This window comes from Moschus berezovskii, chromosome 11 (genome assembly GCF_049115385.1).
Source record: "Moschus berezovskii isolate FMDL1 chromosome 11, NW_MosBer_1.0, whole genome shotgun sequence".
Classification (NCBI taxonomy): Eukaryota; Metazoa; Chordata; class Mammalia; order Artiodactyla; family Moschidae; genus Moschus; species Moschus berezovskii.
In genome coordinates this window covers 101,799,170-101,943,348 of record NC_142470.1, presented here as the reverse complement: position 1 = coordinate 101,943,348, position 144,179 = coordinate 101,799,170, and the positions used below count along the sequence as shown (strand labels likewise).

General features: G+C 44.3%; 1 protein-coding gene and 1 non-coding gene across 37 annotated transcripts; one reads left to right on the top strand and one right to left on the bottom strand.

Moving 5' to 3' along the window:
• Positions 1 to 52,085: 52,085 nt before the first annotated feature.
• IL1R1 (interleukin 1 receptor type 1) lies at positions 52,086 to 137,786 on the top strand. 36 transcript variants are annotated; one of them, XM_055399880.2, is made up of 14 exons: positions 87,879 to 88,033; positions 100,184 to 100,265; positions 104,010 to 104,113; positions 106,945 to 107,088; positions 108,218 to 108,284; positions 115,922 to 116,156; positions 116,262 to 116,451; positions 117,342 to 117,510; positions 121,280 to 121,345; positions 124,230 to 124,347; positions 125,385 to 125,536; positions 133,645 to 133,788; positions 134,726 to 134,893; positions 135,653 to 137,786. In XM_055399880.2, exons 5-14 carry the CDS (start codon positions 108,224 to 108,226, stop codon positions 136,066 to 136,068), a joined length of 1,719 nt encoding a protein of 572 aa, XP_055255855.2. In that variant the 5' UTR covers positions 87,879 to 88,033; positions 100,184 to 100,265; positions 104,010 to 104,113; positions 106,945 to 107,088; positions 108,218 to 108,223; the 3' UTR covers positions 136,069 to 137,786. The 36 variants fall into 36 exon arrangements, 18 of the variants coding, with proteins under 18 accessions (XP_055255848.2, XP_055255854.2, XP_055255846.2 ...); XM_088841606.1 differs by lacking the exon at positions 106,945 to 107,088 and adding an exon at positions 105,988 to 106,130; XM_088841603.1 differs by having other exon boundaries at positions 100,184 to 100,332.
• On the bottom strand, positions 53,667 to 53,750 carry LOC129540142 (small nucleolar RNA SNORD86). The gene has a single exon (XR_008682600.2). It is a non-coding gene; the product is annotated as a small nucleolar RNA SNORD86 (small nucleolar RNA).
• Positions 137,787 to 144,179: the final 6,393 nt, after the last annotated feature.

The following is a 144,179-nucleotide window of genomic DNA, read 5'->3' as shown; positions in this document are numbered from 1 at the left end:
GAGCCTTCAAAACATGATCCTGGGGCCCCGCGCAAGATCAGGTGAATCAAAAGCTCTGGAGTTGCTCCTGCGTCAGCGTTAGTACTGTTGTCTTGATTTGTTTTAATCTATGTCTGCCCCCACCTTGTGCCCCAGCCTCTGGCCTTTCCCAGATGCAGTTAAAGCTGGAAACCAGAGCTTCAAGGTGTGGCCAGCTCTTTGCTCCAACATGAAATGACCCCATTCTGTTGAAACTTTTGGGAATTTATATTTTCACTTTAGGGCTTTTCTGCTTCCTCTTCCCGTTTCTCTTAAAAGCAGCTAGCATTTATTAAGGCTTTACTGGCTCAAAACCTGCCTGGACCAACCCTTCCACCTGTACCACCCCTGCCTGGCCCCTGGCCCCAGGAGCCTGGGAGTACATTTTGGGGAGGTGTTAATGATCAGGGCCCTGTGAGTGCCTGAAGTATACGAGCCATCTTCAGTTTTGGATCCTGGGTCCCTTATGGCCTCTCCCTGTTCCTGGCCCCACCCCCTGAACCCCCTTCCATTTTTTCCTTCATCCTTCATTAGGCCCAGAACCTGTACCTGTTTGTTGTGTGATGATATACAACTATCACCTTGACCTCTGACTGAACACAGGAGGCGTTCACAGACCTGGGAGCAGATGGACCCCATGGGACCCCTGGAACCTTAGGTCCCATCATTATTTACCTCTTGTACAGATGCAGAAATTGAGGCAAAGAGAGGTTAAATCATTTGCGCAAGGTCCTCAGGAAGTGGCAGCTCCCGCCTGGGTCTGAGATCTGGTCACTTGCTGCTTCCTGACTCCCATCATGCCCACTGCCCTGAGAATCTCTGGCTTCACACAAGCTGTTTGGTCCAGGAAGCCAGTAATTACTTTTAAAATAAAAAAGGATTGTGTACTAAGTAAATAAGCTGCAGTTCCCTATGAAATGTTATTTCCTCTCCTCTTCTTGACAGAAGAGCAATTATTTTTTTAACAGATAGAACTGTTGGCACAGAAAGTCTGAAGTTTCCCCTTCTTTCAATTCTCAATTTAGAAAATTAATTAATTCCCAGGCCTGGGGCTGTCCTGATCATGGCAGCAGAGACCTACAGGCGTCCCTGTAGGTCTGAGTCTGTCCTGTTCGTTTCCAGCTGCTTGTTTGACCACAGGGAAAGATGGAAGGAGGCAGAAACATCTCAGGGGCAGGGCTAGGCCTCCAGGGGCGGGTACCTGCCCTCCCTCCTGGCAAGAACCTGGCCCAGCCTAGAGCAAGACAGGCTGTGAACAGGCTCCGGGGTTTGGGGCCTCCCTGCCAGCTGGGGAGGAGGGTGTCTGAGGACAGGGGGGTCAGGAGCACGCAGGGAGGGCTGCTCAGCAGCAGGGAATGCAGAGTCAGATGGGGATGAGCCATGTCTTTCTGAGAAGCTTGGGGAAACTCTGAGTCAACCGTACACCTCGACCCCGGCTGACACACTTGGGCAGCCCTGCATCCAGGGCTCAGGAGAACAGCACCATGAGCAGCAACTTCATCCCAGGGATACCCCATCTTCAAGAATCATTTTCCACATGCACGGGGTGCATGTCCATTCCCCAGACAAAACCAACAAGCTCATCTCAGAGCTTAATTTGCCTGTGAATACATCCCTGAAATCATGCATGATCCATGTCCCCGAATTTTTTTTTTTAATCAATTCTTCACGTCCCTGAGAAGAAGGCTTGCTTGTTGTGATGGAGAAATAGCTTTGCAACTGCTGAACTCTGAACCCGCTTCCAGGAAACTCCTAGCTGGGAGGATCTGGTTACATAAATCCTCAGCCTACCAGGTTTTATTTATACAAACCCTGAAGCAAGAGCCATGTGGTTCAGTACCCTACAGATTTCTGGTTTCTCTTAGGGCCTGTTGCCTGTCACTAAGTGGGGACTTTTAATTGGATTTCTTAAGAGGCATGGGCTTCCCAGATGGCTCAGTGGTAAAGAATCCGCCTGCCAAAGCAGAAGATGCAAGAGAAGCAGCTTCAGTCCCTGGGTCAGGAAGATCCCCTGGAGGAGGAAATGGCAACCCACTCCAGTATTCTTTTTTTGTTTTTAATTTTATTTATTTATTTGTTTATTTTAACACCAAAGCATTTCGTATTGGGGAATAGCCGATTAACAATGTTGTGATAGTTTCAGGTGGACAGCAAAGGGACTCAGCCATACAGAAACATGTGTCCATGCTCCCCCAAGCCCCTCTCCCATTCAGCCACTGAGTGTTCTTGCCTGGGAAGTCCCATGGGCAGAGGAGCCTGGTGGGCTCTGGTCCACGGGGTCGCAAGGTGTTGGACACGACGGAGTGAGTGAGCGCTACCACCAAATGGCATCGGCCAGGTCGGTGGAACAGAGCGTGTTGATGGAGTAATTTAGGGCCGACCACAGGGCAGGTGATGCAACTGTAGGTTGGTGAGAGGCCGTCTTGCCCAGGGGCACCTCCGTCACTGATCTGAAGCATCATTTCTGGTCTCACGTAGGTATTAGGGTGTCCTTGGGAAGAGGTTCGGTGTCTGGGAAGTCAAGTGTATTGCAGATATCCCCTGCAGACCCCAAGGAACGCTTTGCTGTGATGTTGCAGAGGACATAGGTAGCACTCGGGGTAAAGAACTGGCCTGCCAATGAAAGAGACATAAGAGATGCAGGTCAACCCTGCGCCAGGAAGGCTCCCCGGAGGAGGGTGTGGTGACTCACTCTAGTATTCTTGCTCTTCTGCCCATGGGATTTCCCAGGCAAGAACACTGGGTTGCCATGCCCTCCTTCAGGGGATCTTCCAGATCCAGGGATTGAACCCTGGTCTCCTGCACTGCAGGCAGATTCTTTACCATCTGAGCCACCAGGGAAGCCCACCTTTCCCCTTAACATACTGTATTAAATTTTTTCTTTTTATTGGCATATAGTTAAATGTAGTTCAATGGACATGAACTTGGGCAAACTCCAGGAGATAGTGAGGGTCAGGGAGGCCTGGCATGCTGCAGACCATGGGGTCGCAAAGAGTCAGATGAGACTTAGGAACTGAATAACAGTAGCAATTGATTTACAATGTTGTGTTAGATTTTTGGCTGTACAGGAAAGTTCTTCAGTTTTACTTATATATATATATACGTATTAATCTTTTCAGATTCTTTTACCCTGTAGGTTATTCCAGAATATTGAGCAGAGTTCCCTGTGTATACAGTAGATCCTTATTGGTTTTCTATTTTATATATAGTAGTGTCTGCATGTCCATCCCAAGCTCCTAATTTATCCTCCCCTCAATGTTTCTCCTTTGGTAACTTTAAGTTTGTTTTTGAAATCTGCGGGTCTGTTTCTGTTCCGTAAACAAGTTCATTTATATCATTTTTTAAAATTAGATTGCACATAAGAGTGATGTCATATGCCCTCTGCTTTTGTCCGTCTGACTTACTTCACTAGTATTTTAATTATTCCTTTAAGAGTAGTTCTCCCCCATCAGACTTCAGTGCAGAGATAGTTGTATTCACCCTTGCTGGTTGAAGGAGCACAGTCTGAGTAGCATCAAATCCCCACCCTTATTCACTTTAAATCAAACCGGGACATACTGGGATGACACTGCATAGTACTAGGTAGGGCCACCAACTGTCTGGGTTTGCCTGGGACTGAGGAAGTTCTTCAAGAAGAAGAACAATGGACGGAGGTTCTTGACGTTGTACAGGAGGTTGTGATCAAGACCACCCCCAAGAAAAAGAAAGGCAGAAAGGCAAAATGGTTGTCTGAGGTGGACTTACAAATAGCTGAGAAAAGAAGAGAAGCTAAAGGCAAAGGAGAAAAGGAAAGATATACCCATTTGAATGCAGAGTTCCAAAGAATATCAAGGAGAGATAAGAAAGCCTTCCTCAGTGATCAGTGCAAAGAAATAGAGGAAAACAATAAAATGGGAAAGACTAGAGATCTCTTCAAGAAAATTAGTGATACCAATGGAACATTTCATGCAAAGATGGGCACAATAAAGGACAGAAATGGTATGGACCTAACAAAAGGAGAAGATATTAAGAAGAGGTGGCAAGAATACACAGAAGAACTGTACAAAAAAGATCTTCACGACCCAGATAAACAGGATGGTGTGATCACTCATCTAGAGCCAGACATCCTGGAATTTGAAGTCAAGTGGGCCTTAGGAAGATCACTACAAACAAAGCTAGTGGGAGAGATGTAATTCCAGTTGAGCTATTTCAAATCCTGGAAGATGATGCTGTGAAAGTGCTACACTCAATATGCCAGCAAATTTGGAAAACTCAACAGTGGCTACCAGAGAAGGCCATGGCACCCCACTCAGTACTCTTGCCTGGAGAATCCCATGGATGGAGGAGCCTGGTAGGCTGCAGTCCATGGGGTCACTAGGAGTTGGATATGACTGAGCGACTTCACTTTCACTTTTCACTTTCATGCATTGGAGAAGGAAATGGTAACCCACTCCAGTGTTCTTGCCTGGAGATTCCCAGGGACGGCGGAGCCTGGTGGGCTGCCATCTTTGGGGTCCCACAGAGTCGGACACGACTGAAATGACTTAGCAGCAGCAGCAGCAGTGGCGGCAACAGGACTGGAAAAGGTCAGGTTTCATTCCAATCCCGAAGAAAGGCAATGCCAAAGAATTTTCAAACTACTACACAATTGTACTCATCTCACATGCTAGCAAAGTAATACTCAAAATTCTCCAAGCCAGGCTTCAACAGTGTGTGAACCATGGACTTCCAGATGTTCAAGCTGGATTAGAAAAGGCAGAGGAACCAGAGATGATCAAATTGCCAACATCCATTGGATCATTGAAAAAGCAAGAGAGTTCCAGAAAAACATCTCAGTTCTGTTCAGTCGAGTCATTCAGTCATGTCTGACTCTTTGCAACCCCATAGACTGCAGCACACCAGGCCTCCCTGTCCATCACCAACTCCCGGAGTTTACTCAAACTCATGTCCATTGAGTCAGTGATGCCATCCAACCTTCTCATCCTCTGTCATCCCCTTCTCCTCCTGCCTTCAATCTTTCCCAGCATCAGGGTCTTTTCCAATGAGTCAGCTCTTCGCATCAGGTGGCCAAAGTATTGGAGTTTCAGCTTCAGCATCAGTCCTTCCAGTGAACACCCAGGACTGATCTCCTTTAGAATGGACTGGTTGGATCTCCTTGCAGTCCAAGGGACTCTCAAGAGTCTTCTCCAACACCACAGTTCAAAAGCATCAATTCTTTGGCGCTCAGCTTTCTTTATAGTCCAACTCTCACATCCATACGTGACCACTGGAAAAACCATAGCCCTGACTAGACGGACCTTTGTTGGCAAAGTAACGTCTCTGCTTTTTAATATGCTGTCTAATTTTGTCACAGCTTTTCTTCCATGGGGCAAGTGTCTTTTAATTTCATGGTTTTGTAGTCACTGTCCAAGTGATTTTGGAGTTGAAGAAAATAAACTCTGCCACTCTTTCCATTTTTTCCCCATCCCTCTGCCATGAAGTGATGTGACTGGATCCCATGATTTTAGTTTCTTGAATGTTGACGTTTTTATTTTCCTTTTTTATTTTATTTTATTTTTTACTTTTCCATTTTTTTAATTTACTTTTCATTTACATTTTTATTTATTTATTTATTTATTATTGGAGGCTTATTATTTTACAATATTATATTGGTTGGTTTTGCCATACATTGACATGAATCCACCCTGGGTGTACATGAGTTCCCCCTCCTGAACCCCTCTCCCACCTCCCTCCTCCCTTTATCCTCCCTCTGGGTCATCCCCGCACACCAGCCCCGAGCATCCTGTAACATGCATCGACCCTGAACTGGTGATTCGTTTCACATATGACAACATACATGTTTCAATGTCATTCTCCCAAATCATCCCACCTTCACCCTCTCCCACAGAGTCCCAAAGACTGTCCTATACATCTGTGTCTCTTTTGCTGTCTAGTATACAGGGTTATCATTTGCATCTTTCTAAATTCCATATATATGCGTTAGTATACTGTATTGGTGTTTTTCTTTCTGGCTTACTTCACTCTGTATAATAGGCTCCAGTTTCATCCACCTCATTAGAACTGATTCAAATGCATTCTTTTTGATGGCTGAGTAATACTCCATTGTGTATATGTACCAAAACTTTCTTATCCATTCGTCTGCAGATGGACATCTAGGTTGCTTCCATGTCCTGGCTATTATAAACAGTGCTGCAATGAACATTGGAGTACATGTGTCTCTTTCAATTCTGGTTTCCTCGGTTTGTATGCCCAGGAGTGTGATTGCTGGATCATACGGCAGTTCTATTTCCAGTTTTTTGAGGAATCTCCACACTGTTCTCCATCGTGACTGTACTAGTTTGCATTCCCACCAACCGTGTAAGAGGGTTCCCTTCACTCTCCCCTTTCCCTTTCATCAAGAGACTCTTTAGTTCCTCTTCATTTTCTGCCATTAGAATGGTATCATCTGCATATCTGAGGTTGTTGATATTTCTCCCAGCAATCTTGTTTCCGGCTTGAGTCAGCTCAGCATTTCACATGATGTACTCTGCATATAAATTAAATAAGCAGGATGACAATATACAGCCTTGACGTACTCCTTTCCCAGTTTTGAACTAGTCCTTTGTTGAACCAACAAGCTGTTAGTTCTTGATGTGCATACAGGTTTCTCAGGAGACAGGTAAGGTGGTCTGGTATTCCAATTTCTTTAAGAATTTTCCACAGATTGTTGTGATCCACACAGTCAAAGACTTTAGAGTAGTCAGTGAAGCAGAAGTAGTTGCTTTTCTGGAATTCCTTGCTTTTACCATGATCCAACAGATGTCAGCAGTTTGATTTCTGGTTCCTTTGCCTTTTCTACAACCAGCTTGAACATCTGGGATTTCTTGGTTCATGTACTATTGAAGCTTAGCTTGAAGGAGTTTGAGCATTAATTTGCTAGCCTGTGAAATGAGAGCACTTGTGCTATAGTTTGAACCTTCTTTGGCATTGCCCTTCTTTGGAAGGCCTTTTATTCTGACTCAGGGACCAGACTTAAAAGTCAAGGGTTTTAAGTGGAACCTTTTGGAAATCAATGTGATGGTTATGTTGGTGTCTTGATTCCGTCCCATACCTGCCTTCTCTGATAGGGGGGTGTTCAGGGGGAACTGCCTGATGTTTAGAGCAAGGATGGTAGACTAGGAGGGTGGGGGACAGGGGAGAGGGGCAGCTCTGGAGGGTAGTTTGAAGGCTTCTTGGAGAGATGAGCGCAGAGATTGAACTTTAAGAAATCTCTCTACTAAGCTCCATAATGACTGTATCCATTTACATTCCCACCAAGAGTACAAGAGGGTTCCCTTCTCTCCACATCCTCTCCAGCATTTATTGTTTGTAGGGTTTTTAACGATGGCTGTTCTGACCGGTATGAGGTGATAACTTCATTGTAGTTTTGATTTGCCTTTCTCTAATAATAAGCAATGTTGAGGTTTTTTTTTTTTTCTTTCATGTGTTTACTAGTCATCTGTATATCTTCTTTGGAGAGGAGACTGAACTTTAAAAAGAGGGTAAGGGGGTGGAGGGCCTGGACACTTGTTCCAGAGGAGTCTGAGAAGTGCCACGCTGGCTGAGCCTGGGGTGTGGAAACGCTGATAAGGCAGCCTGATTGCAGGGGAGGATGTGGTTCCAGGGAGATAAGAGTGAGGGGGGTGGTTTTCTGGAACGTTCACCTCAGGTCACCCACTGGTTTCTGAGAGGCCCAGTTGGGTGCCAAGTTTGGCACCCTGATCCGCGTGTGCCCCACCGCTAGTGTCTGATATTCAGTGTGCCTTTCCTGAGAAAGCCTTTCACCTCAGCCTTCATCCCACTGTGGAGTAGGGGTGGTTATTCCCATTCCCAGAGAGGAAGACTGCACCCGACAAAGGCAAGTCACTAGGGTCAGGTCACCAGCAAAGTCCTTCCGTCATGCCACAAATACCTGTCAAGCGCTCTCTGTGGGTCAGATGGGAGGTTAATGAATTCCTGTTTCTTTTGTGCCAGCGTGCTTAGTCATTTCCGACTCTTTTGCGACCCCATGGACTGTAGCCTGCCAGGCTCCTGTGTCCGTGGGATTTCCCAGGCAAGGATGCTGGAATGGGTTGCCGGTTCCTACTTCCGGGGATCTTCCTGACCCAGGGATCGAACCCAGGTCTCCTGCATTGGCAGGTAGGTTCTTCACCACTGCACCACTTACGAAGCCCGTTTATTTTGTACTTTATCACGCCTTCAAATAACACAGTGTCCTCCTTTCAGTAAAATTCTGCAAGGAGTTAGATGCCTTTCCCATGACACCGTTGCACGGGAACCTTTCTTAAATTGCAGGTATATATGCAGATATGTGTCCACTGGGCAGGGTAACTTCAAAGCCCAGCCCTGGTTCAACATTTTCCTTAGAAGAATTGCTAGCCCAGTCACTGACAACAATAATGGACAGCAATTTAAAACTTTATTGAAGGCTCTTAAAAAAAAATCAGAGTGTGTGTGTGTGGTGGGAGTGTCTGCTCTGTGTGTGTGTGTGATGTGTGTGTGTGTGATGTGTGTGTGTGTGTGTGGTGGGAGTGTCTGCTCTGTGTGTGTGTGTGATGTGTGTGTGTGTGTGTGGTGTGTGTGATGTGTGTGTGTGTGATGTGTGTGTGTGTGATGTGTGTGTGTGTGTGTGATGTGTGTGATGTGTGTGTGTGTGATGTGTGTGTGTGTGATGTGTGTGTGTGTGTGTGATGTGTGTGTGTGTGATGTGTGTGATGTGTGTGTGTGTGATGTGTGTGTGTGTGTGATGTGTGTGTGTGTGTGATGTGTGTGTGTGTGTGGTGGGAGTGTCTGCTCTGTGTGTGTGTGTGATGTGTGTGTGTGTGATGTGTGTGTGTGATGTGTGTGTGTGTGTGTGGTGTGTGTGTGTGTAATGTTCATCACTGGAGAGCTGGGACCTGGGATGGCAGAAGACCCCACATCAGGGCCCAGAGCCCCCCGAGTAGCAGAAATGGGGGAGATGGCAGCCCTGGCTGGCCCTGTTCTACCACGCCTGCCCACCTCCCCCAAGAAGGAAACCTATCCCAGGGCGTCCTGTAGAGCGTGGACCAGGACTTCACTCATTGGCAGCTCCTCGTTTTCTCATGTTGTAAATGGGCGGTGGCGTCCAGTTTAAGGAAAATTCCAAGTAATTTGTCTTCATTAATCATCTGAAAAATGAATAGGGCAGCCAGATGACTTTCCTGAGGCTCCTTATCAACGGGCTGGGCAATGAGGCTGAGGTTCCCTTAAAGGGGCTTCCTGGCTTCCCTGGGACTGTGTTCACAGCCGTGCTTTTTCTGGGATCCAGAAGCCTGGCACGGCCCCTGAGCCAGACTCAGGGGATGGGTGGGTGCTGCTTCCAGGGAGTCTGAGGAAATGTAACGTCAGAAGAGTACTGAATAGCAGAACTGGCACTGATCACTCATTTTGTGCCAGCCCCGGGAGACGGCTTTTATTTTTATTACTTTTAGGGATCAAGACACACATTCTGGGGCTTCCCTGGTTGTCCAGTGCTTAAGATTTCACCTTCAATGCAGGGGATATGGGTTTGATTCCTGGTCAGACAGCTAAGATCTCACATGCCTCATGGACAAAAAATGAAAAGCATTAAACAGAAGCAATATTGTAACAAATTCAAAGAAAACTTTAAAAATGGTCCACATTGTTAAAAAAAAAAAAAAAAGACACACATCTGTTTCCAGACAGATAAGAAACCAGAGAAAGTGATCAAAAGCTAAATAACATCAGGTTATACAAACTGATCTTATGTAAAAAAAAAAAAAAACCAGACATTTGGAGACTATGTAATTAAAATTTGCTGTTTAAATGTTGGTTTAAACATCTATTTTAATATCATTCTTAAAAAATAGTGTTACCTAGAGCACTTCAGAGTTCCCAAACTGAAATATTTATTTATGCATATTCATATATATTAAAAGTTGTTGTTAGGTCACTAAGCTGTGTACAACTTTTTGTGACCCCACCAACTGCAACACAACCAGGCTTCCCTGTCCTCCACTATCTCCCAGAGTTGTCCTTTGAGTTGGTGATGCCATCCAACCATCTCATCCTCTGTCACCTCCTTCTCCTCCTGCCCTCAGTCTTTCTCAACATCAGGGTCTTTTCCAGTGAGTCAGTTCTTCTCATCATGTGGCCAAAGTAATGGCGCTTCAGCATCAATCTTTCCAATGAATATTCAGGATTGATTTCCTGGTTTGATCTCCTTGCAGTCCAAGGGACTCTCAAGAGTCTTCTCCAGCACCACAGAATTGAAAGCATCAATTCTTAGGCACTCAGCCTTCCTTATAGTCCAACTCTCACATCCATACATGACTACTGGAAAAAATACAGCTTTGACTATACGGACCTTTGTCGGAAAAGTGATGTCTCTGCTATTTACACATACTTATTGTTAAAACCTTAAAAAAACCAGAAGTGTGTACAGGTAGAAATAAAAGCTTCTTTTTCTCTATTTTTGTATCTCTATCTAGAGCTCAATTTACTTTTTTATCTAAATGGGTGACATCATGCCTATGAGTCCCCAGCATTTTCCTGATTAACAATAGCTAATAGAAATCTGTACAGAATACTGCTTATGCAGACACCTATATTTCTTATCCCATGCACAATATTTTCTTATATGGCTGTACCATAATCTGTTTAACCAATTCTTTTCTGTTGGCTATATCAGGAGACGTTGGCTGCAAGTATCGGTTGGGCTTCATAAAGTAAGCTGTTGGCCTTTATAACTGCAGTTCACAGCAATGGTGGCTTCAGGATGGGCTCCAGTGGGTCTGGCTCCATTGGTTGTGACTCTATTATCTCTGCCATTTGTTTTCCTGTGATATGCCCTCCTCTGCATGTTGGGTTTCCTACGAAGGTAATTTCCCCCTTGTGGTGGCAAAATGCTTGTTATAGCAACACTAGGCTTTACAGCCTCACATCAGAAAGAGAAAAAAACAAACAAGCACTGCCCCTTACATGGCAAGGAAGAATCGTTCAACCCATCTTGGTTGTTTATTGTTGTTCAGTTGCTAAGTTGTGTCTGACTTTTTACGATCCTATGGACTGCAGCACACCAGGCTTCCCTGTCCTTCATTATCTCTTGGAGTTTGCTCAAACTCATGTCCATTGAGTCAGTGAGGCCATCCAACCATCTCATCCTCTGTCGGCCCCTTCTCCTCCTGCCTTCAGTCTTCCCCAGCATCAGGGTCTTTTCCAGTGATTCGGCTCTTCACATCAGGTGGCCAAAGTATTGGAGCTTCAGCATCAGTCTTTCCAATGAATATTCAGGACTGATTTCCTTTAGAGATTGGTTTGATCTCCTTGCAGTCCAAGGGACTCTCACGCATCTTCTCCAGCACCACAGTTCGAAAGCATCAATTATTTGGCACTCAGCCTTCTTTATGGTCCAACTCTCATATCTGTATATGACTACTGGAAAAACCATAGCTTTGACTATATGCACCTTTGTCAGCAAAGTGATGTCTCTCCTTTTTAATATGATGTCTAGGTTTGTCATAGGTTTTCTTCCAAGGAGCAAGCGTCTTTTAATTTTGTGACTGCAGCCACCATCAGCAGTGATTTTGGAGCCCAAAACCACTTGGTTGGTTGGATCCCCCCATTTAAAAAAAATTATTTATTTTTTGCTGTGTTGCGTCTTAGTTGCAGCTTGTGGGCTCAGTAGTTGCCATGCACAGACTTAGTTGCCCCATGGCATATAGCATACCAGTTCCCAGAAAAGGGATGGAACTCAAGTCCCTTGCATCAGAAGGCAGACTCTCAACCACTGGATCACCAGTGAAACCCCCCTAGTTGGACTCCTTTGTGCATATGTCCCCTTCTTGACCAACGACTGGTCAGGGGTGATCTTTCATGGAAGCATCTGGGCCATACCTCCTCCACAGTGGTCCCCTAAACTCAGTCCAAATTCTTCAGGATTACAGATGCTATCTAAAACACCAGCCTTGTATTGTACACACAGAGCTGTTTATTTGCACAAAGACCAGTTTGGGATAAACTCCTAGATATAAAATTGCTGGGATAAGTGGAGGGCGAGTTTTATATTTTGCTTGATACTGATACTTTGTCCTCCCAAAAAGATTTCAGCAATTTACACTTTTAACAGCTGTGCCTGTTTCCGTATACTTTACTTCCTTGATTATTAGGAATCTTTTAGTCTCTATCAAAGCATGTTACCTCCCTATTATGCTAAGTTATATTTCTGTGATTATTGGTATTCCTGAACATAGTTTTCTTGTTTATTTGCTGTCTTTCTTCTACTTCTGTGGCCTGTTTATCTGCGTCCTTTGCCCAGTTTTTGCTTGAATTTATGGGAGTAGTTAGTTTGGTCTGAGTGTTAATCCTTTGTTGGTAGTCTTGTGTTGCAAATACTTCCCCCAAGTTCTAATCTGGTTGTTAACCTTTGCTTTTTCCCCTCACATCCACAGATTTTCACTTTCCTGTAGTGGACATTTTCAGTTATTTTCCTTCACAGCCTCTGAGTTGTTTTTTTTTTTTTTAATTATTATGTATTTTTGACTCTGCTGGGTCTTCATTGCTGTGTGTGGGTTTTCTCTAGTTGCAGCGAGTGAGGGCTACTCTTGGCAGTGCATGGACCGCTCATCGTGGTGGCTGCTCCTGTCGCAGAGCACAGGCTCTAGGCACTTGGGCTCGGTAGTTGCAGCAAGTAGGCTCGGTAGTTGTGGCTTCAGGGCTCTTGAACATAGGCTCAGTAGTTGTGGTGCAAGGGCTGAGTTGTTACACGGCACATGGGATCTTCCAGGATCAGGGATTGAACCCACGTCCCCTGCCTTGGCAGGCAGGTTATTATCCACTGTGCCACCAGGAAAGTCTCCAATGCTGAGAAGTCCTTTTGTTGAGGATTATGAAAATAATCCTCTTTTTTTTTTTTTTTCATTTTTATCTCTGAACTATCGAAGATGTATTGAGTTGGCCAGAAAGTTCAAGTTTTTCTGCTAAAAGCCTATGGAAAACTCAAAAGAACTTTTTGGCCAACCCAATATTTGTTGTCAAGAGTGAGATTAGAAGTTGGGTTTGAATCCTGGTCTGTCTGACCCACCAGCGACACTTGCCTCCCTGCCCTAGTCCTCGGACAGAGAGTTCTGCTGTTTCTCTCCTCTGCTGGCCGTGTGTTCTCACTGAAGTAACCCCAGAGCCACATCTACACACACTCCCTTCCTCCCTCCCTCACTCTGGGGCTTGACAAGTCAGGACAAGACCAGGATTTGTCATCTAGCCCCCAGTGAGCCGAGAAACACTGCCAAAGAGCTGCTGGAAGGCTGTTTTCACAGCACAGGGACCACAGAGCTGCCTTCCGCCCAGTCCTGAGTTTGAGCCAAACAGGTGGATTGCTCTGTGGGAAACACCTCCTGGAGTGGTGGGTATAATACTTCTTCTCTCCTTGGGTCCTGGAATATCAGGATACCTTTTTCCTCTCATTGCTTTTTTCTGAATGTTCCTGTTTGATTCAGGCAAGGTCTGATGGGGCTTAAGAATGCATGAAGATCAAGCACTTGGAGAACTTAATAAAAGTCAGATTTCTGAGGCCCCATTCCTGGTGCAGCAGGTCTGGGTCCAGAGCGCAGAGACTATGTTCATTCATTGCTGTGGTTCCCAAGCCTCGCCGCCACTAATTCTTTTGTTGAAATCCTAGCTCCCAAAGATGCTCAGGGAACCCTAAGATGCAGCCTTCATGAGTAGGGTCAGCGCTCATAGGAAAGAGGCCCCACCGAGCTCTCTGGCCTCTTCTACAGAACTTTGAGAAATGGCTTAAAATACTGAACACATGAAGCCTTCCTTGGAGTCCTTTTTTGGATGTCATGTGGATAAAATGTTACTTTGCAATAACCAAGGTCTGGCCTCCTCTTGTCTTTCCAAGATGGGAGACATCAGGTTCTCTTTTTTTAAAAAAAATTATATATTTTTAATTGAAGGATAATTGCTTTATAATATTGTACTGGCTTTTGTCATATATCAACATGAATCAGCCACAGGTATACATATATCCCCTCCCTCTTGAAACTCCCTCCCACCTCATCCTGCCCCTCTAGATCATCACAGAGCACCAAGTTTGAGCTCCCTGAGTAGTACAGCAGATTCCCACTGGCTGTCTCTTTTACATGTCTCCCAATCTGTCCCATCCTCTCCTTCCCTGACTGTGCCCACAAGTCTGTTCTCTAGTCTGCGTCTCCACTGCTGCCCTGCAAACAGGTTCATCAGTACCATTCTCCTAGGTTCCGTATATATGTGTTAATATACAATGTTTGTTTTTCTCTTTCTGACTTACTTCACTCTGTATAATAAGCTCTAGGTTCATCCACCTCATTAGAACTGAGCACTGCTCTCTTTTAAAGTCACTGTTCATGATCCGCAAATCTCTAAGCTCAAAGAAAAGAGGCAAAAACAACCCTACTTATGGGTAAAAAGCATCTTTCCTTACATGGTTTCATCTGCCCTTTCTCAGAAGCCCCAGAAATTGACATCAGTGATGACCCTATTTTACGATTAGAGGTTGGAGGAGCAAGCAGGTCGAGCGACTTATTCTCGAGGTTTAACAGCTTCTAGGTAGCTCAGTCAGTTCTAAACCTGGTTGCAATTGTGTTAGTTGAGCAGTCACGTCCGACTCTTTGTGACCCCATGGACTGTAGCCTACCAGGCTCCTCTGTCCTTGGGATTCTCCAGGCTAGAATACCAGAGTGGGTAGCTATTCCATTCTCCAGGGGATCTTCCCGACCCAGGAATCAAACCCAGGTCTCCTGCATTGCAGGCAAATTCTTCACTGTCTGAGCCACCAGGGAAGCCCCTCTAGGCCTGGCTGTACCCCCTTTAGATCCATGTTCTTTTCACTTTATCAGTGATGAACAGCACATGGTCTTCAGCTTTGCAATTTAACTTCAGATTTAGTTCTTAGATTTAGTTTTGATGCTTCTCAAAGGACTTTGAAGGTTATTGCTAGCTGTCTTAGTTATCTATTGCTTTGTCATCATGCCCACCCTCTCCACACCCCTTCCCTGGAATCCAGGAACACAACCACCATGCTATCTTCGCTTGTGATTCTGTAAGTTGGCGGGAATCAGGTGGGCAGTTCTGCTCCGTGTGGTATCAGCTGGGCTGGCAGGGGTCCATATGGTCCTTGCCCATGGCTGCCATCTTGGTGAGGGCAGTTGGAGGGTGGACTCACTTGGCAGGCTGAGATGACAAAACCCATCCCTTGTGCCATTATCTCAGAGTCTCCACATGGTATTTAAAAAAAAGTCCTTTATTTTTATTTTTGGCTGTGCTGGGTCTTTGCTGCTGCACGGGCTTTTCTCTAGTTGCAGTGAGCAGGGGCTGCTCTCTAGCTTCAGTGCCCAGGCTTCCCATTGCAGTGACTTCAGCTGTTGCAGAGCACAGGCTCTAGGGCTCATGGGCCTCAGGAGCTGTGACATGTGGACTCAGTAGTTGCAGCCCGTGGGCTTAGTGGCCCCAAAGTATGTGGGATCTTCTCCAACCAGGAGTCGAACCTGTGTCTCCTGCATTGGCGGGCGGATTCTTCACCACTGAGCCACCAGGGATGCCTTTCACATGGTCTTTGCTCATGTCCTCTCCATCGGGGTGGCCTGTTTCTTACACACGAATTCATAACTCTCCAGATTGTAGGAGTGGAAGCTGCTGGACGTTCGTGAGGTGCTGGTCCAGAGCTGACACGGCACTGCTTTCTCTGCCCCTGAGGAGTAATGTGCTCAGTTCATTTCAGTCGCTCAGTCGTGTCCGACTCTTTGTGACGCCATGAATCGCAGCACGCCAGGCCTCCCTGTCCATCACCCACTCCCGGAGTTCACTCAAACTCATGTCCATCGAGTCGGTGACGCCATTCAGCCATCTCATTCTCTGTCGTCCCCTTCTCTTCCTGCCCTCAATCCCTCCCAGCATCAGAGTCTTTTCCAGTGAGTCAACTCTTCGCATGAGGTGGCCTAAGTATTGGAGTTTCAGCTTTAGCATCAGTCCCTCCAATGAACACCCAGGATTGATCTTCTTTAGAATGGACTGGTTGGATCTCCTTGCAGTCCAAGGGACTCTCAAGAGTCTTCTCCAACACCACAGTTCAAAAGCATCAATTCTTTGGCACTCAGCTTTCTTCACAGTCCAACTCTCACATCCATACATGACCATGGGAAAAACCATAGCCTTGACTAGACGGACCTTGGTTGGCAAAGTAATGTCTCTGCTTTTTAATATGCTATCTAGGTTGGTCATAACTTTCCTTCCAAGGAGTAAGCGTCTTTTAATTTCCTGGCTGCAATCAGCATCTGCAGTGATTTTGGAGCCCAGAAAATTAAGTCTGACACTGTTTCCACTGTTTCCCCGTCTATTTCCCATGAAGTGATGGGACCAGATGCCATGATCTTAGTTTTCTGAATGTTGAGCTTCAAGCCAACCTTTTCACTCTCCTGTTTCACTTTCATCCAGAGGCTTTTGAGTTCCTCTTCAATTTCTGCCATAAGGGTGGTATCATCTGCATATCTGAGGTTATTGATATTTCTCCCGGCAATCTTGATTCCAGCTTGTGCTTCTTCCAGCCCAGCGTTCCTCATGATGTACTCTGCATATAAGTTAAATAAGCAGGGTGACAATACACAGCCTTGACATACTCCTTTTCCTATTTGGAACCATTCTGTTGTTCCATGTACAGTTCTGACTGTTGCTTCCTTTTCATATCTCATCCTTTTTTCCCCCTTGTCCTGACAGTCTGGTGCTCCTGGCTTCTGCGAGGTCAGTAGCTCAGTGTGACTTGGTCCCTTGCTCCCAGCCCCACAAACACCCTGCACCTTGCTGTGCCCCTGAGCCTGCCTGGAAGCTGCTGACACCCAGTGTGGCAGGGGCTGCAAGGGTGCCTCGGGCTGGGGACCAGCATCACCATTGTATCCCCAGTGTTCCTTTTAGGTGTCTGACTCCAATCTCATCCTCAGCTTCCCTATTCAGCTGGATTCTGTTCAGGCTGTGGGAAGCCTTAGGGCTCTTTTCTGTTTGGCTGCAGCCTGTAGAAACAGCCAGGGAACTGTCGTTTAGTGTCTGTGTTTGTAGCTTCTTTTCTGTCCAGCATGCCAAACTGCTTTGGAACCAAAGAAATAAGAATAAGTGGGTGTTTTCTAATGAAGCAGTTCTTTCTTTTCCTGTTACAAACCTTTGTGTTTCTATGCCAAGGAGGGGCTTGGCTGTCAACCGGACGTGTGGGCATAAACCCCCCTTTACCTGCAGTTTTCTTGTGTCTTCCCAAATGAATGTAGTCAATAGGGTCTGGAGTTTTTGACTTGAATCCTCTTTGGACTCAGTACAAGCAGTTGTCATAAATATAGGAAAGATGCCAACAGACTCAGAGGCTGTAAAGTTCCTTTAATTGAGGACGAGATGGAAATTAAATGAGAAACTTCTATAAAACAGGAACAAACACGTGTGTGCATGCTGTCACTTCAGTCCTGTCCAACTCTTTGTGACCCCATGGACTGTAACCCTTCAGGCTCCTCAGTATGGGTTTCTCCAGGCAGGAATATTGGCATGGGGTGCCATGCACAGGCTCTAGGGCGCGTGGGCTTCAGTAGTTGCAGCTCCCAGGCTCTAGAGCACAGGTTCAATAGCTGTGGTGCATGGGCTTAGTTCATCCAAGGCACGTGCGATCTTCCTGAATCAGGGATCAAACCTGTGTCTCCTGCATTGATAGGCGGATTCTTTACCACCGAGCCACCAGAGAAGCCCGAGACTTTAACTTAAAGATTTTCTGGAGGAGCCTACCTGGAGTCATTTATTTACATTTCAAGCAGCAAAGGGTGGCACCACTGACTTTTCAGAAGATCGCTCCATGGGCACTGCGGACCGTGTGGGACAGCGGTTCCCAACCACATCAGCCGTGATCTGTGCCGTGAAGGGATGTATCCCGCATGTTTGAAATGCAGTATGACCCCCAGTTGTCTCTCCTATCCATGGGAGATTTGTTCTAGGACCCGCCGTGGATGCCAAAATTCAAGGATAGCCAAGACCCAGAGTCAGCCCTACATAGCCGTGGTCACTCATTTGTGGACCCAACCAACTTCTCATTGTATAGTATTATACGTACAATCAACTCTTGAGCAACGTGAGTTTGCACTGTGCCAGTCCACTAAACACATGGAAGTTTTTCAGTAAATACTACATGGTCTGCAGTTGGTTGAATCCATGGACACTGAACCCTGGGTATGGAGAGCTGACTATGGGATGAGTATCCACGGTCCGTGACTGGGTCCTAGAGCCAGACTCCACCTACACTGAGGGATGACTATGCTTATTAAAAAGAAGATCCGTGTAGGGGACTTCCCTGGTGGTCCAGCGGTTAAGAATCTTCCTTGCAATGCAGGGGATGCATTCAGTGCCTGGTTGGGGAACTAAGATCCCACATTTCATGGAGTAACTAAGCCCACGCCCCACAGCTAGAGGCCATGTGCTCCAGCAAAGAGCCCACATGCCACAACTAAAATCTGATGCAGCCCCAAAATAAAGATCCATGTACAGTGGACCCGATCAGTTCAAACTCTTGCTTTTCAAGGATCAAATGTCACTGATGTTAAATTACTTCAAGTTATGTTAAATTACTTCATGGATAGTATAAGAACATTATAACACTTTTATTTCTATACCCACCGACCTTTGTTCAATTAATATTAGCATCACACATTTTTTCCCCCTGCTTGTTATAAGCCTCACAATATATTATTATTTTGGCTTCAAGCAATTATCTTTTAAAGAGATTTAAATAATAAAAAGCAATCTTGGGTAAATGCTCCTGGAGTTGCCCTTTCTTCTGCTTTGCAGTCCTTTGTGTAGTTTCAGGACTTTATGCGGTATAATTTCCCTTTTGCCTGGGGCACTTCTTTTAACATTTCATGTTCTGTAGGTCAGCTGGTAATGAATTCTTTCAGTTCCTTTATGTCTGAAAACAACCATTTCTTCTTCATTTTTGAAAGATATCTTTGCTGAATAAAGAATTTTAGGTTGACAGTTATTTCTTTTAGTGCTTTAAAGATATTGATCTAATGTCTTTTACCTTGTATCATCTCTGAAATTTGACACCCTTAAATTTGTTTCTCTGTCCTTTACTGACTTTTGAATTTTCCACTTTATCACAGGTTTTAAGCACTTTAATTATGATATGCCTTGGTTTCATCTTTTTCATGTTTCTTGTGCTAGGGGTTTGTTGCAGTTCTGATCTGTGAATTTACAGTTTTTATTATATTTGGGAAATTTGGGGCCGTTATTTCTTCAAATATTTTTTCTGTCACCACCCTATCACCTCTTCCCCCTGCCCTCCCACTATGGGGACTACAATGACAGGTGTGTTTGGTGCTTTAAGTTGTTCCACAATTCATCAATGCTCTGTTCATTTTGTAAAATTTATTTTTAATTGGAGGATAATCACTTTACAATATTGTGTTGTCTTCTGCATACACCAATGAGAATCTGCTATAAGTAGACATGTGTCACCTCCCTCTTGAACCTCCCCCCTCCCCCTGCCCCCACCCCACCCCTCTAGGTCAGCGCGGAGCCCCAGGTTGAGCTCCCTGTTATACAGCAACTTCCCGTTAGCTATCTGTTTTACATATGGTAATGTACATGTTTCAGTGCTACTCTCTCTTTTTAAAAAATTTTATTTATTTTAATTGGAGGCTAATTACTTTACAATATTGTAGTGGTTTTGCCATACATTGACATGAATCAGCCATGGATGTACATGAGTTCCTCATCCTGAACCCGCCTCCCACCTCCCTCTCCATCCCATCCCTCAGGGTCATCCCAGTGCACCGGCCCTGAGCACCCTGTGTCATGCATCGAACCTGGACTGGTGATCTGTTTCACATATTATAATATACATGTTTCAATGCTATTCTCTCACATCATCCCACCCTCGCCCTTTCCCACAGAGTCCAAAAGACTGTTCTATACGTCTGTGTCTCTTTTGCTGTCTCTCATACAGGGTCATCATTACCATCTTTCTAAATTCCATATATATGTGTTAGTATACTGTATCGGTGTTTTTCTTTCTGGATACTTCACTCTGTATAATGGTGCTGCTCTCTCAATTCATCCTACCCTCTCCATCCCAAAATAAAAGATTAGTAAACTTTAAGACACAGTGGTAAAAACTATCCAAAATAAAACAGGGACAAAAAGATAGATTAAAATGATGGATTAAAATACCACATGCTCTCATTTTAATCCATCTTTTTGTCCCTGTTTCATTTTGAATAGTGTCTATTGCTGTGTCTTACAGTTTGCTAGTCTTTTCTTTTGTAATGTTGAATCTGCCCTTAATCACATCCATTAGAAAAAATCTTAAGAAACAGTAGTTTTTAATCTCATTAAGTGTGATTTGAATCTTTTAAAAAATTTATTTTATGTCTCTGCTCAAGATGTTTGATCTCTATCATCTTGAACATACACAGTACTACAGCCATATTAACTTTTAATGTTCTTGGTTTTCAATTCTATAATCTGTGTTATTTTGTGGTTGGTTTTGATTGATTTTTTTTTCTTATCATAAGTTATATTCTCTGCTTCTTAGCATGTCTGGTCATTTTTGATTGGATGGTAGACATTGTGAATTTTACATTGGCAATTAGGCCTGATAGACACATACAGAATACTGTACCAAGCAACAGCAAAATATAAATTCTTCTCAATAGCACATGAAACTTTTTCCAGAATAGACCACATGTTTTGCTTGGTTGCTCAGCTGGGTCTGACTCTTTGCGACCTCATGGACTGTAGCCCACCAGGCTCCTCTGTCCATGGGATTTCCCAGGCAAGAATACTACAGTGGGTTGCCATTTCCTTCTCCAGGGGATCTTCCCAACCCAGGGATTGAACCCGCATCTCCTGAATTGGCAGGTGTGTTCTTTACTGCTAGTGCCACCTGGAAAGAAAAATAGTTAATATACCAATCATTTAATGAACTTTTCATAAAAAGAACACTTGACAATTCATTCTATGAAGCCAATATTACCCTGATACTAAAACTAGGAAAAGACTTGAAAGAAAAGTAAAATAAAAGCCAGTATCCCTTATAACAAATACCAGAAAATACCAGAAAGATATAGAAATGGCCAATAAGCACATAAAAATATGCTCAATATTATTAGTTATTCAGTTCAGTTCAGTTGCTCAGTCGTGTCCGACTCTTTGCGACCCCATGAATCACAGCACACCAGGCCTCCCTGTCCATCACCAGCTCCCGGAGTTCACTCAAACTCATGTCCATCGAGTTGGTGATGCCATCCAGCCATCTCATTCTCTGTTGTCCCCTTCTCCTCCTGCCCCCAATCCCTCCCAGCATCAGAGTCTTTTCCAATGAGTCAACTCTTCGCGTGAGGTGGCCAAAGTATTGGAGTTTCAGCTTCAGCATCAGCCCTTCCAATGAACACCCAGGACTGATCTCCTTTAGAATGGACGCGTTGGATCTCCTTGCAGTCCAAGGGACTCTAAAGAGTCTTCTCCAGCACCACAGTTCAAAAGCATCAATTCTTCGGCGATCAGCTTTCTTCACAGTCCAACTCTCACATCCATACATGACCACTGGAAAAACCATAGCCTTCACTAGACGGACCTTGGTTGGCAAAGTAATGTCTCTGCTTTTTAATATGCTATCTAGGTTGGTCATAAGTTTCCTTCCAAGGAGTAAGCGTCTTTTAATTTCATGGCTGCAATCAGCATCTGCAGTGATTTTGGAGCCCAAAAATATAAAGTCTGACACTGTTTCCACTGTTTCCCCATCTATTTCCCATGAAGTGATGGGACCAGATGCCATGATCTTAGTTTTCTGAATGTTGAGCTTTAAGCCAACTTTTTCACTCTCCTGTTTCTCTTTCAAGAGGCTTTTTAGTTCCTCTTCACTTTCTGCCATAAGGGTGGTGTCATCTGCATATCTGAGGTTATTGATATCTCTCCCAGCAATCTTGATTCCAGCTTGTGCTTCTTCCAGCCCAGTGTTCCTCATGATGTACTCTGCATATAAGTTAAATAAGCTGGGTGACAATATACAGCCTTGACATACTCCTTTTCCTATTTGGAACCAGTCTGTTGTTCCATGTCCAGTTCTAACTGTTGCTTCCTGACCTGCATATAGGTTTCTCAAGAGGCAGGTCAGGTGGTCTGGTATTCCCCTCTCTTTCAGAATTTTCCACAGTTTATTGTGATCCACACAGTCAAAGGCTTTGGCATAGTCAATAAAGCAGAAAAGGGAATGTAAATCACAATATGGTAAGATATCACCTCACATCCTCTAAGATCACTAAAATAAAAAACACAGGTATAAAAAATGCTGATGAGGATGTAGAAAAACTGGAAAATTCATTCATTGTTAGCAGAAATCTAAAATGGTGCAGCCACTTTGTAAATAGTTTGGCAGTTCTTCAAAATGTTCAGCCTATAATGACCATATTACTCAGCAATTCCACTCTCAGATATATACTCAGTAAAATGAACAACACAAGAACCTGTACACCAGTATTCGAGCAACATTATTCGTGATAGCTAAGAAGTGGAAACAACCCAATATCTATGAACTGATGAATGGACAGACAAGGTATAGTAAGTATATCCACACAATGGGGTACTGTTTGACCATTAACAGGAATGGAGTGCCATTAAGACATACTATAGCATGGATGGGGCTTCCCTGGTGGCTCAGAGGTTTAAGCGTCTGCCTCCAATGCGGGAGACCCGGGTTCGATCCCTGGGTCGGGAAGATCCCCTGGAGAAGGAAATGGTAACCCACTCCAGTATTCTTGCCTGGAGAATCCCATGGACGGAGAAGCCTGGTAGGCTACAGTCCACGGGGTCGCAAAGAGTCGGACACGACTGAGCGACTGAACGGAACGGAACGAACGATAGCATGGATGAACTTTGAAATCCTTCGGCTAAGTAGAAGAAGTTGGCCACAAAAGGCTGTATATTGCTTGGAATTTATGTGGAATTTCTGCATAAGCAAATCCATAGAAACAGAAAGTAGTTTAGTGCTTGCCAGGGCTAGGGGAAGGAGGGAAGCAGTGTGATGATTAATGCAAATGAAGTTTCTTTTTGGGGTGATGAAAATGATCACCAATGATGGATAGCCAACTCTACGCATACTTTAAAACTCACCAAATTGTACATTTTTAAAAGGAAAAATTTGATGTTGTGTGAGTTATATCTCATGGCAACTGAGCGGCACTGGAGTGACTGTGAGGAGATACCCCATGTCCAAGAGCAAAGGAGAAGCCCCAGCAAGATGGGAGGAGGGACGAAATCATGTTTATAATCAAAACCCATACCTGCCAGAGATGATCAGAGGACTTAAACAAACCCTGTGCACACCAGGACCCAGAGCCCCACAGAGGCTGAGCCAGAGCTGCGTGTGGGCATCTCCTGCGGGGTGCGGGTCAGCAGTGGACTGCTGCAGGGACGGGGCTCTGGCTGCAGCAGACCTGGGTATGGCATAAGCCCTCTTGGAGGAGGTCGCCATTAACCCCACCATATGGAGGAGCCTGGTGGGCTGCAGTCCGTGGGGTCGCTAAGGGTCTGACACAACTGAGCGACTTCACTTTCAATTTTCACTTTCACACATTGGAGAAGGAAATGGCAACCCACTCCAGTGTTCTTGCCTGGAGAATCCCAGGGATGGGGGAGCCTGGTGGGCTTCCGTCTATGGGGTCACACAGAGTCAGACACGACTGAAATGACTTAGCAGCAGTAGCAGCAGAGCCGCCAGAACTTACACAGGATTGGGAAACAGACTCTTAGTGGGCACAAACAGAATCTTGTGCAACAGGACCCAGGAGAAAGGAGCAGTGACCCCACAAGAGGCTGACCCTGGAGTCTCTGGTGGAGGCGTGGGTCAGTGGTGGCCTGCTGCAGGGTGGGGACGTTGAGTGCAGCAGTGCATCATGGGACCTTCTGAGGGAGGTCACTGTCATCTTCATCACCTCCACCAGAGTTTGGCCACAGGGCAAATAACAGGGAGGGAACACGGCCCAGCCCTTCAACAGAAAATTGGATTAAAGATTTACTGAGCATGGCCCCACCCATCAGAACAAGACAGTTTCCCCCTCAGTCAGTCTCTCCCATCAGGAAGCTTCCATAAGCCTCTAAGCCTTCTCCACCAGAGGGCAGACAGAATGAAAACCACAATCACAGAAAACTAGCCAATCTGATCACATGGACCACAGCCTTGTCTAACTCAGTGAAACTAGGAGCCATGCTGTGTAGGGCCACCCAAGACGGGCGGGTCATGGTGGAGAGTTCTGACAAAATGTGGTCCACTGGAGAAGGGAATGGCAAACCACTTCAGTATTCTTGCCTTGAGAACCCCATGAACAGTGTGAAAAGGCAAAAAGATAGGATTCTGAAACTTGAACTCCCCAGGTTGGTAGGTGCCCAATATGCTCCTGGAGATCAGTGGAGAACTAACTCCAGAAAGAATGAAGAGATGGAGCCAAAGCGAAAACAGCACCCAGTTGTGGGTGGGACTGGTGATCGAAGCAAAGGTCGATGTTATAAAGAGTAATATTGCATAGGAACCTGGAATGTTAGGTCCATGAATCAAGGCAAATTGGAAGTGGTCAGACAGGAGATGGCAAGAGTGAACATCAACATTCTAGGAATTAGCGAACTAAGATGGACTGGAATGGGTGAATTTAACTTATATGACCATTATATCTACTACTGTGGGCATGAATCCCTTTAAAAAAAATGGAGTAGCCATCAGGGTCAACAGAAGAATCTGAAATGCAGTACTTGGATCCAGTCTCAGAAATGACAGAATAATCTCTGTTCATTTCCAAGGCAAACCATTCAATATCATGGTAATCCATGGCTATGCCCTGATCAGTAACTCTGAAGAAGCTGAAGTTGAACAGTTCTATGAAGACTTCCAAGACCTTCTAGAACTAACACCCAAAAAATAGATGTCCTTTTCATTATAGGGGACTAGAATGCAAAAGTAGGAAGTCAAGAAACACCTGGAGTAATAGGCAAATTTGGCCTTGGAGCACGGAAATAAGCAGGGTAAAGGCTAATAGAGTTTTGCCAAGAGAACGCAATGGTCATAGCAAACACCCTCTTCCAACAACACAAGAGAAAACTCTACACATGGACATCACCAGATGGTCAACACTGAAATCAGATTTATTATATTATTTGCAGCCAAAGATGGAGAAGCTTTATACAGTCAGCAAAAACAAGACTGGGAGCTGACTATGGCTCAGATCATGAATTCCTTATTGCCAAATTCAGACTGAAATTGAAGAAAGTGGAGAAAACCACTAGACCATTCAGGTATGACCTAAATCAAATCCCTTATGATTATACAGTGGAAGTGAGAAATAGATTTAAGGGGCTGGAACTGATAGACAGAGTGCCTGATGAGCTACGGACAGAGGTTCGTGACATTGTACAGGAGACAGGGATCAAGACCATCCCCAAGAAAAAGAAATGGAAAAAGGCAAAATGGTTGTCTGAGGAGGCCTTACAAATAGCTGAGGAAAGAAGAGAAGGTAAAGGAGAAAAGGAAGGATATACTCATTTGAATGCAGAGTTCCAAAGAATAGCAAGGAGAGATAAGAAAGCCTTCCTCAGTGATCAGTGCAAGGAAATAGAGGAAAACAATAGAATAGGGAAGACTAGAGATCTCTTCAAGAAAATTAGAGATACCAAGGGAACATTTCATCCAAAGATGGGCACAATAAAGGACAGAAATGGTATGGACCTAACAGAAGCAGAAGATATTAAGAAGAGGTGGCAAGAATACACAGAACTATACAAAAAGATCTTCATGACCCAGATAATCACGATGGTGTGATCACTCACCTAGAGCCAGACATCCTGGAATGTGAAGTCAGGTGGGCCTTAGGAAGCATCACTATGAACAAAGCTAGTGGAGGTGATGGAATTCCAGTTGAGCTATTTCAAATCCTAAAAGATGATGCTGTGAAAGTGCTGCACTCAATATGCCAGCAAATTTGGAAAACTCAGCAGTGGCCACAGGACTGGAAAAGGTAAGTTTTCATTCCAATCCCAAAGAAAGGCAATACCAAAGAATGCTCAAACTACCACACAATTGCACTCTTCTCACATGCTAGTAAAGCCATGCTCAAAATTCTCCAAGCCAGGCTTCAGTGATACATGAACTGTGAACTTCCAGATGTTCAAGCTGGTTTTAGAAAAGGCAGAGGAACCAGAGATCAAATTGCCAACATCTGCTGGATCATGGAAAAAGCAAGAGAGTTCCAGAAAAACATCTATTTCTGCTTTATTGACTATGCCAAAGCCTTTGACTCTGTGGATCACAACAATCTATGGAAAATTCTGAAGGAGATGGGAGTACCAGACCACCTGACCTGTCTCTTGAGAAATCTGTGTGCAGGTCAGGAAGCAACAGTTAGAACTGGACATGGAAAACAGACTGGTTCCAGATTGGAAAAGGGGTATGTCTAGGCTGTGTATTGTCACCCTGCTTATTTAACTTATATGCAGAGTACATCATGAGAAATGCTGGGCTGGATGAAGCACAAGCTGGAATCAAGATTGCTGGGAGAAATATCAATAATCTCAGATATGCAGATGACACCACCCTTATGGCAGAAAGTGAAGAAGAACTAAAGAGCCTCTTGATGAAAGTGAAGAGGAAAATGAAAAAGTTGGCTTAAAACTCAACATTCAGAAAACAAAGATCATGGCATCTGGTCCCATCACTTCATGGAAAATAGATGGTCAAACACTGACAGGCTTTAATTTTTTGGGCTCCAAAATCACTGCAGATGGTGACTGCAGCCATGAAATTAAAAGATGCTTGCTCCTTGAAAGAAAAGTTAGGACCAACCTAAATAGCATATTAAAAAGCAGAGACATTACTTTGCCAGCAAAGGTCCATCTAGTCAAAGGTATGTTTTTTCCAGTAGTCATGTAAGGATGTGAGAGTTGGACCATAAACAAAACTGAGCACTGAAGAATTGATGCTTTTGAACTGTGGTGTTGGAGAAGACTCTTGAGAGTCCCTTGGACTACAAGCAGATCCAACCAGTCCATCCTAAAGGAAGTCAATCCTGAATATTCATTGGAAGGACTGATGCTGAAGCTGAAACTCCAATACTTTGGCCACCTGATGGGAAGAACTGACTCATCTGAAAAAACCCTGATGCTGGGAAGGATTGAAGGTAGGACAAGAAGTGGGCAACAGAGGATGAGATGGTTGGATGGCATCACCAATTCACTGGACACGAGTTTGAGTAAACTCGAGGAGTTGGTGATGGACCCGGAGGCCAGCATGCTGCAGTCCATGGGGTCACAAAGAGTTGGACATGCCTTCATGAAGTGAACTGAATTATATCTCCAAGCTTTCTTTTAAAGAAAAAACTTTTTTATTGGGATTTAGCTGATTTACAATGCTCTGATAGTTTCAGGTGAACAGCAGAGGGACTCAGCCATACATACACATGTATCCATTCTTACCCAGGGTTTCCCCTGGTGGCTCAGTGGTAAAGAATCTGCCTGCCAATGCAGGAGACCTGGGTTTGATCCCTGGTTCCGTGAGATTCCTTGGAGAAGAAAATAGCCACTCATCAAAGTATTCTTGCCTGGAGAGTCCCCTTGACAGAGGAGCCTAGCAAACGAGACACAAGAGAGCCAGGCATGTCTTAGGGACTAAACACGTTCTTCCCCAAATTCCCGTCCCATCTGGGTTGCCATGTAATGAGCAGAGTTCCATGCGTGATGCAGCAGGTCCCTGTTGGTTTCCCGTTTTAAACATAGCAATGTATACAGGCAACTGTAAATTCCTTCTCTAAGTCTGTGAGTCTCTTTCTGTTTTGTAAGTAAGTTCATGTGTATCATTTCTTTTTAGATTCTACATCACAGGGCTGTCATACCATATTTCTCCTTCTCTGACTTACTTCACTCAGTATGACAATCTCTGGGTCCATCCATTTGACTTTCTTAAGGATATACGAGAGTACCTATTTCTAAAAGCAGAGGTTTAAAACAGTCATATAGAGATATGCTGAATTAGTCGAAACTGGCTGAGGCTGGGAAAATTGGAACCACACCCAGTGGGCTATCTGGCACTCTATCAAGAACTGAAGATAACTCCTTTGAACCTGCAATACACCAGAGCGTCTATCCGTCTGATTCCAGAATGGCTTCAGCCATTTCCCTGCAGATGATCGAGTGATAACAGAATAAAGATGAGGACTGTGTTAGACTAATTGTACCCAGAGACAGGAAATAACAGCTCCTGCCCATTCTTGGGTCAGGGATTTGAGAAGCACCTCAGCTGCCAGTGAGTAACCCTGTATCCTGCCCAGGAAGAAAGTCAGAGATCCTGTTGCTGCTGATTAGAAGCCAGGGGATAACTAGATGTATGTGGTAACCCCGAGGTTACAGTGACCTCAAGTGCTCGTGGAATTGGGCTCACTGGTCAGGGTGGCCCAGAGGCTTCTTCCTCTCTGGGTGATCTCAGTGGCTGTAACATGTCTGCCCATTATTAATTATTCATTATTGACTATTCATTATAAAGCAGAGACATCACTTTGCTGACAAAGGTCCGTATTGTCAAAGTTATGGTTTTTCCAGTAGACATGTACAATGTGAGAATTGGACCATAAAGAAGGCTGAGCACTGAAGAATTGATGCTTTTGAACTGTGGTGTTGGAGAAGACTCTTGAGAGTCCCTTGGACTGCAAGGAGATCAAACCACTCAATTCAAAAGGAAATCAACCATGAATATTCATTGGAAGGACTGAAGCTGAAACTCTAATACTTTGGCCACCTGATGGGAGTCATTGGTAAAGACCCTGATGTTGAGAAAGATTGAGGGCAGGAGGAGAAGTGGGTGGCAGGGGATGAGATGGTGAGTTAGCATCACTGACTCAGTGAATGTGAATTTGAGCAAATTCTGGGAGATAGTGAAGGGCAAAGGAGCCTGGTGCGCTGAAGTTCATGGGGTTGCAAAGAGTCGGACACAACTTAGCACCTGAACAACAGCAAAGTTGACTATTCATTATTAATGACCCATTTTCCTGTGACACTTGGGTGTCTTCCAAACAGAGAAAATGCAGTACCATCTTTCCAGAAGCTGAGATAAGGGTCACAGGGTGCTCCAATTCTGTGTTTCTCAGACTCAGCCTCAGCGTGACTGATGGGCACAGATTGCTAGGGTCCCACCTCCAGAGTTTGTGAATCAGTGGATGTGGGCCAGACACCCCGCTGCCTTGCCAGCCGCTCACACACTTTCTTCTTTCACCTCTCCTTCCTTTTCTTCTTTAAATTTTCTTCCATTTCTTTTTGGCTTTATGATGGCCTTTGTCTCTGTTTACCCATCCTGCACATTGCCTTCACGACATTTTGAATCTAATCCTTTTATTTAAACGTGTAAATTGAATCCTTTCATTTAAATGTCTTCATGACATTTTAAATCTAATCTTTTCATTTAAACATTCGGGAAAATGTTCTTTTATGTGGTACACTTTGTGCATGAGAGAGGAAGATATTCATTGTGTCTTCTCAAAAATGATGGTCGTGTTTGTCCTGAAGCTAAGGATGTGTCATGCAGCTCATACGTTTTGGATCAAAGGATGTTCTTTCTCCAGATACCATGTTTACTTGATATAAAAACTTTGGAACCAGAGTAAAGTCAAAGTCATTTCTTGGAAATGAAGCCCTGCGTATTCTGCTTACTCAGCTAAAGTTAGGTGATAACAAAGGTGTTGGTTTCCTGCTTTTTCCTGTTGGAACGACTCTGACAAAAAGAGGCTCTGGGGACTGAGTCCTCGGTTTCCTTGTAAAGTTGTCCGGTGCTTTTCCTTTTTAAAATTTTTTATTTATCTATTTAAAAAAAATTGGACTATAATTGGTTTACAGTGTTGTATTCACTTCTGCTGTCCTACAACATGAATCAGCTGTAAGTATACATGGATCTCCTCCCGAGCCTCCCTGCCACGCTCTAGGTCATCACAGAGCACTGAGCTGAGCTCCCTTGCTACAGCGCAGCTTCCCACTAGCTAGCTATTGTACACACGTTAGTGTGTATGTGTCAGCGTTACTCTTCCAGTTCATCCCACCCTATTTACAGCAGCAGCAACGTGGAAGCAACCTAAATGTCCACCGACAGATGAGTGAGTCAAGCTGTGGGACGTATATTTGTTTTGTTGTTGTTTCCCATTCATGTCCGACTCTTTGCCACCTCATGGACTGCAGCGTGCCAGGCTCCGCTGTCCTCCACTACCTCCTGGAGTCTGCTCAAATTCATGCTCAGGTACGCATATATAGTAGTAGTAGTAGTTCAGTCACTCAGTCGTGTCCGACTCTTTGCGACCCCATGAATCACAGCACGCCAGGCCTCCCTGTCCATCACCAACTCAAACTCACGTCCATCGAGTCGGTGATGCCATCCAGCCATCTCATTCTCTGTCGTCCCCGTCTCCTCCTGTCCCCAATCCCTCCCAGCATCAGAGTCTTTTCCAGTGAGTCAACTCTTCACATGAGGTGGCCAAAGTATTGGAGTTTCAGCTTCAACATCAGTCCTTCCAATGAACACCCAGGATTGATCTCCTTTAGGATGGACTGGTTGGGTCTTCTTGCAGTCACAATGGAATGTTATTCAGCCATAAAAAGAAACAAAATTGAGTCATTTGTAGTGGTGTGGATGAATCTAGAATTTATAATACAGAGTGTAGTAAGTTAGAAAGTAAAAACAAATATGGTATATTAACGCATATATATGGAATCTAGATAATGATACTGATGAACCTAATCGCAAGGCAAGAATAGAGATGCATATGTAGAGAATGAACCTGTGCAATGCCTTCTCTCTTTCTTTCTCTTTACTTCCTTCCAGTGAGTGTGCCATCCATGGGGCTGTCTTTGTAGAGACATGTAGTGCTGGGGGATGTTGAAAATAGCTACCTGGTCAGCACAAGTGAGAACTAAGAGTCCAGTCTGTCAGGTCACAGGTCATCCGGGTACCTTTAGAGATGGTGAAAGTTTGTCAGTGTTTTCTGAAAACTCACCCCATGATGAAAGTGGGGCTTTGCCTGTGAAGACTGACTTCCTCCCAGGAACTGAGGTTGAGGTTGGGGTTTGGATCTGGGCCAGTTTTGTGACAGCACAGGGGTGCGGACAGAGCAGCAGGAGGCTGTTGGTGGCCCTCTCCTGGGACTGTGGGCTTCTGCAAGGCCAGCACATGAAAGCCCTGGATGACGACCACCAGCTGGCTTCTGGGGACATCTCACCCTGCTCTAGACTCTATGAAGTTTGGCTGCCACACCAGGAGAGTAAGTTTCATACACTGAGTTGTTTCCACACTCTCAAGAACACTTTCTTTGAGTGGGTGTTCAGAAAGAAAATGCACATAGATCTAAGTTTTCTACCCATCATGTGCTGTTGACTGGTACTGACTATACCTAGCATAGAATCTTTAATATTTTCGGGAGCCACCTTCCCCTCAGATGGACGCTGTGTTCCCCAAACACACCTGGGGGCACACCTGGACAGGGTGACATCATCACCTTATGTGTCATCCCACTAGTTCCTTTTTTTTTTAATAAAATAATTGGAAGGTCTGAGTGGTCAAGAGTAACCCCTGAGAGAATCTTGACACCTGTAGACATTGACTTATCCATCCCAGGCTGCTCTGGTCTAGTGTTTGATGCAAGTATGAGAACAGCTTAGTAGATTCCAGCACTGCTGAAGATTTGTTTAAGACTTTTCCTCAAGCACCAAAAACTATGTGTGTTAGTTGTGTGTGTCAGACTCTGTGACCCCATAGGCTGTAACTTGCCTAGGCTCCTCTGTCCATGGGATTTCCCAGCCAAGAATAGTGGAGTAGGTAGCCATTCTCTTCTCCAGGGTATCTTCCTAACCCTAACTATAGGTACCAGTTATCTAAAAATAGTTACAATATAGGGCAATGATTTATAAAAATGAGAATATGAACCTATACTTTAGCTAAATATTAGTATATTAAATTAATGTAATTAATCTTAATGAAATACAATTTTATACATATGGTGGTGGTGGTGGTTTAGTTGCTAAGTCGTGTCCAACTCTTGCGACCCCATGGACTGTAGCCTGCCAGGCTCCTCTGTCCATGGGATTCTCCAGGCAAGAATACTGGAGTGGGTTGTCATTTCCTTCTGATATGTATATGTATATTATCTTCCCTTGTAGCTCAGTTGGTAAAGAGTCTGCCTGCAATGCAGGAGACCCAGGTTAGATCCCTGGGTCTGGAAGATCCCCTGGAGAAGGAAATTAAATTAAATACAGCCCTTTAATGTTATAGGAAAGTGAACTTATCACTGACAACTCAATGAGTCTTCACAAAATCAAGTTTTGGAAATATGCTATAATTTATTTATCCTATATACTGCAGATGGACATAGGTATTTCTAGTTTTCGGCTGTTACATATAGAACTGCTATGAATATTTTGTCTTTTGATGGACATTTCTACACTTTTCTGTTGGTTGTAAGCCTGGGAATGAAATTCCTGGGTTGGAGGATATGCATATGTTTCTGGGTGGTTGTTGCTGTTGTTTAGTTGCTAAGTCCGGAGAAGGCAATGGCAACCCACTCTAGTACTCTTGCCTAGAGAATCCCACGGATGGAGGAGCCTGGTGGGCTGCTGTCTATGGGGTCGCACAGAGTAGGACATGACTGATGCGACTTAGCAGCAGCAGCAGCAGTTGCTAAGTCATTTCCAACTCTTTGTAACCCCAAGGACTGCAGCAAGCCAGGCCTCCTTGTCCCTCAGTATCTCCTGGAGTTTGCCCAGGTTCATGTCCATTGAAGCAGTGATGCTAGGTAATGGCAAATATTGCCTCACAGTTTCTTATATCTGTGTTACTCATATGTGCTTTCAGCAGGAATGTTGGAGAACTCCATTTATTGAGGTTTTTACAGTAATTTTCTCTGTTTTCCTCCATTCTAGTATTTTCTTTCTTTTTCATCATTTTGGTAGGTGTGTCCTGGTATCTCATTCTGGCTTAAACTGAGTTTCCCTGATGGCTACTAAAGTTGAACATGAAAAAAAAATAGCCATTTGAATATTCTCTTTTGGTAAATATCTCTTCCGTCTTTTGTTCATATTTCTATTTTTTAAAAAATTATTTATTTTTGGCTGTGCCCGTATTTGTTGCTGGGTGGGCTTTTCTCTATTGTGTCAAGAGTGGGTACCACTCTCTACTGCGGCGCGTGGGCTTCTCGTCGCGTGGCTTCTCTTGCTGTGGAGCACGGGCTCCTCGGCACATGGGATCTTCCCAGGCCGGGGGCGGAACCTGTGTCTTCTGCGTTGGCAGGTGGACTCTTTACCATTGAGCCACCAAGGAAGCCCTCATATTTCTATTGAGTCATTTGTATTTTTCTTATTGACCTGCAAGAGTTTTTAATATGTTCTAGATAAGAATACGTTGTCAGATATGTCAATTGCAAATTTCTTCTTCAACTCTGTGGATTGGATTTTTACTCTCCTAATAGTGTCTTTGGATGAACAGTCGTGATTTATCAATATCACTTCACTTTTGGCTGGAATTATTTTCTGCTTTGTCTACTCCCAAGTCATGAGGACTTCCTTCTATGTTTTCCTTAAAGTCCTTTGCTGTTTCACCTTTCACATTTAGATCAGAAGTTCGCCTACTATTGGTTTTTGCATATGGTGCCAGGTGGTGTTTGGGGTCTGGCTTTAATTTTTCCGCTTGATTGCTGAAATGATTCTTTTGTAGAAAAGAACGCTGCTTTTTCCCCCTTGACTATTGTTCCTCTTGCCTCCTCAGTAAATTTTTACTCTTTTTGGCTGCACTGGATCTTCATTGCAGTGTGGAGGCTTTCTCTGGGTATGGTGCTCAGGGAAGTTCCTCTAGTTGTAGTGCAAGGATTTCTCTAGTTGTGGTACATACACTTAGTTGGCTCTTGGCACATGAGAGCTTCCTGGACCACGGGTAAAACCCATGTCCCCTGAATTGACAGGCAGATTCTTAACCACTGAATCACCAGGGAAATTCCAGTAAGTTTTTACTTTGCCAGATAATGTGCAAAAGAGGCTCAGATGATGTTATTATGTGTCAAGCGTGTCCCCTGTTATTCTTTAGGCACGTGAGATGTTTAAACTCAGTCCCATCAGATTGGCAGTTTTGAAGACTAGCTGGACCCTGGTGTGCCCCTGTGTCATCACTTAGGCTTTTCTGGGCTTTTTGTAGACAGCCTTATTAATCTCTTTTTTCTCTAGTTCTGAAAAACTGTGAGAGATCCAGGCATGCCCCCCAGAGACTCACAACCCTGCTCTCCAGTGTCCAGTCCCCAGAGATGAAAAATCTGGTCTTGAGGGGAAGAAAAGGTTATGGGCATGAGACAGGCCCCATCTGCCGGGGAGGTTTTGACTTGTGATTGCTTCAAGACTTCAGGAGATCTCTTTCTGCATTTGAAAAGCTTTTCAGCATTCTTCACCAGCTACCTACCTTACCCAGGCCTCAGCCAATGTCTTATTTTGCAACCTGTCATGTGTACGGGCTTCCCTGGTGGCTCAGCTGGTAAAGAATCCACCTGCAACGTGGGAGACCTGGGTTTGATCCCTGAGTTGGGAAGATCCCCCTGGAGAAGAGAATGTCTACCCACTCCAGTATTCTGGCCTGGAGAATCCCATGGACTGTACAGTTATGGGGTCACAAGGAGTCGGACATGACTGAGCGACTTTCACTTTCAGGCATTCGAAAGCCCTCGAGTTCCTAAGTTGTCAGAGTTGTCCCACATGACTATGAAAAACTTCGCTGGTTTCTCTTTTTCCAGCCACATCCTACATTTGAGCCAAGCTCTGTTCTCGGCTTGCAGTCAGGATTGGTTAATATCAGAGAAAAAAATAGCTGATGATTATAAGTTCATAATGTAATTGTTCTCTCTTTTCTAAAAAATGTCTTCCTGCTCCTTATTGCTTTCACAGCTCTCTGATGTTTTTTAAAAGTAAGCTTCTTAAATTTATTCGTATTTATCCATCAGTCATGGCAAGACCTAGCTTGTGTTTTGTCTAATATATCTTCCCCAAGAAGAAGCAGTTCTTGCTAGTCTTATCTTGATCTTCATTTCCCAGCTGGTTATATAAGCCCATGTTTCTCAGGATTCCTTAAACCAGTTTTTTTTTTTAATCTTCCTTATTCATTTCCTCATTCATGAGATAAATAACACTGTGGCCCATGCCAAAAATAACACTGAAAATTCTACTTTGGACGCAACATACAAACACAGAGAACAGAGCACAGGGAAGTGGTTTGTAATACTAGTTCCTTTTAGAAGCAAAGCTCTTGTTTGTCAGATGTGGGGCTTATCTGTGCATCAGGGTGGATGAGAGGGAAGCAGAGCAAATTGAAGTCCAAGTATTCTTGCCTGGAGGATCCCATGGGCAGAGGAGCCTGCAGGATACAGCCCGTGGGGTCACAAAGAGTCAGACACAGCTGAGCAACTGCGCACAGCACATAGAGGATGAGTCCGTCACTGACTCAATGGACACGAATCTGAGCAAGCTCCAGGACATAATGAAAAGACAGGGGAGCCTGATGTGCTGCGGTCCAAGGGGCCACAAAGAGTCAGACACAACTTAGTGGCTGAACAACAGTGAAAATACAGACCCATAAATTAATAACTGGACTCTTTGCTATACACCTGAAACCAATACAACACTGTACATCCACTTTCCTTTAATACAAAAAATTAAATAATTTTTCAAAAAGTGAAAAAGAGAAAGTTCTGTGTTGTCGGATATTGAATTCAGGAAATGACAATGTGCATTTCTATTTCAGTGTGTGTGTGTGTGTGTGTGTGTGTGCAGGCACTCAATCGTGTCTGATTCTTTGCAACCCCATGGACTGTAGCCCACCAGGTTCCTCTGTCCATGGGATTTTCCAGGCCAGAATACCGGAGTGAGTTGCTATTTCCTATGTCAGAGCTGAGAATATATGACTTGGCCCATGAATATGGGTCGTTGTATCTATGTGTGAGGGGATGCTACATTTATGCATAATGATAAAGATGACACTTTTATACTTGATTGATTTCCTAAAAAATTAATCTATAAGTACAGCAGTGGAGCTATGTAGAAGTCTATTTCCTAGGATAAACATTTTATCTTGTGAAGTGACAACAGACAGTTCTCTGATGCATACACAGTAACATATGCACTAACACATATACTTTCATCGAGGCTCTGAAGAGCTTCGCTTTCTGCCATAAGGCGGTGTCATCTGCATATCTGAAGTTATTGATATTTCTCCCATAAATCTTGATTCCAGCTTGTGCTTCATCTGGTCCAGCGTTTCTCATGATGTACTCTGCATATAAGTTAAATAAGCAGGGTGACAATATACAGCCTTAGTTCAGAAAACTAAGATCATGGCATCCGGTCCCATCACTTCATGGAAAATAGATGGGGAAACAATGGAAACTGTGAGAGACTATTTTTTTGGGCTCCGAAATCACTGAAGATGGTGACTGCAGCCATGAAATTAAAAAACGCTTGCTCCTTGGAAGAAAAGTTATGACCAACCTAGACAGCATATTAAAAAGCAGAGACATTACTTTGCCAACAAAGGTCCATCTAGTCAAAGCTACAGTTTTTCCAGTAGTCATGTATGAATGTGAGAGTTGGACCATAAAGAAAGCTGAGCGCTGAAAAATTGATGCTTGTTAACTCTGGTGTTGGAGGAGACTCTTGAGAGTCCCTTGGACTGCAAGGAGTTCCAACCAGTCCATCCTAAAGGAAATCAATCCTGAATATTCATTGGAAGGACTGATGCTGAAGCTGCAACTCCAATATTTTGGCCACCTGATGGGAAGGACTGACTCATTGGGAAAGACCCTGATGCTGGGAAAGATTGAAGGGAGAAGGAGAAGGGGACGATAGAGGATGAGATGGTTGGATGGCATCAATGGACATGAGTTTGAGTAAACTCCGGGAGTTGGTGATGGACAGGGAGGCCTGGCATGCTGTATTCCATGGGGTCGCAGAAAGTCAGACACGACTGAGCAACTGAACTGAATACATACACAGATAGGTTAGTGGAATAGAACAGAATGTTAAAAATAAAGGTCCATATGTACGAACAATGGAGGGCTGAATTACAAATGGGTGTGGGAAAATCTTAGAGGTGATGTATATATTCATTCTCTTGATTGTGGTGATGATCTTACAGGCTTATATGTGTGTGTCAAAACTTAAAGAATTTTCCTCTTTGAATTTTTCCGAGAGTTTAAGCTTTGAACTTTACACTCTGCCTCCATTGCAATACCCCTTCATATTGCTGCCTCACGAACCAAGTACTTTTTCTGATAGTCACCTGTGTACGATTCTTGTACAGTGGTAGTGATGATGCCATTTTTTTATAGTGATCATGGGGGAAAAGCACCCAACCTGACCTCTGCTATAAAAAGTGGTTATAGTGATGATAATGGAAGATGGAATTTTCTTGTGGTCCAGTGGTTAAGAATCCATCTTGCAATGCATAGTATGTAGGTTTGATCCTTGGTTGGGAAAATAAGATCCTCCATTCTTCAGAGCAACTGAACTCAGGAGCCACAACGGGAGATTCCTTGGGCCAAAACAAAGATCCTACATGCTGTAACTAAGACCCGACACAGCCAAATGAATAACTATTTTAAAAAAAAGTTTAAATGAAAGGAAGCCTTTAGGCTTTCTCCATTAGGGAGAAAAATTCCACTTTTTTTTTTTTTTTATAAATTCTGTTTTATCTGATGATGTTTCACTACAACATAGTTTTCTTTTTCTTTGAAAGCAAGAAAATTCGACGGACAGAGGAGCCTGGAAGGCTACAGTCCATGGGGTTGCAAAGAGTCAGACACGACTTAGTGACTGAGCACAAAAGCAAGAAGACAAGAGAGGGACACTGATTAGTTTTCATTTTTAAATTGCAAAATACTTAAAGTTTATAATGGAATAAAGGTATCATATAAAGAACTTAAGCTAAAAAACCTGCACTCTTCAACAGGTCAGTTATGCTCACAGCTATTTGTCCAGAGCTAATTAGGCCCCCGCCATACCACAGGGGAGGTCGTGAAATTGGGGAGCATGTACATACTTAATAAGCATGAATTGGCTCTGCCTTGTCATTCCAGTGTGGGCCTCCTTTTGAGCCCTTTATTCTGTTCCTGGTTTGTGTACCCTCATACCAATTATTTAATTACACGGGCTTTAGAATAAGTTTAGGTGTCTACTTCATTCAAGTGCCCTGATCTGATTTTCTTTTTCAATATTCTTTAAAAGTTATTTTGGGGCTTCCCTGGTGGTTCAGATGGTAAAGAATCTGCCTGCAATTCAGGAGACCCAGGTTTGATCTCTGGGTCAAGAAGATCCCCTAAAGAAGGGAATGGCTACACACTCCAGTATTTTTGCCTGGAGAATTCATGGACAAAGAAACCTGGCAGCTTGAGTTTACTAATTTTAACCTTTTTTCAAATATATAATCTTAAAATTAAAAATTGCCCCTTTATACTGTTAGTTTTGATATGTAGTTTTAAAAAGTGTGATTTAATTTTAAGTATATTATAATTTCTGCTATTACCATAAGTTAGGTGGAAGTGTGTGTTTACATTTCCAAATATGTGTGTCTTTGTTAACTTTAATTGCATTGTAGTAAGAAAATAGGGTCTGTGTCTGATACCAATAATTTGAAATTTGTTCTAAACTTACAGCCTCATTTCAGAATCAATTTGATTAGATAGTACATGTGTCTTCTTTTAGTCTGCCTATTTTTTATATTCTTTTGCCCCTTACTACGGAGAAGGCAATGGCAAGCCACTCCAGTACTCTTGCCTAGAAAATCCCATGGATGGAGGAGCCTGGTAGGCTGTAGTCCGTGGGGTCGCTAAGGGTTGGACACGACTGAGCGACTTCACTTTCCACTTTCACACATTGGAGAAGGAAACGGCAACCCACTCCAGTGTTCTTGCCTGGAGAATCCCAGGGACGGGGGAGCCTGGTGGGCTGCCGTCTATGGGGTCACACAGAGTCGGACACGACTGAAGTGACTTAGCAGCAGCAGCAGCAGCAGCCCCTTACTATGTTTTGATTCTCTTTCAGTTTTTAGAACACACACATATACACACATACATATATATGAAAGTGAAAGTGTTAGTTGCTCAGTCAGTCTGACTCTTTGTGACTCCATGGACTGTAGCCCACCAGGCTTCTCTGTCCATGGGATTCTCCAGGCAAGAATACTGGAGTGGGTTGCCGTTTCTTCCTCCAGAGGATCTTTTCAACCCAGGGATTGAACCTGTATCTCCTTCATTGCAGGCAGATTCCTTACCATCTGAACCACCAGGAAAAGCCATATATATTTGTTTTATATTCCATGTCTGATCATTCAATAGCTGAAGGGATTTTTTTTATTTTATTTTGTCAGCCTGGTTCTTCGTTTTCTTCTGTCAATGCTTAATAGCTTATGTACTTTTATGTTTAGATGTTTGGTTGTGACGTCATGTTTGTTTGACATCTATCAGTGAAAGTTTTTTGAGGCTTGTTTCTAGTGTCTTCCTCCAGAGATTATTTAATTTCCTAAGCCAAGAGACTTAGGACTACTAAAATTGGCTTATGCCTTTTCAAAGCATATAAAAGTGTGTAAAATCAGGCTCTAACCCACTACAAAGGTGTGTCAGAGGGCACATATTTTCATGGGAGATGCCAATTCTTTGTCAGTCATCACCTAGAGACAAGACTGAGACAACCTTTCTCTCTGCTCTTTGCCTCTAGGGTTATCTTTCCTGCTGCTGCTGCTGCTGCTGCTAAGTCACTTCAGTCGTATCTTTCCTGAGCTCATGCTTTTAGAGAGTTTTAATCCTTTATGAGTTCCACCTTTTTGTGTGAAATGCTGTGCTTTTCATCTTACTCTTCATCCTGTGTGGTTGAAATCTTTGTCCTCAGTCTATTGGTGGAAGGGTCCTAAGTCAATTTGGTGGGAATTTCTTGTCATTGGCTTTTCGTATAAGCCATTCAACACATCAACATTTGCATGTGTGCTGAGTCACTGTGTCTGACTTTATATGTGCATATAATTTATATATGATTTTAAGCGTCAACCTTCTGTCGTATAAAATGTTAATGATGACTGGACAGATAGTCTCTTTTCTTCCCACCTCTCTAGAAGAAAGATTTTTAAGGTAAAATCAAGCCAATATTTGGGCTTCCCAGGTGGTACTAGAGGTAAAGAACCTGCTTGCCAATGCAGGAGACATAATGAGACGTAGGTTCGATCCCTGGGTTGGGAAGATCCACTGGAGAAGGAAATGGTAACCCACTCCAGTGTTCTTGTCTGGAAAATCCCATGGACAGAGGAGCCTGGTGGGCTACAGTCCATGGGGTCGCAAGAGATCCGGATATGACTAAAGAGACTTAGCAGCGAGTCAATATTCACTGGTTATTTAAAGAATCAAATGTGAAGAAACAATGACAGTAAAAGAATTATGATGCCTGTATGGATGGGCTGAGGGAGGGTTAATAACTGTGACTCGTGGTGAGAGTTAGGGGGACATGTGGGTGTGGAGTGAGCCTGTGGGGGAGCCAGAAGGGGTGCTCAGATAGCCAAGTTGATTTTGTGCTGATTGCCCTCCACCCCCACTCACACTGGATATGTAGATGACACCACCCTTATTGCAGAAAGTGAAGAAGAACTAAAGAGCCTTTTGATGAAAGAGGAGAGTGAAAAAGCTGACTTAAAGCTCGACATTCAGAAAACTAAAATCACGGCATCTGGTCCCATCACTTCATGGCAAATAGATGGGGAGACAATGGAAACAGTGTCAGACTTTATTTTTCTGGGCTCCAAGATCACTGCAGATGCTGATTGCAGCCATGAAATTAAAAGATGCTTACTCCTTGGAAGGAAAATTATGACCAACCTAGACAGCATATTAAAAAGCTGTCAACAAAAAGCTGACCTTTGTCAACAAAGGTCCGTCTAGTCAAGGCTATGGTTTTTCCAGTAGTCATGTATGAATATGAGAGTTGGACCATAAAGAAAGCTGAGTGCCAAAGAATTGATGCTTTTGTACTGTGGTGTTGGAGAAGACTCTTGAGAGTCCCTTGGACTGCAGGAAGGTCCAACCAGTTCATCCTAAAGGAAATCAGTCCTGAATATTCACTGGAAGGACTGATGCTGAAGCTGAAACTCCAATACTCTGGCCACCTGATGTGAAGAGCTGACTCATTTGAGAAGACCCTGATGCTGAGAAAGATTGAGGGCAGGAGGAGAAGGGGATGACAGAGGATGGGATGGTTGGATGGCATCACTGACTCAATGGGCGTGAGTTTGGGTAGACTCTGGCAGTTGGTGATGGACAGGGAGGCCTGGTGTGCTGCAGTTCATTGGGTCACAAAGAGTCAGACACGACTGAGTGACTGAACTGAACATCCTCAGGACAGCCCTCTGGCCCACATCCTACTGTCTTTGACTGTAGGGTTCCTGAAAGTGGAGTTTTCAAATCTGTATTCTCAGGCCAATTCAGCACTTGACACAAGTTTGCAATAGGGAAGTGCTGAACAACCACAGGGGAAGTACTCAGTGGGTGGGTAAACTTGTTTGAGCTAGGACAGAGCTCAGCTGGTCATACAGTCACACTGTATGGAGGATCCCAGAGGGGGAGGGTTGAGGCAAAGAGGTGGACAAAGGGCCTGACTTGGCTTGGCAGCTGTGATTCCTGGGAGTCTTGGTAGCTAGAAGTTAGGAAGAGAATGAGGATTCAGAATACAGAAGGGCTCAGAGAGACAGAAAGAAAACCAGAGTAGGTGGAGATGGTTCACTGAGTCAGATGCTCCCGAAGGAAAATTTTTGTTTTCATTTTATTTCTGTGGCACATTGTTTTTTAAATAAAAGAACAAAGAAAATTATAGATAACTAAATAATTGCATACACCAGGTACTATTCTAAGTGCTTTACATGTATTATCTCACTTCTTTGGGATATTTTATTTTTAACACCAAAAACATTTTGTATTGGGGTATAGCCGATTAACAATGTTGTGGTAGTTTCAGGTGAATAGCAAAGGGACTCAGCCATACTTATACATTCATGAAATTAAAAGACGCTTGCTCCTTGAAAGAAATGCTATGACCAACCTAGACAGCTTATTAAAAAGCAGAGATATCACTTTGCCAACAAAAGTCCGTCTACTAAAAGCTATGGTTTTTCCAGTAGTCATGTATGGATGTGACAGTTGGACCATAAGGAAGGCTGATAATAAGGAAAGATTGATCCTTCTGAACTGTGGTGTTGGAGAAGACTCTTGAGATTTCCTTGGACAGCAAGGAGATCAAACCAGTCCATCCTAAAGGAAATCAGTCCAGGGTATTCATTGGAAGGACTGATGCTGAAACTGAAACTCCAATACTATGGCCACCTGATGGGAAGAACTGACTCACTGGGAAAGACCCTGATGCTGGGAAGGATTGAAGCAGGAGGAGAAGGGGATGACAGAGGATGAGATGGTTGGATGGCATCACCGACTCAATGGACATGAGTTTGAGCAGGCTCTGGGGATTGGTAACAGACAGGGAAGCCTGGTGTGCTGCAGTCCATGGGGTTGCAAAGAGTCGGACACGACTGAGCGACTGGACTGAACTGAACCGAACTGATCCTCCCCTAGAACCCCCTCCCATCCAGACTGGTGCGTAATATTGAGCAGAGTTCCATGTACGTGTTATACAGGAGGTCCTTGTTGGCTATCCATCCTAAATGTAGCAGTGTGTACATGACTTCACTTTAAATGTGCCATAGGGCAATGAAGAACATACAAATATCGTTGCTGTTTTATAGGTGTAAAACCAAGGAACAGAGAGGTTAGAAAACTTGCTCAGGGCCACACAACTGATCAAAGGTAGAGATGAGCCTCAGCAATGAGCTCACACCCTAAGCACAGACTGAGAATTAAATGAATCATAGTCTCTGAATTTCGCAGAACCTCTTATGGGTCATTTCACCCCGTACTTGCCTTATAGAACAGGGCAGTAGTTGTGGGGAGAAGAGCCTGGTGGACAGCACATGGCCATTGGTGTCAGACACAGATCCCAGATTCTTCTCTCCAGGTAACAGCCTTTCCTTTCCTCTTGGTGATAGAATGGGAAGAATATGGTGAGAATAGCTGTGCAGAGCCACCCCTTAGACAACAAGCACTCGGATTTCTTAGAGAAGCTGATGCAAGTGTGTCCGAAAGAAAAACTGGAAAGGAAGCGTCGCTTTCGGGAACATGATTATTCATAGTAAGGATTCCTCAACAGTGAGGGGCCTGGGGATAGTTAGGAGATTGAACTGACTTTGTTTTACCCAAAAAGAAAGATTTGAATTTGCTACATACTGGAAACTATTTACATAGCATTTATATTGTGTTACAGCTGTTCACATGTCATTTACATTATTTAAGGTATTTTTTTTAGTTGTCTTTTTTTTAATTGGAGGATAATTGCTTTACAGTGTGTTAATTTCTGCTGTACAATAGTAATTATGAATTGATGTAGTGGAACAATATATAACCTTGTTCTGTATTTTCTAAGTCTCCTGTAAATGTTATCATACTTTCATAAAATAAAAAATTGAACAAGAAAGAAGAAAAACAGATAATTATGAACTGACTTCTAAGGAGAACTGCTTCTAGAAGAACAGGTTTTGGCCCTGAGTTAAAAACTGAGTAGACTCACAAGCCTTTTGTTAGCTTATAGCTATGTTTAGACCGTTTTACTTTTATGATTTCTATAATTGAAACCATATTTGCATTAAGCTGGAAAATTAATGTTTTTTTGCTCCTGAAATCTTTATCTAGGAGGATATAGGTCTAATAAGCATGGAAAGGGCTTCCCTAGTGGCTCAGTGGTAAAGGATCTGCCTGCAATGCAGGAGACCTGGGTTCTATCCCTGAGTTGGGAAAATCCCTAGGGGTAGGAGATAGCAACCCACTCCAGGATTCTTGCCTGGTAAATTCCATGGACAGAGGAGCCTGGCAGGCTACAGTCCATGGGGTTGCCAAGAGTCAGACACGACTGAGCAGGCACAGGCAAGCAAGCTTGGGAAATGATGCTTACTGGCCCCACATATGCACACACGCCTCCTAATGCATTTGATGGTGATGGCTGTTAGTACTTAAAGCAGTCCGCATGTTCTGTTGATCTCCTTGCACTGCATGCAGTGGTGCTTGTGGACATTTTGAGTGGCCACTACAGAAGGGTTAGGAATGCCTAAGTGTTCCATTTGTAGTCACTGAGTCTGTAACGTCATAGTTTATAGATATTTAACGTTTCTACAAGGAAATATGTAGACTTTTAGTAAAATATCTATAGCACACTGGAAAAACATAAATATGAAATCAACTCTGTATTATTACAATTCTTTCCTTTCCAAATAACCACTGTGAGTGCCATGGAGATGCACTCATTGAAGTATAGTTAATTTATAATGTTGGGTTAGTTTCAAATGTATAGCAAAGTGATTCAATTAATGTGTGTGTGTATGTGTGTGTGTATACATATATACATAAATGTCTGTGCCTGCTCAGCCGTGTCTGACTCTTGGCAACCCCATGGACTGTAGCCTGCCAGGCTCCTCTGTTCATGTAATTTACCAGGCAAGAATCCTGGAGTGGGTTGCTATTTCCTACCCCTTGGGATCTTCCCAACTCAGGGATAGAATCCAGGTCTCCTGCATTGCAGGCAGATCCTTTACCACTGAGCCACTAGGAAAGCCCTTTCCATGCTTATTAGACCAATATCCTCCTAGATAAAGATTTCAGATTCTTTTCCCTTACAGATAATTACAAGATATTGAGTCAAATGTGCTTATACAGTAGGTCCTTGTTTATCTATTTTTATATGATTGTTTTTACTGAAGTATAATTGATTTACAATGTTGTATCAATTTCAAGTGTACAGCAAAATGATGCATTTATACATACATATACATATATATTCCTTTTCAGAGTCTTTTTCTCTTATAGGTTATCACAAAATATTGAGTAGAGCTCCCTTTGCTATATAGTAGTTCCTTTTGATGATCTATTTTATATATGAGTATGTATATGTTAATCCCAAATTCCTAATTTATCCCTCCCCCCTGACTCCCTCATCCAGACTTTTAAAACACAATGTGTGGATAAAATCTTTCTTCTTAAATGTAAAATGAAAACCATAGAGACCATCAAGATTGTGGAAAAGGGGCAAAGTGTCAGAATAAGAGGTGACATGCAGTATGTGGCACTAAAAATGATAGTTATGAAAGGTAATAACATAAAAAACCCACTTGTGATATAATATTAAAAAGAGATTACAAAGATATATGTGCCTAGAAAAAAAGGAGTAGATGGAAATATTCCAAAATGCTAACTAACAGTGATGAGAATTTGGCAGCAAGATCAGGAAGAATGTTTGAGTCTTCTCTTTTTTCCTTCCTATCTTCTGTATCATGGTTATCATTTTTTATAACAACATGTTTTAAAAATCTGTACTAATTGGAATGACTGAACCTTCCTACAAACATGACACTAATTAACTTGTGTCAAAGAACAACAGAAAACAGTGTTTTCTTGTAAAATTTAATGGTACGAATAGTTGGGCACATTTGCTGGGCTGTGACTCATATTTAGAACTTGACACATGGTAAATATTTCATCCTACCTTGTTAAAAGCAGTAACTTCCTCATGGACTGGAAGAACTGAAAACTGCACCCCAAAAAGCACAGAAATTATGTCCAGGCACTGGGAGAGAGTAACCAGGAAAGGTTTTAAGGTCTCCAGATCTGAATTCCAGTCTGAGATGTGTCCCTACTGGCCCTGGCTTCCTATTTCAACATGTGTATGATGAGAAAATGCCCGGCCCAGTACATTGATTTGCCACGAGAGCAAAACAAAACCACAGAGAACAACCCGCAAGCTGAATGTAAAATCAGATGACCAAGTAGAGATGGCAGAGTGGCTCCTGTGAGATGCTCCTGACCACGCAGGTGGCCTCTGCTTGAGCGCTTCCGGGCTTCCGGGATGGGGCGGCACACCCTCTGTGGATTGACCTATTTCATTTTGGAGAGTTCTATTGTTACAAAGTAGACGGTATGTTGCATCGGGTCTTAGATGGGCCTCCAGAAAGTTCTGTTCCATTGCCTTAGTTCCATCTCTGGGTTAGGGTCTGGGGTACAAAGAGTGACCACCCTCTGTTGTATCAGAAGTTACGCTTCCACCAGGGAAGCTGAGCTTGTTTCTCCCATCACACGAACGGTTCAAAGAGGTTCTAAGGGTTCAGTCAACCAAGGGTTAACTGAACTTAAAAAAAATAAAGGGTCCACTGAAATAAGGGTTCAGTCAACCGAGACCCCGGCATTAGTCTGGTTTTGTCTGCCACCAGTGCTTTTGCTTTTTGTGTGTTTTGTCCTATACTTACAAGATTAGGTTTGGGAGGTAAGAACAGGACTTCAGATCTGTCTCTATTACGTTTTATATTGTTAGGTTTGGCCTCTGGTTCCATCTTCACGGGGTCTTTGGGGTCCTGATCCACTCACGCCGTGAATTCGGATTTTAAGTCTGCATCTCCCATCACGTGGAGAGAATGCCTTTATGTGGTAAGAACTTGCTCTGCAGCTCCCAGTTCCCTTCCCAACCTCCGGCTCGGGTCTGTGGCTCCCTCTCTCTCTGATTTTGTTTTAGTATTTATTTATTTGGCTGCATTGGGTCTTAGTTGTGGCATGCGAGATCTTCGTTGTAGAGCACAGACTCTCTAGATGTGATACACGGGCTCAGTAGTTGTGGCACGTGGGCTCTAAAGCACATGGGCTTCCGTATTACAGCTTGCGGGTTCAGTTGCTGCCAGTGTGTGGGTTCTTAGCTCCCTGACCAGGAATCAAACCATGTCCCCTGCATTGCAAGGCAGGTTCTTAACCACTGAACCACTGGGGAGCTCCCTGTAACCCTCTCTTGTCTGCATTCATGACCCCCAGGAACGTTATCAGGATCCACTTCCACACTCTCTGGTTCTTTTGGCCAGTGCTCACTTGGTAATTTTTTTTTTCCTTTTTTGATTTCAGATTTCAGCTTTGCTTTTTAATCTTGAATTTACTTTGTGTGTGTGTGTGGAGGAAATGTATTCCTTCCAACCACCCGTCTCCTCTGTTCTTGACTTATTACAGCTGGAGGGTGACCACACCCAGCCTGGCAGCCGCTTTCATGGGAAGAACCACATGCAGTGCCCGAGGTTTTCCATTGGTGACCCCTCTTCAGATTAACCCATGTGTTGTGGAGTGTGGGTGTTGAGGAAAGAATTCGATTCTGCTAACTGCATTCTTCATCTTGCTCAAAAGAAAGAGGTTTGAAATGCTTTCATGAAGAGTTGCTTTATTAAATTTGCAGTATTCTGCCTAATGGAGTTTCCCTGGTAGCTCAGACATAAAGAATCTGTTTGCAATGCAGAAGACCCAGGTTGGATCCCTGGTTGGGGAAGATCCCCTGGACCAGGAAATGGCAACCCACTCCAGTATTCTTGCCTGGAGAAACCCATGGACAGAGGAGCCTGGCGGGCTACAGTTCATGGGATCTCAAAGAGTTGGACAAGATTGAGCGACTAACACACACATTCACACTTTGCCTAATCACCTCATCATAGCCCCATCAAACAGGAGATTTGGTGAGCTTCCCCAGACTTGGCTCATTCTTCGTCTTAGTGACCATGGCTCCATTAAGTGCTGAAGACAATCTGTCATTTTTCCTGTTCGCTAATCTTTGCTTGCACAACCCCTGATACCCAGTGATGGCTGTGGGAGCTGTCTGAGGGTAGGAAGTACTAAGGGGTGGCCTTTTCCTAAGAGGCTTGGTAGGAAGCTTTAAGACAGAATGTGACTGAGTGGTCTGGGACAGTCCTGGAGATGCTCTGACTCTTTGTGTGTCATTGCCTGGAATGGGAGTGAAGTCAGCCTGCAGGCTTCTGACCAGATCCTCCCAGGGCCTGACCACAAAGGTCATGGGCAGCCATTGGCCATGGCATGTTAATGCTCTAGCTGAAAGGGACAAAGGTTAAACTAACAAAATCTGGCCCTGGAAGGCACTTCAGAGAACGTTTGGACCAGTGCTGCTCAAACTTTACTGTGCACTGGTCATGTGGGAATCTTATTAAAATGCTAATTCTGAGTCAGTTGTTCTGGGGTGGGGCCTGGGAATCTGCATTTCCAGCATATTTCCACGACGCCCCCTACCCCGGCCGGTGGCCACACTTTGTGTAGCATGGATTTAGATTATGCTGTATTTTTTTTCCAGAGATAGAAACTGAAGTCCAGGGAAGTGAAATTGACTCCTCAAAGCCACCTTCATGAAATTAAAGGTGTCAGTCGCTCAGTTGTGTCTGACTCTTTACGACCCCATGGACTATAGCCCGCCAGACTCCCCTGTCTGTGGAATTCACCAGGCAAGAATCCTGGAGTGGGTTGCCATTTTCTTCTTCAGGGGATCTTCCCTATCCAGGGACTGAACCTAGGTCTTCTGCACTGTGGGGAGATTCTTTACCATCTGAGCCATCTTAAGTCCCCCATGAAGTTAAAGTAGGCCCTTTACCAGGTCTCCTGGGGGCCCAGGGAGGTGTCTGTTTAATTACCAAATTAACTACAAAATTGCTGAACCTAGTAAAACAGGGTTCCCACCCTTTCTTAAGGACCTGTAGTACGTGGCAGGAGAGGTGAGGTCAGATCCCAGGTATGGACATGCTTTCACAGGCACACACACGTGTGCATGCACGCACACGCACTTTCCCATTTTTTTTTTTTTTTTGCATTCTCCATTCTCATCAGTTTTGATGTGTAGGGAACATGTGGATGCCACATGGATTAAGGAAACACATGAAACACATGGATTCTAGCCACATTCAAGGTATTCTTACATGCAGATTCATTCTGAATGTGTAAACTTTTCCATAAAACTATTCTGGGGAAAGATATGAGTTATTTCTGACCTATGGAGTATAAATATGGATGTTCCAGAGTTCTGCAAAGGCCATATGGCTGATAAAATTGTGTCCTAGTGACGTCTGCTGAGAGTTTTCATGGTAAAAGCTCCAGGTTTCTATCAGTGAGTTCTGAGCTCCAGCCTTTATAAAGGACCCTGGGGTTTGGGGATTTTCCATAAACTTCTGGTATTGGATGGTTATTGCCCGGTATGACTGTATTTCCCCCTGAATTCTGTTGGGCGGGACTAAACAAATTATAAAACTCAGTCGGGAGTATGTGTGTGTGTGTGCATGTGTGTGTGTCTCCTTGCTGAGAAGTGGGCAGGAGGAAGGGAGATGTTGTCTGGAGTGGAAAAGAGGATCAGAAACATCCTGGAAACAAAAATCTTTCCTCTTCACTAAGTGTTGAATAAAGATAAACTGATTAGGGAAAAATTGGGAAAACAAACTCCTGTTCTGGGAGGTAAATATCAATACCTACAGTGGGTTAAGCCTGTTACTGTCTCGTCCACGGCCTCCCCATCAGCTGGGTAGTAAGTTTCTTAGGGACAAAGATGGGTCTTCCCGATTTTGTTGTTGTTGTTCTATCAGAGAGTAGAGAGAGGGTCTTGCCCCTAGTGGGAGCCAGAAACATCTCTTCAGTGAAATGTCATTCACCTCCAGCATTTATAGGACCTGGCCAGCAGCCTAGAAGGTACTAGAGTATTTCTGAAGATCTAATGGTTCAGATCAGTGGGGCTGCCTCTGGAGCTGGGGTTGGATTAGGGCCCTGAAACCTCAGCTACTCCACATTGAAGGAAGGGTGGGGACTTCTCCCTGCCCCTCATCACCCTAGATCTTTGAGGGTTATTTCTGTTCAGTTGCTCAGTTGTGTCTGACTCTTTGCCACCCCAGACTGCAGCTCACCAGGCTTGCCTTTTCTCCGCTGTCTCTCAGAGTTTGCTCAGATTCATGTCCATTGAGTCGGTGATGCCATCCAACCATCTCATCCTATGTTGCCCCCTTCTCCTCCTGCCCTCAATCTTTCCCAGCATCAGGGTCTTTTCCAATGAGTCGGCTCTTCTCATCAGGGCATCTCAGCTCTTTCATTGAGGTTATGTCTTTAGCAGTCCGTTGATGCACCAGATGTCTAGGGCCTGGATACTCCCATTAAGATAGGTTAAAAATGCCAGTGAAACTTCTACAGGAGTGGTCCCCAACCTTTTTGGCACCAGGGTAGGGACTGGTTTTGTGGAAGACAGTTTTCCCACCAACTGTGGGTTGCTGGGGTGGTTTAGGCAGCTTCAAGCATGTTACATCTCTTGTGCGCTCTATTTCTACATTCTTGCATCAGCTCCCTCTCAGACCATCAGGCATTAGGTCCCAGAGGTGAGGGACCCCTGGACTACAGGAATGCTGCCTTAACCTCAAGACTTTTCTGTTTATTTCCTAGTGTTGGAAGCCTAGTCCACTGCAGTTCAGGTGGACCATTTGGTCTCTCAATTAAAGCTCATTAGACTACCAATTAATCACAGCTACTTGTAATTACCTCGCCTGGGAAAGCATTCTGGGAAGCCCTTCTGGAACGGCTACTGAGAAGGGTGAGGAAATTGCACCCTCCCCGAGTACATACTCCCTGTTCCCAAATAAACAGCACAGGTGCCTGGAAAGAAAGAGCGAGGCCAGATTGGACTCCACCCAGGCTCCACCCTACCTGGCTGAGAGAGCTCAGGGAAAGCATTTGCCTTTTCTGTGCCCCAATTACCTGGTCTGTAAAGTGGGCTGAAGGAACGGAAAGTTCCTAGAAAAGAGCCTGATGCATAGTGAGTGCCCCTCTTGCCATCTCTGTTATTTTTAGGGAGTGAAAACATGGGTTCAGAGTATGGGGCGTCACCCCAAGATGTGGAAGGGGGTACTCCTGCATGAACCTTGGTGAAGACCGGAAATGTGGGGAAAGGGGGGGTCACAGAGGACGGGGAGTGTTGCGTCTGTCAGGGCGTCACATTCAAGAGAAGGGGAGTCGCGTCAGGAGGGTAGCTGCAGAACCCATGCCATTTGAATGTTGCCCTTTTTTAAGAAATTTTTTTGTTTAATGTGGACCATTTTTACAGTCTTTATTGAATTTGTTACAATATTGCTTCTGTTGTTTACATGTTGGTATTTTGGCCGCAAGGCATGTGGGGTCTTATTTCCCTAACCAGGGATCTAACCCACACTACTGCATTGGGAGGCGAAGTGTTTAACCACTGGGCCACCAGGGGAGTCCCTGAACATTGTCTTCTGGAGTCAGCGGTGGCCCATCCGAGTGGGCACGGAGAATTCTTTTGAAGGGCGGTGGGGACAAGGTGGAGAGGTGTGTAGAGCCTGCTGGGCGTGGGCCTGGGGTCCCACAGTATAAGCTTTGGCCAGTTGGGTCCTTGTGTTTCAGACTATGGGTAGGGCTCTGATAGGTGGGACCTGGGTTGTGTTGAGAACATGAATCCAGGTGTGGGGTTCAGGGGGGCCCCTGAGAGACAGTCGGAGGAGGGGTTCGGCAGCCCCCTCTCTCGTGGATGGGCTCAGGCCTCTGCGAGTGGGAGCCAGAGGCTCGGGCTGGGACCCCATCTCCCTGGGTCCCCCTGAGTCCAGGGATGACCAGTGGGCCTCCTCCCCTCTTGGATGCTGCAAGAGATCCCTGCAGGGTCCTCAGGGCACGTGGCGGGGCGGTGGGTGCATCAGGAAGAGACCCTGCATCTGAAACATACGAAAGCTTGAAGGCAGGGTCCTTTGGTATCACTGGGAGCTCCTATCTGCGGATGTCATTAGGAGAAGCATCTGGAGGTGGGAGAAGAGGGAGGAGGTGGGAGACTCCAGGCCCGACTTTGACTGGTCCCGACTCTGATGACGGGAACTGTGACAGACTGGATTTCCGCGGGCCAGCCCGGCCCGGGTCTATGGCTCCATCATTTGAGAAGAGAGAGACAGCCTGTGAAGTGTTAGCAGTGAGTGTTCAGTGGAGAGAGTGGTATTTCGAAAGGGCTTGGCACGTTTTCTGAATGTTTCTGGCTGCCTGCCCAGCTCTGAGTTTCCTGTCCGTAGCTCCCTCCATGTGTCACAGCTGAGGATTAAAGCCCTAACAGGCGTCACTGGAGCCCACTTTCTCCTTTCGCCCGGCCTCCGCACAGCTGGGTCTTCTGACAAGCTGTGGGGCCTCGCCCTGCTGTGTGCTGGGCAGCCCTGGAGCTCTCTAGAAAAAGAAAACCGCCATCAGCAACCCCATTCAGGGCTGATTTTCGAGATGCACTTTTGTTTTTAATAATCACTGTCAATTCAGCGGGCTTCACAGGTGGGAAAGGAAACGCCGCAGGCTGAGCCTGAGTTACTGCCTCTGGTGGGGCCAGCCGTTCCCGCAGCCTCCAGTCACGAGCAAAAGAGTGGGTAAGATGATGGATTTGCACTTTAGCTTTTGTTTCTGCAATTTTTCCCCTCCTTTTTCCTTTGTTTACTTATGCGCTGAAGTATTTAGGAAGGAGGAATGGAGTCTGATACAACTGACAGTATTGTGCTGTTTTTTAAAACAAGATTTGAAGGATTTCTTAGTGTTATGTGGATCTGTAGGCATATTTAAAACCCTGAGTGTGCCTGTGAGCCCTACTAATAGATCACCTGTGATTGTTGCTGTTGTTATAGTCGGTCAGATGTGTTCCACTCTTTGCAGCCCCACAGATTGTAGACCACCAGGCTCCTCTGTTCATGGGATTTCCCAGGCAAGAATACTGGAGTGGGTTCCTATTTCCTTCTCCAATGGATATTCCTGACCTGGAGATCCAGCCTGTATCTCCTGCATTAGCAGGCGGATTCTTTATCACTGAGCACCTGGGAAACCTCATCCATGTTTACATATGTTTTATTCTATGGAAGATTAACTGAGAAATATGTGGGAGATATATGACTATATACTTCCTCTTAGCCATCAAAGCCTTCCCTGGTGGCTCAGATGGTAAAGAGTCTGCTTGCAATGCGGGAGACCTGGGTTTGATCCCTGGGTTGGGAAGATCTCCTGGAGAAGGAAATGGCAACCCACACCAGCATTTTTGTCTGGGGAATTCCATGGACAGAGTAGCCTGGCAGGCTACAGTCTATGGGGTCACAAAGAGTGGAACATAACTAAGCGACTAACACACACAGCCATATACATCTTGAGGTTTAAGTGAAGGATATTGTAATGTCCTTTTTTTTTAAAAAAAAGTCTTTTTAAAATTTGTTACAATATTGTTTCTGTTTAATGCTTTGGTTTTTCACTTGGAAAGCATGCAGGATCCTAGCTCCCTGACCAGGGATTGAACACACACCTGCTGCATGGGAAGGTGAAATCTTAACCACTCAACCACAAGAAAAGACCCTAAAATGCTGTAGCTGATGGCAGAATTAAGACTTACTTTATGACTTTCTTTTATGCTTCTACAGTTCTAGAGTGGCATCATCTTAGCCCGTGTTTGGCTGAAGGCATTGCATTACTATAAACTGACATCACTGATTGCATTTAGGATTATAATATATTGTATTATCAAGACTTGGGTATGCTTCCTTCCACAAAGCCTTACAATGGAATCTTGAAAACCTGAGTGTGGTTTTTGTTGTTGTTGTTGTTTATTGGTTTTTATTTTTATTGGGCTCTGGAAACTGGGTCCGTTTGCTGGGCCCAGGGAATCACTCAGATACCAGGACTGGTCATCACCCCAGAGCAGAGGCCTGTGCAGATCAGGGAGTCCTGGTCAGGCATCACTGTATTGAGCATGCTTTTTCAGAGGCGTTGCAAATATTACACCTGAAGTTATAAGGAGACTGTAGGCTCTCAGGGGATGGTCCATATTGTCTTATTGAGTGAGTGAGTGAAAGTTGCTCAGTTGTGTCCAATTTGCGATTCCATGGACTGTGGATCCATGGAATTCTCTAGGCCAGAATACTGGAGTAGGTAGCCTTTCCCTTCTCCAGATCTTCCCAACCCTGGGATTGAACCTAGGTCTCCTGCATTACAGGTGGATTCTTTACCAGGTGAGCCGGAAGGGAAGCTTGAGAGTACTGGAGTGGGTACCCTATCCTTTCTCCAGGGGATCTTCCTGACCCAGGAATTGAACTGGGGTCTTCTGCATTGCAGGCGGATTCTTTACCAACTGAGCTATTAGGGAAGCCTTATTGGACACCCTTGACCTCCACATGCCCTATAATAGTGTTGTTGTGTGAAAGAATAAGGAAATAGGTCAGTTAGAATTTGAGAAGTTTAAGGAAAGAAGAAAACAAAATGAGGTCAACCATTCAGTTCACGTAAATCTGTGACTTTGCGTGGTGGCTGTGAGCAGTGAAGGGCTAGGCGGTGGAAAGGACAGTTCACAAGGTGCAGTGACTGACTGGGGGGTCTGGTGAATCACTGTGTCCACCTGCAGGTGCCTGGGGGCCACCGTGTGTGTGTTGGGGGCGGGGGAAGTCAGTGTTCCACTGGAGGTGGGCGGGTTGCTGGGGAAAGAGGAGAGCTGCTGTCTGGAAGGACTGGGGACATTTCTCGACATTTCTGAATTTGATCTTCCCATTCGCAGTGATGAATTTTATTTATTTGAAAATGTATTTTCTTAGAGTTTCTTCAATGTTTGTTCTACTTTACTTTATATCATTATACTTTTAATACTTTCCACATTTTTTAAACCTAAAAGTTAACTTAGATATTAGTACATTTAATTTTTTATTAAAAAAATTTTTTTTTACTAGTGTGTAGCTGATTGACAATGTTGTGTTAATTTCAGGTGTACAGTAAAGTGAATCAATTATATATGTAGCCGCTCTTTTTCAGATTTTTCCCCCATATAGGTCATTACAGAGTATTGAGTAGAGCTCTCTGTGCTGTACAGTAGGTCCTTGGTGGTTATTTTATATATAGTAATATGTATATGTTAATCCCAGATTCCCAATTCATCCTTCCCCTCTTTCCCCTTTGGTAACTGTAAGTTTGTTTTCTATGTAAGTGAGTCTGTTTTGTTCCATAATAAGTTCACTTGTATAACTTTTATTTTCCACATCAGCGCTATCAAACGGTATTTGTCTTTCTCTGACTTCACTTAGTATGGTCTCTAGATCCATCCACATTGCTACAAACGGCATTATCTCATTCTTTTTATGACTGAGTAGAACTCTATTCTGTGTGTGTACCCATATATGCCACATCTTTATCATCTGTTGACAAGCTGTGAGGAATTTTAAAAGAAGCTATGGACTGTCTCTACTTAACAGTTTTTACTTTTTATTATTCTTTATCATTCAGCTTTTATTCTTTAACACACAAACCTTTTGGGGCACCGTTAAGTTGCTGAGAAATGAAACTCTCAGGCAAGGTCATGGAGTGGCTAAGATCCACTGCTCAAGTATTGTCTTTGAAAATGTATACAGACAACACATGCTCGTGGTCAAAAGTACAATTGAAAAAGAATATATAGAGATAAAAAGGTAAAACATAAAAACCCAACATTGTGAGATAAATAGTGTTTGGGTGGGTGTGGTTTTCTCAAAACACATTTACATTTTGGAAAAAGCATGCTTGGACTGTCCATGCTGTTTTATCAGCAGCTTTGCCTTTCAGCAATACGTTGTGAGGGTCTTGTCCTGCTAATGAACTTCTTCCTACAAAAGCTTTTTAATCACATGAAACAGATGAGTTATTAAATCATGTCGGTATATTTGATTTTTTTTCTTTTCTATTATTAACATCCCCCAAACTAACATGCTTGTAGGTGATCCTATGCGTCTCTTCTTATTCTTTCCTTGGAATGATTCCAAGAGGTCAAGGGCATCAGCATGTTTAAAGCTCTTGATTCTGTTACTCAGTTAATCTAGGAAAGTGCTAGTCATGTGCACACCTCCAGCACTGTGTGGACACCTTTTTCTCACACTTTCACCAGCATTGGGTTTTTTACCTTTTTTTTTTTTTTTAGTATTCTAATCTGATAACTGGAAAGGAGTCTTCTGTTGTCTTAATTTGCTTTAAGGACACTTTTTGTGAAACCTCTGGCTTCCTATTCTGCCCCTTTGGGTTCAGCTTCTTGTCTCTTTTTGGTTAGTCATCATCAAACCAATCCTCCCTCAGAGTAACTTTTGCCAACCTAATTTCTGTGGTCTTTGACCTCATTTGATGTCTCTCAGCAAGCCTGTTGAGTGTGTGGGGAAGTTGAATGCTTTTGCTGACTTTTTACCATTTGAACCACCCAGAGCAAACTCTATCTTTTTATCTCCTTTTTATCTATTAAATTTAGAGATAAGGACTGGCTGTCCACTCCACCACATGATTGAACTGGAGACATAAAGGGAAGGACTAGAGGAATGTTCTTTAAATAGAGAAAAAGTAAAAATAGCGAATGGTACTATTACTGTTGCTATTAATAGGAAGTTTATATATAGCCTCACCTTATAAAGTGTCTAGTTTTCAGAGAGCTGCCTGCTGAAATTTTGACGATGTCGTCGAAATAATTCTAAACTTGAAAACATGTATGTATTTCAACATATTTATTTGTCCTTAGATTCAGTAGCACAGGGGCACAGTTTAAAGATGGGTTTATTTTATTGCTTGCTTATCTGCATATGTGGTCACATGCTAGTCTCATATCACATGGTCACCGTCTCCTTGCTCTGCTCTGATCCCCGGTCAGAACTTTTCAAAGGCAGAGGCTGGTTTTACGTGTTCCTCTCTTTCTAGGACCTGGTTTGGGGTCTGACACCCTTGGTTGGGGGGTGTATGCATAAACGTTTCTTGAATGAGTCAGCGGAAGTGAGCTAGAACATTTTAACTCAGCTCCCCAGGGAAATGAATATCCTCCAAGAGGAATGATGGAAGATTCAAAAATGGAACTCTTTTCATGGGGCGCCTTGACTGTTTTCTTTGTTTAGTTGAGTGTGGGTTGGCTTCTGTTTCTACTGAGTAGAACTTTAAAGCTCTCAGTGGGTGTGAAGAGATGAATTCCAACCAGGGGGAGGACCAGGAAAATGGGGATGGCACCTTTAGTGAGTGCAAGTCCCCTGGACTTGCCACAAGTATGGATGGCTTTACAGGGGTACAGGGTTTCACGCTGACCTCAGTGGTCGGCTGTTAAAATCAGGGTCAAGGACACATTCAGCAACAGTTTGACGCTCACAGTGGGTAAGTAATAATGACGGCAAATAACCAGGAGAGCACGTCCTTAACGCAGGGCGCCCGGTTCCGAGTGCCGTGTGTGAGGGAGTCTTTATCATCATCTTGCTTTGCAGATTTGCCTGGAGTCACATCAGCAGTTAGCGCACGCCTGGGGCTCATGAGTTCACGGGCTGCTGGACTTGAGGGATGATGAATAAAAACACACAGTTCATGTGCTTTTGAACAAATAGCACACAATTTAAAAGGCTTTAAAAAGGTTATTCAACCAAGTCTTTCCCTCTTTCTCATCAGTAGGTGACTGTTACTAGTCTCCTCCACCTCTTTCTCAATGTATCTGTCAGAATTCTCTCTTTGGAGAAACATGGGGGATTGATGTGTATGTGGATGTATTAATATATAGGTATTGATACGGCTGTTTCAGTCTCCCGTTGGTCATATATGTGTCTGTAGTACTCTTGCCTAGAAAATCCCACGGACGGAGGAGCCTGGTGGGCTGCAGTCCGTGGGGTCGCTAAGGGTCGGACACGACTGAGCAACTTCACTTTCACTTTTCACTTTCACACATTGGAGAAGGAAATGGCAACCCACTCCAGTGTTCTTGCCTGGAGAGTCCCAGGGACAGGGGAGCCTGGTGGGCTTCCGTCTATGGGGTCACACAGAGTCGGACACGACTGAAGTGACTTAGCAGCAGGAAGAGTCTTATTTTTTTAACTTTTTATTTTATATTTGAATATAGGTGATTTATGTGCTTCCCCGGTGGCTTAGTGGTAAGGAATCCTCCTGCCAATGCAGGAGATGTGGGTTCCTTCCCTGGGTTGGGAAGATCCCCTGGAGAAGAAAATACCCACTCCAGTATCTTTGCTCAGGAAAACCCATGGAGCTTGGTGGGATACAGTCCGTGGAGTCGCAAAAGAGTCAGACACCAGTAAACAACGAATAGCCGACTATTTTGTGATAGTTTCAAGTGAACAGCCAAGGGACTCAGCCATACATATATATGTATCCATTCTCCCCCAGACTTTCCTCCCACCCAGGCTGCCATGTAACACTGAGCAAAGTTCCCTGTGCGTTGCAGTAGGCCCTTGTTTGTTATCCATTTTAAATACAGCAGTGTGTACACATCCATCTCAAGCTCCCTAACTTCCTTCCCCCAGCCAGGAAGAGTCTTATAATAAGGTATGGATTGGCTCATGCCATTATGGAGGCTTGAGAAGTCCCAGGAGCTGCCATCTATAAGCTGTAGACCCAGGAAGGCAGCTGGTATTGTTAGAAGGCCAGAGAGCCAGAGAACAATGCTGTAGACTCCTGTCCAGTCTGAAGGCTTAACAATCAGAATTGCCAAGTGCAGGAGAAGATGGACATCCTTGATCAAGTTTTCAGGCAGAGTTAACTCGATCTTTCTCTGCCGTTTTGCTCTATTTAGGTCCCCAAGGGATTGGAGGAAGCCCACCCACACTGGAAAGGGGGCTATTTGCTTTACTCCATTCACCAATTCAGGTGCTAATCTCTTTCAGAAACACCCCCACAGACACACCAGCTATCTGGGCATCCCATGGCCCACTTCAGTTGACACAGAAAACTAAACATCACACACTAAGGACATACACTCTTCTGTGCGTGATTGCATGCTAAGTTGCTTCAGTCGTGTCTGACTCTTTTAGATCCTATGAACTATAGCTCATTTATCTATGAGATTCTCCAGGAAAGAATACCGGAGTGGGTTGCCATGCCCTCCTCCAGGGGATCATCCTGACCCAGGTGTCTTGCATTGGCAGGCGGATTCTTTACCACTGAGCCAGCAGGGAGGCCCACGCTCTTCTGTACTTGGTTCTAAATCTGCATCAAAAAAAGCTTCCTTTTAACCTTTTGCTGACTCAAGTTGTTTGCAGTCTTTTGCTATTACAACCGATGTTGCAATGAATAACAAATAGCCGTGCCTGTGTCATTTTGCAGAAGTGCTAGCAAGAGTATTTGTTGGCTGAATTCCTAGAAGTGGCACTGCCAGGTCAAAGGCTGTGTGTGTTTGTGATTTGATGTATATTTCAAGATTTCCCACCTGTTACAACAGGTTGTAACAATTAACACCCCTGCCAGGAATGTTTGAGAGAGTATTTCCCCCTGTGCCTACCAAAATAGGTATACTAACAAACTGGTGGGTGTTTTTGTTGTTCTTTGTTTTTTTTAGCTTTGGTGATCTTATGGGGGAAGCAGTTAACTCAGTGTTTTTAAATTTTTCATATCTTATATAACTGAGGGCTTTTAGACTTTATTTTTTTTTTAAGATTTTTTTTTTTTTTTTAATGTGGACCATTTTTTAAGTCTTTGAATTTGTTACAATGTTGCTTCTGTTTTACCTTTTGGGTTTTTGGCCACAAGGTGTTTGGGATCTTAACCCTGGCCAGGGATCAAACGCATACACCCTGCACTGGAAGGTGAAGTCTTAAGCACTAGACTGCCAGGCAAGTCCCTAGACTTTATTTTTTGAGAGCACTTTTAAGTAAGAGCAAAATTGAGGGGAAGGTAAAGAGATTTCCCATGTAACCCCTGGCCCACATGTGTATTGCCTGCTCCATTGTCCATATGCCCCCTTCCCAGAGTGGTTCATTCCTTACAACTGGTGACACTACACTAACACATCATTATCACCTGAAGTCCATAGTCTGCCTTAAGATTCACTCTTGGTGCTGTACACTCTGTGTGTTTAGACAGATGTAGAATGGCATGTACCCATCATTGTAGCGTTGCACAGGGCATTTCACTGTGCTTTACCTGTTCATCTCTCCTTCCACCCCCTGGCAACCACTTAACTTTTTACTGCCTCCATAGTTTCGGGCTTCCATGGCTGCTCAGAAGGTAAAGAACCTGCCTGCAATGCAGGACACCAGGCTTTGATTCCTGGGTCTGGCAGATCTCCTGGAGAAGGCCGTGGCAACCCACTCCAGTTTTCTTGTCTGGTGAATTTCATGGAGAGAGGAGACTGATGGGTCAAAGCCCATGGGGTCGCAAAGAGTCAGACACGACTGAGCGACCAACACTGTTTCCATACTTTTGCCTCTTCAGAATGTAAATGTTATGTAGCCTTTTCAGATTGACTTATTTCACTTAGGATTTTGCATTGAGGATTTCTTCATGTCTCTTCATAGCTTGAGAGCTCATTTCTCTTCAGCACTGAATAACATTCCATTGTATAAATGGACCACACTGAATTTATCCATTCATCCCCTGAATGGTATTCTGGCTGCTAGCAAGTTTTGACAATTATTAATAAAGCATCTATTTAACATCCATGTGCAGATGTTTGTGTGGATGTAAGTTTTCAGCCCCTTTGGGTAAACATCAAGGAGAGTGACTGTAGGATCCTGCAGTAAGAGTTTGTTTAGTTTTGTAGGAAACTGTCAGACTGTCTTCCAAAGTGGTGGCACCTTTTTGCCTTCTCACCAGCTGCGATTGAGAATTTCTATTTCTTCACATCCCTGATGGGCTCTGCTGTGAATGTTGTGGATTTTCGTGGCTCTGTTGTTGTTTAGCCGATAGGTCGTGTCTGACCCTTCTGTGACTCCATGGACTGTAGCCCACCAGGCTCCTTTGTCCATGGGATTTCCCAGGCAAGAATGCTGGAGCAAGTTGCCACTGCTCATTCTAGTATGTGCATAGTGGCATTGAGATTGTTTTAAAACTGTCTATGATCACAGCAGTTGCTTTTTTTTTTTTTATGTCTTGTGGGTGTCCAGTCATGGGACACCATGGTAAGGCAGAGCAATCTGGATGTAGCCTTTGAGGATCATGCTGAGGGGCCGGGCAGTTGCCTGAGTCAAGGGTGTGATAAACATCATGAAGGACACAGACGGCTGCTGAGCCAGTGGCAAAGGGCTGGGTGTGAGTCACTTGGTGATGGGGAGTCCTTATGAGCAGGGGTGAGGTCTGAGGCAGAGGGGCAGTGGGATTTGAGCCCCTTGGAGGGGAGAAGAAGCTCAGTATGTGGGGCTGAGTGAGTGGGAGGGAGCTTAGAGATGGAGGCAGGGGCCAGATCATGGTGGTGCAGCCAGTGCTGGGGCCGTGATGAGGAGTCTGGACTTCATTCTGAACTTGCCATTCACAGTCTGGGGCGATGGTGCCCGTGCGTGCACAGCCTTGTCTCCCAGCCCACAAGGTTCACTTGTGTGACATTAGGGAGACCCAGTCCCCCTGCGCAAGCGCTGGGGGATGTTGTTGCCTTTATGAGAGACAGCGGCAGGCTGTCACCGAGGACACGGCACTCTCTCGCCCGGCCCTGAATTCCTGGGTGTGTGACAAGCGACAGGTGCTCTGCCTGAACCTGGCGGCACAGACATTCCACAGAAGCACCCTCTACCCTCCCAGGAACGAAACTCGTGCACCAAGGGGCTTGCTTGGCATCTCAGCTTTTACCAAATTAACCAAGGGTTTTAAGAAATGGTTCTTGAGGGTTCAGTCCAGGCTGAGCCTGTGCTCAGTGCTTCTAGGGATGAGAGGAGGAGGAGGAAGGGAGAACCCAGAGAGGAAGACGGTGAGCAGTGACTTCCAGTGCAGCTTCAAGACAGAATCGAGTCAGAAGGAAGGCAGGAAGGGGCGGTGAAGAGGCCCAGCCGCTTCTGGCTCCAGATGAGATTGGAGGCCTTGCAGAGCACCGTGGGAGCTGCTTGCTGGGGCTCGGGCTTCTCTTCCGTCCTTCTGTAGAGAAGCAGGTAATGTGTTCCTTCTGTCTTTAGAGGTGAAGAAAGGCCTCTTTCCTCAAGGCACGGGATAGGCCAAGGATGGAGCTGGGACTGGCCTCTAAGTCTGAGATCCCTGGGTGCTGAAACAGATCAGAATCCCTCAGCCTCATCACTGGAGCAGGGCTCTCTCTCTGTAGCCTGCATCGTCTTTCACTCTGGCCTCTTTGGCTCCATTATTATGGGGCTGCTCGGTTTCTGAGCCTGGAGTGTTGGCAGGAACCTGCAGAAGGGCTGGACCACACCCTCAAATGCCTGATGGTAGGGCTGGAAGCTCAGAGATGCTTCCATCTTGTGAAGAAACACAGCAACTGAGGCCAGGTGTTTTTGGGTGGGCTCTTGGGGTCCTCCCTAGGGCACACTGGTCATCTGTGGCTAGAGCAGAGTGGGGACTGGTGTGTGTAGGTGATGAGTCTGGAATGAAGACTTTAGGAACTGCTGATCAAGAAGATGTGTTCAGGGATGCAGGTTTCCATGGAGACAGGACTACCTGGGCAGGGAATCAGACAGCTGGGAAGGAGATCAGTTAACATCTCAGGGAGCTTTGCCTCCTGGTCCAGGGAGGGGAGGGCAGGGTTTGTTCCTGAGGAGAAGGGACTCTGCAGGTGAATTCCAGGTGCTTGACCCAAACAGAGTGGCCTGAACGAACACAACACGGGGCAGAGGTTGGGATTGTCTAGTAATAAAGTGTTAAATAGTCACTCAATCGTATCTGACTCTTTGCAACCCACGGACTGTAGCCCCCCAGGCTCCTCTGTCCATGGAATTCTCCAGGCAAGAATACTGGAGTGGGTTGCCATTTCCTTCTCCAGGGGATCTTTCTGACGCAGGGATAGAACTCGGGTCTCCCACACTGTAGACAGATTCTTTACCATCTGAGCCCCCCCAGGTAAGAAGATGGTGGCAGTCAAAGGAATATGTGTAAAGGACAAGTCCAGAAACGTATTTATAAAACTGGAGCTGCATCTGTACTAATTGTAATTGAAATCACTGTTTTAGGATTCATAGACTTTTAGGCTTTTTCTGATATCTGTGTTCAATCTGCCTATGACAATGGTATGACCAGCTTTAAAGACTAAACTTTCAGTGAGAATATTAGCAAGTTTGATGTCTGAAGGCTTCAGACATTTCCAGAATCAAAGAACAAATGAATGAGGATACTGCTATAGAACTACGTGATGGTGTAATTATGTCTTTTGTGGAAGTTTGCCTTTTATTTTTTTATCATTTGAGGGACAATGATTGGAAATGGACAGACACACTTGTGCGTTGTCCTCTTTTCTCTAAAGACGCTGAGTCTCTTGACAACGGTTGAGGCTGGCAGCGTTGCTTTCCTGACTGTATCCACTCCGTCAGTTATGCCAACAACATATTCCAACATGGTCACAGAGCCAACACGTTCCACAACCATGAATATGACCCCAAAGGCTGTTGTGGTCTCCCTCATTTCATTCCTGGACTTAGTGAGATAGCAGACCTGACCGGAAATCTGGGACAACGTTTCTCAGACCTTGTATTACCTGGCTTTCACCCACCGGCCCTTTGATCTCTTTGCTCTGGGCTGATTTTTCATCATCCTGTCCTGGAGGGGCCAACAGAGCCTCCAGCTCCCGAGTGAACTAGGATCAGCCATCATCTTACTCCTCCTGGCAACAGCTGGGTGCTTTACAGACATCTCCTGTGCTCTGTACACAGGCTTTACTATTTTCAATGTGTCCAAAGGGAGATGGGGCTCAGAACTGGCAGAGGCAGGTGGCTGCCGTCTCCCGATGGTGGCGGATGAATGGCAGAGTCATCAGTTGGGCTCCCATTTGAGCTTCACGCTTCATTGTGCTGACATGATAATGAGACTCCAAGAGGCAAAGTGCTAGTCAGTGAATGGCTCTTTTTGCGATGTACTTGAACTCCTATTTGTAGAAGTGCTGAAGCTTTCAGAATTTGTTCACATGAGAAATATAATAAGGCTCCTGTCTACCGTTTCTGGTGAGAATTTATCATCTAAGTTGGCACGTGTTATCTGTAAACAGTTTTTTAAAAAGACATTATGTACAGGGTTATTTTCTAGCCTCTGAAATGACCTGTTGATAATTTTTAAGCTGAAATCAATACCATACATACAATAAAGTAAAAATTCAACTATTGTAGGAAATCAATAGATATTTCTCTGGAAGGTTTAAATATCCCCTGCCTGGAATAGGTGAGAGAAACCTGGTTTCACAGATTGTACCATCTGTCTGTTAATGAATAATCTGTACACCAATAGGATAATAGAGCACACATGTTAGGATGTGGAGAAAAGGGAACACTTGTACACCGTTGGTTAGAAGGTAAATGGGTGCAGCCACTTTGGAAAACAGTATGGAGGTTCCTCAAAAAGTTAAAAATTGAACTAGCATATGATCCAGCAATTCCACTTCTGCGTATATATCCAAAGGAAATGTAATTGGTATCTCAAAGAGATACCTATATTCCCATGTTCATTGCAGCATTATTCATAATAACCGCAATATCAAAAGTATCCAAGTGTTTGTCAGTAGATGAATGGATAAAGAAGGTGTGGTATATACTGGACGTACAATATTATTCAGCCATGAGAAAGGAAATCCTGTCTTTTGCAAGAACGTAGCTTGAACATATTAAGCTAAATAAGATAAGCCAGACAGAAAGACAAATACTGTATGATATCACTTACATGTGGAATCCAAAAATGCTAAACTCAGAGAAACAGAGAGGAGAGTGGTACTGGCAGGGGCTGGGGATTAAGGGAATTGTGGAGATGTTGGTCAAAAGGTACAAACTTCCAGTTATAAGATGAATAAGTCTGGGGAATGTCCCTGGTGGCCCAGTGGTTAAGATTTTGCCTTCCAATGCAGGGGGTGCGGGTTTGATCTCCAGTTGGGAAGCTAAGATCCCACATGCCTTGGGGCCAAAATACCAAAATGTGAAAACAGAAGTAACATTGTAACAGATTCAGTAAAGACTCTTAAAAAGGGCTCCACGTCAAAAAAAAAAAAAAAAATCTTTAAAAAAGAAACAAATTTGGGGATCCAATATGCAGCTGGGAAAGATTGCAGGCAGGAGGAGAAGGGGGCGACAAAGGGTAAGATGAGCAAACTCTGGAAAACAGTGAAGGACAGGGAAACATGGCATACTACAGTCCATGGGGTCTCAGAGTTAGAAATGACTTAGCCACTGACCAACAACATTGGACAGCATGGTGATTGTAGCTAATGTATACTTAAAAATTGCTAAGAGAGTAAACTTTGAAGGTTCCCAACCACAAAAAAAGAAGTGGTAATTATGTGATGAGGTGGAGGTATAAGCTGACAGTATTGGTGGTCATATTTGTCAGTATTAAAATGTATCAACACATTGTACAGTCCTAAACTTACACAATGTAATATGTAAATTGTATTTTGATTAAGCTGGAAAACAAGCAACATAGTAAACTGTAAAATTATGTACAAAAAAATTACAGCATTTCTTTCCTGGAGAGAAAATATATGATTTTTGTCAGAGGGGATGGAATGGGTATCTGTTTGACTTGTTGATTTAAAAAAATCTGATGTGATCCTTGCCATGACAACCTCTTTTGAACACATTTCCCTCAAGGTTTAAGCACTTCTGTAGATGAACACAGCGGGTTACTGAGCTGACTCACAGGGAGGAGAGGTTATATTTTTGCTATTGTAATGATGTGGGAAATCGCACCCCACATCAGTCACCAGGCTTAAATATTTCTCATCAACCTCAAATTCTGAGATTTACTTAACTGCGAGATCAGAGTTCTAAGATTTTTCCCCCCAGTTATAATACTGAAGAAATTTAGGTAATGGGGACATGGTGGATAGAAACAAGGTTCATAGGAAAGTGAAAAATGCTGGGGTGGGGTGGAGGAGGGGTGGTGGAGACAGACGCTTCCTTTAGTCTGGAGCTGATGTCTGGATCCTAAACTGTTGTTCTAGGGAAAACTTCTGGGTGTGAATAAGCCCCTGGAGCTGGATTCTCTTCCTCTGCCTGGCCCCTGTCTGCCCAGGCAGTGTAGAAAATGGTGTGGCTGCATTAGGGGACCCACTCAGCTACATGTAGATGGAACAAACATCACCCTCTATGATGAAGGTCAGTGTTTGTCCCTCTTGATTGCCTGTTGGAATCACCTGGGAGCCTGAAGAACTATCGGTGCCTCAGCCCCACCCCGAGAAGTTCTGAAGGAATAAGACTGAGATGCAGCCTGGGAAGAGTGATTAAAAATAAAAACTCTCTGGGGGTAGCTGTTCTAATGCGGGCTGAGAACCACTGACCCGGGAAATAGACAGCTGTAATTTCTGTAAATTGCCCAAGTCAACAAGAAGCTGGCTAGCACAAGAGTTGTCCTGAGTGATTGCTAAATCCCTCTGCTGGGGAAATTTAGGTCCATTTCCCAGAAAGCTTATCCCTGGACATGATCACGGGCTCTCTGTCCTGTCCATGCGGTTTGAATTTTCTAAGGGACTGTGGGTACAAGCAGTGTGAATGGAGTGCTTTCATTCATGGGGCAAAGATGTAAACATCTGCTCTGCTCCAGCTATGGCCAGTCAGGGGAAGAGCTTACCTTTAAGCATCTGATGAGTATCAGGCAGAGAAGAACTCAGCCACACAGAATCTGGGGTGCTGGTGCTACAAGGGAGGCAGAGGTGAAGCCAAGGGCTCAGAGGAGGTGGAGACGGTCACCCTGGCTTCCCCTTGTTGGAGGGGTGGGAACTACCCTAGAATGCCCTCTGAAAGGGGCATACAGTGTAGATGATGGGCCTGGGAGGAGGAGGAAGAGGAGGAGGAAAAGGAGGAGGAGGAGGAGGGGGTCTTGAGCTGGACGAAGAAGAAGGATGACATTCTGGGTAGAAGGAATGAGGGAGAAATGGGAAAACTGGTAAGGAGACTGGTATGCAATTTGACCTCAGCCTGGAGCATCCAGGCAACGGGACTTTATCAGAGGCTGGAGTCGAGGGAGGCAGGGCAGGTCTGGAACAAGAGCAAGAGTTCTGGGCTTTATCCAGAGGAGTGGGACGCCCTGAGGGGTGGGGTTTGACTGCCAAGACCGAAGCAACAGGCAAGTCAGGGCTTGCCTAGCATTATTTATTCAGCTAATCTGGATGCTCTAGAAAAGTCTCAGTATAAACCTCTCACTTGACAAAATGAGAAAAAAGCCCGTTGAGGTCCTGCACGTCCTTTCTGCAGCCACGAGGTGGGTGGGTTTTGCATCAGGGTGGGTCAGACTTCTCCTTGTCACTATCTTGTCCATCTCTCCTTTTCTCTTTTTTCTGCCCCAATCCTCCTCCTGAGAGAGCAATTGAAGAGCTTCCCACACATGTAAACTTGTCTCAAATAATAACTGTGAAACTCTGAAAATAAAAAGATTCTCTGGTCATTAAAAGGTTTGATGGTTTGCACACTATTTATTTCATTTTTGGCCATGTTGACTCTTACGTAAATATGGTAATGCTTGTTTAAAAATTCTTTTCACAATATAATAATCACATTGAAAGGTCAGTCAGGTTTTGGCACAAATGGCCAACATGCTTCTGCCAGTGATGGTTCTGGATTAATTTTATTGCCTCTAAAAGTTCATCAATGTATTTTGAGAATTTTATTCATAAGAAAGTGTTGCTAGTGATTCCGTCTAAAAGGGGAAGAAAGAGAGGAAGTGACTTCCCTATCATTGAGATAACTTTGTCTAAGTCTGATTTTAAATTATCTTAGAGGGAGAACGGATTGGTCATTACCAGAGGCAGGGGGTGGGGAGGAGAAAAATGGGTGAAGAGGTCAAAATGCACAGAGTTCCAGCTGTAAAATAAACAGGTTCTGGGTTGTCACGTGCAGCATAATGACCATAGTTGAGAATATTGCATGTTTGAAAATTGCTAAGAGATTAGATCTTCTCACAGGAAAAGAAATTTGTAGCTGTGGGTAGCAGTGGTTAGTCACTAGGCTTGTGATCATTTTGTAATATATACAAATATTCAGTCATTTTGTTGTACACCTGAAACGAACATAGGATGTCAATCATATTTCAATTTAAGAATATTTATTTGCATTATGTTCAAGACATTGGAGAATTCCTCCCTTCCCTCCCAACCCCCACACACAATCATCCTGAAAACCCTTGGGTCCACTTTTTCTCTTAGCAGAAGAAAGGGGTGAAATCACATTAGCCGACTTTCTATGCTTTTTCCTAGTGTTTTCTATATTACAAAGCTGACATTTTTCAAGATAAATTTGCATATCTATAGTTGATCAGTTTTGCTTTTTACTGTTCTCATGTATAATCCATATACATATATGTATATAGTATAATTCATAATCCCATGGCAATAGGTGTTTGACCTAGTTTGAAAGAATCTGATCACAAAGGAGGAAGGAAAAAAATTACTTTTTAAAGGGAAGGCTTATTTGCATATGAATCATAGCTATGTGACAAAGTCAGGAGATAAAATATTGAAAGGTCTTAGTTTTAAATATTTGGGCAATGTTTTCTATATCTTCTTGTGTTCTCATCAAACCACATGTCCAGTTTTGGACTGGAAAGGCATCTTTACTCTATGCTTGAAATCATAACACTTTTCCCACTTGTCTTTTGGGACCAAAAATAACCTCACAAAGCATCTACTATGTGCCAATTGAAGCAGTAAGCACTTTACTTGTATGTCCGCCATCCTGGCCAGGTGGGCTCTGTTATCCCCACGTGACTGATGGGAAACCGAGGCTGACGTAGCCCCTTTGGAAAAAGTAGGGCCGGAGGCACCTTGAGCCGCCCCTGTTTATGACTTCACACTGCTCACGGCATCCCCGCCTTGCACATTTGTGGCTTCGTTCTCCGGTTGACACTGCAACAGGATGCGAGCAAATGTTACTGTCGGTTGCCTCCGATGTCTCGGGTCTTCAAACAGTTGCCGCTGTCTTACTTCAGTCACTTCTGTACTCATAGGGCTGTCTTCCAGTCTCCATCCTAATATTCTTCTCGTGTGTTCCCTGCTTCTTTATTTCTCTAGGTGAATCTTGCTGTGTTCCATAAAGGACTCGAAGCAGCTTGTTGCTTGGGGAAATGTTTGTCCGAGTCTGTGTGGCCCAGTGGGGATGTGTGATGTGGGTTTCTCAGAAATACCGCTGTGTGTTGGGGCAGGTGGGCACAGCTGAGCAGAAACCATCCTGAGCACTTGAGTTTCAAGAATTACTCTCGTTTATCAAGACCTTGAAAAGGGGCTAAAACTGTTACTTCCTGGGATTTTTTCATCACAGTCATGGTAAAGGATGTGTTTGGGAAGTATTAATATCATGAAAAGAAATACAGACACAATTCTTTTAAAATTGCTCCAAGTAAGTATACAGCTCAGTAGCAAGGAAATGTTTATAAGAAGGTACTAGTAAAAGCTGTAATTCAGTGCTGCAGTTAGAACTTTATTTCGATAATTCAAGCGTATCTAGTTAAAACATAAGCTCCTCATGGCACTTCAAAGGTATGCCTTTAACCACAGAGGCCTTTCAATCACTTTGTGCTGTCATGCCAAGCTGGGATAGTCATTATGGAAACCAAATTGCACTTTCTTTTTTTGTGTGGTGATTTTTTAAAAATTTTTTAAAAATTGGGGTATAGTTGCTTTACAGTGTTGAGTTGGTTTCTGCCATACAACGATGTGAATCAGCTGTATACAATATACTTTCCCTCTAGGACCCCCCTCCCAGTCCCCCCTGCACCATCCCACCCCTCTAGGTCATCACAGAGCACCAAGCTAAGCTCCCTGTGCAATATAGCAGCTTCCCGCGAGCTGTCTATTTTATACATGGTAGTGTATACATGCCAGTGCTCCTCTCCCAGTTCATCCCCCAGCTGTGGCCATGTGTCCGTTCTCCACATCTCCATTTCCACCCTGCAGATAGGTGCATCTGTATCGTTTTTCTAGATTCCACATATATGCATTGATATATGTCATCAAGGTTTCTTTCCAGAAGCTAGTCTGATGTAGAGAAATTTAAAACAATAACCTGGAAATAGCAAAAAAAAAAAAAAATTCTGATTTTCAACAGATTAAAGAATAGGCAACATAAGAGAAAAACAAATATTGCACTTCCCTTTGATCTGCTTAAAATTGGAAAATTTTGTGCAGTCGGCGAGTTAATGTTTTAAATCACTGCGTCAGACTAACTTCTGGAAAGGAGACCCAATGACACGGTTGCACAATGTGACTGTAACTTTACTGAAGTGTCAGGTGTTGAGAGACACGGGCATACCTGGTACCAGGTGGCTCTCTGGCCTTGGCATGGGCGGAATCTGGAACATCTTAGCAGAAATTACATAATGAGAGCAGACCCAGAAATCTTGGCTGTACACCGCTCTCATGGTCATAAACCACTCATAAGCCCCCTGTGGGGGCTCCTGTGGGAACTCGGGACCCGAAGCGTAGTCCTGAGGTCACTCAATTGGGACACCCCTGCTCCCAGGTCTCCGGGTTTTCGTTTCATTCACCTTTGCCTGCTTGGTTGGCCTCGTCCGCCTGCATCTCTGTCCGGAGGATTTAATGTGAAAACATTTTAGCACGGAGACTTGGATGTGTGTGTTGTGTGAGTGTGTATGTTGTGTGTGTGTGTGGGGAGGGGTTGTGTTTGCTGTGTGTATGTTTTGTGTATGTTGTATGAGTGTGTGACTGTGTTGTGTGTGTGTTGTATGTTGTGACTATTTTGTGTATGTTGTATAAGTGTGGGTTTTATGTGTATATGGTATGTTGTGTGGCTGTTTTCTGTGTGTTTTGTGTGAGGGTGTATTGTTTCTGTGTTGTGTGGTATATTTGTGTGTATATTGTGTGAGTATGTAGGTATTTGTTGCATGATGTTTGGTGTATGTGTGATTTGTGTGTGTGTGTGTGTATGTCTGTTGTGTGTGTAATGCCATGCTGTGTGACTGTGTGCTGTGTGACTGTTCTGTATGTTGTGCGTGTGTGTATATTTTCTCTGGCTTGTGTGTACTTTGTGAGTGTTTTACATGTTGTGCGTGTGAGTGTGCTGTGTGCATGCCCAGTGCCTGGCACCGCTTCCCTGAGTGCCAGGTAAACAACTGTGAGGCGGAGGAAAGCCCAGCTCCTGCCCTGTGAAGCCGGTGGTGCCGGTTGCCCGGCTGAGCCCGCAGGCCGTTGAGGCCATGACCTGCGCTGTGCTGACTTTCCTGTCCCCAGTGTTCACAGGGGGGCAGCGCTGGTGTGAGCCAGTGCAGGGGCGCCGCTGGGGGTGAATGCTGTGTAACTGGACACGGCTCCACCCTCAGGCCCAGGCTCCTCAAGGCAGACACTTGTTTCCTAGCTTCACACCTCCCAGTCTGTGTAAGTCCCTTCCTGATCACGTTCACAGTTTGCTGTCTGTCACACCCTGCAGGATGTGGGCTCCGCGGTGGGGGGTTTTCTGATTTATTCTCGGATCCATCCTAGATCCCTAGCACGCTGCCCGGGAGGGAGCATGAGCTCCATAAATATTTACTGAATGGGTACAGGCCAGGATCAATAAGTTGCAGCATGTGAGTCCAGGTCAAGGTTTTCAGTCCAGTGCGGGAGGCATTTCTATGCCTGCCACTGAGCCTATTTTTATTCTCAGTGGCTCCTGGGAAATGGCCTTCACAGCATCCCCTCAAACTTCCTCTGGTCCTCTCAGGTGGGTGCACGTCTGCAGGGGTTGCGGAGGGGGAACCCCCACTCACACCCTCCGGAGGGACATCTCATTCTTCTGGGTCAGATGGCAGCCTGTCCGTGGGTGCTTGTGGTCTCCAGTGTCTGCCGTGGTGTGACAGGTCTCATCAGGTGCGGGGCAAGAAGCCGCTTAGTGCCAAGAGCCGTGGACCTTCCTATTGCCCCCCAGATATGAGGCCCCTGGACTCCAGCCTCCTGGTTCCAGAAATCCTTGGTGGCTTCTCCCGCTCTGCTGGTAGTGGCTCCCTGGCTCTGTGACTGATCCCCCCACACACCCCCAAGTTCCTGGCTAGAAGCCAGGCCTCATTGTGAGCCTACCTATCTGGGGAACTTCCATCTCCCAGACCACCCCAGGGGAGGCGACCACCAGCCCAGCGACCACAGGTTTCTAGCCCCACTTCCAGACTTAACCGCCAGAGCTAAGCTCTTGCTTCCTCCTCTTCCGCTTTCTGCAGGCTCTTCCCACAACCACTGGCTGTGTCCACCCCACCCTAGTCCAGCCCTGCTCACTCTCTGGTGTGTGGGTCCACTCTTCCCTGACTCTTGAGAAGTAAAGACCAGTTTGAAGAGTTGCAAATAATTCCTTTTTGCCTCTTGACAAAGTCTGGAATCTTTCCCACCACATTTTGAAGATACATCTTGCAATAGATGATGTCATAGTTACTTGTCAGCATTTTTTTTTTCCTTTCCTATTGCACATATCACAATTAAGGGCATTTTAGCCTAGGCTATAGCCTGGCCATGGCCTTAAACTCTACTATGGCGTTCAAAGACGAGCAATACCTTCGTTGTTCCAGCCTTTGTCTTCCTTTCCTTAAGGTAATGGGTGTGTTTCACTCAAAGGTAGGAAGCTGCCGGGCAACCAGAAACCATGAAAGAGTGACCTAGAAAGAATATAGTTGTTTAATACAACCCTCAGGTACAGCCCCCACCACTGAGGCAGGGGAAGGTTAGCTGAGGATGCAGAGAAACACGGCAGAGTGGCCATCCTCATAGCTTTGGAGCATGACGACTGGGAGCATCCCCTGGAGGCTCCTTCTTACCTACTCCCCAAGTGTCTGGAAGATCAGTGCATGTTTTTTAGCAGGTACTATCTTCTGTCTGCCAAACAACTTGGTAGGAAAATCATACTAGAGCATTTTTCCTTACAACTTCCTGTATCATCTCTGCATGAAGGAGAATTTTTTTTTTTTTTGATGTGGACCATTTTAAAAATCTTTAAAAAAATTTTTATTTTTATCTTTTTTAACACTAAAATCATTTTGTATTAGGATATAGCCGGTTAACAATATTGTGACAGTTTCAGGTGAACAGTGGAGGGGCTCAGTCATACATATACATGTATCCATTCTCCCCCAAACCCTCCTCCCATCCAGGCTGGAGCATAACATTGAGCAGAGTTCCATGTGCTATACAATAGGTCTTTGTTGGTTATCCATTTTAAATATAGCAGTGTGTACATGACCTTCCCAAAGTCCTTAACTACCCCTTCTCCCTGGCAACCATGAGTTCATTTTCTATCTGTGAGTCTCTTTATTTTGTAACTAAGTTCATTTATATAATTTCTTTTTAGAGTCCACATATAAGGGATGTGGCTTACTTCACTCAGTATGACTCTCTCTAGCTCCATCCACGTGGCTGCAAATGGCCTTACTTCATTGTTTTAAATGGTTGAATAATATTCCATTGTATATATGTACCATGATGTGGACCATTTTAAAAAAGTCTTCTTTGACTTTGTAATGATTTTGCCTCTGTTTTATGTTTTGGATTTTTGGCCTCGAGGCTTGTGGGATCTTAGCATCCCAACCAGGGATCTTTGCCTGCATTGGAAGGCAAAGTCTCACCACCTCAACCACCAGGGAGGTCTCCACTGAAGAAGAATTCTTAGGTGGGGTTTTGTCTGGCACAAACAGTATCTCCATCCTTCTTGGTCATAGGTTTTGGTAACATTATTTTTGTTTCTTGGAGCGAGAACTTCTCCAGGAAGTAAAAGAAAGGATTTCTAATGTGTGTTGAGAGCAGTCACAAAGATGGGCTCAGAATTAAGTCACATTTTGCAGCCAGAGTGTACACTGGAATACAGGTGAGGGGTGGGAGTCAGGAAGATGTTTACAAAGGAGAAGCACTAAATATGAAGTGCTTCCAGCCCCACTGTGGTGCTTATTGCTCAGCCAGATCAGCCAGTGTGTTTGTGTCAAGCCCTTCTTGTGGTCTTGACTGTAAAATATCAGGGCAGAGTTCACGTGCATAAAAACAAATTCTAAAAACAATGCTCATATTCTCTGTGCTTTTAAAGGAAAGCTGAGCAAAGCTGAAAGGGTCTCCTGGGGGCCGTCCATTAAAAAAACAAAACAAAACCTGTGATGCTTGAGATGCTGTAAGACTTGGCATTTGAAGTAGTTCTGCTGGAAGATTTATTACTGGATAAGTCACAAATTTTGAATGAGAAGTGGAATCAAGTCAAGGGTTGAACAAGCAGACAACAAGGACAAACCAAAGAAAACAGTGCTTTCTTCTCCAACTAGTAGGTTTGTTCTAAGGGGTAAGTTAAGAGGTTTATAACCATTTTTAAAATTGAAGTCTAGTTAATTTCCCATGTGTGAGTTTCTGCTGTCCGCACAGTGGTTCATTTGTCCCTGTTGGTGTTCAGTCACCCAGTCCTGTCTGACTCTCGGCAACCCCATGGACTGCAGCACACCAGGGTTCCCTGGCCCTTGCCGTCTCCAGGTTGTCTGCCCAAGTTCATGTCCACTGAATAGGTGACGCCACATTAGAAGAAAAAAGAAAAAGACCCTGCAGGATGCAATGAAGTTCCACCGCGCTGCAACTGAGACCCAACACAGCCACATAAACAACAACAAAAACAAACCCCCAGAAAGCCCTTACAAAAAAATCCAGATTCCCAGGACTCCCTGTAGAGTCCGCTCAGGAGACAGGACTATGGAAAGTCCAGGAGACTCTGGCGCACAGCCAGGCATGGGGCCCTCTGGGTCTACCCTGGGTTTGAAGGCAGTGCGCTTCAGTAAATAGCATCAACGGTGTCAGTTCTCTTCTCAGCCTACTTGTGAGCCCAGGAGGCAAAGCCAGGGTTGGGAGAGCTGGTCTGAGCTCCTGCACACATCCTTCCTCTGGGCCTTTGCCTGCAGCAGCCCTGGAAGTGGCTGACTGGCGATTCAAACGTCAGGTTGCTTTCCTCTTCTCACTTCCCCACCGGGTCAAGGCCGGGAAACACCGTGCGGCATCCTGTGAGTCCCGTTGGCTGAGTCAGGTCTCCATCTTCCTTCAGAAGGATCCAGTATAGGAAAGTGTTAGTCGCTCAGTCATGTCTGACTCTTTGCAACCCCAAGGACTCTAGTGTCCATGGATTTCTCCAGGCAATAATACTGAAGTGGGTTGCCATTTTCTTCTCTAGGGGATCTTCCCAAACCAGGGATCGAACCCAGTTCTCCCACATTGCAGGCAGATTCTTTACCATCTGAGACACCAGGGAAGCCCTCCCAGTATAAGGAAGTTGTTCTCAAACTCAAGGCCTGCATGTTCATGAACAGTGCATGGTGAGATGAAAGAGAGACTGTTGAAAATTCCTCTCAAGGACTGTGACAGAGAGTTGGGTAAGAAGAAAAAGTATTATTCAACAAGGACCCACTATACAGCACAGGAAACTGCTCAGTGTTATGTGGCAGCCTTGCTGGGAGGGGAGTCTGGGGGAGAATGGATACGTGTATATGTATGGCTGAGTCCCTTTGCTGTCCACCTGAAACCATCACAACATCGTTAATTGGCTATACTCCAATACGAAATAAAAAGTTAGATGAAAAGAAGATGCTAGTTGCTCAGTCATGTCCAGCTCTTCATGACTCCATGGACTGTAGCCAGCCAGGTTCTTCTGTCCATGGGGTTCTCCAGGCAAGAGTACTGGAGTGGGCTGCCATTCCGGTCTCCAGGGGATCTTCCTGACCCGAGCATCAAACCCGAATCTCCCGCATTTGCAGGCATATTCTTTGACATCTGAGCCACCAGGAAAGTCCCTGAAAGAAGATAAAGTATTATTCAATGGAAGGGATAAAAAAAAACAACAACCCTGAAATCAAGTAAAAGAGCTTTCAATGTACAGAGTTCAGTGATATTCATTTTCCATGATGTACATCTACCACATGTCAGGCTTTCTTCTAGGTAACGATAACGCGATGGTGAGTAAAACAAGCCCGATTCCTGTCCTCCTGGGGGCACACATGCTGGCGGAAACAGACGGAGAATAGCGAAGGTCATGAAGGACTGCGTGCAGCAATTGAGATGCGGACACACGCGCGGAAGCGCCAGGAGAGGCTTCGGGAGGAGCGTGTGTGCGCGTGTGCCCCTGACATCTCATAGCTGGAGATGCTTACTTGGCAACGAGGAGGGAATTTCTCTGGCAGAGGCAATTGGGAGTTTAGTGGTGTAGGAAGGACGGGAAAGAGAGATTGCCGTTGTTCAGACAGGAAAGGATTCAAATTTGGGTAAAGCTTTTTAACAGTGAAAAATGAAGAGAAACAGAACCACTCTAGTGTGGCAATACTTACATTTCAGAGTTTGCGTGAGGAAGGCTGAGAAACGTCTGGCTGCCAACCACCGTTTTGTTTCCTTGAAGCCCTTCACGGCCTTTGAGTACTGTTTAGGTTTCGGTTCCTGAGAGCTCTTTGTGATGTTGACTGTATTTAGTGTCCTATCACCTGAGATCAAGCTATTTGTACCTTTCATCCCTGATTACTTTAGACTGGAGTATTTGTGCAGATAATCCCCACTTTTTAGCTGTGACTTTGGTTGGTGTTTTGGAATGAGAAACTTATTGGCTGGTGTATATACTACTGTATCAACTCTTTTAGTCAGAAATATTGATCCACTCATTACCAGAAATATCCCTATTTCCAAATGAGATCACATTAGTTTATGGCTCATAAAGCTTCAGTAATATTTGCTTCTTTGTATAGTATTATTCGGAGAAGGCAATGGCAACCCACTCCAGTACTATTCAGTTAAAAATATTCTCAGGTACATTCATTATCTGTAAGTTTCTCAGTTACCCTGTGAAGTTTCTCTGTTAACAGGGCAGGAATGTTATACCAGTCCCTAGATTCACAGAGCCTGAGTGGGTTGTTGTTTCATCACTAAGTCATGTCTGACTCTATCTGACCCCATGGACTGTAGTCCACCAGGCTCCTCTGTCCAGGGGATTCTCCAGGCAAGAATACTGGAGTAGGTAGCCATTCCCTTCCCAGGGGATCTTCCCAATCCAGGGATTAAATCTGGGTCTCTAGCATTGCAGGAAGATTCTTTACCAGCTGAGCCACCAGGGAAACATCTTTATTCCTGCCCTGCAAATAGGCTCATCTGTACCATTTTTCTAGATTCTCCATACACGTGTTAATATGTGATATTTGTTTTTCTTTTTCTGACTTCCTTCCTTCCCTCTGTATGATAGACTCTGAATGGATGTTCTATGAAAGCATCTAACTCATTGTAGGACACGTGTATGTCCTGATAGTGGTGTGTCCTTCCTGTATAATCAGTTACTGGGTTTGGGTCAGATGAACAGTTAGGGACCCAGTGGTGACGTAAGCTGTAAATGACACTGACTGTCTTGCACACTTTGAGAAACTCAGGCTTGGACTTGTGTAACCCAGGAGAGCAGTTAAGATCACACTGGTGAACTAGGGCACGGTTTCTTATGAGGGAGGCTCAGAGGGGCTGCTGTTTAGTGCAGTTCCCTTTCAAAGTCTGGGTAACAGGTAAAGCAGCCCTTGTTAGGGTGATTCTCCCTTCTCACCCCTTGATCTTCCCTTGATCCTTGCTTCTGGGTAGATGCTTCCTTGAACTTCATGGTGGTCTCCATTGAGCTGCCCAAGGTTATTTAAAATTAATTTTTGGCTGTGTTGGGTCTTTACTGCTGTACAGGCTTTTCTGTAGTTGTGGTGTGTAGGCTTCTCATTGTGGTGGCTTCTCTTGTTGAGGCTCCTGGGTTCTAGAACACAGGCTTAGTAGTTGTGGCACACGGGCTTAGTTGCTGCATAGTAAGTGGGATCTTCCCGGACTAGTGATCGAACCCATGTCTCTGCATTGGCAGGTGGATTCTTTATAACTGAGCCACCAGAGAAGCCCTGCCCAAGCTTTCTGCAGAACAGAAGTTCTCAAACTTGTGATTTAAAGACCTCCTTTCACTCTTAAAAATTATTGCAAACTTTAAACAGATCTCTTTACATGAGTTAACTATTGATATTGATCTAGAAATGAAACCAAATATTAAAATGAATTTTTATTAGTCATTGAAAATGGTAACTTCATTACTTGTTACCATAAGTCACATCTCCTTTATAAAAATTATTAGATTTTTAAAACAAAGTTTAAAAATAGAAATTTTTTCTGGCATTGTTTTACACTGTTTCCATTGTTCTGGAAATCTCAATAATATTCGGCTCAGCAGAAGACAGATTCTTTTATCTGCGCCTAGTCTTTGAGATATTATAGGTCATGTGGTTTCTTGTGATAGTCAACCCTGAGTATTCATTGGAAGGACTGTTCTGAAGCTGAAGCTCCAATACTTTGGCTACTGGATGTGAAGAGCTAACTCACTGGAAAAAACCCTGATGCTAGGAAAGATTGAGGGCAGGAAGAGAAGAGGAGCGGGTGTGGCAGAAGATAAGATGGTTAGATAGCATCACCGACTCAGTGGACATGAATTTGGGCAAATTCCAGGAGACAGTGAAGGACAGGGAAGCCTATCGTGCTGCAGTCCATGTGGTCCCAAAGAGTCGGACACGACTGGGTGACTGAACAACAATAATAAAAGCTTCTTGTGAGAAGACATGTGTAGAAAAAGAACAGGCTATCTTTGAATTAGTATCAAAGTAGTTTTGACTTTGTAGACCTCCTGGGTGGGTCTCAGGGACCTTTGAGAACCACTGTGTGCCTCACTGTAGCCCACCAGGCTCATCTGTCCATGGGGATTCTGCAGGCAAAAACACTGGAGCAGGTGTGGGCTCCCATTTCTTCCTCCAGGGGATCTTCCCAACCCAGGGATCGAACCCAGGTCTCTCACACTGCAGGTGGATTCTTTACCATCTGAGCCACCAGGGAAGCCCCTTGAGAACCACTAGTGTAGAATATCTTTTACTCTTTTACAATCTTTTGTCAGTATTCATACAATTTCCTCTAAACATCTTCCTCCTGATGCTTGTGTTCAAGCGATCGTGATGGCTAAGTCTTTCTTCAGTATTCTTGGGCTTGGCAAGACTGGAGACAGTGGATTCATAGGCTGCCCCTTTTCTCTCCTCCTTCACTTTCCTTTCTACCTTCACAACCTGGGGAGCTTTTCTTGTTAGAACCTGGCAGTTGCCAGGCTGTTTTTCACTTGACATCATTCACAATCCACTTGTTTCTTTCAAAGTCTTGATCCTGGCTAATATTCATTATTTCTGGTCTATGTTTTATAAATATTCTCAAAGCACTTCCAACCAAAATTGAGAGAATGTGTTTTGAGATGTTTAAGGAATTTGAGGCATGTTCATGGCTGATTGTCATATCTGTGAACTTCCAGAAACTGTAGCAGAATTCTGGGGCCAGCCAAGAATGAGTCTATGGGCCTGGATTGCAGGCAGATTCTTTACCATCTCAGCCACCAGGGAAGCCCTTCCTTAGCTGATATGTTGACTAATGCTGATATCCAGGGTAGTGATATGGTTGATATGAGTGTTTTGGGACAGAGAGCAGAGAGATTCCCCATCCTCCCCCAAAAATACATGGTTCTAATCCCTGAAGATATTATATTTACCAGAGAAATAAAAAATATAGATATGAAATAGTTCCGGACAAAGCACTATATTTATGAATGTAAAGTAATTATGTTGTTGTTCAGTTGTTCAGTCATGTCCTACTCTTTGTGACCCCATGGACTGCAGCATGCCAGGCTCCTCTCTCCTCTACTATCTCCCGGAGTTTGCTCAAACTCAAGTCAGTTACTAATGTTTAAAATAACTTCATGTTTCTAGAGGCTACACGTATTGGGTAGCACAGATCTAGAGGAATACAAGAAGGCATCTTTGGTGCCCGTACAGAAGTCACGCTCAGAATCTTCTGTGTCTCCTGCCCAAAACTGGTCCCAAGTTTGGATCCTGAATCTTTTACGCAGTTATTGAGGAATTAAGATCATAGACTTCTACTATGGTCACTCTTGGGATGACTCAGGGCCCCATGGCATTGCCCTTCTCTGAGGTCAATACCAGCTATATTCTTGACCACAGGCTGAGCTCAGTAGGTCTAATCATCCCACAGTTGGGATGGCTCAGCATCATCCATCAAAGCTATTAATTTAGAGAGTTACTAATAAGAATGCAAGAGGCAAAGAAGGCATCTGTGGTCCAATGGCCTCATCTCCCAACCCTCGGACCCAGCTCCATCCTCCCTGGGGGCAAAGTGAACAGGGGTGACTTTTGGACAGCAGTTCACCAGATGCCAAGTTTTTGGCAAATTGTTTGTTTTGAGAAAAGACAAGAGAAAGGAATGGGTGAGTGTTAATATAACCTTTGGAAATTAGGGAAATGATTAGACAACTAGGCATTCTTGAGTCGGCCCAGATTTTCCTTCTGCTTCTGTTGTCAAAAGTCATGGCCTCGTCTTACTTGTCTAAGTATCTTTGCTGACAGAGGCTTACTTCTCACGGGTTGTACTATTTCTTGGAAAATCATTGAACAACAACACTAGAAACTAAATCATTCTTGCAGTTAGCATTTCCTGAAAAGTACAAGATTATAAGCTACTTCTCTTACTCTAAATAGTGTTCAGTTCAGTCGCTCAGTCGTGTCCAACTCTCCGCGACCCCATGAATCACAGCACGCCAGGCCTCCCTGTCCATCACCAACTCCCGGAGTTCACTCAAATTCATGTCCACAGAGTCGGTGATGCCATCCAGCCATCTCATTCTCGGTCGTCCCCTTCTCCTCCCGCCCCCAACCTTTCCCCGCATCAGAGTCTTTTCCTGTGAGTCAACTCGTCGCATGAGGTGGCCAAAGTATTGCAGTTTCAGCTTTAGCATCAGTCCTTTCAATGAACACCCAGGATTGATCTCCCTTAGAATGGACTGGTTGAATCTCCTTGCAGTCCAAGGGACTCTCAAGAGTCTTCTCCATCACCACAGTTCAAAAGCATCAATTCTTCGGCGATCAGCTTTCTTCACAGTCCAACTCTCACATCCATACATGACCACGGGAAAAACCATAGCCTTGACTAGACGGACCTTGGTTGGCAAAGTAATGTCTCTGCTTTTTAATATACTATCAAGGTTGGTCATAACTTTCCTTCCAAGGAGTAAGTGTCTTTTAATTTCCTGGCTGCAATCAGCATCTGCAGTGATTTTGGAGCCCCAGAAAATAAAGTCTGACACTGTTTCCACTGTTTTTCCATCTATTTCCCATGATGTGATGGGACCAGATGGCATGATCTTTGTTTTCTGAATGTTGAACTTCAAGCCAACCTTTTCACTCTCCTCTTTCACTTTCATCAAGAGGCTTTTGAGTTCCTCTTCACTTTCTGCCATAAGGGTAGTGTCATCTGAATAAATAGTGTATTTAAAGCTAAACCTATTTGACCATCTCATACCTCTCATTTTTCCTTTATTTGCTGGTGAGATAGATATTAAGGAACTCTGTGACTAGGCAGTGTTCAGAAGTGACGATGGAGAAGAGAGATCAGTGTCATTTTAATTCCGGGAGGTGCTGCAGGCTGGGCTGACTCGGTTCAGGCCATGGTTCAGGACGGGCCACGGAGAATCACGGCACATTCCTGAGTGTGGCCATTGCTTTGCTGGTCTGTTATTGTGCTACAAACTCAGTGTTAAAACAACTCATTATTATTATTATTATCACTCATGCTTCTGTGGGTTGAGGGGACTCAGCTGAGAGGTTTTCCTTTGGTGCCCCTCCTGGGTGTGTAGTCAGATAGCAGCTGACTAGAGTTGACTGGCTTAATATCCAGATGGCTCTCCCATGGCTGGGGTAGGTCCTGGCTCTCAGCTGGGGCTGTGGACTGGGGTACATCCATGTGGTCTTTACGGGGTTTAGGGTTTCTAATAGTGTGGCAGTCTCCGGAGAGTAATACTTCTTAACTAGGTAGCTTTGGGCACCAAGAGAGTCCTCCAAGAGACTCAGGAAGAAGCTGAAATGTTTCTGATGATCTTGTCTCAGAAGTCCCAGAATTCCATTCTACCTCATTTTATTGGTTGGAATTGGTTGAGTATGTCACTGATTTAAGGGGATGCCAGATTCAAGGGAAGGGAAAGCTGACTTTGCCTCTAAATTAGAGGAGGAGTAGAGAATTTTCATTCACCTTTAATATACTTGTTTAGTCGCTCAGTTGTGTCTGACTCTTTGGAACCCCATGGACTGTAACCCGCCAGGCTCCCCTGTCCATGGGATTCTCCAGGCAAGAATACTGGAGTGGGTTGTCATGCCCTCCTCCAGGGCATCTTCCCAAGCCAAGAATAGAACTGGCATCTCCTGTGTTGATAGGTGGATTCTTTACCAATGAACTGCTGGGAAATCCCTTTAATGTACTACAGTGATCATGTTGAAAGGAAGGAAACACTTAAATTAAATTGGCAGTTATATTCCAAAAGGATCAGAGGGTTGAGAGATTGCAATATCTGGATTTTGGAAGGTGCTTGGGGTGCTCGGGGAAAAGGGAAAGTGACCAATTCCAGAATCTTGTAGAAAACCAGTGATCCTGGGGCCATGTAGATTTACAAGGAAAGAACATTAGATTGAGAACCGTGTTTAAGGAAAGCAGTACTCTTGTTATGTATTTTGTGTATGACTAGGCACAAAAGGTTCGCTCAGCCCTTTTTCTTAATGATGCAGGGAAGTTGGTAACGGCCGCCTTTTAGATGGTGATAGATGACGCGGTCATTCGTGCTTTCGTAATGTGTGTTGAAGCAGTCACCAAGTCAGAGACAGCCTGGTATAAAAGAGAAGGCCCGCCAGTCCAGTTCTGCTAGGTTGCTAATAATTCTTGGAAGTTACTAAGGCAGTCGGCCATTGGAACTTGCTGTGTCCTTTCTGTGCTAACATGGCAAAACCCAGATACTGGGAGCCTGTGTGGCCATTTCCCTTCATTGAACAAGATGAAAGCTGCAGTTAGAACCAAGAGTTGGCAGCGCTGCCTGCCGTGTGTGTCTTTTCTTCTTCACAAAGGAGGTTATGTGTATGTGTGTGCGTGCTCAGTCGTGTCTGACTCTTTGCAACCCCATGGACTAAAGGCCACCAGGCTCCTCTGTCCATGGGATCTTCCAGGCAAGAATACTGGAGTGCATGTCCATTTCCTCCTCCAGAGGATCTTCCTAATCCAGGGGTTGAACCTGTGTCTCTTGCATCTCCTGCATTGGCAGTGGATTCTTTTAGCACTGTGCCCCCTGGGAAGCACACAAGGCAAGGTAAGAAGTAGTTTCTTGTCCGTGGAAGTTTTCTGACATTTTATACTTTCTCCCCAGCTCTCCTCTTCTAGTTCACGTGTAGCTGTCTGATTGGTAAAAGTCTTAACAATCAGAGGAACTTGAGTAGAAAGATGATCACAGAAATTTCCATGTCAGGAGGAAGTTTTTCATTCTAACAATTTTTAAATTAAGAAAGTAAAGGAAAAATTGACCTAAAGAAATGAGTACACGTTCATTCCTTGGGCACTTAACAGTGAGTCCAGCTTGATGAATGCTGGCTGTTTGTACTGAGCTCGTGATTGACTTCAGAGCCATTGGTCTCCACTGGCTTCTTGTCCAGTTTCACGAGGGCACTGGGATGTCCATCGTCCATCTGAACTTGTGGAACTTGCGCTCATTGTGGAGTGGTGGTGCCGAGACCATCGCTGATACGCAGCTTCTTCCCTCCCTGAAGAGTCGGAACTGGAGGAAACGCCATCACTGCTCAGGCCCAGAGGACTCAGAACAGTGGGCAGCAGCTCATCGGCGCTGTGCTTATTGACACCACTGCTGCTGCCACTATGTAAGTGGGAGGGCCCGTCACTGCCGGGGGGCAGCAGGTGGCAGGAAGTTCCTTGTGCTTCTCCTCAGGCTCCCTGCTAATACTGTGGGCCCGGATGCTTGCCCGTCCCACTGCCTTCATCAGAAGAGCCATGTCCTTCTGGAGAAGAAACTTTTACACATATGTGTAAACTTTACATGTAAACTACTTATGTAGAGAAAGGGAGCCTCCAACCCTTTAAAGCTATGAAGCTGCCGTGACAGGACGTAGAGACATAGATTTAAACAGTCATTATTTGGAGGCCAGTGGGTGGAAATGTGTGAACAGAGCAAGAAAGCTAGAAGGAAGCCCATCTAGGACAGTGGTTTCTAAACCTCTCTCAGGGAACACTGTGGTTCTGTGAACACTTACTGGCAGTCTCATCAGTAACAACAAAAAGAAAACAGGCGTAGCCAGTCACAGAGGCCCCTTCTGCGAACATGTAATTTTTGAAAAACTTTTCCATGGCTGAAGTCAGCTTAGCGCGCGAAGCCTCATTTCCATCTGATGCCAGGAAAAAAAAATCTTGGCAATGCAGAGTTGTTTAGTCTGCACTGGGTTACGGCTCAGTCTCTTTGCGTAACCTAAGAGAATCTGTTCAGAACTCTTCCCTCTTCAAGCAGTTTGTTTTCCTCTGGACTGTAACTGGGATTCTTTGGACGTGATGGAGGTGGAGGTAGGGAAAGCTTGCGGCCGGGGTCCGGATAAGGGTTCTGCCTGAAGGTCATTCTCTGGATTTACATCCTCGAGTAGAGATTGAGCTTGCTCTGCTGGTCCCCACCTGTGCCAGCTCATCTCAGCCCCCCTGATGTCCCCTTGGAGGGTCTGGGACTCTGAACACTGGACCTAGTGAGGCAGCCTGGCCCAGACCCAGCATTTCTGTTGTCCAGCTGCCCCTTGGCCTGGGCCATGTTGGACCCCAGACTTGCAACGACATGAGTGGTGTCCAGGGCTACACCTTGGGGAGCCCAGGGATTCTGGTCTCTTCCAGGGTCCCCTCAAGCCTCCTCTTTTGTTTGGTGACAGAGGACAGTGGGGTGCTGAGTCACCTCTCAGTGACTGTCCAGGGTCAGTAAACACCAGGCAGCTCTTCTCTGCTTTCCTTCTCACCTCCTGCTGAACGCTGCTCCTCTGGGTGGGAGAAATACCTTGCGCTCTTTACACAAATGTACGTCCTTCTGAACTCGATGGTTTATGATATAAATGAGAGGCTCAGAGTTCACCAACACTTTAGCTTTGGGGAGTCAAGGAAACAAGCACATAAAGTTCCCTCTTTAGAGCTGTCAAGTCTGGTGGTAATGTTCACAATGGACAATCCTTCAACGTGTCATGCCTCATTGGCCATGGGCAGCGTCTTGTGTTTCAGGCCACGAGAGCATGCTGTACCAGTTGACCAGGTGCTGTTTCTTTCATGCATTGTAAGACGTTCCTCCTAAAGAGGGTCACGTGATCTGAGGAGCTTGATGGGTTGGAAAGAGACTGAAAATTCTCAGGGAATACAGTCTCTCTTAGACTTCCCTGTAGCTCAAATGGTAAAGAATCTGCCTGCAATGCAGGAGACCAGGGTTCGATCCCTGGGTTAGGAAGTACCTCTAGAGAAGGAAATGGCAATCCACTTCAGTATTCTTGCCTGGAGAATTCTATGGACAGAGAAGCCTGCCAGGCTACAGTCCATGGGGTCGCAAAGAGTCAAACACAACTGAGCGACTAACACACACAGTCTCTCTTAAGGAAGGTGGTCCAGGGGATAGCAGACAGTCAAGTCTCCCAAGTGAGAGTCTCAGAGATGGGAGGGGAGTGAGGGACACACACTCCAGAAGCGTTCTGTTGTTTCTGTTGCTCACACACTTGTGTCACACTACATGTGTCATTATTTTCATAAGAGGTCTCTGACCTAAAGTATACCCTGCATCTACAGCATCTGTGTGACGCTGAGACCAGAGCAGACAGTGACTTAGGTGACAGTCTCCACCTTCTGAAGCCTCCAACCCAGGGTGGACCAGGGCAGGTGGACACACCTGTTACCTAGGAAACAGAGGGAGGAGGAGCCAGGGAAGGCATTCAGCACAGCTGAGTGAGGGAGATGATGAATTCAGGATCCCAGCAGAACAGTGGTCACAGGTGAGAAGGGCAGACCTTCAGGTCTCATCCCCACAATGAGGGGCTGTTTGAGGGTCCTGCATGGGTCTAGGGGCCCAGGCATCTAGCAGAACAGCTGGGGTAGGGGTTTGTGGGAGGCATCAGAACATAAAGAAAAATGAAAATGTAATTATTATTTCTACATGATTGCACAAATCAATTTTACTTTCTACTTGTAAATGACTTTAAACACTTCCATTGCATAAACAGTAAGACAGTTGTATCACTTCTGGGCTAGTTTTGCGGTGTTGAGCTGGTCCCCCCGTGTCAGTTTCATTAAATGCCATTCAGACACATGCAATGAAGCAGTTTCAAGTGGATGATGCAGAGAATCGGCAGCACTGTAGAAGTCTGGACACACACTTGTTTGCAATCCTGCACACACGTTGCAATCACCCAGGTCTATGGTGACACATTGTTGTTCAGTCTCTAAGTAGTTCTGACTCTCTGCAACCCCATGGACTGCAGCACGCCAGGCTTTGAGTTTGCTCAAACTCATGTCCATCGAGTGTGTGATGCCATCCAACCATCTCATCCTCTGTCGTCACCATCTCCTCCTGCCTTCAATCTTTCCCAGCATCAGGGGCTCTTCCACTGAGTCAGCTCTTTGCATCAGGTGGCCAAATTGTTGGCAGCTTCAGCATCAGTCCTTCCAGTGAATATTCAGAGTTGATTTCCTTTAGGATTGACTGGTTTTATCTCCTTGCAGTCCAAGGGACTGCTGTGGCACTAGTGGTAAAGAAATCGCCTGCCAATGCAGGAGACCTCAGAGACAAGGGTTTGATCCTGGGTCAGGAAGATCCCTTGGAGGAGGACATGGCAACCCACTACAGTATTCTTGCCTGGAAAATTCCATGGACAGAGGAGCCTGGCAGGCTACAGTCCATGGGGTTGCAAAAACCTGAACAAGACTGAAGCGACTTAGCACACATACACTGGAGCTTTCAAAATTCTGTTATTTGGGTCTCAGCCGCAGAGATTCTGATGACGCTGATCTGAGCATCAGCAGTCCAGATCCTCTTGGTGATTCTAACATGCAAGTTGGGTTTTGAGACCCGTCAACCTAAATGGGAATTCACTACGAGATGGGACACGTGATGAGTTCTCATAATGCTTTATCACTAGCCCCAGATTGAAGCCTGTTCCTCCAAGAAAGAGGAACCATAGAAACTCTGGAACCAGATAAAAGAAAAAGAAAAAAAAAAAAAAAAGGAAAAATATCATCATTTGTGGTCACAAGGCAGGCATTAGGGCAGAAGAGCTGTGGCTGCTGGATGGTTTATGCTTTCCTCCATCTCAGAATTATCTGGGGCAGCTGAGGTTAACTCAGTTCCTGAGTTTCTGATGTGGATATCAAGAGATGGGTGAGGGACACCAGCGTCTGCCCAGGCGGGAAGGGATACAGGAAGGGGTGGTGTGTTCTATTAGGAAGGAAACAATCATCGTTGACTCCGTGTCTCCTGGGAGGTCGGCCTGTGAAGTCCTCAAAACAAGTTGGGGGCCAGTCACTCGCTGGAGGCACAGATTGGAAAGGGAAGGGTTGCTTGGAACCAAGGGGGTGCACTGGGACCTCAGTCTCCGCCCTCCGCCCACCTTCCCCACGGAGGTGTAGGTGTGACCCATTCATTGCACTCCTCTGGGTTCAAAACGAACTTAAGTGAGTTTTAAGCTTAAAAGCCCAAGAGGTCTGGCCAAGAAGTCTGATATCAAGATTGGACCACATGCACTGCTGTTCTCTCGTCCGGGTGCGTACGAGTAACAATAAAAGCAGCAGGTGATTTGTGGAGCATCAACTCTGCGCCTGGCCCCAGGTTTACGGGGCATTAGCGCCTTGAATCCCCCCAACTGCTCCATGAGGTGGGTGCTGTTACGATCCCTTTTCGCAGTAGAGGAAACGGCGGTTCAGAGAAGTTCAACAAAGCGCCTGAGGCTGGCTGAAGGTCAGGCTGGGGGACGGGAGAGTCCCTGGGGTCGAGAGCTCTGCTGGAAATGGTGCCCAGGGGTGGGGGACATCCATGGGCCGAGCTCACAGTGAGTCGTCCGCTCTCTGTCCCGAGGGGCGCGCGGCCGCCGTCCAGGGTCCTGCGCGGGATGCCGAGGGGAGGGCGGCGCCGGAAGGGGCCGGCGGTCTCCCGGCCCCGCCCCAGCGGAGACCGAGCTGGAGCCGCGCCCGGGCGCGAGGCGGAGCCGGCAGGGAGTGCGGGTCCCGTCCGGACCGCGGGGATGTGATGCGCCGGCTCCCAGGGCGCCTCCGCCCGCCCGGCCTCCCACACGCGACCGCCGGGAGCCAGGTAGGAGCGCTGGGGGCGAGCTTGGGGACGGGGGACGACTGTCGCTTTGGCACCTTCGCGCGGGCGTCCCCTTTCCCTGCACAGCGCGCAGAAAGCCAGCGTCCTTTATCTTACTCTTGGTTGTCAGTTTGTCTTGTAAGAAGGTGATGGCGGTTTAATCTGTGTTTTGTTCTTTTTGCGGGGAGGGTGGTGGTTTTTATTCCTGTGTGAACCAGAAGTGAAAACTGTTCAAATCTGTCTTTGGGGAACTTGGCAGTCTTTCTGGAGCTTTATTCTAGGGTGTGTCTGTAAATTGCTTGCAGGCGTTTTAATCCGGCCAAGTTGAACTGGTTTGGGAGTGGCCCTCCTAGGGATTTGGGCAGGAAAGGGTTGTCTCCTGGAGGAGATAGTTATGAATGCCCTAAACACCGTGGGGAAGGGGAACTTGTGGCTCCTCCAGATGAAGGTTGACACTGAGTGGTGTAGCTGCAGACACTGGGATGACACTCATTCACAACAGGCATGCACAGCACTGTACAGTTTATAACGCCCTTTATACTTACTGCTCTTTTATCCTCCCAGCAGTCTCCTGAGAGACACACAATTATCACCCTCCTGTTACAGCAGAGGAAACGGAAGGTTAGATGGGGTGATTAACTTGGTGGAGGGCTGGCACCCAGAAGGAGACAGACCTCTGGACTCCCCATGCTATGTGCTAAGGCCCTCAGTCATGTCTGACTCTCTGCGGCCCCATGGACCAGCTGGTTGGGCTTCTCTGTCCGTGGGATTCTACAAGCAAAAATACTGAAGTGAGTTGTCATTCCCTTCTCCAGAGGATCTTCCCGACCCAGGGATCAAACCTGTGTCTTTGTGTCTCCTGCATTGGCAGGTGGGTTCTTTCTTATCTATTTTATATCCTATTCAGCACTTCATTTAGTATTTTGTAGTCATACCCCCTGGTGGCTCAGATAGTAAAGAAGCTCCCCATGATGCAGGAGACCTGGGTTCGATCTCTGGGTCGGGAAGATCCCCTGGAGAAGGGAATGGTGACCCACTCCAGTATTCTGTCTAGAGAGTTCCATGGACAGGGAGCCTGGCAGGCTACAGTCCATGGGTTCACAAACAGTCAGACATGACTGAATGACTAAACAACAGTTTACTTAACAAGTGTTTATCGAGTGTCTACTGTGTGCCGGGTACTCTTCTATAATAAGTACTGAGGATAGAGTAGTGAACAAGATGGATGCTAATCGCTGTCCTTGACTGGATAGGAGTCTGCTTGGTGAAGTAGAGGACATTGGAGGTCTCTCTGCCTAATGGGATTGTTGGAGGTTTGTCCCTGTGGACAAGGTGTGCTTGTCCTTGGCGTCACTCGGTACACTCTCTCGGCTGTACTCCTGGACAGGGTCAGATGGAGACCCTGTGACTGGGCTGCATCCGTGGCAGGTGTGTCCACCTGGAAGCAGGCAGAGAGGCTGTGGAGAGCATCTCACTGATCACAGAGGCAAAGTTGGACAATTGCAGTAAAGCTCCCATAGCCCTGGGGTTAGGGAAGCACAGAGGTTATTCTTATGCTGTTAATACGTGACAAACTCAAAGTGAACACACCGCTTTGAAGGACAGGAGTCGTTAGGGACCCTGCCTCCTGTTGCTTCCTGTCTGCTGCTGTCAGCCGGCAGTTGCCTGTGTTTTCCTGTCTTCCAGGGTGTCAGATGGGCTGACAGGATCTGCACTGTGAGCAGCTTTGCCGCCCTTGAACCCCATTACGTGCTGGGCCCCAGGCAGTGGTGTTGCAGCCTCCTGGCTGTGGCACGTGGGAACTTGCAGAGTGATCTCACTGAGTGTGGGAAGGGGCTGGCTTCCCCAGGGCTGTGGGTCACCAGCATACTTTGGAGTTCAGCACCATGAGTTAAAAATAGGAAGAAAGCGAAACAACGGTGGAGACAAGGACGTCCCTGGTGGTCCCATGGTTAAGACGTCACCTTCCAAGGCAGGAGGTGTGGGTCTAATCCCTGGTCAGGGGAGCTAACATCCCACATGCCAGAGGGCCAAAAAACCAAAACATAAAACAGAAGCAATGTTGTAATAAATTCAGTAAAGATGGTACACATCAAAAAAATTTTAAAGTGGAGATAAAGTGAAATCTAGAAATGTATAAAAGGTAAAGCTTGATGAACTATGTAGTTTTTAAAATTGAGGTATAGTTGATACACAGTAATTGAGGTATACAGCAAGGTGATCCAATTATTCAACTATTCAGTTTGCAGATTCTTTCCTATTTTTTTAATTTATTTTTAATTGGAGGATAATTGCTTTACAGTGTTGTGTTTTCTTCTGCGATACAACAGCATGAATCAGCCGTAAATATTTATATGTCCTGTCCCTCTTGAATCTTCCCCCGGCCCTACACCCATTATGGTTTATCACAGGATATTGAGTAAAGTTTGCTGTGGTATACAGTAGGTCATTGTTGTTTATTTTATAGTTATTAGTGTGTACCTTACGGGCTTCCCTGGTAGCTCAGACGGTAAAGAATCGGCCTGCAGTGCAGGCCATCTGGGTTCAGTCCCTGGGTTGGGAAGACCCCTGGAGAAGGGAATGGGAACCCACTCCAGTGTTCTCACCTGGGAAATCCCATGGACAGAGGAGCCTGGTGGGCTGCAGTCCCTGGGGTCTCAGAGGGCTAGGTGCAGCTGAGCGACTCACATTTTCACTCTCTTTCAGTGTGTACCTTATTGGGTGACCCCAGTGGGGCTGCAGGAACAGAAGAAAGCTCAGTGCTCCGTCCTGCCGGCTTCTCAGCACCGCCCAGGGCACTCTCAGCACTGCCGGATGGGACTGCAGCGCAAACTAACAGGCAACTCAGAGTGTGCCCGGGGCACTGGTGTTCCTAGAGTCCCCGGGGTAGTTCTAACGAGTAGCTGAGGCCGACAACACCAACACGTTTTCCTGCAGGCACTGGGAAAGAGGACGCCTGGCATAGCACAGCCTCCTGTGTCTTCAAGAGGAGAAAGAAGCGCTCAGGAGATGCAAAAGCATTCCTGGTAGAGAGAAGCAGGCACTCGCTCCTGAAAGTCCCCATTTAAGAGGCACAAAGAGCAAGTTTTAGGCCATCTCTCAAATGACCCCCACTAAAGTGCAGTTTGGTAGCTGGGTTTCAGGGGGACTCAGGGTGCTGTTGATGGAGGAGCAGCTTGGCATTCTAGGCTCCCCACAGCTGGCTTCCCAAACCAGAGAACTCGTGAAGTGAAAGTGTCAGTCAATGGTGTTTGGCTGTTTGCAACCACCTGGACTGTAGCCCACCAGGCTTCTCTGTCCATGGGATTCTCCAGGCAAGAATACTGGAATGTGTTGCCACGCCCTAGTCCAAGGGATCTTCCCAACCCAGGGATCCAACCCAGGTCTTCTGCATTGCAGGCAGATTCTTTACCATCTGAGCCCCTAGGGAACTCATGGATCCCTGGAAATACAGCCAATGGCTCCTGACCAAGAGTCAAATTGAGTCAGATGCTATCACTTTAGACCGGTCCTTCTCACCTCACTCAAAACCAAATATTCCCCCCCTTTTTCTTTCTTTTTTATTTTTTAAATTATGAAAGTATGATAACACAGGTACAGGACACTTGGAAAATACAGAACAAAACTACATATAGTTACACTATAAATTACAATTATTTTTTAAGTAGATAAATTAATATTTTTAGTTGGAGTGTCAATATCAAATTCTCAAAAATTAATAGAATGAATAGGAGATTAGAAGGAAAAGTAGGCTTGTAAAGCACTATGAACCAATTCAACATAATGAAGATTTATACAGTTTCTGCACAACAGCAGCATAAAAATTCTATTCAAGTTCCCGTTGACTATAAATCAGGAGACACTGGCATATGTCCAGGAACATAAAATAAGGTGTAAAAATTTCATGGTCTAAACGAATACTCCCTTTTCATGAAAATATTTAAACCCCCCCCTTACAATTCTGAATTGATGTAATAAAACTTAGCTACAACATAATTTCCAAATAATACAGTAGTGTATGTAAGGAATAAGTAAAGTAATTTGGGTTAAAATGATGTATTTTGGTGTGTGGATGCTTGGGTAGGGCCAGACTGGTCTGATGAAGTCAATGGTGCTTTATGCAGACGCCTGCCCGTGTAGCCTGGAGCTGACACATTGTCCACACACTCCTAGGTCTGAGTGATGGAAGGCCAGTCTTCCCTCCGTTTTCACAGTGATTGCATCCCAGGAAAGTTCAGTGTCTATGAAACCGTGCCAGCAAAATGTATTTTATCCCAGTGGAGGATGGAGTAGGGGTGCCAGGTTCCCAAAGTGGTAAATGATGCTTCTGTCAGCATGAAGGTCTGTGGGAGCCTGGAATTTAAGCAGGGTGAGGGGCAGGTCTTCACTGTTGGGTGGGAGGGTGCTATTCCAGACGTGTGGCATCCATGGTCTCTGCCACTAAATGACCACCCAGAGAGTCCCCTTCCCCCACAGTTTCCAAAATGCTCCCCTGAGGGGCTTGCTGAGAACCACTGCTTTCGCTGCATCGGTTGGTAGTAAGTAATGAAAGCAGGTGTACGCCCTGAAATAGCAAGGCACCGATGGTAGCAGAAGCTTCCCAGGTGACTCAGTGGTAAAGAACCTGCCTGCCAGTGTAGGAGACAAGGGTTCAGTCCCTGGGTCAGGAAGATCTCCTGGAGAAGGACTTGGCAACCCACTCCAGTATTCTTGCTTAGAGAATCCCATGAACAGAGGAGCCTGGCAGGGGCTGCAGAAGAGTTGGACACGACCTAGAGACTAAGCAACAAGAACAGTAGCAGGTGTGAGCTGGCCATTGGGGGTACACGTGCAGTAGCTGTCAGAAGGTTGTAGAGGAGATGATAGAAATCAGCCTGGTGGGGCCATATGCGTTACTGGGAGGTGACTGCTCAGAGGCTCACAGGAACTTCAGAGGAGATGGAAATGGAAATGTCTGTATCCTGATGGGGGTGTTTCTGCTGTCTGCAGTTGTCCTGGTTTGTGGGATTGTAGACTTAAGATTTGTTGTGTGTTTCACTGTGTGCATGTTTTACTTCAGTAAGAATAAACCCCAGAAGTGAAAACGCTGAAAGATTCTTGCAGAGACTGTCTGGTCCTCTGAGACTCATCTGTGGACCCCACTCTGGGAAGCGGGACTGTTCTCACCTGAGCAGGAGCCAGGTGGTGCTCGAGGCATCTTCTCTCTCTCTGTCAACTCTGCAAGTCTCGTGTGGCCGCTTTCGGTCTCAGAGCCTTTGGCAAGTGTCTGGGTTGGGGCTATGCCGGAGGATAAGATGCTGGAAGGGGCGAGGCAGTGTGCTTAACACATTATTGACCAGAGACATAGCAAAACGCCTTTTGTTACCCAGATGTTGGAGACCTTTCAATATTCACTTACATAACAATGTGCAGGCCACAGGCATTAGTTTCTGCAGAAGTCCCGGTCGATAGATTAAAAAGGCACCAGGGATGGAGACCAGGGTCACTTCCATCACTCAGTCTGGTTTCTCTCATCCAGGAGCCCGAGGAAGGCAGAGTGGAGACCTTGCCAAACTCCAGCCTGGCGGTCAAGGGTGTTCCTGTCTGTAGCCCGCTTGTGACAGTAATCACTTCCCTCCATGCCCCGTTTTCACCTCTTCCCTGAAAACCCACGCGACATCACCAGTATGGAGCTGTGTAGGAGCAGAATAGCTTAGGATTCCTAGCAACTCCGGAAACCTCTGTGGCTTTTTACTTTATCTTCATGTCCTGTTTGCCATATCCTTATGATAGAAACCAAAACCTTTCCTTTCCCTGTTTGTTGGGTAACTAAGTCAGTTCTGTGAGCTGCACTTTTGGATCTGTCTGCTGATGGGAAGCTTGCCAGTATCTCCGGGGTTTTTGGACTTTGGGGATTTGGGGGCGGATGTGTATTCCTGCCGCCTCTGGTGGGATGGTTTTGTTCGGTCAGAGTCGTGGAAGGCTCTTTCTCGGGGGAGGATCGGCGACAGCCATGCCGGTCTTGTGGTCGAGGTTTAGGGCGTGTCGCTCGTCTCTGCGGAACGGGGGCAGTCGTGGCACTCGGGAGCTCACTGTGGGGACCCCTGGCGGACACATCCAAGTTCTTCCCGGCGCAGAGCCCGCCTGGGGCCCTCTCTGTCCTCGAGGTTCGTGTCCAGCCTTGTGGGTGTGTCGGGGGGCTGAGGAGAGGGGACTGTGGTGCTTACCCAGGACAGTGCCTCTCAGATTTTACCTCCAAAACGTTCCTCTTGGAAAATCAAGAGTGGATGCTCGGCTGAGCATGCCACGATGTCACCTTAAGGGACGGTTTTTTGTCTCATGTTTTATCTCTTGGAGACTTTTTGTTTCATGACATAGTCCTATATCCTCTAATATAAAAATTACTAATATAAAATAATCTGTAATTAATTTTATATTAATATAAATGTTTATGTTAATATAAGTTATTGATACCTATTAATATAAAAGTTTATAGTATATTTAAATATATATTTGAATTACATTTAATTTATTATTTTATATTAATATAAAATCTTGTATTAATTTATGTATTATATAAATATAACATTTTATGTTACTATAAAATAATAAATGTAATTCATTTTATATTACTATAAAAACTGCCCCCAGAAAATCCTCGTGGAGAATCATTGCTGCAGAAAGATAGACACTGAGCTCCCTGGCCGTTGGCAGCTTCTCTCTGGGACTTTGCTTTTAAGAAAGACTGGTGTAAACGTAGAATTCTAAAGTATTTTCCACCATCATGTAGTTCTCTGGCTTTATAAGTTCTTTTACTGCTTTGTCTTTAAAACTGACATTTTCAGTCTTAATATTGACTGTTTAATAGCTGGCTGAATGCTTGTTATGGGCTTCATTTTAATAGCATAATCCATTCCCCACGCATGTTTCTACTAATTTTCCATAGAGCATGTGGGTGGTGACATTTCATAAGCTAAAGAGTCTGCTTTATAGTCTTTGCTTTCCCTGGGGACTCATATACTGTCTCTTTTTGTTATAGGTGAATTAGTTAGAATGTCATTCTCTATTTCTCCATTATGTCAGGCATACATGTAGGCTGTGTCTGTTACTGTTTGGGATGAGAAGTCATATTAAGTGATTCTGTCTGTGTCTGTACAGGGAGACACAAAGTTTACATGGAGATGCTCAGTGTGGAGAGTGAGTTCGCATGAAGTGGAAACATGGAAAGTCCCATTAGGATTTCCTTCTTTTGGCTCAGCTGGTAAAGAATCCGTCTGCAGTGTGGGAGATCTGGGTTTGATCCCTAGGTTGGGAAGATACCCTAGAGAAAGGAATGACAACCCATTCCAGTATTCTGGCCTGGGGAATTTCATGGACTCAGTAGTCCATGGGGTCACAAAGAGTCAGACACAACTGAGCGACTTTCACTTCCCTTCCCTTCTGTATTTAGCGGCGGAGCCACTTCAGGTCCCTGGAAGAGGGAGGGGCTCCTTAGGGCCACAAATTGTCTCCTTGGGTTTCTGCAGAAACTTCCCTTAAACTCGGATAGGATAGAACCCACCCAGGCCCTCTATTTTTTGTTTGTTTGGTTTTGGTTTTGTGGCATGTGGACTCTTAGCTTCCCCGACCAGGAATTGAACCTGTGCCCCCCCACCCCACCCCACAGTGGGAGCACAGAGTCTTAACCATTGGTGTGGTGTGTGTGCTTGGGCATATCTGACTCTTTGTGATTCCAAGGACTGTAGCCCACCAGGCCACTCTGTCCACGGGATTCTCCAGGAGATCTTCCCATCTAGGGATTAAACCTGTGTCTCCCGCATCTTCTGCATTTGCTGGCGTATTCTTTACTACTGAGCCACTTGGGAAGCCTTAAGCGCTGGACCATCAGGGAAGTCCCCCAGACCCCGTCCTTTGGGGGCTTCTGCCTTGCTTATCAGCCGGCCACAGGCCTCTGCATGGCCAGGAGTCTTAGAGCTTAGAGGATGGTCCAGAACCCAGGAGCCCTGGGATTCCCTGGCCAGATAGCCTGCCCTCGGGTTCCAGGGTGGACGCAGGCCTCTTGCCTGGTAGTCCTCTGTAGACTCCACCGCCGGAGGGCCTCCCTGGTCTGCATAGTGGCCAGGGCTGTGTGCGGGGTGGGAGAGGGGTGGGGATGTCTGCCTTCGGGCAAGCTAAGGGCCCCCACAGTTTGAGATGGAGCTGGGGGCAGGCCGGGGAGTCAGGCTTGGAGCTTACTGTGGATAGAACCCCCCTGAACCCCACGCAGCAGTGCCACCTGTAGACCCTGTATGGACAGTGCAGCCCAGACACACGCGTGTCTTCCTGCATTGTCTGTGTATGTCTGCCGTGTGTGTGCCTGCCGAGTGTGTGTCCGCTGTATGCCACCTTAGCCTCTGCATGCCTGGCTTCTGTCCTGGAAGACAAGATTCACAATGAGGGGGAATTCCTCAGAAACAAGAAGGAAATTCCTCAAGAATAAGAAGGCCTTAATAGTAATAGATTCTTTATGGCCACAAGGTGGGAGCAACTGTCCGCTCCCCCTGCGTTGGGACTCTGGGCCTTGAGGAAACCCCTTTGGTTCTTATGACAGCACCCCTACCCCCACCATGTCTCTTTTCCATTGCACTGGGTGTGCAGTTTCTTACAGTGACAGGAAGGCGCTATGGATGACGCCTGTCATTCCCAGAAGTAGAGCTTTCCGTGGGGCCAGTATGTTCACTGTAAATTCCGATACTTAGTCTCTGCTCTTAATTTAGCTCACACTGAAGTTTCTGGATCTAGTCGGAAATTGCTTTATGCCTCAGATTTTCATTTTCACCTTGTCTTTAATAAACCTGTAGCTGTGTCTGTATTTTCCATGGACCACCTAGTTATGCTGTGATGTGCTGGTTTCCAGATGTTGTCCCCAAGAAGCGATGGCGGCTCTGCTTGGGGAGCTCATGATGGCTCGTGGTTTCAGGGGGTGTCGTAGAAAGCTGTGCCCTGTTTTCACTCCTGATGCACCTGTCCTGGAGTGATGGAGGGGGTGACTGGCTGAGGCTTCCGGCCACCCCGCCCCTCCGTGACTGCCCTGGGCCAGACAGTACCCTGGGTGCCCCAGTGCACTGTGGCGCCTCTGCGCATCAGCTGGGAGCTGCTATGGAGACTGCTTCAGTGAGTCTGGGGAATCTCATACATAATAAAGGCAGGGGTGGGGGCGCTCGTTCATTTCCTGGGGGGGTTAATCATCTTATTTTATGTGGAAAATTCACCTGAGAAATACCGTGGGGGGATAAATCAGTGGCTGTAGATATTTTGTAAAATGATACTTTTTATTTATTTTTCTTTATCGGTGTTTTGCTGCTTTACAGTGTTGTTAGTTTCTGCTGTCCAGCAAAGTGAGTCAGCTATACGGAGTCTTTTTCGGATTTCCTTCCCATTTAGGTCACCGCAGAGCACTGAGTAGAGCTCCCTGTGCTGTACAGCAGGTTCTCGTTAGTCGTCTGTTTTGTACACAGTATCGATAGTGTGTCTATGTCAACCCCAAGCTCCCAGTTCCTCCCACCCGTTTCTTCCCTTGGTATCCATACATTTCTTCTCTGTATCTGCGTCTGTGTTTCTGGTTCGCAAATAAGTTCATCTGTATCATTTTTCTAGGTTCCACATATGTGTGTCAATATGTTAAAAGCAGCAAGGAAAAAGCAACAAATAACAAATAAAAGGATATATTGAATTTTATTACAAATTGATTTCAGAACACCATTTTTTAAATCTTTGCTGAGTTTCCTCTGGATAAGGGGGGTGATGCTGACCCAGAATTCCTTGTGACATTGAAGTGCTCCATCTCCAGTCCAGTTCCTGCTCCCCAGTCCCTCGGACCTCCTGCCCCCTCCAGCTGTGAGCCTTTGTCCCACGCCTTAAGCACTGGTCCACCTTCTCCCGGGCAAGTCTCAGCCATCTCCAGCCCCCAGGGATGGCTCCCCTCTGTCTGTTCCTGACTCATGGGCAGCTCATGCTTCCCCTGCATCATTCCGGGTGGGTGTTGGTCCCTTTTTGGTCTAAGATGGTGGGTGGGTTCCTTCTTCCCTCCCTCCCCCTCTCTCTCCTTCCTTCCGCCCTGACTTCTACAAGTGCTATGGAACTCTTAGCACATGCAGGGTGTGTAAGGGTGGGTCCTCCCCCAAGGAGTGCAGGAGACTCAGTGGATCTGCCCTGTACCCTTCTTCCTTGGCCGGGCAGGGAGTTCCAGTGACTGAGGGAGCCGCCCAGTGTGGCCAGAGCTCTGCATCCCTGAGGCACCCAGTGCAGGGTGTCAAGGAGAGCCTGTGTAACTTGGCACTCCTAACTGTGGAGGAAGGGGGTGTGCAGGAGCCTGTGGGAGAGGCTGTTGATCAGAGAATCCACTCAGAGCTGATCAAAGTCACAGGAGAAGCTGGCTGACTAGGAAGGATCGGATTGAGTGACAGTCGTGGGAAGGCAGCATGGAGGCAGAAGGACACAGGGCTTACAGATGAGCCGGGAGCGGAGACGGCCCGGAGCTGATGGAGGAGAGGGGCTGGGCCCGCATTCCAGGGAGATGGCCCAGGGCAGGGGTGGGTGGGGGCCATGTGCTGGAGAGCCGTTCAGTAAGATGGGGAGCTTCACGTGGAGCGACTAAGAGCCTGTGGTGGCCTAGGAGGCACATCTCACAAGGTCCGTGAGACTGGGGAGCAGAGGGCAGGCCATTCAGAATGGATATGAAAGTCCTTTTACGAAGTTTCTGGGGCAAAGAGGAAGAGGGAAAGTGAAGTGGTTGGGGGTGTGGTGTCCACTTCTCTGCAGATTCCCTGGGCCTCCCAAGGAAGTCCGCTCTGCTCGTCAGTCCTCGCCCGGCCCCGCGCTGTTCATTTCCCCCGAGGTCGTCCACAGGGCTCCCATGAGCTGTGGTCTTCTGAGCCCCTCAGTGGGAGGGGCTTGGGGATGGGTAGACCCTGAAGGCTTGTCTTTGATCAGGTGTCTTACGATTCACGGTGATGAGCTCTGACACCTTGATGCGATGCCCTGTGCTTTCTTGCAGTAAATCCAAAGTGAACAACAAGACTGACATTTAGCACATTTAGTCTACGCGGAAGGTTTGGCATTGACTTAGGCTGTTTTACCCATTAGGCATTGAAAGCCATATGCTGAGGCTTTCCCAGCTTCTCAGAGGCCCAGGGAAATGATACAGACCTGAGAAAAAGTAAAGTGTCAGACTCCAGAATACTAAAAGTAAACTGCAGACCAGGGAGTGGATGTTGAACTGGCTTCAGGACGTCTCAGAAGGGCAATCCCATCTCAGCTTTCTGAAGTTTTCTCAAATTATGTACCCCTTCATGGATCACAGCCTTGTCGTGACGAAGGGGCTTACATAACTCAATGACACTATAAGCCATGTAGTGCAGGGCCACCCAGACAGAGAGCCCCTTGGACTGTAAGGCGATCAAACTAGTCAGTCCTAAAGGAAATAAACCCTGAATGTTCATTGGAAGGACTGATGATGCTGAAGCTGAAGTTCCCATACTTTGGCTATCTGATACAAAGAGCCAATCTGCTGGGAAAGACTGAGGGCAGGAGGAGAAGGGGACAACAGAGGATGAGATGGTTGGATAGTGTCACTGACTCCGTGGACGTGAATTTGAGCAAACTCTGAGAGATGGTGGAGGACAGAAGAGCCTGGAATGCTGCAGACCATGGGGTCGAAGAGTTGGACACGACTGAGCAACTGAACAACACAACCTCAGTAGCAAATTATGTAATTTGGAATGCAGGTGTTAAAGGAGAGCCGAAAGGAAGAGTGATGATTCGTAGAGGAAGCCTGTTTTTTAACAGGGCCTGGAAGTTTCTCCTGGCACCTGGAGAGTTTCTCGGAGCATTATTCTCAAGGTGCCTTAAGGTATGGGCTCCTTGAGGTGGTTTGACTCATTCCTTTGCCCCAGTGTACAGCAAAGTGCCAGGTGTGTGTGTTTAGTTAAAACAAACTAGGGATTGTCAACCTCTGTACTCCTCACCCTGACTTGATTTCCTGAATCTGTTCTCTCAAAGGACGTGCTCTTTAAACGCATGACTCATCTTTGCAAGCTTATTTTGTTATTTTGGACACCTTGAGACCTGTGCAGTGGTGGATGACTTAACCTTCTGCATTCAAGTTCACGCTCATGTGTGCTCTTCCTTCCCCAGGCAGCTGTGGCCACTGAAGATGCCAACTCCCTCCTAAGAAGTGGGCCCGCCTCCTATAGGAAAAGACCTCCACAGTGACCAGGTTGGTTCACCCCAGGGCCTCACCTGCCTTCTCTCATCGACAGCGGAAGCTTCCCACCGTGTTTAAGGTAGTTCTGGACTATCTCCCACTATACATAAAACATTTTGTTTTTGTCGGTGTATTTTTCTTTGGGACAGCTCCATGGTTTCATCTGACTTCTGAAGGGGTCAGTGACCCTAGTAGGAATCACCATCCACCCACTTTCCCAGGGTCACCCCCTTTAGCCCCAGCTGTGATCTTGTGATGATGTTCGCAGTGCAGGTCTGAGCTGTCTGAACTGCAGGTTGTCCTGGGTCCTTTGTGGCTTTCACTTAACTTTCACCTACCTCTCGTGGTTGCAGGGTCTGTCATGTGGTTCCAGGAGACCCAGGCTGGTGGTGCAGTGAGTAACACCACCGTGGGCATCTCCTTGGCTCTGTGGGCGCTGGAACCCACCCTCCTCACCCTGCCCTGCCTCTTGCTGGCACCACATGCGTGACTCAGGGCCGGTGGGTTCCAGACCCGCTCAGTCACTGCTTCTCTGGCTCGCCTTCGAGTGAGTCTTGGATATCAGATATGCCCTCCTTTGTCCGTCTGTCTCTGTTGGCTGCATGCTTGCTTCCCTGCTCAACCTGATGGCCCCTCCCTGGCTGCCTGCTCTCCCCGCCTCCTCACTTATCTCCCGTTCATATTCCACGTGAGTGCCAAAATTTCCATAAAAATAAATCTGGTCATACACCACTCTGTGGCTTAAAACCTTTCAGTGGTTGTTTTGCCACCTACAGACTCCAGTCCCCACTCTTCAGCAAGGATCTGCATGTTCTGGGCACTTTCCGCCTCTCTGAGCTTTGCCGCTTTGCACCTCAACTCTGACTTATGGTCAGGAACGTGATGAATCTCCCCTGTGCTCTCCCCCGATGAGGCTCACCTTACTCCTGGGGTAGCTGTCCACATCATGGTGTGACTCTGTGGACATGCCCACTCTCCGTGCTGGCTGGTGAGCTCCTTGAGCCCCTGGGTCAGTATTTCTAGTCTTGTTCCCAGGACTAAGTATAGACATAGGCACATAGTTGTTGTTTGATTGTGTCTGACTTTTTGTGACCCCATGAACTGTAGCATGTCAGGCTCCCCTGTCCTCCACTGTCCTCTGGAGTTTGCTCAAACTCATGTCCATTGAGTCAGTGATGCTATCTAACCATCTCATCTTCTGCTGCCCCCTTTTCCTCCTGCCCTCAGTCTTTCCCAGCTTCAGGATCTTTTCTAATGAGTCGGCTCTTCACATCAGGTGGCCAAAGTATTGGAGCTTCAACTTCAGCATCAGTTCAGTTCAGTCGCTCAGTCGTGTCCAACTCTTTGCGACCCCATGAACTGCAGCACACCAGGCCTCCCTGTCTATCACCAACTCCTGGAGTCCACCCAAACCCATGTCCATTGAGTCGGTGATGCCATCCAACCATCTCATCCTCTGTCATCCCCTTCTCCTCCTGCCCTCAATCCCTCCCAGCATCAGGGTCTTTTCAAATGAGTCAGCTCTTCACATGAGGTAGCCAGAGTATTGGAGTTTCAGCGTCAGCATCAGTCCCTCCAATGAACACCCAGGACTGATTTCCTTTAGAATGGACTGGTTGGTTCTCCTTGCAGTCCAAGGAACTCTCAAGAGTCTTCTCCAACACCACAGTTCAAAAGCATCAATTCTTCAGCGCTCCTCAGCTTTCTTTATAGTCCAACTCTCCTTCCAATGAATATTCAGGGTTGATTTCCTTCATGATTGACTGGTTTGATCTCCTTGCCATCGAAGTGACTCTCAAGAGTCTTTTCTAGCACCACAGTTCAAAAGTATCAATTCTTTGGCGCTCAGCCTTCTTTATGGTCCAACTCTCACATTTGTACATGACTACTGGAAAAATCATAGCTTTGACTATACAAATGTTTGTCGGCAAAGTGATGTCTCTGCTTTTTAATATGCTGTCTAGATTGGTCATAGCTTTCCTTCCAAGACATGTGGTAGTTCTTCAATATACAGTCATTGATTCAGCAGTGAATGAATAAAGAAATGAGTGGATATCTCAAAATAATTTTATCAGAACTTATATCTGTCATCAGAACATGGGATGACTGATAACAGTTAACTCAGAGTGACCATTTGCGAGACAGTGTTCTAAGCCCTTCACATGTGGTAGCTCATTTAATCCCCACAATTGAGTCCTTTAAGGACAAATACTGTCATCATGGTTCCAATTTTATCCAAAGGGGAAACTGAGACACAGAGGCTGAGCTTCTATCCAGTGTGGGTATGTGGGGTGTATCTTGTGATCACATGTGAAAGTGAAGTGAATGTGTTAGTCACTCAGTCGTGTCTGACTCTGTGCAACCCCATGGACTGTAGCCTACCAGGCTCCTCTGTCCATGGAATTCTCCAGGCAAGAATACTGGAATGGGCTGCCATTTCCTTCTCCAGGGGATCTTCCTTCACATGTGGCTGATGCCTAAATTGTGAGCGTCTTGAAGAGCAGGTTCTCATTTTATATTTCACTTGATTTACTTTGAATTTTTAAATTATATTTTATTTACTTTTGGTCACACTGAGAGGCATGTGGGGTACCTGGTTCCCTGACCAGGGATCGAACCTGTGCTCCTTGTGTTGCAAGTGCAGTCTTCACCACTGGACAACCAGGGAAGTCTCTATTTTGAATTTTTAAAGTTATTTTTGTCTCTGGCACTCCCATTCTGCTTGGCATACAACAGAACATGAATGTTGCTGAGGGATTTTCTGACTTGGACAGCCTCTCAAGGACTCTCAAGGTGAAAGCTAGTCCAGTTTGGCTTTGCTCTTGGAATTTTTGTGTCATTTTGGGGCATAAGGGGGATTTTGTTAATTTTGGTTGGGAACATGTTTAGTGTGGCCCTGGGTGGTGCATCTTTACCTGCTTCTTCTGCACTGTCCTTGCTCCCTGGGTTGTATGACTCTTATCCCCCATCCCATGCTCTGGAACTGATCCCCTGGCCCTAGGGTTGTGGGGATGACAGGGATTCATTAGGGGACAGAAAGTCCCCTGCGGAGGGGAAGGGGACTTTCCCACCTCCTCCTTTTTCCCAGAACAGTTCCAGGACAGGTGAAGTGAAACCTGGACCCCTGAGGCTGGTCTCCTGTGTTTTATGTATCTGCGTATGTGCATTCTCAGTTGCTAAGTCTTGTCTGACTCTTCTGCCATCCCACGGACTGTAGCCCTCAGGTTCCTCTGTCTATGGAATTTCCCAGGCAAGAATACAGGATTGAGTTGCCATTCCCTTCTCCAGGGATCTTCCTGACCCAGGGATAGAACCCATGTCTCTTGCACCTCCTGAACTGGCAGGCAGATTCCTTACTACTGAGCCACCTGGGAAGTGTTTTGTATATCTAATAGGATACAAAGGCCTCTGAAGTCATCATCACCTGTATAGGTGAGGAAACTGAGGAGTTATGTCCAAGATCACACTGGTCTTGGACTTGTCGTTATTAATTGTTGCTTGCCCACAATTAATTTGGAGATATATCTTCAGACACACACACTATGAATTCAGCTTGGCACCTTCCTTGTCTTCTCTGCCTACTCATCAAGCAAGCCAGAGCTTGTAACTAATAGCTGGCAGAATTCAGTTGATTTTGTGATGCCTTTATCTCATTTTTATTAAACAGATGTGGGTGATGGATTGGCCTGGCAATTGGGAAACGCAATGGTAATTGGGAAACGCATTAACCCTTTATTTTCTTCCTCTGTATTGTAGAGATTTAAAACATACTTACTCGGGGTGACAGAAAGAGTTAATAATTCAGACGGCAGGACGTCAAAGCCTCCTATCTTTTTTGATAATCTGAGTATCGTTTAAAGGTAAATATGATGATGATATTGTTAATCTTGATTGTTTTGAGAGAAGGCTAATTTATGTGAATAAAGTGTCAGAATTACAGGATATTTGAGGAATGTGGCCTTACTGCTCTGAGGTAGGTTTCAAGGCTTGAACCAGCTATAGAAATCCTTTTTCTCATGCTGAGGTTAAGTGGAGGAGAATGGGAATGGAGGTGTTTCTCAGGCTTGCATGTGTGTATGTGTATGTTCAGTCACTCAATCGTGTCTGACTCTTAGCGATCCCGAGCACTGTAGCCCGCCAGGCTCCTCTGTCCGTGGGATTTTCCAGGCAAGAATTCTGGAGTGGGTTGTCGTTTCTTACTCCAAGGGATCTTCCCAGCTCAGGGATTAAACCCAAATCCTGCGTTGGTAGGCAGATTCTTCACCACTGAGCCACCTGAGATGAGGCTGGTCTCTCATGCTTAGGATGCCTTTTATTCCCTGCATTTGCAGGCACACCTCAGAGATACTGCGGTTGGGTTCTAGATCACCACAATAAAGCAAGTCACACAAATTTTTTGTTTCATAGCACATATAAAAGTTTACACTATACTGCAGTCTATTAAATGAGCAATAAAAAGGCGAAGTGTGTAACTTAACTAAAAAACACTTTATTGCTAAAAAAGTGCTGACCATCATCTGAGGCTTCAGTGAGTTGCAGCCTTTTTTCTGGTGGAGGGTCTGATCTGCTGTCAATATTGATGGCTGCTGACTGATCACAGGAATGGTTGCCAAAGATTGGGATAGCCATGGCAATTTTTGAAAATAAGACAACAGTGAAGTTTGCCACATTGATTCTTCCTCTCACTTGGACACTTAGAGGCCATTGTAGGGTTATTAGTTGGCCTAATTTCAATATTGTTGTGTCTAATGGAACAGGGAGGCCCACGGAGAGCATTGAGGGACTGCTAGTTGATGGAGAGGCCAGAACACACAGAATGTTTGTCAGTTAAGTTTGCTGTCTTTTATGGACATGGTTCGTGATAACCCCAAAACAAATTACAGTAGTAACATCAAAGATCACTGATGAGCATAAACGTAATAGAAATGAAAAGGTTTGAAATGCTGTGAGAATCACCAAAGTGTGACACAGACATGAAAGGAGCAAATGGTGTTGGAAAAGTGGTGCCAATAGATGGAATCAATGCGGGGTGGCCACAAACCTTGAATTTGTTTTAAAAAAACAAAACACAACATTTGTGAAGCGTGGTAAAGCGAAGTACAATAAAATAAGGTGTGCCTGTATTTTAAAAGCACATTGTAACATTTTTATACATTTAATATCACTTTTTAAAATTCATTTTTAATTGGAGGATAATTGCTTTTTAATGTTGTGTTGGTTTCTGCCATATATCAACATGAATCGGTCATAAGTGCACATATGTCCCCTCCCTATGGAACCTCCTTCCCACCTCTCACCCCATCCCAACCCTGTAGGTTGTCACAGAGCCCTAGTTTGAGCTCCCTGTATCATACACCCAATTCTCACTAGCTATCTGTTTTACATACAGTAATGTATATTTTTCCCTGCTACTCTCTCAATTTGTCTTATCCTCCTTTCCCCCTTAAATAGAATATTTTTCAGCTAATATTCTAATGCTTTCATGTTGTTAGAATCTGGGTTTGTGATGTCTTCATTAAAATATTTTGTGTATGCAGGTAACTTATGGCTACAGAAAAAATGTAGGCAAGTCTCATTTTCTGTAAAACTAAAAGGACAGCTTTTTTCTAAAGCATGATCTTGTCTGGTCTGCCCTGGACATTGCCCACAAGCTTGGGTATGGAGGACAGCTATTTCTTTAGTTCATTCTCTCAGTCGTACTATGAACACTTACCATGGGCTTCTGAACCCCTAGCTCAGCACAGTGCTGGACGCAGTGGTAGGGGAGCTGTGTTTCCTGTCCCCGTGGGGCTTCCTGTCCTGGGGTAACGGCAGTGACACGTGTTATTACATTCGTGCTGGTGGCTGTGGGGGCCCAGAGGAGGAAGGAATAGCCAGGCAAGTGTTCTGGGGGCTCCCTGGGGTGGTGGGAGGAGGGTGACCCTGGCTGAGACCTGATGGATTGGGAGGTACCTTGGGAGGTGAAGGGCGGAGCCAAGCCAAGGGCTCTGGGGTTGGAGCACAGGGCAAGGTGAAGGCTGACAGTGGAGGGGCGGGCGACAGGGAGACAGAGGCTTGAGTCTGAAGGGAGCAGAGCCTCAGCACAAAGGAACTGTGCTCAGGGCTGTGGACTGTTTGGGGTGCACTGGGGGGCCAGTGCAGGTGTTTTGACCTGGTCATTTGGTAATCTCTGGTTCAACCAGTTTGGCAATCCCTGGAGATGGACCGGTTAGTGCTGGCGTGAGCAGCTCTGGGGTGGCAGGCATCAGGGTCACTGAGCCAGCATCTGTCATTGGGTGTGTGTGCGTGCATGCGTGCACGCAGAGTGTGTGTGTGTGTGCGCGCGTGTGCACGCGCACGTGGCAGAGTTGTCCCTATCTCTGAGGTGGGGAGCAAGGTTGGTGGGGAGAATAAATTTGGTTTGAGGCCTGTGGAATATGAGGAATTCATAGGTTGTTGGATAAATTTATACATTAGGGGTTTCCCTATTGGCTCAGATGGTAAAGAATCTGCCTGCAATGCAGGAGACCCAGGTTCAATCCCTGGGTCAGGAAGATCCCCTGGAGAAGGATATGGCAACCCACTCCGGGATTCTTGCCTGGGAAAACCCATGGACAGAGGAATCTGGTGGGCTACACTCCTTGGGGTCACGAAGAGTCAGATATGACTGAGAGAATTAACACTTTTCTCACTTTCATAAATTCATTGGAAGCATGAGATTGGAGTTTGGTGTACATGATTGCAACCCCACCCCCACCCCCGCCACCGCCTCAGGAGTACCGAACAGGAACATTCCAAAAAGGAAAAGGAGCCATACTGAACATTAACTTCATGTGGGCTTGAGTAGTTTAGAAAGGTAGGCAAAAGGAGCATTTTTTTTCCCTTTTTCAATTCACTGATATTATTTTAGTGATGTTTAATGGGTAAAGCTCTGGGCATGCTTTCCTTCTGGCATCAGTTAAATGCTTGACCTGATTATGCTCCCTGCTTTGTATATGGACAAAATGTTATGAAATTAAAATCACAGGTTACCAGGGGCTTCCCTGGTGGCTCAGTCTGTAAAGAATCTGCCTGCAGTGCAGGAAACCTGGGTTCTGTCCCTGGATCAGGAAGATCCCCTGGAGGAAGAAAGACAACCCACTCCAGTATTGTTGCCCGAGGAATTCCATGGACAGAGGAGCCTAGTGGGCTACAGTTCACAAGGTCGCAAGAGCTGGACACGACTTAGTGACTAAACCACCACCAGGACCTCAGTTTAATACATAGCCCAGTGGCTGACCAATGCCTGTTGTAGCTGCTGCTCTGTTGGTGTGGCTTCTAAACTGTGCAGAGGGGCTGTGGAGGTTTTGTTTTTTTGTGGTAAGATTAATACAGGTTTATTGTAGAAATTTTAAATTGAAAGCTCTAGCAAGCCCCAGAAAAGGGGAAGACAACCACTCATAAGAACCAACCCAATTGTAATATATAGTTATTATTTCTTTCGGTCTTTCTGGTTCATTTCAATGCATATGTACCATTTCATCCAAAGGGTTTAGTGTCATATATTATAAAGGGGAGGTGTGGCCTTTAGCAGGATCTGGAAGCTTGGGGCTTTGCACATGGGTCCTGACAGTGGCTGTGTTCTAGGTGGGGAATGGATCCATATAGGTAGAGGGAAGATGTGTTATGGTCTAGTGAGCAGTCTACTTGGGGTGTAGCATAGGTTGGGTTTGGGGGAAATTTAAATGGAAATGAATGATGGCACAGATGATTTAAGTTTTGTTCATCTTAAATTGCATGAGCTTGTCCCCAGTTCTGTTAAAAATCTGCATCCTCCTTTTACCCATTTTGCATGACAAAGCATGATCGCATGAACAATGGAGGGAGACTAGCCTATCAGTTGACTTGGGGGTGAGGGTGCAGCCAGGTGGGGAGTCAATGTATGTAGCTCTAGAGATTTGGGGGGAATAGTTACTTTATAAATTTTTGTTTGTTTGTTTCTCCAGGAGAATATGAAAGTATTATTCAGGCTTCTTTGTTTCATCACTTTACTGATTCCTTCTCTGGAGGCTGGTGAGTAAAGCATTTCCTTGCATTCCTGTCCGCTAAGAAAATCTGTTACGTAGAATACCTGTGGTACCTTCCTTAACAGCATCATTTTTCTTACCTGTGTCTGTGGATTTTCAGGTCACAGAACTGTATTGCTGAATACCCTTTCCACATCTTTACTTTTCATTCTCTCATTTGTTCATTGGGAAGCTGAAGCCCAGGGAGGTTAGGAGCCCACAGTCATGAGGCTGTTTCAGAGCAAGAGCTGTGATCCATACCACCAATGTCTAGTCCAGGTCTCTCCCCTCTCTGATGCTGCTTAAAGAGTATAATCTGGGGGTTCCTGGCTTTCGTTTGGAAGAGGTGTAAAATGCAGTCGTTATGAACCCACAGCTGACAGTTCTTTATTTTCTCCATTTTTCGTCTTCACTCTTCCCTTCTCCCTCTCTTACTGCAAATGCATTTAGCCCTACTATGTGCCAGGCTCTGCTGCTGGGGCTACAACCATGAATAATCCAAACAGAAATATCTATCTGCATGGGGTTTACATTCCAGTAATGAACAGAGAGACAATACCTTAGATAAGTAAATATATATTATGTCATGGTAAGTGTAGAGAGAAAAAAAAAAGCAGGAAAAGGAAGGTATAAAGTTTTGGGATTGGGGTGGGCAGAAGGTTACATTGTTTTTAATATTGTGGCCAGGAAAGATCTCATGGAGAAGTTGACCTTTGACTTGACCCAGAAGGAGGGGAGGGAGCTATATAGACCAGGTTGGGGGTGGAGAAATATTCTAGGCAGCCTGTGCCAAGATCCTGAGGCCAGGAGTACTGGCATGCTCCAGGAACTGAAATCTGCTGTGGCTGGAACACAGGGAAAGGTGAGGGGTATGATTTGAGCAATGGGGTTTTGGGGAGGGTTGACCATGTAGAGAACTTAGTGACCTTTCTAAGGACCTTGGCTTGTACTCTGAAATGGGAAGACTGTGTAGGTTTCCTGTTTAAACCTAGAGAGGTGATTTTTTTTTTTTTTTTGGTTGCACTCTGTGGCTTGTGGGAACTTAGTTCCCCAACCAAGGATTGAACCCAGGCCCTCTACAGTGAAAGTGTGGAGTCCTAACCATTGGACTGCCAGGAAATTTCTGTATTTTACAGGCTCATTCTGGTTCTTATACTGTGAACAGACCATTGGGAGGCAAAGGGAGAAATAGGCCAGTTTGGAGGTGGTTGCAGTGGTTCAGGCACGCTATGAAGGTAAGCTGTTCAAGGGTGACAAGGAGAATTGAGTTGTCAGAGTCTGGATATCCTTTGACGACAGGCCAAGAGGATTTTCAGATAGAGTGGATGTGGGTGTGAGGGACAGAGGGTTTTAGTCTGAGCGCTTGCACAGTGGAGTTGCCATTGAAGAGAGGGGGACGGTCACGTGTTCAGACTGGACATGTTAAGGCTGTTGTTGTTCAGTTGCTAAGTTGTGTCCGACTCTGACCCCATGCACTGCAGCACACCAGGCTTCCCTGTTCCTTCACATCTTCCAGAATTTGCTCAAACTTATGTCCATCGAGTCGGTGACACCATCGAACCATTTCATTCTCTGCCAGCCTCTTCTCCTCTTGCCCTCAAGTTTTTCCCAGCATCAGGGTCTTTTCTAGTGAGTCGGCTCTTCACATCATGTGGCCAAAGTATTGATCTTCAGCATCAGCATCAGTCCTTCCAATGAATATTCAGGGTTGGTTTCCTTTAGGACTGACTGTGTTTTATCTCCTTGCTGTCCAAAGGACTCTCAAGAGTCTTCTCACCACAATAGCTGTCTGTTAGATGTCTACATGGTGATTTGGTTAAGCAGTCTGGAGCTAGAGATTGGAGGAGTAGAGTTGAAGACCTTGGCAAGCAGCTGGTGTTAGAACTCTGAGACTCGATGGGGAGTGAGGGTGGTTGGAAAAGAACAGAGCGTCAAGGAGCGAACTCCGCAGCTCTCCAGGAATGGGTGGTCAGGCTCCCACTCACCCAAGAGCCAGGGACAGACTGGCCAGAAATGTAGGAGGATAACCGGACAGTGTCCTGGAAGCCGAGTGAAGAAGCTGTTTCAAGGATGAGGCTAACACATGTCGAGTGCAATGGAAGGCATCTCTGACTCAATGGACATGAATTTGAGCAAACTCCAGGAGATAGTCTTCACTATCAGAGAGGCCTGGTGTGCTGCACACCGTGGGGTTGCAAAGAGTCAGACAGGACTGAGTGACTGAACAAAAGCAGCAGTGCAGATGTGTTGAGTAGGATGATGCTTGAAAGTCGTTGATTTCGCAACTTAAAGGTCATAGGTGAACAGTTTTGGTGGAGCAGTGGGACAAACCCCAGATAAACAGGAGAGTGTGTTGAGCTGAGTTCTTAAGGCTTACTCTTTTATCATTGTTAATTGTTGTTGCTACTGCTATTCCTAGGAGTGAAATACTTACCAGTCCTGGCTCAGTGCAGGTACCATGCTGAGCGCCTAGCCACTTTTGTTTCAATACTGTTTTTAAGCAGCTTTAAAGGAGGTTATAATAGACTCACAATAAACCACACGTTTAAGGTATACAATTTGATGTGTTGGCGTACGTATCCACCCATGAAACCATCACAATCCCAGATAATATTGAAATGAGTATAAATTGGTTTAGAGAGATTGGACTACTTTATCGCGTCTTCTTATCAAAGAACAAAGTATAGACGTCATTGTCTTTGATCTCTTGACATTTATTTAAATAAATTTAATCTTTAGAAATTTATTTTGTATTTTCATTGGATTGTCTCTTGATGCGTCTTTTGTCAGATTTATCCTTAATTATTCATATCTATTGAGGCTATTATAAAAGGTATTTTCAAAAATCCAGTTTCTAATGGTTTTTGATAATATAAACTCATTCCTATTTGCATATTCATATTATATCCTACAACTGAGGAACCCCTCTAGATCTTTTGTAGATTTATTTGCATATTAAAGGTTTCATAGCATATTCTACATAGATAATCAAGTCATGTGCAAATAGGCATTTTATTTTCTCCTTCAATCTTAATGCCATTTCTTTTTCTTGCGCTAATACACTAATTATGTCTTCCAATACAATATTGAATAGAAGCGGTTAGAGTGGACATTCTTACCTTCTTGCTCATCTTATATATGATAGCTATAAGTTTTTTTTATAGCTGTCCTCTATTAGGTTTAGGAAGTTCCCACGTATTTCTAGTTTTGTTTGTTGCTGTTTTTCTTGGATAAGAACCCAACTTTGCATTCCTAGCATGTTATGTATCTCACAATGCACTGTTGGTTTTTAATATACTGTAGGATTTGATTTGCTAAGATGTTTAAAAAACTTTTGCATCTGTATTCTATGATGAAGACTGGTTTGTGGTTTTCCTGTATGGTCTTTGGTTTGGGAATTGGAATAATACTTATTTCACAGAGTGAATTGGGAAGTGTTTTTGACTCTCCAATTTTCTGAAAGAGTTTGTATAAAATTGGTGTTTTCCTTCTATGAATATACCAGTGAAACCATCTAGGCTTGAAATTTTGTTGTTCTTGTTGTTGGGTTTTTTCCTTTGAAAAAAATTTTTTTAATTGAAATATAGTTGATTTACAATATTCTGAAAGAACTACTTTTGATATCTTTGATTTTTCTGTGTTGTTTTTGTTTTTTATTTCATTGATTTTTCTCTTGGAGCCATATCATTTACTATCTTATGCTTATTTAGCTTTTAATTTTTTCTGATTAAGTGGAAACTGAAGTTACTAATTTGAGATCTTTTTTCTTACAGAGGTATTTAACGCTATTGACTTTTCTCTAGGTATTTTTGTCCTTTGCATGACACAAGTGTTGATATGTTGTATTTTATCATTCAGATCAAAATACTTTCTAATTTCCTCTTATTTCTTCTTTGATACATGGGTTATTTAGAATTTTTTTTTAAGTTTTTAAGCACATCAGTGAATTCCTAGATATTTTTCTGTTATTGATTTCTAATTTAATTCTGTTGTTACCAGAGAACATACTTTGAACCCTTTTAAGTTTGTTAGCTGTTGGTTATGAACAAGAATATGGTTTATCTTGATAAGTTTTCTTGTGTGCAATTAAAAAGAATGTGTATTTGGTTATTGGGTAAGATTTTCTGTAAATACTAATTATGCCAGATTGGTTGATAGTATGGTTCAAATCTTCTACATCATTGCTGATTTTCTAATTGTTCTACTTGTTCTGTCAGTTATTATGAGTAGTGTTGAAATCTCTTGACTCTAATTGTAGGTTTCTCTATTTTGCAGTTCTATCAGTTCTTGCTTTATGTATTTTGAAACAGTCAATAGCTGAATAAATGTCTAAGATTACCATGTACCTCTTGACAAATGACTCCTTTGTCATAATTAAATGACTTTTTACCCCTGGAAATACGTTTAGTGTAAAATCTACTTTGATAATAATGTAATAACCATTCAAATTTTCTTTTTATTAACATAATATTTCTCTCCCCTTTCTGCTTTTACTTTCAAGGTATTTTTACACTTAAAGTGTGTATTTGTGTGGGTTTGTGTGTATGTTAGCATATAGTAGGATCCTTTTTTTAAATCAAATCTGACTGTCTCTGCCTTTCAGTTGGGTTACTTAGACCATGAAAAAAATGTAATAGGATTATTAGTATATTTGGGTTTTATTTTAGGAGCTTGTGATTTTATTTTCTCCTTGTACTATTATTTCTTTGTTATCTTTTTTTCTCTCTCTCTTTTTTTTGCTGCCTTTTGGATGAATTGAGAATTTTCATGATTTGTTTTATCTTCTGTGTGGGCTTATAATAACTTTAAAAAAATAGCTGCCCTAGTGCTTATGGTATCCACCTTTAACTTACCGCTATATACCTTCAAGTGTTTGTACCAGTTCACAAATAGTATGAAAACCTAGAATACATCCACTTCTCCCTTCTCGAACTTTGCCCCATTGTTTCCATGCGTGTTACGTCTTCAGATGTTATATGTCTCACAATCATGGTTTTTGCTTTAAACATTTAATTATCTTTTCAGTACAGTTCACTTCTCAGTTGTGTCCGACTCTTTGCGACCTCGTGGACTGACTACAGCACGCCAGGCTTCCCTGTCCATCACCAACTCCTGGAGCCTGCTCAAAGTCATGTCCATTGAGTTGGTGATGCCATCCAACCATCTCATCCTCTGTCGTCCCCTTCTCCTCCTGCCTTCAATCTTTCCCAACATCAGAGTCTTTCCAATGAGTTAGTTTTTTGTATCAGGTAACCAAAGTATATTAAAAAGCAGACATTACTTTGCCAACCAAGGTCCATCTAGTCAAGGCAATGGTTTTTCCCGTGGTCATGTATGGATGTGAGAGTTGGACTGTGAAGAAAGCTGATCGCCGAAGAATCGATGCTTTTGAACTGTGGTGCTGGAGAAGACTCTTGAGAGTCCCTTGGACTGCAAGGAGATCCAACCAGTCTATTCTAAAGGAGATCAATCCTGGATGTTCATTGGAGGGACTGATGCTAAAGCTGAAACTGCAATACTTTGGCCACCTCATGCGACGAGTTGACTCACTGGAAAAGACTCTGATGCTGGGAAGGGTTGGGGGCGGGAGGAGAAGGGGACGACGGAGAATGGGATGGCTGGATGGCATCACCGACTCTGTGGACATGAGTTTGAGTGTACTCCGGGAGTTGGTGATGGATAGGGAGGCCTGGCGTGCTGTGATTCATGGGGTCGCGGAGAGTCGGACATGACTGAGCGACTGAACTGAACTGAACCAAAGTATTGGAGCTTCAGCTTCAGCATCAGTCCCTCCAATGAATATTCAGGACTGATTTCCTTTTGGATTAACAAGTTTGATCTCCTTGCAGTCCCAGGGACTCTCAAGGGTCTTTTCCAACAGCATAGTTCAAAAGCATCAGTTTTTCAGTGCTCAACTTTCTTTATGGTCCATCTGTCACACCCATATGTGACTACTGGAAAAACCATAGCTTTGACTATATGGACCTTTGTTGGTATAATGTCTCTGCTTTTTAATATGCTGTCTAGGTTTGTGATAGCTTTATTTCCAGGGAGAAAGCATCTTTTAATTTCATGGTTGCAGTCACCATCTGCAGTGATTTTGGAGTCCAAGAAAATAAAGTCTGTCACTGTTTCCGTTGTTTCCCCATGTATTTGCCATGAAGTGGTCTTTAGTTATCTTTAAAGAGATTTAAATAAAATGAAAAACTCTTTATTATTACCCATGTAGTAAACATTTCTGGGGCTATTTATTCATTTATATAGGTTCTTTTTTTTTTTTTATCTGATACTATTTTTCTTCCTTTCTAGAGGACCTCCTTACATTTTTGGCAGTAGAAGTGTGCAGGTGATAGTTTATATATATATGAAAATAAATATAAAAGTAATATTTAAAAAGTATGAAAAAGTATTTTGCCTCTATTTCTTTATTTTACCTCTATTTCTGCCTCTGTAATTTATTCAAGCAAGATAATCAGTGAATACAAAAATAATTGAATGAAAAGTATTCATAGACTATGCACATAATCTCAAAATACCACCTTCCAAATTGCTTATTAATTGAAAAGAGACACTGTATAGTTGAAAGACCTGGAGGATAAAATTTAGCAGGATGATCCAATTTTGTATCACTGAAAATGGAGCATACTGATATTATGTGTTTTCTGTGATGATGGAATAGGGATGAATATTATTAACCAGGTATTACCAATTGTCTGACTTGAATTTTACAGTGTTACCTCTATTTCTGAAAGGTACTTTCCCTGGATATAGAATTCTAGGTAGATGATTTTTTTTTTCCTTTTAGTACTTATCTTTATTCTTCTCTCTTCTGGCTTGTATTGTTTCTGGTAAGAAGGCTGCATCGTTTTTGTTCTTAGTGTGGTTTTCTTCATGTTTCTTTGGCTTGGGGATCATCGTGACTTTGGGGTCTGTGGATACGTTATTTTAATAAAATCCTGAAAAATTTCAACTTGTATTTCCTCAAAGACTTTTCCTATTGCAGGAAGACAGGCCCTCTCCTGTCCCTCAGGGATTCATGTCACACGCACTGAGGAACGCTCAATTCTGCAGTGCTCCAGAACTTGCTCATTCTCTGGGTGCAGCTGCAATCTCTGGTATCCTGCCCTCCGGTCTCTTGGTTTACCTGGATTCCCAGGTCCATCTCCTCAACTCAAGAAAGAACACTGGGTTTTGCCTACTTTCCTCCCTGCAGTGCCATGGTTTAGAGTCTCCCTCTACACAGCACTTTGGGAAAGCGCTAGGGTTACCCTCCTTGTGTCCTGACTTTGTGGTATTCCTGTGCTTTGTTCCCTGACATTCAGTGTCTTGAACATTGTTGTTTCATACACTTTGTCCATTGTTTTTAGCTGTACAGGTGGGAGGGCAAATTATGGTTATTCCATCTTTTTACTGAAACAGCTATACAGAGGGGATGAGAAAGGTTAAATAACTTGCTCAAGGACACAGGTAGTAAGTGACTAGAAATCTTTCAGACGTCCAAGATAATTCTCTTGTCAGGTTCTTAACACTGTCCTGTGTAACACAGGTTAATATATTTAATAACTGGTGTTTTTATTTAGATATTGCATTAAGAAACGTTGACGACTTTCTTACAGAAGTGACTTTCCCTTTCTCCTTTTTAAGATGAATGTGAGGAACGTGAAGAGAAAATTACATTAGTCTCACCCGCACATGAGATTGACGCTCGTGCGTGTCCTCTTATCACAAGTGCACACAAAGAGCCTATCACTTGGTATAGAAATGACAGCACGACACCTGTATCTACAGAAAGAGAATCTAGGATTCATCAGCACAAAGGCAAGCTCTGGTTTGTTCCTGCAGAAGTGGAGGATTCAGGAGCTTACTATTGCTCAGTGAGGTAAGCAAGCGATAAATACATTACAAACGTGTGGTGTCTGTACCTGCAATACTTCAGGACAGAAAAAATATATATTTTTAATGAACCTATTTTGATTTATTTTAGAAATTCAACTTACTGCCTCAAAATTAAAATAGTTGCAGAGTTTGTGCAGCACGAGCCTAACTTGTGTTACAATGAAAGAACTGTGTTTACCCAGAGACTACTGACTGCGGGAGACGGACAGCTTGTATGTCCTTACTTGGATTTTTTAAAAGATGAAAACAATGAGTTACCCCAAGTACAGTGGTATAAGGTAATTTTGTATTACCTACAGCCTTTTTCTTCTTTAGCAAATGAAACAGTTTGCTCTCAAAGACAATAGGATGAATCCACAAAGTACTTTTTCATTTGGCAGATTATTTGCTTTTGAGTGGTGAAACTTAATAGAACATTTTAAGGTTTATGATTGTATGCATTTAATTTGCAGCTTAACTAAAAATTTACTTTCTGTCAGTTTTGTTTAAGAGGGTACAGCTGAAAAAAGTACTGTGGGCATATAAGCTGTTTAAAGATAAGGATGATTATAAATTTAGGGTTTCTTAAAGTGACTATTTGTTACAAAGTATATTATTTCATGTTTTATTATAAATATTAAGTGGTCCTTAGATAATTTTAGTGGTTTCTGTAACTGAAAAGTGATCAGCTAGTACTGCATGGAATACATCATATTCTGGTATCTTTGATCTACCTGGCTTGTTGGAGCTTACATCGATAATCATTTTTTAGGGGTTTAAAAATACGAAATAATATCAGTGAAGAATGGAAGTATATCATTACTAAGAAACTGTAGTTAGCATTCTTTTCTCAAACATTTTTTTCTTACAAAGTAGATTTGTTTCCAGTTGTCTTCAAAGTGCGACTCATAGGCATAAAAATGTAATATCCTGGGAATATAATATGACTTTGCCAAAAAAAAAAAAAAAGCAAAATTAAAACTTTTGTGCAAGTACCTTTCTATTCACATATACACGAATGTGTGTCCCAGTCGGTTAGTCGTATCTGACTCTTTGCGACCCCATGGACTGTAGCCCACCAGGCTCCTCTGTCCACAGTGTTTCCCAGGCAAGAATATTGGAGTGGGTTGCCCTTACATGAATATAACTATGAATAATTGGTTTTCAATACTTCCTTTCCCCTGTCTAGGATTGCAAACCTCTACTTCTTGACAATGTAAACTTTGCTGGAGTAGCAAATAAGCTGATCATCACAAATGTGAATATAGCACATAGTGGGCACTATATATGTCATGCATCGTACACACACTTGGGAAAGCAGTATCGTGTCACCCGGGCGATAAAGCTGATTACTCTGGGTGAGTCATAGCTGCGGTCCTAGGAGTTTGAATCCGGGAAGGTCCAGAGATTGTGAGTAATATCACCTTCACTGTCTACAGAGGGACTACGTCCAAGAGAAGCTTGATAACTTACTAGAGGTCACCTGGCTTTAGCTTTTGTTGCTATATGCTATGTAAGTGTTTTCATTCCTGCTTCAGATGCAGTGCTGATTAAACAGACGGGATGAGCTGAGTTTTCCAGCTGAACTAGGAGGCTTCTTTTTGGGCGTGGCTAAAGATGGTTCTCTAGAGGCTTCAGGGGCTCCTCTGGCTAGTACTGGGGAAAGGACAGTTCTGAGACCCCTCACCTGGGGAGTCTGGGTGTCTAGCAGTTGTTGATGGATCCTAACAGACCTTGAAATAAGTTACACTTTTTCCAAAAAATCTTTTTATTTTGTATTGGAGTACCGCTAATTAACAATGTTGTGGTGGTCTCAGGTGCACAGCAAAGGGGCTAAGCCGTGCATATGCATGGACCCATTCTCCCGCACACTCCCCTCCAGGCTGCCCCATAACACTGAGCAGAGTTCCCTGTGCTGTACAGCGGGTCTGTCAGTTATCCACTTTAAATATAGCAGTGTATGCATGTCCATCCCACACTCCTAAACTATCCCTTCCCTGCACCCTTCCCCCTGGTAACCAAGCTGATTCTGTAAGTCACCACAGGGCATCTTTGATTTCCTCAATCTGCATAAGCCACTCTTAAAATCAGTAAATGACTCTTCATAGTTATAAATTCATCATTCCACGGTATAATGAGTACTCTGCCAGGGTCAGTGAGGGAAGACCACAGTGGTGACAGCAAATATATATTTTATATATATTGTTTGTTGTCCATTTTAAATATAGCAGTGTGTGCATACTTAGGGGTGGACATATCCATCCCTAACTATCCGTTCCCCCATCCTTCCCCTTGGTGACCATAAGTTCGTTCTCTAAGTCTGTGAGTCTCTTTCTGTTTTGTAAGTTCCTTTGTATCATTTCTTTTAACTTGATGGGGGGACATCATATGATATTTCTCCTTTTCCGTCTGACTGACTTCACTCAGTATGACAATCTCTAGGTCCATCCGTGTTGCTGAAAATGGCATTATTTCATTCTTTTTAATGGTGTGAAATATTCCATTGAATACATGTACCACAGCTTCTTTATCCATGGAATAAGCTCCCCTCTTGTCAGATCTTTGTTAACCCAGTCAAATAACTTCTCTAAGCCTATTTCCTCCTCTGTAAGCAGATTCAAGCTTCCAAGGTTGTGAACTGTGTTACTGATCAAGCGTGCTCAGCTTGTAGTCATGTGCCTGGTGCCCGACAGCTGAGAAATAAATCAGTTCAGTTCAGTTCAGTTGCTCAGTCGTGTCCGACTCTCCACGACCCCATGAATCAAAATAGGTGCATGCCAATTTTTCTTGTTAGTTATCCTGAGGCTGCTATTCACCGTATTTCATATTAAAAACTATTTTAAAACAAAATAGAACAAACGCACCTTTATAAGTCACCCGGGGATGGGCAGAATGCTCAACCTTTCTCTCAATACTAGGATTTCCTAAGCTTTCAGTAATGTATGAAGAGAGTTATTCCCCTGAAATTACGGTTCAGTTCAGTTCAGTTCAGTCGCTCAGTCGTGTCCAACTCTCCGCGACCCCATGAATCACAGCATGCCAGGCCTCCCTGTCCATCACCAACTCCCGGAGTTCACTCAAACTCATGTCCACAGAGTCAGTGATGCCATCCAGCCATCTCATTCTCGGTCGTCCCCTTCTCCTCCCGCCCCCAACCTTTCCTAGCATCAGAGTCTTTTCCAGTGAGTCAACTCGTCGCATGAGGTGGCCAAAATATTGCAGTTTCAGCTTTAGCATCAGTCCTTCCAATGAACACCCAGGATTGATCTCCTTTAGAATGGACTCGTTAGATCTCCTTGCAGTACAAGGGACTCTCAAGAGTCTTCTCCAACACAACAGTTCAAAAGCATCAATTCTCAGGCGATCAGCTTTCTTCACAGTCCAACTCCCACATCCATACATGACCATGGGAAAAACCATAGCCTTGACTAGACGGACCTTGGTTGGCAAAGTAATGTCTCTGCTTTTTAATATGCTGTCTAGGTTGGTCATAACTTTCCTTCCAAGGAGTAAGCGTCTTTTAATTTCATGGCTGCAATCAGCATCTGCAGTGATTTTGGAGCCCCCCAAAATAAAGTCTGACACTGTTTCCACTGTTTTTCCATCTATTTCCCATGAAGTGATGGGACCAGATGCCATGATCTTTGTTTTCTGAATGTTGAGCTTCAAGCCAACCTTTTCACTCTCCTCTTACCAGAGGGAAAAAATGGGGGGTAGGGATGGTTAGGGAGTTTGGGAAGGACATGCACACACTGCTATATTTTAAATGGATAACCAGCAAGAACCTACTGCATAGCACAAAGAACTCTGCTCAGTGTTAGGTGGCAGCCTGGATGGGAGGAGAGTTTGTAGGAGAATGGATACATGTGTATGTATGGCTGAGTCCCTTTGCTGTCCACCTGAAACAATCACAACATTGTTAATCAGCTTTAATATGAAACAGAAAGTTAAATTTATCAAGTTGTTTACAAAAAAAAAAAAAAGCATAAAGTTACTCTAACCAGGACTTTGAAAAGTTAAAGCAGTCTCTGTTAGTAATTATCCTGGGACAACAGGCCTAACAGGGACTATCGCAGTTAAACCCAGATATAGCTGTGTTTTCTCAATTCTACAATTATTTATTTTTTCCAAAGGTTAATTGTGTTGTCTCGAAATCGATTCCTTGCCTACATCCTACAAGTATCAGTGACTTCTAAATTTCAGGAGTCCTGAGTCACACCCATCCTTAGCAGCACTCCCTGGGCATTGTGTATCTCCAATTTGTGTTTCTTGGGATACTGCAGCCGGACAAGCAGACCAGATTTGAGGGAAAACAGGGTACTACAGAATTTTAAGAATTCAAATGGGTTTTAACTACTTTCTGATACCTTTTCTGATCCCTTATGTAGAAATAATATAATCAGGGGTGGGGTTGTATTTTGTTTCTCTTCTAAAGGTGGATTTATAAACATTTATTGGGCATTTTCCATCTTCCAGGCACTTTATAGGTATCCATTAGGGAACAAGAGAGAGAATATCCTGCGCTGATGGAGCTCACAATTTTTTTAAGTAGCAGAATGAATACTAGGCATTCAAATTTGGAGTTTCTTAGGTTTGGTCCCAGATCAACTCTTGAAGCCTGTCTTCTTGAGAATAAAAGACAGATTAATTTCTGGAGATTCTTAGTATTTTTCTGCCTGCTTTAATAAAGTATGCCCAAATGTGTGGCATTCTTTGATAACTGGCTTTCGCTCTTGGGTTATTGTGAAAATTACTAAATAGACACAAATCTAGCACTAGGTGACTTTCCGGTTAATAAAGCTCCATCCAGGGAAGCCACTTTGTTTTTCCTGATTTGCATGAAGAGATGCACTTGTCTGGAGACCCAGGGCCTGGTGATTTTGTGGTCTTTTTTTTTGTAGCACCAAACTCTATGGGTTCAGAAGGGCCGAGGTGTTATGGTTTCACTGTGGCCTGAGTCAGCCTCCTGCCTCACACAAATCCTGGCCCTCTGTCTCCTGCCATGTATATTTTGGCCCCTAGAGGCAGATGCTGTGCTGTGTATATTAGTATTTGGTATATTTTGCAAGTGTTGTCATCTTTGGAGATTGGAACCTACAAGAGACCTTATGGGTGTTTTTCTTTCAGAGAAATCCAGAAACACAAAACCTGAGATTGTGAGTCCAGCTAATGAGACAATGGAAGTGGTCTTGGGTAAGTGGGCTACAATTGGGATATGCTGAAATCAGTATTTTTTGAACTAGAGAGTAAGATAAACTGTACCTTTACTGCACACAACCCAAGCTGTTTCCTGCATGTATCTAAAGTTAGAAACTGGCACAGGTTGTGTCTTGTTCCTTTGGATTTTTTGCCTCTTATGGCAAACACCTAGCCACGTCTCACTGACTCAGCGTTACTTTTCTATGGACAGTTACTGTTCATGAAGACATCAGCCGAGAAACGAGTTCAGGGACTTCCTTGATGGTGCAATGGTTAAGACTTCCCCTTACAATATAAGGGGTGTGGGTTCAATCCCAGGGAGGGGAGTTAAGATCTCACCTGCCTCGTGGCCAAAGAACCAGAACATAATACAGAAGCAATATTATAACAAATTCAATAAAGACTTTAAAAATGCTCCACATCAAAAAAAAAAAAAAATCTTAAAGACCAAGTTCAATAGGCCTAGGAATAAGAAATGGAGTATGTTTGGTACAGGATGGATTCTTTTCCTGAGAGAGTTAAGCTTTTAGGTAGAAGACTAACACTACAGGCCCAGAAGATAAATTACTCTGGAGAATTATTCTTCCAAGTTAGTGATGATGCTTTAGTTCATGAATGAAAACGTAATACTGTAGGCAGTCACATCTAAGCTGCGCAATAAGGTAGCAGCTAGGCAGGCGTGGTTATGTACATAGCCACACTAAATTTAAATTACGTAAATTTAGTTTAATTAAATGTTAGTCCCTCAGTCAAGGGCTGACTGGCTTAGATGTGACTAGTGACTACGTATTAGACAGCATAACTATAGAACGTCTTTGCCAGCACTGAAAGTTGTTGGAAACCACTGGTCCCAGCATAAAAACAGACTTTTCTTTTGCATCAGAGGATCAAAATTCAGGCTGGCATATAGAATTCTCTTCTGTAAAAGTAACTGCATGAAGACACAGAACAACTGTAGAGAGATTAAAAGCTAAAATGTGTGACCTCTGAATTCTGTACTTGGCTAAATTGTTCTTCATGTTGGAAGGTGACATGCAGACATTCGTAGATGTAAACAAAGATATGAAGACTTTAAATATTGGCCAGTAGAATTCAGAGCAGTGTCTTCAACCTTTTATTTCCCCCTTTTGCTTCCCCTGTCGCACCTAACAGGACATTTTTTCCCAATCCTCTTCACTTTCTCAGATGTTTAATGCCCAGATATGTACTCTGGCACTTTAGAGGGCTGCAGACCATTGCAATAGATAAGCTTTTTCTGCTCTCCTCACTAAGAAGCACGTTTTTCCCTGTTGAGAAGGCACGCTCTGGGAATGTATACTTAAGAGCTCTCTCTGAAGCCTAAATTTGCTCTACAGATCTAAAAATAACAACTACATTCAGTTCAGTCTCTCCTTCGCGTCCAACTCTTTGTGACCCCATGGACTGCGGCATGCCAAGCTTCCCTGTTCATCACCAACTCCTGGAAGTTACTCAAACTCATGTCCACTGAGTCGGTGATGTCATCCAACCATCTCATCCTCTGTCGTCCCCTTCTCCTCCTGCCTACATTACATTAGAAATAATTATTTTAATATATCACCTTGATGAGAGGCCCGGTCACCATAGCATAAGGTTATGCTATAGTCAGGCTTTTATTTGATAAGATTTCACATTAATTACCAATAAAATGACTTAGAAAAATAGGAACTGAGGGACACTTTCTGTACTTGATGATGTTGTTGTTTAGTCGGTCAGTCATGTCCAACTCCTTTGCAATCCCATGGACTGTAGCCTGCCAGTCTCCTCTGTCCATGGGATTCCCTGTCAAGAATACTTGAGTGGGTTGCCATTTCCTTCTCCAGAGGATCTTCCTGACCCAGGGAACAAACCCGTGTCTCCTACTTGGCAGGCAGCTTCTTTACCACTGAGCCACCTAGGAAGCCCGGTGCACTTGATAAATAACATTAATTCAAACCAGTCATCACCAGCATTTTTAATTGTGAAACACTATAGTGTTAAGCCTTATACAGGTCTCAATCTTCTTATTGAAGTCAAGAGTGAGACTAAGCTGCCCACATGAACAATTAACTGTAACAGTTAACAGTTACTTAGCTTGTTCCGGAAGTGTCCACTAATGCAAAGATTAAAGAACCAAGGCTTACTGACTGTAGGGGAGAAAAGAACTTTGTTTTCCGATTGTATAATTGCATACCTATAAATTTCAAGAGAATTACTGGGGAAAGTTAGAATAATTATTGTATTAACTGGCCAGATATAAAATTAATATACTATAGTATTAGACTTGTTTAGCAAAAACCAGCAAGTAAGCATAACAGGAAAAGAGATCCTATTGTTACAGAGCTGTCTATAAAAGTATCTTAGCAAAATCTTTAAAAAATATATTGGATTTATAAGGGAGAAAAAAGCCATCCAAACAAAAAAATCCCCCCAATCTCTGACTTATAAACCTCAAAAAATTGAGGATAATATTTCAGAATATGTACAGTGTTGATGTACAGGCATGTTCATTTGTATATCAATCATAATTAAAAATTAGGAAATTATGTTTTTCAATAGGAAAGGAACTTGTCATAATATGTCTGTATAATGGAATACTAAACCGCTATGAGAAGCCTGTTTTGGAAGGCTGATTATGTGAGCCGAAATTCTCAGTAGTCAGAGTAGATGATAATGCCCCATTTTAAAAGCTTCTTAGTGCACAGAAAGGTAAGGAATAAGATACATGAAGTTACCAATAGTGGGCATCTCTCAGTGGTAGATGTAAGGGGAATTTCTTTTTCCTTTCTTATACTTTAAAATTTTTATTCAACAGTCATTTGTTAATCTAGATAGACCAGAGTCCATTAATGTTATGATTTAAAAATACATTGCTTTGCAGGATCCTGGCTTCAATTGATCTGCAATGTTACTGGCCAGATAAGTAACTATGTCTACTGGAAGTGGAATGGGTCAATGATTAGTACATATACTCCTGTGCTAGAGGAAGACTTTATAACGTAAGTATGCCAGGAGTCAGTTGTGCCCTAGACTAACTGTGGTATTAAATTCCAAGGGTAACAAGGGTTGGCTTCTCTGGTGGCTCACTGTAAAGAATCTGCCTACAGTGCAGAAGATGCAGGTTCAGTCCTTGGGTTGAGAAGATTCCCTGGAGGAGGAAGAAGCAACTCACTCCAGTGTTCTTGCCTGGGAAGTCCCATGGACGGGGAGCCTGGGGGGCTCCAGTCCATGGGGTCGTAAAGAGCTGGGCATGACTAAGTGGCTGAACAGCAAAGCGAGGGTTAGTACCGAGGAGCAGCGGTCATTGTGCTTAGTTGCTGTGATCCTGTGGCCTGTACCCCACCAGGCTCCTCTGTTCATGGGCTTTTCCAGGCAAGAATACCGAGCGGGTTGCCATTTCCTTCTCCAAGTGGGTCTTTGATTGACACTTGAGTTTTGCTAAGCTAAGTAGGATTCATAAGATCTTGTACAATACAGGTGAACTACATGTTATTATGGTACCAATTCCAGACCACTTGGAAGGCTTTCTCTTAAATTCAGTTAAAAATTGCAACATTCCAATGCGGCAATCGTCCTGAATTTCCCTTCATGTCATTTCATTTTTAAAGTGGTTTAGAGAAGACTCATGAAATGTAACCAAGATTTAAAGCACGCGCTTGCTCAGGTCTCTGATTGCTCCCTGTTACTTCTCCAGAGAGAAACTCCCAACCCTTAGCATCACCTGGGAGCCTTGCCCATCTGTCTCGATCTACTCTTGTTTCGTATATTCTCTGTGCCCCATGGAGCACAGAATGCCTGCATCCCCATTTTTCTTTTTGCAAGCTGGTCATTTTAATTTGATTTCTCTCTGCTAGTAAGTGGTCCCAGAGCTATCAAATATCAGATCAGTGTGCTGCTTACAGCCTTATTCTTACACCTGTGCTTTAGCCTGGTGATTCTTACTGCTGCAGTGTATGTGACAAAGAGATAAACCAGGTATATGTATTGTTTCTATAATTGATGCTATCAATACAATTTTACTTACTCTTTTGAACAGAGTGAAGAATCCTTTAAACAAAAGAAGGAGTACAGTCCTCGCGCGGCTTAATATTTCAGCAGTGGAAAGTAAATTTTTCCTGCATCCATTTACCTGTTTAGCCAAGAATCCAGAAGGATTAAGTACAGCATATGTACAATTAATACATCCAGGTAAACAACAGAGTCATTTATTTGAAAGGCAGTTTCATTTTCCCCTGGTAAGATATCATGACCTTGAGGTTTGCAATACTATTTCCTCTGCCCACAATGCTCTTAGATTCCTTTTAACCTGGGGACTTCCATTCACTTTACTTCTCAGGTGAACTGTATCTTCTGTCCTACTTTCCTTCCCTTAATGCGTCTCTCTGCCCCAAAAGATAAGGTGTTAGGGCCTCAGCTATGTATGTCCATATCTGTCTTACTTAGTTTCCTTTACGTGATTTTAAGTTCTATGATAATGCAGACAATTGCTAATCATTCTATTTCCAGAGCTAGTTAACAACTTAAGTCTGATCATCAGTTCAGTTCAGTCACTCAGTCATGTCCGAATCTCTGCGACCCCATGGACTGCAGCACACCAAGCTTCCCTGTCCATCACCAACTCCCAGAGCTTACTCAAGCTCATGTCCATAGAGTCGGTGATGCTATCCAACCATCTCATCCTCTGTTGTCCCCTTCTCCTCCTGCCTTCAATTTTTCCAGCATCAGGGTCTTTTCCAAGAAATCAGTTCTTCACATCAGGTGGCCAAAGTATTGGAGTTTTAGCTTCAGCATCAGTCCTTCCAGTGAGTATCCAGGACTGATTTCCTTTAGGATGGACTGATTGGATGGCCTTGCAATCCAAGGGACTCTCAAGAGTCTTCTCCAACACCACAGTTCAAAAGCATCGATTCTTTGATGCTCAGCTTTCTTCACAGTCCAACTCTCACATCCATACATGACTACTGGAAAAACCATAGCTTTGACTAGATGGACCTTTGTTGTCAAAGAAATGTCTCTGCTTTTTACTATGCTGTCCTGGTTGGCCATAACTTTTCTTCCAAGAAGAGTCTTATAATTTCCTGGCTGCATTCACCATCTGCAGTGATTTTGGAGCCCCCCAAAATAAAGTCTTTCACTGTTTCCACTGTTTCCCCATCTATTTGCCATGAAGTGATGGGATGGATGCCATGATCTTAGTTTTCTGAATGTTGGGTTTTAAGCCACCTGTTTCACTCTCTTTCACTTTCATCAAGTGACTCTTTAGTTCTTCGCTTTCTGCCACTAGGGTGGTGTCATCTGCATATCTGAGGTTATTGATATTTCTCCTGGCAATTTTGATTCCAGCTTGTGCCTCATCCAGCGCAGCATTTCACATGATGTACTCTGCATATAAGTTAAATAAACAGGGTGACAATATACAGCCTTGACGTACTCCTTTCCTGATTTGGAACCAGTGTGGTGTTCTATATCCTGTTCTAACTGTTGCTTCTTGACCTGCATCTTGATCATCCTAGGCTCCTAATGAATATATTTTTAGGTAAACAACTCCATGATGGATGCACAGGGGAAGCCGAAATATCTGCTTTCCAGAGAGAATGTCAGAAGTTACTGGTTTTCATACATTGTATAATCAAACACAGTATTGACAGTATTTGTGTTCCAGCTCATGGGTTCATTTTTCTGTCTCATTTATTCTACTCTTGACTCCTTCTAGTGTATTTTTCATTGCAATTATGGTATCCTTCTGCTCTGTTGGGTTGTTCTTTGTTAAAACTTCTTGTAACTTCTCACTCTGTGCATCCGCCCTTTTCCTGAGTAGAACTTTATGACCTTTACGATGAGTATACTGAACTCTTCCTTTGGTAGACTGCCTATCTCCACTTCAGTTAGTTGGTTTTCTAGGTGAAGGGTTTTATCTCGCCCCTTTGTCTGGAATGTATTCCTTTGCTGTCTCATTTTGTGTAGATTTCTATTTGAATTTTTGTGTATATGGAAGGTTAGTTTTGTTTCTTGACCTTGGAGAAGTGGCCTCTCTAGGGAACATTCTATTGTCCCATCAGTACACCTCCCTGTCATCACCCAAGGGCCAGGGGCCATGGTCCCAGGGTAGGTTCTGACCTGTTTGCATACTCACTTCCACAGGCTGTGAGATGACAGTTTTCTTGTTTCTGCCCTCTGGTGGGTGAGGCTGGTTTAGAGGCTTGTTCAGGCCTCCTGGTGGGTGGAGCTATGCCTTGGCCCTCCTGCAGGAAAACAGAGGCAGAACACTCTTTGATATATATCACAACAATATTGGACTTCCTTGGTGGCTCAATAGTCAAGAATATACCTGCAATGCAGGAGAAGTGAATTTGATCCCTGGGTGGGGAAGATCCCCTGGAGAATCCCATGGATGGAGGAGCCTGGCAGACTACATACAGTCCATGGGGTCACAAGAGTCAGACATGACTGAGAAATCTTATTTCCACCACCACAGCAATATTAATTCTGATCCATTTTCTGGATAATGCAAATAAAACCAAAACCAAATGAGACCTAATTAAACTTAAAAGCTTTTGTACAACAAATGAAACTGTAAACAAAATGAAAAGACAAGTTACAGAATTAGAGAAAACATTTGTAAACAAGGTGACTGGAAAGGGATTAATCTCCCGTTATACATCTCAGTAGCAACAAAAACCCAGTCAAAACATGGGCAGAAGACCTAAATGAGACTTTTTTTTTTCAAAGAAGAGATATAGATGGCCAACAGGCATATGGAAAAATGCTCAACATCAATAATTAATAGAGAAATGCAGATCAGAACTACAATAAAGTATCACTTCCCTCTGGTCAGAATGAAAGTGAAAATCACTCAGTTGTGTCCAACTCTTTGCGACCCCATGGACTATACAGTCCATGGAATTCTCCAGGCCAGAATATTGGAGTGGGTAGCCATTCCCTTCTCCAGGGGATCTCTTCTCCAGGGGCTCTTCCCATCCCAGGGATCCAACCAAGGTCTCCTGCATTGCAGGCAGACTCTTTACCAGCTGATCCACAAGGGAAGCCCAAGAATACTGGAGTGGGTAGCCTATCCCTTCTCCAGGGGATCTTCCCATCCCAGGGATCGAACCAGGTCTCCTGCATTGCAGGCAGATTCTTTATCAACTGAACTATCAGGGAAGACCTACCAAAGGGGAGGGGGAGGGATAAATTAGGAGGTTGAGATTAACATGTACACACTAATATATATAGAATAGATAACCAACAAGAACCTATGTATATAGTAAATACTATATACTCAGTATTTTGTAATAACCTATAAGGGAAAGAAAATCTGAAAAAAGTGTATATGTGTTTGTTGTTCTAAATCGTGTCCAGCTCTTTTGTGACCTCATGGACTATAGCCAGCCAGGCTACTCTGGCTGTGGGGTCTTCCGAACTCAGGGATCAAACCTATGTCTCCTAGAGTGGCAGGCAAATTCTTTACCTCTGAGCCACCAGGGAAGCCCAGAAGAGTGTGTACACACACACACACATAGATATATTACTTTATTACTTTGCTGTACACCTGAAACAATGTTATCAATCAACTGCTGCTAAGTCACTTCAGTCGTGTCTGACTCTGTGCAACCCCATAGACAGAAGCCCACCAGGCTCCCCCATCCCTGGGATTCTCCAGGCAAGAACACTGGAGTAGATTGCCATTTCCTTCACAATGCATGAAAGTGAAAAGTGAAAGGGAAGTCGCTCAGTTGTGTCTGACTCTTAGCGACCCCATGGACTGCAGCCTGCCAGGCTCCTCCATCCATGGGATTTTCCAGGCAAGAGTACTGGAGTGGGGTGCCATTGCCTTCTCCTTATAAATCAACTGGAACAACAGACTGGTTCCAAATAGGAAAAGGAGTACGTCAAGGCTGTATATTGTCACCCTGCTTATTTAACTTGTATGCAGAGTACATCATGAGAAACGCTGGGCTGGAAGAAGCACAAGCTGGAATCAAGATTGCTGGGAGAAATATCAATAAACTCAGATATGCAGATGACACCACCCTTATGGCAGAAAGTGAAGAGGAACTAAAGAGCCTCTTGATGAAAGTGAAAGAGGAGAGTGAAAAAGTTGGCTTAAAACTCAACATTCAGAAAACAAAGATCATGGCATCTGGTCCTATCACTTCATGGGAAATAGATGGGGAAACAGTGGAAACAGTGTCAGACTTTATATTTTTGGGCTCCAAAATCACTGCAGATGGTGATTGCAGCCATGAAATTAAAAGACGCTTACTCCTTGGAAGGAAAGTTATGACCAACCTAGATAGCATATTAAAAAGCAGAGACATTACTTTGCCAACAAAGGTCCGTCTAGTCAAGGCTATGGTTTTTCCAGTGGTCATGTATGGATGTGAGTTGGACTGTGAAGGAAGCTGATTGCTGAAGAACTGATGCTTTTGAACTGTGGTGTTGGAGAAGACTCTTGAGAGTCCCTTGGACTGCAAGGAGATCCAACCAGTCCATTCTAAAGGAGATCAGTCCTGGGTGTTCATTGGAAGAACTGATACTAAAGCTGAGACTCCAATACTTTGGCCACCTCATGCGACGAGTTGACTCACTGGAAAAGACTCTGATGCTGGGAGGGATTGGGGGTGGGAGGAGAAGGGGACAACAGAGAATAAGATGGCTGGATGGCATCACCGACTTGAGGGACATGAGTTTGAGTAAACTCTGGGAGCTGGTGATGGACAGGGAGGCCTGGCGTGCTGTGATTCATGGGGTCGCAAAGAGTTGGATATGACTGAGTGACTGAACTGAACTGAATGACTAATAATGTTGAGCATATTTTTTTGTGCTTATTGGCCATTTCTATATCTTTCTGGTATTTTCTGGTATTTCTTATAAGGGATACTGGCTTTTATTTTACTTTTCTTTCAAGCCTTTTTCTAGTTTTAGTATCAGGGTAATATTGGCTTTATAGAATGAATCGTCAAGTGTTCCTTTTATGAAAAGTTCATTAAATGATGAAATGAGCGACTGAACCGAACTGATACTTCAATAAATAAAAATTTTAAAATGTGTGAAACATTTTAAGATAATTTATAGTTGAATTAAAATATTTATGAATGTGTACATGGAAAAAAAACCTAAAGGAACCTATGGACAAATTATTAGAATTAGTAAATGAATTTAGCAAGATCACTAGTGAAAGTTAGTCACTCAGTCATGTCTGACTCTTTGTGACCCCGTGGACGCAGCCAGCCAGACTCCTCTACTACCCCTGGAATTCTCCAGGCGAGAATACTGGAGTGGGTTGCTATATATGCATATATATAGTATTTCTATGTATATCTTTAAATACCAACAATGGAAAAATAGAACTTAAGTTTAAAAAAATAGCATTTATAGTAGCATCAAAAATTTCACATACTTAGGAATAAATGCAGCAACAATTGATACAAACTAAAAATAATTACTAAGATAAAGACCTAATAGATGGAGGGATAAATAATCATAGATTAAAAGACTCAGTATTATAAATATGTTCAGTTCAGTTCAGTTTAGTCGCTCAGTCGTGTCCAACTCTTTGCGACCCCATGAATCACAGCATGCCAGGCCTCCCTGTCCATCACCAACTCCCGGAGTTCACTCAAACTCATGTCCATCGAGTCAGTGATGCCATCCAGCCATCTCATTCTCTGTCGTCCCCTTCTCCTCCCACCCCCAATCCCTCCCAGCATCAGAGTCTTTTCCAGTGAGTCAACTAGTTAGTTCCCCTCAAATTAAGCTGTACATTGAAACCAATCCCAATCAAAATCTCAGCAGTATTTGTGCAGGTGTGGGTGGGTGTGCGTGTGGGCATTTTGTTGAAGGTGTGTTTATTCTGAAAGTCATATTGGAAATGTCAAGGGCCCAGAATAGTTAAGGTGGTCTTGAATAAAAGCAGTCTGGAAGATTTACACTTCAGATAAGATGATCTTGTACAAAGCTACAGTTGGGGACTTCCCTGGTGGTCCAGTGGTTAAGAATATGCCTTGCAGTGCAGGGGACATGGTTGGATCATGGTTGGGGAACCAAGATCCCACATGCTGTGGAGCAACCAACCCCGAGCACTGCCACTGGAGAGCCTGTGTGCCGCACCTAAGACCCGACACAGCCCAGTAAATAAATAAATATTTAAAAAGCTGCAGTAATTGAGTATAAGTGTGAACTATCAAATGGGCCAAGCGGATATTAGTCTACCTTGATTTCCACTTCATACCCACTTCAACTGCAGGTGGGTCAGTGACCTAAATTGGAAAAGCAAAATAATGGAGCTTTTAGATTCTCTTTCCTGGTTGTCTCCTTGGCCCCTGATGTTTAGAAGGCTCTTTCTTCTTTCTCCGCCCTCCTCCCCTGCATCTCTCCACCAGACTCCTCGTGGTCATCAGCTGAATAGCTAGCCTGCAGAGCTGGGAGAGTGTGGAGTGTGAAACACTGTCTGACAGTCCTAAATTCTTCTTTCCTTTCCTCTAGTCTACCACTTTTTCTACTTTCATAGAACGTTTGTAGGCTTCTGAGTGATTTTGACTTTACTCATATTCCTATGGAGTGCTCTATCTTATGGTCTTTGGTGTTTTTTTCTATGTTATTGCATACTACCTAAGTGGAAATTAAATATAGTGCACCTTAGTTTTATCCAGTATCCATCCTCAATGCCTTTGTAGGTTCAGTTCAGTTCAGTCGCTCAGTCGTGTCCGACTCTCCGCGACCTCATGAATCACAGCACTCCAGGCCTCCCTGTCCACCAACTCCAGGAGTTCACTCAAACTCTCATGTCCATCGAGCTGGTGATGCCATCCAGCCATCTCATTCTCTGTCGTCCCCGTCTCCTCCCGCCCCCAATCCCTCCCAGCATCAGAGTCTTTTCCAGTGAGTCAACTCTTCGCATGAGGTGGCCGAAGTATTGGAGTTTCAGTTTTAGCATCAGTCCTTCCAATGAACACCCATAATTGATCTCCTCTAGAACGGACTGGTTGGATCTCCTTGCAGTCCAAGGGACTCTCAAGAGTCTCCTCCAACACCACAGTTCAAAAGCATCAATTCTTTGGCGATCAGCTTTCTTCACAGTCCAACTCTCACATCCATACATGACCACGGGAAAAACCATAGCCTTGACTAGATGGACCTTTGTTGGCAAAGTAATGTCCCTGCTTTTTAATATGCTATCTAGGTTGGTCATAACTTTCCTTCCAAGGCGTAAGCGTCTTTTAATTTCATGGCTGCAGTCAGCATCTGCAGTGATTTTGGAGCCGAAAAAAATAAAGTCTGACACTGTTTCCACTGTTTCCCCATCTATTTCCCATGAAATGATGGGACCAGATGCCATGATCTTCGTTTTCTGAATGTTGAGCTTCAAGCCAAACTTTTCACTCTCCTCTTTCACTTTCATCAAGAGGCTTTTTAGTTCCTCTGCACTTTCTGCCATAAGGGTGGTGTCATCTGCGTACCTGAGGTTATTGATATTTCTCCCGGCAATCTTGATTCCAGCTGGTGCTTCTTCCAGCCCAGCGTTCCTCATGATGTACTCTGCATATAAGTTAAATAAGCTGGGTGACAATATACAGCCTTGATGTACTCCTTTTCCTATTTGGAACCAGTCTGTTGTTCCATGTCCAGTTCTAACTGTTGCTTCCTGACCTGCATACAGGTTTCTCAAGAGGCAGGTCAGGTGGTCTGGTATTCCCATGTCTTTCACAATGTTCCACAGTTTATTGTGATCCACACAGTCAAAGGCTTTGGCATAGTCAATGAAGCAGAAATAGATGTTTTTCTGGAACTCTCTTGCTTTCTCCATGATCCAGCGGACATTGGCAATTTGATCTCTGGTTCCTCTGCCTTTTCTAAAACCTGCTTGAACATCTTTGTAGGTTCTTTGTAGGTTAGTATCCATTAATAGGGGCTTCCCTGGTGGCTCAGTGGTAAAGAATCTGCCTGTAAATGCAAGAGGCGCAGATTCAGTCTCTGGGTTGGGAAGATCCTCTGGAGAAGGAAATGGTAACCCACTCCAGTATTCTTACCTGGGAAATCCCATGGACAGAGGAGCCTGGCAGGCTATAGTCCATGGGGTCGCAAAGGAGTCAGTCATGACTCAGCAACTAAATAACAACAACAACAACAATAATCCATTAATAAGGTACAGTAATGAATGTGTTAATACTGTCTGGAATTTGGACTTACAGGCTGATCCCAAATATGGTTTCTCTGGGATGGTAATGTTTAATGTGCTGTGCTCAGTTTTTAAGTCCTTTGGGTTCTAACGTGTTTTTCGCTCTTCTCTGCTATAGTCCCTGATTTCCGGAAGCCCACAGTTGGTATATTTGTCATGTTAACGTTGGTAATGACATGCTCTGTTTGCATCTACAAAGTCTTCAAGGTTGACATTGTGCTTTGGTACAGAGATTCCTTCTATGATTTCCTCCCGAAAAAAGGTACAATTTTGTATTCTATGCAGTATTTCCTGAGAGAGTGGGGGTAGTTAAGAGGGTTTTTATTAAAATTTTAAAATGAAATGTGGTCCATACAAAATAATGTAATTATACATAATTATAGTTTCATGACTGAATAGACTGAATAGTATCAGTATTTTCTAAGTTACTGCTCTGGTGTTCATAATGGTGGGACAGCCTGGCATTTAGAGCATCTGCTTATAAATCCGGTTATTCAGAAGCCACGGTTGAAGACTTGCTCTGTGCTAGGTAGCACAGAGATCACCCCGTTATCTGCCATAGAATGAAAGAAATGACTCAGTTTTCATGCACCATGGAAGCATTCTCCATTTTGTTTAAACCTCAGAAAAAGCTGCTACTCCACTAATATATGGGCTTCCGTGGTGGCTGAGTGGTATAGACTCTGCCTGCCAATGCAGGAGAAACGGGTTCAATACCTGGGTTGGGAAGATCCCCTAGAGAAGAAAACGGCAACCCACTCCTGTATTCTTGCCTGGAGAATCCCACGGACAAAGGAGTCTGGTGGGCTGTAGTCCATGGGGGTCACAAAAAGAGTAAGACACAACTTAGTGACTAAACAGCAACACTAATACATAAAAGGAAGAGTGAATAGAATTCAGGAATGAGACATTTGAGTAAGATGAGAACAAAGAAATGAAGATAGTTTCATACTAGGCTGGTAAAGAATCTTTCCTTATGGGGGACCATTGAATAATATAAGAACTTTGTAGTTAAACACAATAAAAAGAAACTTGTCAGAGATGAACACTTTAAAAAGACGTTATACTTTTTGGTATTGTTGCTGCGTACCATTGTACACAAAATTAGTAATTCACTATGAAATCCATGTTTGTGATATTGACTTTACCAAATCTCATTTTTTCTTTTGGTTCTAAAGCTATTGCATTTTCTCTTTTAGTTTCAGATGGAAAGACGTATGATGCATACATACTATGTCCAAAGACCCCTGGGGAAGGGTCCACCTGTAACTCGGATATTTTTGTGTTTAAAGTCATGCCTGAGGTCTTGGAAAAACAGTGTGGCTATAAGCTGTTCATCTGTGGCCGAGATGACTACGTTGGGGAAAGTATGTGTGCAGTGGAAAGAAGTAACGTCTTGTATAACTAATTGAATTACTAAAGTTGGATAAGTAATTGAATTACTAAAGTTGGGTTTCCTGTTTCTGGAAGACTGCAGCCTGGGTGTGCATACTTGACAACTTGTAGAACCTCTTAAGTGGGACTTCCCTGTTGGCTCAGTGGTAAAGAATCTGCCTGCCAATCCCTGGGTCAGGAAGATCCCCTGGAGGAGAAAATGGCAACCCTTTCTAGTATTCTTACCTGGGGAATCCCATGGACAGAGGAACCTGGTGGGCTTCAGTCCAAAGGGTCAAAAAGAGTCAGACACGATCAAGAGACCAAACAAGAACAGCATAGTGGCACAGGATGATTTTCATATGAAATGCAAAGTGTTTACTTTTCTCATACTCTATTGGGGCAGCAATTAACTAAATTTTATTTCGTTTTGCAGAACTTAACTAGTTAGATCTAGTAGTTACTTTACAACTGATGATAAAATAGGAGTGATGTAGATCCAGTGGTTTAACAAGAAAGTTTATAAAATTTATTCTTAAAGTACTCCTACTCCGACATGAAATACTCACCTTTTGTGGGTCAGTGTTTGAGCTCTTCTATAAAATGAGAAACTCCTTCAATTTTAAGGCAAGAAGAAAGAGTATCGGGAGACATAGGTGATGGGGAGGGAAGAACCTTGAGGGGTCTTGGTTCTGGAGGGAAGGATTATAGATTGAAAGTTTACTTACTATGCTGTGTCTCATGTTTTTCAGGCATTGTTGAGGTTGTTAATGAAAATGTAAAGAAAAGCAGAAGGCTGATTATCATTTTGGTCCCAGAAATGTCAGGATTCAGCTCTGGGAATTCATCTGAAGAGCAGGTGGCCATGTACAATGCTCTCATTCAGGAAGGAATTAAAGTCGTCCTACTGGAGCTGGAGGAGATTCCAGACTATGAGAAAATGCCAGAATCCATTAAATTCATTAAGCAGAAACAGGGGGTCATACGCTGGTCAGGGGACTTTAGAGAGGGGTCGCAGTCTATGAACTCGAGATTCTGGAAGAAGGTCAGGTACCACATGCCAGTCCAGCGGCAGCGGCCTTTATGCAAACACCAGCTGCTGTCCCCCGCCACTCTGCTGGACTCTAAGGAGAAACGACCCATGGAGGTCCACGTGCCTCTAGGGTAGTGGAGAAGCTTGGCCAAGAGTTCCTTGGTGACTCCTGTCTTTGGGCACTGCAGGCTGGGCCTCACTGACTTGCACAGTCATCCTACACACCTGTTTAGTCCCTTAGCCCCGAGGTCACCTGGGACCGGATTAAGGGAGCAGGATGTGGTGACAGTTGCTCTGTGGCCAGGGCAACTCCAGGAAGAGGGCTTGGGAGGTCCTTTAACAAGGCGCTGGATGCCCTGTCTGAATGTTTGAACTGCTGAGAGAAGGCTCTGGGCAGCAAACCAGAGGAATGAACATGCAGGTAATATTCACCATCTACAGACAGATTTAGGAAGTCTCCCGGGGTCTGAGGGCAGGGCTGTGGCCCAGTCTGGGGACAGCATGCCCTCTAGTGGGTCTCCTGGGCATTGCTACAGGCAGACTGAGACCTGTACTTCCCAGAGGACATAGAAGCATTCTTGGAGAACTTTCCATCTGCCTTGCATTTTCCATACCTCTCGACAGATTGCAGGCAGTCATTTTCCAAAGATGGAATTTCATTTCATGGAACCTTTAAAACTGTCATTTCAATGAGCAAAGGAATTCCCCCGACTCTTAAGGGTTTGAAATAACCTTAGCTTTCTGCAGGAGAGAGAGAATTTTGAGAGCAAGAATAGCAGAGAATGGACCCACCTCTTAATGCCTTCCCCCTGCAGTGACCACTTGGTTCCACCTTATTCTTCTGCCTATTCCTGGACTCGTCACTTCTCTGAAAGGTCCACTTCCAAGTCACCTCCTCCTTTCACTCACAGGCCTACAGATGAAACATCTTTCTATGATGCTTGGATCTTAAAATGCCCTTACTAGACCGCCTCCGTTGGCTTCCCCCGGGTCAGGAGTGAAAGCCCACTTCCTCCCACGAGCATCTCCCCACCGCCCTATGCAGCTCAACAGCTCTCAGTCCTGCTCCGCACACCCCCAGATGGTTCACCTTCACACCTGTCCCCAGCCTCCCTCCATCTCTGCCTCTCCTTCCTGTCTCCTCTGACCAGAAATCCTCTTCACATTTTCTCTAGTTGACCCAAATTTTACTAAAACTCAAAATTTACTCCAAGTCCTTTTCCCCAAGAAACTGCCCTCAGGCACTTGTTCTGTCAGTCTGATTGTACTTAGGCTGTCTCTGCGGGAAGTTGCTTCTGTCTCCAGCTCCAAGCCCTGTTCTCTGCAGGAAAGGCAGGTGTGTCTCTTTGTTGGCAATGCCTTCAGGAGAAATTTGCACACATAACATAGACTGTGTTAGTGCTTTACTGTTTAAAAATGTCCACAGGTTATCTTATTATTTGAAAATCTCTGTTAAGTTTCCCTTTAACCTATTCCTTTCAGGCCTTCCCCATTAATTAGATTTTACTGCATAATCTGATGGGAATTTTTCTTCTTGGTCAGTGTGAGTGTTTAAGAAAAGTTTGCAAGTATAGTGAAGTATTCCATTTCCAGTTGTTAAAACTGGCTTAGCAGAATTTTTATTTTCCCCCTTCTGCCTCTATTTGCAGTAAAAGAGGGTATTGAGCCATTTTTTAATGAGTTTTTTTGATAAATTATATTTGTACTGGTTAATGATTTAAAAAAAACCTTGTTTGTATAAGTCTGCAGCAGATACCAAATATTTTTATATAGAAAGACACCAGATTCATGTACAGCACGTATCATTGATCAATGGACTGTACTTATTTTCCAATAAAATTGTCAAAACCTGGTATTGATTGTTCTCCTTCAAATCTCTTTCTTTGCTGGCTCTCTCCCGAGTTTACCTGCGGGCTCCCAGGTCGGGTGGAGAGTGAGGATACCTTCTTCCTGGGGAGGTCAGAGGTCATTAACTGAGGGCTGACTCCCCTTTGTAGCCTCAGCTGCAGTCCGTCTGTTTGCTTGCTCCTAAAATAGATTAAATATGAGTCTTATTAACCTATTACCAGTCCAAAAACTCATAAGGACAACATTTGTATAGACTTTTACATTTTTTTTTCTTTTTACAAAAAACTATACTGGAGTATAACCAATTAACAATGTTGTGATAGTTTTCAGGTGGACAGTAAAGGGACTCAGCCATACATACACATGTGTCCATTCTCCCCCAAACTCCCCTCCCATCCAGGCTGCCATGTGACATTGAGCAGAGTCCCCTGTGCTACACAGTAGGTCCTTGTTGGTTATCAATTTTAAATATAGAAGTGTGTACCTGTCCATCCCAAACTCCTTAACTTCTCCCGCCATAAGTTTGTTCTGTAAGTCTGATTCTGTTTCTGTTCTGTAATTAAGTTCATTTGTATCATTTCTTTTTAGGTTCCACATGTAAGGTATGTCATTACATATTTGTCATTCTCTGTCTGACTGACTTTGCATGGTATGACAATCTCTAAGTCCATCCATGTTACTACAAATGGCATTATTTCATTCTTTTTAACGGCTGAGTACTATTGCATCGTATATATGTACCACATTTTTTTATCCATTCCTCTTAGACTTTTACATCTCACAGAAAGTTTTTATTTATTTTTCTCCTTTGATCCAGGAGCCTAACACAATCTGCAGATGTCACACCCACGTGCTAGCGCTCATGTTCACAAGCTATCGGCTCAGGGTGCCTTTCACAGCCGGTCGGTGCCTCTCTCTTCTTGCCTTGCAGCTGTTCTCACAGGCAGATGGTGCTGTGAGTGCCCCAGGAGAAGCGCAGAGGTGGGAGGCCACCTGAAAGTCCACAGGGCCAAGCAGACAGCCTGTCCTCAGGGAATGGTAGCATTGCCTCTAGTAATTCTGTGAAGAAACTTGGTTTCTCCAGTCATATTGAAATCTGCAAATAGAATGGAAAGAAATCATACAATTGGTGATTGACACTAAGGGAGGGAGCAAAGCGACATAAAAGGAAGGCCAGAGTAGCGAACAGTCAGGTGAAGCCATGACGTGTGGAGACCAGAGCCTGGCTCACCCCCATCCCCGGCGTTTCTGAGTTTCTCAGGGCCAGTGACTGTGTCCCTCGGACCCTCTGCCAGCCCCAAACTTTATAGGATGTTTAGTGCTCTAAAGAAAGAAGGGGATTAGTTTAACATATTCCTGAGGGATTTTTCAACAAAAATGAAAAATACAAGAATTTAGGAAAATTGGAGAGTCTGCTATCCAGAAAACTTGCCTAAACAGACTATCTTGGTGGAAGGATTCAGAGAGATTTCACCATATTTTGGTGATTTTTTTTTACCACTTAATATATGTTTAGCAAACAGAATAAAACAATGAGTGCTAAGAGCAGTTGTCTCTTTTTTTGTCTTGAGAATTTGTATTCTTCTCCTTACCAGATACACTTTCCTCAGAATAGCCTTTTTTTTTTTTTGGTCTCTGGAATTATTCCTCACTAGTGGTGCCACCTGGTTGGAAAGAGACCCGAGTATAAGGTTCTGCACTGTCACAGTTTTGAAACTCGTACACAGCACAAGGTTGTCCTGGCCTTTCATATCAAGAGGAAAGTGACATGATGTATGTAAAGTGTGCAGTGCAGTGCATGCACACTCAGTCATGTCCAGCTCTTTGTGACCGCAAGGACTGTAGCCCACCAGGTTCATCTGTCCATGGGATTTTCCCAGCAAGACTACTGGAGTGGGTTGCCATTTCTTTCTCCAGGGAATCTTCCCAACCCAGGGATCAAACCCTCGTCTCCTGCTTCAGCAAGCAGATTCTTTACCACTGAGCTACCTGGGAAGCCCATATTTAAAGTAATAAAAGGGAAAAACCTAGAACTGAGAATACTCAACCCAGTCAGGCCCTCCTGACTTGAAGGAGAAATCAAAAGCTTTACAGAGATGCAAAAGCTAAAAGGATTCAGCACCACCAGACTAGCTTTACAACGAATGCTAAATGAATTTCTGTAGGAGGAATAGAAAAGCCACAACTAGAAATAAGACAGTTTGGAAAGGAGAAAGCTCATAGGTCAAGACAAATAAACAATAAAGGTAGAAAATCATCCCCACCACATATGGTCTCAAAGCTAGCAATCCTGAGAAAAGGAAATCACAAATGTAGGATAGTGGAAACGCGTTTAAGAGACCGGCAACTTAAAAAATCTTATAGATTGCTACATAAAAACCACAAGTTAACCAAAACCCCCAAATCTACAGTAGATAAATACACAAAAAGGAATCCAACGTAACATAAAGCCATCAAATTACAAGAGAACAGAGGAGAAAAGTGAGTTCTACCAAATGTGTGTGTGTGTGCTCAGTTGTGTCTGACTCTTGCAATCCCATGCACTGTAGCCTGCCAAGCTCCTCTGTTCATGGAATTCTCCAGGTAAGAATACTGGAGTGGGTTGCCATTTCCTCCTCCAGGGTATCTTTCTAACCCGGGGATCAAATCCATGTCTCTCTCAGCTCCTGCACTGGCAGATGGATTCTTCACCACTGCACCACCTGGGAAGCCCCCTATCCTTCTGAAACTTTTCCAAAATATTGCAGAGGAAGAACACATTCAAACATATTCTATGAGGTCACCATCACCATGATACCAAAACAAGAGAGAGATACCAAAAGAAAAGAAAATTGCAGGCCGATACCACAAAATTACAGGCAGTAGTTCAGTTCAGTTAGGTTGCTCAGTCGTGTCCGACTCTCCGCGACCCCATAAATCACAGCACGCCAGGCCTCCCTGTCCATCACCAACTCCCGGAATTCACTCAAACTCATGTCCACAGAGTCAGTGATGCCATCCAGCCATCTCATTCTCGGTCATCCCCTTCTCCTCCCGCCCCCAACCTTTCCCAGCATCAGAGTCTTTTCCAGTGAGTCAACTCGTCGCATGAGGTGGCCAAAGTATTGCAGTTCAGCTTCAGCATCAGTCCTTCCAATGAACACCCAGGATCGATCTCCCTTAGAATGGACTGGTTGGATCTCCTTGCGGTACAAGGGACTCTCAAGAGTCTTCTCCAACACCACAGTTCAAAAGCATCAATTCCTCGGCGATCAGCTTTCTTCACAGTCCAACTCTCACATCCATACATGACCAAGGGAAAAACCATAGTAGAGGAGAGTGAAAAAGTTGGCTTAAAGCTCAACATTCAGAAAACTAAGATCAGGGCATCTGGTCCCATCACTTCATGGGAAATAGATGGGGAAACAGTGGAAACAGTGTCAGACTTTATATTTTTGAGCTCCAAAATCACTGCAGATGGTGATTGCAGCCATGAAATTAAAAGATGCTTACTCCTTGGAAGGAAAGTTATGACCAACCTAGATAGCATATTAAAAAGCAGAGACATTACTTTGCCAACAAAGGTCTAGTCAAGGCTATGGTTTTTCCAGTGGTCATGTATGGATGTGAGAGTTGGACTGTGAAGAGAGCTGATTGCCGAAGAATTGATGCTTTTGAACTGTGGTGCTGGAGAAGACTCTTGAGAGTCCCTTCTACCGCAAGGAGATCCAACCAGTCCATTCCAAAGGAGATCAATCCTGGGTGTTCATTGGAAGGACTGATGCTAAAGCTGAAACTCCAATACTCTGGCCACCTCATGCGACGAGTTGACTCATTGGTAAAGACTCTGATGCTGGGAAGGATTAGGGGCGGGAGAAGAAGGGGATGACAGAGAATGAGATGGCTGGATGGCACCACTGACTCGATGGATGTGAGTTTGAGTGAACTCCGGGAGTTGGTGATGGACAGGGAGGCCTGGCATGCTGTGATTCATGGGGTCGCAAAGAGTCGGACATGACTGAGCAACTGAACTGAACTGAACTGATCACAGGAATGCGAGGATTTTTTTAGTATCTGCAAATCAATCAGTGATACACCACATTAACAAACTGCAGAATAAAAAATATATGATTATCTCATAGATGTAGAAGAAGTTTTTGACAAAACTCAACTTCTATTTTTGATAAAAACTCTCCAGAGAGTGGGCATAGAGGAAACCTACCTCAACATAATAAAAGCCATATATGACAAACCCACAGCAAACGTCATTCTCAATGATGAAAAGCCAAAAGCATTCATTCCAAGATTCAGAACAAGACAAGGATGCCCATTCTCTCCACTTTCATTCAACAAACTTTTGGAAGCCCTAGCCATGGCAAGCAGAAGAAAATGAAATAAAAGGAATCCAAACTGGAAAAGAAGCAGCAAAAATCTCAGTTTTCATGTGACATGATACTAAACATAGAAAATCTTAACGATGCTACCAGAAAACTACTAGAGCTCATTAATGAATTTTTTATAGTTGCAGAAGACAAAACAAAACAGAGGAAATGTGTTACATTTCTACACACTAACACTGAAAGATCAGAAATAGAAATTAAGGAAATAATCCCATTTAGCATCACATCAAAAAGAAAAAATTGCTTAGGAATAGCATACTTAACAAGGCAAAAGACATGTACTACAAAAACTAAAACATGCAAATAAAAGAAATGGAAGATGATACAAATAGTGGTGTTTACTTGCTCAGTCAAGTCCAACTCTGAGACCCCATGGACTGTAGCCCACCAGCCTCCTCTGTCCATGAGGATTCTCCAGGCACGAATACCGGAGTGGGTTGCCATGCCCTCCTCATGCAAAGGTAAATCATGTTATTGGATAGGAAGAATAAAAACTGTCAAAATGACTACATTAGCCAAGGCAGTCAAAGGACTCAATGCAATCTTTATCAAATCACCAAGGCTGTTTTTTTTTTTTTTTTGCAGATCAAGGACAAAAAACTTTAAAATCTGTATGGATACCTAAAATAAACTATAGCTAAAACAATCTTGAAAAAAAACCATGGAGCTGAAGGACAAAACTTTAATATTTGTATGGAGACCTAAAAGAACTTAAATAGCTAAAGCAATCTTGAAGAAAAAAACATGGAGCTGAAGGAATCAAACTCTCTGATATCAGACTATACTATAAAGTTAATCAAAACAGTATGGTACTGGCAGAAAACAGAATTAGAGATCAGTGGAGTGGAATAGAGAGTCAGGAAATTAATGCATGAAATGATGGTGAATAAATCTACTCAAAGGAGGCAAGAATGAACAATGGAGAAAGTGACGTCTCTTCAATAAGCTGTGCTGGGACAACAACATGCAAAAAAATGAAATGAGAACATTCTTTACCCTAAAAATAAGTAAACACAAAATGGATTGAAAAACTATATATGATCAAGTACAATAAAAACTTCTAGAGGAAAATATAGGCAGGATATTCTCTAACATAAATTGTACTAATACTATTGTTTTCTTAGTTCAGTCTATCAGGCAATAGAAAAAAAAGCAAAAATAAATAAGACCTAACCAAACTTATGAAATTTTGCACAGCAAAGCATAAAAAAATGAAAAGTTAAAGATTGAGAGAAGATATTAATATTTGAAAATGATGTGACCAAAAAGCAATTAATCTGCAAAATATGAAATTCTGGAGCCATGAAATTAAAAGACACTTGCTCCTTAGAAGAAAAGCTATGACCAATCTAGACAGCACATTAAAAAACAGAGACATTTCTTTGCTGCCAACGGTCCGTCTAGTTAAAGCTATAGTTTTTTCCAGTAGTCATGTATGGATGTGAGAGTTGGACCATAAAGAAAGCTGAGCACCAAAGAATTGATGCTTTTGAACTGTGATGCTTGAGAAGACTCTTGAGAGTCCCTTGGACTGCAAGGAGATCCAACCAGTCAATCCTATAGGAAATCAGTCCTGAAAGTACTGAAGTCCTGGAAGTACTGATGCTGAAGCTGAAGCTCCAATAATTTGGCCACCTGATGCAAAGAGCTGACTTACTGGAAAAGACCCTGATGCTGGGAAAGATTGAAGAAAGGAGGAGAAGGGGATGACAGAGGATGAGATGGTTGGATGTCATCACCGACTCGATGGACATGAGTTTGAGCAGGCTCCAGGATTTGATGAGGGAGAAGGCAATGGCAAGCCACTCCAATACTCTTGCCTAGAAAACCCCATGGATGGAGGAGCCTGGTAGGCTGCAGTCCGTGGGGTCGCTAAGGGTCGGACACGACTGAGCGACTTCACTTTTCACTTTCACACATTGGAGAAGGAAATGGCAACCCACTCCAGTGTTCTTCCCTGGAGAATCCCAGGGACATTGGAGCCTGGTCGGCTACCGTCTATGGGGTCACACAGAGTCG

Bases quoted from the DNA above. Each gene is read 5' to 3' on its own strand.
- IL1R1 (XM_055399873.2), top strand. From the start codon at position 108,224: ATGAAAGTATTATTCAGGCTTCTTTGTTTCATCACTTTACTGATTCCT. The intron at 124,348-125,384 runs GTAAGTATGCCA...TCTTTTGAACAG, and splicing joins CTAGAGGAAGACTTTATAAC to AGTGAAGAATCCTTTAAACA. The intron at 125,537-133,644 runs GTAAACAACAGA...TCTCTGCTATAG, and splicing joins TGTACAATTAATACATCCAG to TCCCTGATTTCCGGAAGCCC.